This window comes from Anolis carolinensis, chromosome 4 (assembly GCF_035594765.1).
Source record: "Anolis carolinensis isolate JA03-04 chromosome 4, rAnoCar3.1.pri, whole genome shotgun sequence".
Taxonomy (NCBI): domain Eukaryota; kingdom Metazoa; phylum Chordata; class Lepidosauria; order Squamata; family Dactyloidae; genus Anolis; species Anolis carolinensis.
In genome coordinates, this window is record NC_085844.1 from 96,846,319 (window position 1) to 96,990,497 (window position 144,179).

The 144,179-nt window shown below is 41.0% G+C and overlaps 4 protein-coding genes across 7 annotated transcripts; 3 read left to right on the forward strand and 1 right to left on the reverse strand.

The window, feature by feature from the left end:
- The first annotated feature begins 435 nt into the window (after positions 1–435).
- slc39a6 (solute carrier family 39 member 6) lies at positions 436–27,687 on the forward strand. 2 transcript variants are annotated; one of them, XM_062980835.1, is made up of 11 exons: positions 443–576; positions 5,102–5,291; positions 5,849–6,535; positions 8,682–8,862; positions 9,197–9,366; positions 10,830–11,042; positions 12,398–12,494; positions 19,821–20,198; positions 22,136–22,216; positions 23,723–23,913; positions 25,365–27,687. In XM_062980835.1, the coding sequence occupies exons 3-11, from the start codon at positions 5,858–5,860 to the stop codon at positions 25,515–25,517; spliced, it is 2,142 nt and encodes a 713-aa protein (XP_062836905.1). In that variant the 5' UTR covers positions 443–576; positions 5,102–5,291; positions 5,849–5,857; the 3' UTR covers positions 25,518–27,687. The 2 variants fall into 2 exon arrangements, with proteins under 2 accessions (XP_003219875.1, XP_062836905.1); XM_003219827.4 differs by lacking the exon at positions 5,102–5,291 and having other exon boundaries at positions 436–576.
- Positions 27,688–30,583: 2,896 nt separating this feature from the next.
- abitram (actin binding transcription modulator) lies at positions 30,584–41,160 on the forward strand. Its single transcript, XM_003219826.3, has 7 exons — positions 30,584–30,602; positions 35,065–35,322; positions 36,725–36,776; positions 38,750–38,879; positions 40,509–40,585; positions 40,661–40,730; positions 40,810–41,160. The coding sequence occupies exons 1-7, from the start codon at positions 30,584–30,586 to the stop codon at positions 40,957–40,959; spliced, it is 756 nt and encodes a 251-aa protein (XP_003219874.3). The 3' UTR covers positions 40,960–41,160.
- On the reverse strand, positions 40,907–109,604 carry ctnnal1 (catenin alpha like 1). 3 transcript variants are annotated; one of them, XM_062980833.1, is made up of 19 exons: positions 109,316–109,604; positions 81,723–81,912; positions 80,077–80,264; positions 79,456–79,575; positions 76,248–76,337; positions 75,767–75,937; positions 74,876–75,076; positions 73,017–73,103; positions 72,075–72,233; positions 70,267–70,359; positions 62,257–62,407; positions 55,314–55,351; positions 49,722–49,772; positions 49,468–49,622; positions 48,018–48,066; positions 47,360–47,416; positions 46,441–46,560; positions 45,495–45,578; positions 40,907–43,237 (listed from the first exon to the last, which is right to left on the reverse strand). In XM_062980833.1, the coding sequence occupies exons 1-19, from the start codon at positions 109,502–109,504 to the stop codon at positions 43,211–43,213; spliced, it is 2,220 nt and encodes a 739-aa protein (XP_062836903.1). In that variant the 5' UTR covers positions 109,505–109,604; the 3' UTR covers positions 40,907–43,210. The 3 variants fall into 3 exon arrangements, with proteins under 3 accessions (XP_062836903.1, XP_062836902.1, XP_062836901.1); XM_062980832.1 differs by lacking the exon at positions 40,907–43,237 and adding an exon at positions 44,240–45,417 and having other exon boundaries at positions 45,512–45,578; XM_062980831.1 differs by lacking the exon at positions 40,907–43,237 and adding an exon at positions 44,240–45,417 and having other exon boundaries at positions 109,316–109,603.
- A 10,733-nt stretch (positions 109,605–120,337) lies between these two features.
- Positions 120,338–120,888, forward strand: LOC134299029 (uncharacterized; the record flags this gene model as incomplete). The annotated part of the gene is made up of 1 exon (XM_062980836.1): positions 120,338–120,888. A coding segment is annotated over exon 1 (450 nt), but the record flags the coding sequence as incomplete, so codon positions are not given.
- Positions 120,889–144,179: the final 23,291 nt, after the last annotated feature.

Below are 144,179 nucleotides of genomic sequence, written 5' to 3' on the forward strand. Positions count from 1 at the left end.
ACTGTATCTGCTTTGAACTGGGTTCTCTGAGTCCACACTGCCATATAACTCAGTTCAATGTAGATTTTATACACCTCTGTGGAAGGGGCCTGGGTTATATGGCTGTGTGGATGGACCCCAAGTGCATATGTATGGGGAGGGGTTGCGTGTATATATACAGATGAGACATTTGATCTAAGAACAAGAAAGAAACTCTGGCTGGTATTTAAAGCTCCCCCAGTTCACGCATGCGCAAACCACAGCCGCGCACCTCCTCCGTCCCTCCCACCACGTGGGCTCCGCTGTGCAAAGAAAGAGGCTCTTTTGTCTGGCCGTCTTTTCTCCCGGCCTGGAGAGGCGGGAGGAGGCCGAAGCCCATTGGTTCCGCGCAGGCCTCGTGACGCCAGCTCGCGTTCCGATTGGCCGCGCGCTATTGCCGGGAGGGCGTGGGAGGGCTTGGAATGCTGCATTCTTTTCCCGTCTTGTTTGTAGGCCGGCTCGCGGGGCTCGCGCGAGGCGGTGCGCGAGAGGACGAGGCGCCGCGTGCGGGGAAGGAGCACATGCGGAGAAAGCGGGCACGCGCGGCCTCTGGGCGAGGTAGGTGTACCTGGAGGGGGCTCTTCGGGAGGAACTGCGCATGCGTGAAGTGTCCGGCTCGGGTTTGTGTGGGAACTGGGGAAGCAATGGGTGAAGGCGGAGGGAAGGTCTTCTTCAGCCTGAAGGCTCCGGTCTCGAGTCCATGGGGGCGGGCCTGGGGCGAGAGACAAAGCAAAGGCTCCGGCTGCTACCTTCATGCCTTTCCTGCTCATTCATGCAATGGGCCTTTGGCCTTCACTCCAGAGAGAGACCCTCCTTTGGCAAGGCTGTTCCAGTTAAAGCTTGGACAAGTGACATCCTGAAACTACAGCTCCCAGAATTCCCCTGTCTCAGGAGTCATTACCATGTTTGTGCCCATTGGCCATGAGTATTATCAATAATAATAATTTTTAAAATATAATTATATTTATTTGATAATAATAATAATAATAATAATGCTATTTATATTTATATACTGCTTTTACAGTTAACAAATGTAATCCTTTCTTAGGGCCCTTCCACACAGCCCTATATCCCAGAATATCAAGGCAGAAAATCCCACAATATCTACTTTGAACTGGGTTATCTCAGTCCACACTCAGAGAATGTGGGATTTTCTACCTTGATATTCTGGGATATAGGGCTGTGTGGAAGGGCCCTTAGCAGGTCTCAGACCCAACCTGCTCCAAGAATCACCCCTTTGAGAAGCAATGCTTATGCTAGGCATGGGCAAACTTAGGCCATCTGGGTGTTTTGGACTTCAACTCCCACAATTCCAAACAGCCTACCGGCATTTAGGAATTGTGGGAGTTGAAGTCCAAAACACCCAGAGGGCCAAAGTTTGCCCATGCCTGTGGTTTAGCCAGTATGTCCCTGTCATGCTGTGGTTCCAAACCCAGGCTTGCCGGGTTTGGCTTCCAGTGACTTACTTTATAATTGCTGTGCAAGAGAGGAATTCCAGCAGGTGCAGCCCTTTTTCGCCTCCGCAGATCAAGCCGCAACGTGTCCCCGGTATGTTCCTCAGCAGAGCAATGGGAGCTTGCTGCCTTCATCTCTGGTCACCATCAGAGGAATATAATTTCTCAGCCACAGGCTCTATCACCCAATAGCAGACAGGACCTGCCCGTCTTATCATTTTCAATGGACAAGCTTGTGTATCTTCTTTTCCCCTGAAACGAATGCAAACTAGAGCGCTCCATAGTGGTTCGAACTCTAGAGAATTGGATTTGAATAGGTTTCAGCCATAGAAGTGTGGAGAATAGCAAACCATAGACAGTACAATGCAACCAGACCCCTTCCATATGCACAATGGAGGACCTTCTTATAGTGACACCAGAGGCACTCCAAGTAGTCAAAGGAGATTTAGTATAATGCCAAGTTTTTAACTTTGTGGTTTTTTATACATTATAACCATATTCTCAATTCACATCTGACATGACAAATAAATAGCCATAGAAACCCATTGGGTGCTCTTCGGCAAACCACACACTCTTAGCTTCAGAGAAACCCATTATAGAGTTGCCAAGAGTCTAAAATGACTTGACACACAACAAGAAGGGCATAGTAACAAAATCATTGAAATTTTGTTGATCCTCTGAACAGGCTGAAGTCCGGTGCTCTCCGAAGCAGTGTGTACGTGTGCCTTTAAGTGGTCTGTTGATTTATGGTGACCATATAAACTTCATAGGGTTTTCTTAGGCAAGGAATACTCAGGCCCTATCTACACTGCCATATAAAATCCAGATTATCTACTTTAAACTGGATTATACGACAGTGTAGATTCATACAGTCCAGTTCAAAGATGATAATCTGGATTATTTTCTTTGATAATCTGGATTATATGGCAGTATAGAAGGGTCCTCAGAGGTGGTTTAGTCAGTTTCTTCCTCTGACTACACTATAGTATCTGGTCTGAAATATAGCTTATATATCTGGTAAACAATCTCACATTTTCGTATGATGGCCTTCCAAGTGTAGTGTCTTGGCAGTGGATATGTAGGTAACTGTAGAGCCCTATTCTTGACGCGCATGTTCTTCCTCAGTGAGGACATCAGTTTCCAGGTGGAAGGGAGTCCTGGTCAGGGGTGGCTTGACGCTCCTTCCTCTTGGCACGTTTCCCCCTTTCACCCTCCATTCGTGCCTCTTCAAATTCCACAGTACTGCTGATCACAGCTGCCCTCCAGCTAGAGCGCTCAAGGGCCAGGGCTTCCCAGTTCTCGGTATCTATGCCATAGTTTTTAAGGTTAGCTTTAAGCCCATCTTTAAATCTCTTTTCCTGTCCACAAGTATTCCGTTTTCCGTTCTTGAGTTGGGGGTATAGTAACTGCTTTTGGCGACTGTGATCAGGCATTTGAACAACGTGGCCAGTCCAGAGGAGTTAATGGCGTAGGAGAATCGCTTCAGTGCTGGTGGTCTTTGCTCCTTCCAGCACACTGACAGTTGTCCGCCTGTCTTCCCAAGAGATTTGCAGGATTTTTTGGAGGCGACGCTGATGAACTCATTCCAGGAGTTGAGTGTGACATCTGTAGATAGTCCATGTTTTGTAGGCATATAACGGTTGGGAAGACAATAGCTTTATAAATAAGCACCTTGGTATCCCTACGGATGTCTCGATCCTCAAACACTCTCTGCTTTTGGAATTAACAGGATCTGGTGTTTTTAGGATATGTACACACCTCTGTGGGGCATTTCACTATTAATTCAGTTGGATCTGTGTGTAAGCATGCATAGTTTGGGCTAAGATAGATATGTTGATGCTCATGCCTACAGCTCTCCTAGGGTCTCAAGCCAGCCCTTTGTACCCCTTTCAGGGGTTGGTTTCCAGTCCTTTCATCAGGCTTTAAAATGCTCTCTAGGGTTTATTTACTAGCTGGGCTCAAACATGCTGGTGTTCTTGTCCCCTCCCACCAAAGAAATGTGACCCTGAGAACTTGGAAGATGAATTTGACTCAGACTGCGAGTTTGATCTGGAGTCTAGATTTGAAGGTGTTCATGTTGTGGAAGTCCAATGACCAATGTTCAATGGTGGGTCTTCTCTGTGCCAAACCTAGATGTGTGTTTGTGGTTTTATATTGATATGGCACATGATGCAGGAGAGTCCTGTACCATATTTTAATGTTCCAGGAGTCTTCCATGTTTGACCGACAATATTTTCAGTGGAGTGGGAAGTTTAGAGTCTCCATGTGGACTGGGGCCTCAGGATTTCCACCTGTATGCTGGATTATTCCTTTAAATTGCTCTTTTCCCTTGGTTTTGGACCTGTTGCTCAAGAAGACATTCATGCCTTCTTGAAATGATGTTTTCATAGAGCTGCTTCATAATGAGGCATGGATAAATATTACTATGTAACACAATTTTTGTTCCTGTTTTATAAATGCCATTTCCTGATTTGTTCTATCAAGAAAACATGGAAAAAGTTTATTAAACTGCAAAAAAAATGTTTTTGCGGGACATCCTGCAACATGGTTTGCTACAGTTTTTCAATGAATATCTCATAGAGTCTCAAATAATTCAACGTAGTTTGTGGCAGCCACAAAAATGAAGTTTATGGAATAAAACAATAAAACAACTATTTTCAAAGTAAGTACCGCACAGTTAAACAGGAGATAACTCTTCAAGCCAGGAGCAGAAATGTTTTCCAATTTTGTTACATAGTGTAATCACAAATTGAATGTCTCAGAAATGATTTTCTTAAACATAATACATACCAATCAGTACCAAGGCACATCTTGTTCTAACAAAATGTCAAGATCCCGGAACTTTATTTTACATCTAGCAACTTGTTCACTTTAGTTCTTTAAATCTTTTTAAAGTCATGCACAGGTTTCATTTGAACAAATATGGAACATCTAGGAGAGAACAATCAGGGTGAGAAGAGAGGCTTCTAAACACAGGACAAACTATTTGAAATGGTCTATAACAATTTTTTAAAAAATGAGATTCTACATATTTTACTTACTGGGTCAACTGATACTAGTCATGGAATAGACCTATGTCTGCCTAATAAAAATTATTTAGTAGGTTCTGATTTGAGGGTTCTGGACTCACTAACAAGATAGTGCTTTCTATGTGTGATCTCATCACCTATTAAAATGCTATACATTCTATAAACTGCTTTAATTCTTCAATACTGGTCTAGACATGACTTAAAATGATGACATTATTCCTTCCAATTTAAAATGCTGTTTTATTACTGTTTTATTGCTGATGGCAATTACCTGTAAACTCCTTCAAGACTTAGTGGCTTTTTTTGTGCCACATTCTGTATGTACCTTCTCCCAGACATTAAAGTATATGGATGAAACTCTGCTTCATCTTCCCATAAGGTCACATTGGTGAGAGAATAGATGGAACAAAAGTGTTCATACTATAAGACGGAGCCAAGTCTTGTAAAGGTTTAGAAATGCTGGTAAGAAACTGAACCTGCTCAAACAAGCATTTGAGATAAAAATTTGCTGATATATTATTTTGATTCTGCCTTGATAATGGATTGTGTGGGATAGGGCAATATCACTGTTTTAAAGTAATAATTAGTTTTTTTTCACAGGCCCCTTCCACACAGATGAATAAAATCCCACATTATCTGCTTTGAACTGGAATATATAGCAGTGTGGACTCAGATAACCCAGTTCAAAGCAGATATTGTGGGATTTTCTGCCTTGATATTCATTCTGGATCTGATAGAGGGAGCTCATCCGCACTTTCCCCGGGTTGGATTCGAACCTGGCAGACTTCAGGTCAGCAACCTAACCTTTAAGTCACGAGGCTTTAACCCACTACACCATCGGGGGCTCTGTGGGAATTGGGTGAATGAATGAGTATGTTGGTATACAGTGTAGCTGACTGCCTGAAATCATAGATAGGGTACTACTCAGAATTATATAATATAGCCAGCCCCCCCCCCCCCCCCCCAAAAAAAAAATTTGTGGGTTTGATTTTTGGAGATTTGATTAATATGGCCTCCCTAGGAATGTCTAGGTCTTTCAGCGCAACTCTTTAAACATCCACTGGAAGTTGACCATAGCGATCTAGACCTTTAAAACCTCAAGTTTTTTTTAAAAAGTGCGGGGGGGGGGGGGGTGTTGGCTCACAGTTTTCCGCCTTGTGATGGTCCTGCTCCCTTAACATCCAGCAGATGTGGAGGGCTGACTGATGCCACATTTTGAATTGTACAATAGAACATTTGTAGTGATTTTGTATAAAATGTTACGTGTATGGATTCTGAATTAATTGCAGAGTGGGAAACCTGAGCAGTTTTCATTATTCCTTCCTTCCTTCCTTTCTCTCTCTACAGGATCTGACAATGGCAAACAAGCTTCATATAATTTTTCTCCTCTTGCTTCGTGGAGCTGGCAGTCATGGCTTGGAGCCAGCCACTATTTCACAAACAGCAGAGAAATTCATTCCCGAGATGGCAGCTGGGATCAATGTTGATTTGGCCAAGTATATGCAGAGATGTCACCTTCTGGAACTCTTCTCTCGTTACGGGGAGAACAATACATTAACTATTGAAGGGTTTAGAAAACTGTTACGAAACATGGGCATTGAGAAGATGAAAAGAATCTCCCTAGATCATGAGCATCATCATCACCATCATAATCATGTTGCTCCCACAACAAACTCTGAGAAAGCAGGTTGCCCTAGTGATGACTCTGGCAATGGAAATAAAGAAGTCCATAATAATCATGCAAGAGAGCATACGGAGCATCAGCCAGGTCCTTTGCACACAAAGAGCACCACAGTTGCTATGACTGCATCCACCTACACCTTGGGCACAGAGGGCGGCCCTCTGGTAGAGCATTCAGAGGCCGCAGAATTGAAATCTACACATACAACCTTTGCCAGCCCCAACCCCAGCATAGAGAGCAACAACATGAGCGTACTGTTACATGGAAAAACAAATGAATCGCTCACTGTTGTGAAGGAATCTGAAAGAGGAAGTTATATGTATTCTAAAATAAGAAAACCAGTTACACAAGAGGTACTTACTTAGAAGTCATTATTCTTTGCAAATCTCAATGTCTTTTGTTGGGATTTCTGTCTGCTTTCTGCTATTATTAAAACGCATGCAAAGGTCAACCAAGGTGTTTTTCAGACAGAGTTGTTCTTGGAGCTTTGTGCTGGAATTCTATTTGTCTCTAGATCTATGTAATTTATAACTCAGAAGGCCTGGATTTCTCACTTCTGTGGGTATTTGAGTATTATAATTGGTTGTTAATAATTTACACACACTCCAGAACTTACAGAATCATATTGCTGCATTGTTGCCTCCTCTGGAGCTCCAGAAGGCTACAGTGCATTGCCATAGCCTGTATTTAGGGCAAATAGAAGCGATTAATGTGAATTTGGTTGCCTTTGCTTTCACCCCCCCCCCACCCAATTTCAAAAAGGGAAGCCCCCTGACAACAGCATTGCACAACCCTATAAAGAGATCTTGGCTGAAATGGCTTTTTGGGGTAAACACTTACTGTGGAGATAGAAGATGGGCCACTGTAGAGACTTAGTTCCCACCCCTAAAGTAGGCAGTCTGACATTAAAAAAAAACCATGACAGCAAAGCATGATTCCTAAATTAGTCCATGCTGTGATGTGCTTTTTCATAGTCCTTCCCATTTGCTTTCTCTATATTCTAATACATGGTTTGCGGGGGCGGGGGAGTTTTTGCTGTTTTTTTTACTGCTTTTCTTCACATCAGTACTTTCAAAGTTATGTGCAGTAAAATAGATTGAAACATTCCTTTCAAAAGTGTAAAGGCCAATTTAAAAACCAATTTTAGGGACCAAAGATTTCTTAGAATAATGTAATTTTGTTTACCTAAACTTTATCTCTCTGAAAACCTGGATTAAAATTTGAATTTCATGCAGCCAATTTGTTTGACTCCAAAGCTGGCTTTTGTTGCTATTTATATACATCTGAAATTAGAAAATGGGGCAGGTAATATGGAAAATACTTGATTTTAAGATGTAGGTGTTAAAAGTGACATAGTATGTCATGTATTGTGTTGCCTAAAATCAGGCAACAATCCAGAAATCCAGTCTGTTGCTTGGTCATCTCAAGAGAATAAATAAATCTGTGTGTTTATTGGTAATAAATCAGGGGACAGAAGTCATTCTGGATTAAGTGAAAGTATGAAAGGATCTGAAAATCTACAAAACTAAAAATGAGAAAAGTTTAACTGGAAATCCTGTTCTGTTAACTGACCATGTTAACTGGCCATTTCTTCTCTCTCACTTCCAGCAAACTGTTGCACCACCACTTTGGCTATGAATAAGATCAAGCCTTGCAAATCCTTTTGTCAGATTTCTTTAAATTCTGTTATTTTACATCCCCATAGGTGCAGTTGGTATCTGCATGTTGTCATTCTGTCATTGTAATAAAGGTACCAAAATTTCCATTGAACAGTCGCTCACTTTCTCCAAGAGAAGATAACACTTTTAAGTATATTTATTTGCTAGTTTCAGTTTACCTGTCGAAGCTGAAAATAGCAACTTCATACATGATAATGTTTTTTACGCAGTACTATTCTGTGTGGCATAAGGCATAAACTGGTATACTTAGAAGAGTGTAGCTCAGGGCATTTGGGTTGCTGTACTGGAATCAAGTAATTCTGGATTATTATTTATAGAATTAATTAACAGTAGTAATGATGCAATATTTCAGTCTCAAACTTGCATATTAACTTTAATATCCTGGCAGTTAAAGGGTTTTAAAAAGCCTACAGAGGCCTAAAGAGAGTGTTGAATGACCACATCTATCAACTGTGTTCAGAAGTCATATTGTTTGTAATATTTGCTTATTTATTTCTATTTGGAATTCTGTCAAGTAACCCAAAGGTCTTCTGTAACAAACTCTTATCTCTTTTTACTTTATTTACTTCTTACCTCTAGTATTTTTGATACTCAGTTTCAACTTTGAGCTGCTGAAGTTAGTACTATGAAACTTTATAAAAGGTCAGCCAATATTTGTTTTCTCTTTTATAATAAAAATGGGTGACATTGCTTTTTGCCTGTTTTGTTTCTTTTCTTTAATCAGGACACTTGAAGCTTATCAGTTACTTAAAAGATTTTACAGTTTCAAATTCAATTTCCTAATGGTTTTGCTTTCCTGAATTTTACCCCTCTTTTGCAGTGCTTCAATGCATCTAAACTCATGCTTTCTCATGGAATAAATACACAAGTTTTGTTGACAGCCACAGACTTCAGTTACCTTTGTCCAGCTATTGTTAATCAAATTGATGGCAGATATTGTTTAATTCACGCAACAAGTGAAAAGGCAGAAAATCCCCCAAAAACATTCTCATTGCAAGTAGGTAGGTTTCTTGGTGATGTTCAAATTTCTTTATTAGCACCTCATTTTTAATAGTAGGTACTAAAAACAAACTATTGAGCAAAATATTTTGGATTTTACTTCTAAATATGTTTATGTAATTGTGTTCCAAAGAGCAAGGATTTTAGTGCTCAAAATTCAGTCTTCTTAGTTAACAAAAAGTTTATGTTGAATATTTGGCAAAGCAAAAACATAGCAAGATGTTTCCATGCCACTCAGAAATTTACCAGCTTTTTTCAGAAACTATGTAGCACTAAGAACTCTTTTATTCAATGTCTGGTTGGCTTGATTGATAGAATGTTTTGTCTCTTTTTCAGCCTGGATTGGAGGATTCATATCCATTTCCATCATCAGTGTTCTTTCATTACTGGGTGTAATATTGGTGCCTCTTATGAATCGTGTCTTTTTCAAGTTCCTTTTAAGTTTTCTTGTGGCATTAGCTGTTGGTACTTTAAGTGGAGATGCTCTTTTACACCTCCTCCCACATGTAAGTATCACCAGTGTCATTTGTTCATATTTAGGGACCACGTGAAATTAAATTATATTAATATAGAGTAAATGCTATCACAAAGACAAGCCTGCAAGTAGGGAAAGGAAACACTGTAGCAGCCCTCCTTTCTTCCAAATCATTTCATGTAATAATTCTATAGGCTGCATCTAATGTCAAGGCTTAGGTATTTAATCAATCAGTCACATTTTATTGATTAGCCCATCGGCCGTATCAAAACATTTAGCACATAGACATACATACAACATACAACCCGTGGTACAAAAGAAGCTAAAATAAACAAGCTGTTAAAAAGATCCCGTGCAGGATTCTGGCTGGCCTTTTTTTTGGGGGGGGGGGGGGTGGGGGGATATAGCTATAATGAAGTTTATTTTGCAAAAAGAAAAAAAAACAGAAAAAGAAAAACAAGAAACCCAGAATTAAAGTAAAATACATGATTGATGAAAGACAGAGGGGAGGTCTAGGTACGCCTGATTTAAAACTATACTTTGAGCGGTATTTAATGTTCTTTCCCTTACAAATATAGGCATAACCCAGCCCTGATAAAGATAGTGAAAAGAGGCCAAGTGGCATCAAGAGTGTTTTCCCCCACCATGAAATGCTCCATAGCAGGCCTCTTGGCTCCTACAGCCATACAGATATTTTGGACTTCTGCTCCCAGAGTTCCTGACCATTGAACAAGCTACCTAGGGCTTCTGGTAGTCGGAGGCCCAAATATGTGAAGGGCCAAAGGTTGAAGGGACCTGCTTTATCGCAGATATGGCATATCTGGTAAAAAAAATAGCTGAACAGTGGGAGAGATGGTCAGGACCACAGTGGTGATGGGCAAGTAGTTAAATTCCTTCTCTTGCCATCGCCCCAGGAGTGCTCCTGCTATTTACCTTTTTAAAGAGTGTGTTTATTAATTTTTGGCATTTGATATTGTGCAAATGTTAAAGAGCCCTGCCAGATCAGACGAAAGGCTTGTTCTGGTTCAGCATATTTTTTCTACAGTAATGAACAGATAGGTCTGGGGAATCTGCAAGCTAGTAATTAGGGCACTGATCCATGTGATTGGCATTTTGCCCCGATTCTAAAGTAGTAGTTTTAATGTTTGTACAATTCTTTCATGAAATCTTTTTTTCCAGCTCAATGAGAATATATAAAGTTCTGGTATTGTGAAACAAGGGGAAAGATTATTTTCCATCATTTTGACATCGTGAGTCATACTTACTTTGGCACTTCTTGTGATTTTCAGATTGCAGGCACTTTGTCTTCTGGCTAATCCAGTCATCTGCACTCAAAGCTGTTTTGAATCCTCTGAGAATTGCTATCAGTTAATCATATTAAACATTAGACTGCATTATTAATTAAGGCCAGAAGAATTGCCTTTGCCCCAGCTTGTCCTGTATGGAAAGCTGGCTGAATTTGTTGTCTTTTCTTTCTTCTTTTTCCACCTTTAGTCTCATGGAAACCATCATCACCATCATGAGAAGCCAGTAGCAGAACACAATAAAGATTCCTCTTTTAAGCATCTTGTATTTCAAAGTTCAGAAGAAAATGCGTATTTGGATTCTACCTGGAAAGGCCTCACTGCACTTGGAGGACTATATTTTATGTTTCTTGTTGAGCACTTAATCACTTTAATAAAACAGTTTAAAGACAAGAAAAAAAAGGTAAGAAAACAAATTTTACTATATGACTTTACTGTCCCTCATCACGTGAAAAAAACAGAGTTCCAATTGTATCTGTCCAACCATCAAACCTACCTGAATCGTAATAGAGGAGAGTCTTTTATTTCACAGGAATTTTGCTTACTATTTTGGCAACTGCAGTTTTGTTGCCAGAACGGTAAGCAAAATTGCTGTGCTTTATTAGTGTTGGTTTCCATAGGAAATATAATCTTCTGCTTTATTCCCTTCTGCTGGAATCTTTGACTTAAAATGCTTATTCTGTTATGAGGTGGGCACAGTAGGGCTCAAGGAATCATAGGCAGTTCCCTAGGATATCGCAATAGCCTCATACTCCCTTACCTCCCCTATTTAAAAAGAAGTTGGAGGCAAGGGAGTATCAGTTTATTTTGTTGACAAAGCTCAATTTCTGTCTAAGGAGAAGTAGTTTTACCAGGGCTTGGCCTGTTCAAGACCTGCTTCTTCCACCATTGCAAGGTTTTCAGGGTGATTTCCCAGAATTTCATTTCCTTGTTACATCCTTTTTTAAATGTCATTTTGTCATTTCTCTAGAGACAATCTGGCTACTGTCTTCCATGTTTCTCTAGTACTGAAACTAACAGTCTCAGAGTAGCATCCACTATTGTTGGTGATGTTACTTTTTGGTGTATTCTACCAGAATAAGTACAGTTCTCACATCTGATGAGAAATTTCATTGAATTTTAAATGTAAGATGTTTTGTAAAATTAAATTATTTTTCTCAAGTCATAAGGCAGAATGCTTGGAGGGCATTCCTCCCCCCACCTCATAATACTAAATAATTGTATTATACAGTGAGTTTAATTTACTTTTCCATGACTATATAATATTTAATGAATTTTAAATGAAATATTTTCCAGATAAGAATTTATTGAGTCTGAGTCAGTCTGAGGGAGTTTTATTTCTCATTAGATCATTTTAAATGTGCCCATCAAGTAGTCGGTAAACCTGGAAAGTGCCACTTGCCCATCAAAAGTTGTCTGCTCACCCTTATCAGATATGAAACACAGTTATTTTGGGTTTTTTAATAGTTTTATGTTAAAAAATATGTTGCTGTTGAAATGATAATTAGAATCTGAGTTATTTGAAATGTTTCATTAAGGCTGAAATAAAAAGCCAGAGCTAAATAGTATTGCTTCTACCGCTTTTTAAAATTTATGTGAGATTTCCCTAAAGTATTTTAACTTTTTCTTAAGTTGTTATATATTCTGCATTATTGGTTGCTGTAGTCTGTATGATCTATCAATACTTTCTGTGAAATACATAGCAATGAAGATGTGTAACTAAAATAACTTCTCTATATGGGGATTTTTTGCTGCCAGAAAAAAAATGAAGACGATGAAGCAGAGATCAAGAAGCAGCTGTCTAAATATGACTCTCGACTTTCAAATAATGAAGAAAAAATGGATATAGACGACAGTAAGTTTCAGTAAAATGTACATCTATGCCAGTGAAAAGGTTACAAATGGTTATTTGCAGTCTTTGTGCAACTGCACATGTGTGTTGAAACGGTACATCACAGGTGGTCTGATGAGTAAAACCAGCAATATTTTTTCTCATATTTACTTACTCTGAAACTACTTGGAAGGCACATAACAACAGCAATCTTAATTAATTGTTAATTACACACACCAAATAAGAGCTGTGCCAAAGGGTTTCCACAACTTCTTTGTATGGTTTGGACACCTCGATGTTTATTGTTGTCAATGATATGGTGAACAGCCTGTTATTGTCATTGCTTCTCATCCTCTAGCATATTAATACAATCAGAGATGTTCTGAAGACTCCAAAGTTTAGAGGCATAGCTTACATCAGTAACATGTGTCTCAGTCCTTTCCATATGTTGGTTGTATATGTGCTAGAATATTTTCAAAGAACAAGTTCTAATTGATACAGGATGTGTTTGTACTGCATGTAATAGGGTGGCATTCAAAATGTCTGTTTTTGAAAGCAGGAAGAGATTGCAACTCAGTGTGAGTGATACATTGCTGCTGCTTAAGGCATAACAGTGTGTTGAATTGCCCATTAAAACTCTTTCTCATTCTTCCATGATATTAGGAACCCAATTTTAAAGCATTACAGTGCTTTTTTTTTTTTTTTTTTGCAAAGGGAGCATTTTTATATTGTCACATCTAATAGACGTTGCTGTTTGGTGCTTTATAGATTTCATTTTTGTGCTTGAATGAATTCTTAGGAAGCTTGGCTTGTTTTGTGTGGTTAATGGTGCAGCACTGAGTGCTCCTTTAGCTGACCTCTTAAATGGAGGACTGGTTTTTAATTGAAGCTAGGAGAGAATAAGACATCTGCGTGTAGCAATGGTTTGAAATTTTTAAATGTGTTTATTTTTTACAGTACCAGAGCCCCACATAAGTGAAAAATCACAAACAAAGACATGCTATTTTTTAACCTAACAAAACACCTCTCTGGGAATCTAAAGGTCCTCCAGCATGATGCTGTGGTCAGTGTCTTCCGGAGGTTGACCATAGAATTATGATGACAGGCATAGAGTTGTTTCCTCATGGAATATCTAGGTCTTGCAGCATGACTCTGTGGTCCATTTCCATAAAAATACTCTGGAAAACCTGGAGATTCCTAGAGATAATATTTTAATCAATTATGTAAGTAATCAAATCATTAAAGACCAAGTCTGCAAGTGTGGAGGGTCAACAGTATTCACTTTTCTAGTGTATGTATAAAAAGAGACAATTACTTTCATGAATCTGTTACTGGATGAGATACTGTTTGTATAGTAGGACTGCCTCTCCCTGACTCTGTCCCATCCTCAAAGATGCTCATAGGAATCCTCCAACCTCTGAAGTAATAATAATAATTACAATTAATAATGATAATAATTCTTACCTCTCCTCGTGACTCAAGGCAGGTTACAGAATAATTAAATTACATAAACATTGTAAAAATACCATAAATACACAAAGCAGAGATTAAACAAAGGACATTCTTTTAAAATTTATGTTTAAAAACTAAAACTGTCTGGGTAGGCCTGCCAGAAGAGATAACTCTTTAAATGGTTTTCAAATTCAGACAGCTCATTTAGCTGTCGGAGCTCTTCTGGCAGGTCGTTCCACAGTCTTGGGGTGGTCGATGAAAAAGTCCTCTGGGTGACAGTCACCAGTTGGGTTCTGGCTGGTTAGAGTAACGACCCCTCAAAGGACCTCAGTGTTTGGGGCAGATTGTACGGGAGAAGGCAATCCTTTAGGTAACCTGGACTCAAACTATGTAGGGCTTTAAAAGTCAAAACCAACACTTGGAGTGACTTTAGGATAGGTAGGTAAAGAAGGTAAAGGTTTTCCCCTGACGTTAAGTCCAGTCGTGACCGACTCTGGGGGGTTGGTGCTCATCTCCATTTCTAAGTCGAAGAGCCGGCGTTGTCCATAGACACCTCCAAGGTCATGTGGCCGGCATGACTGCATGGAGCGCCGTTACCTTCCAGCCAGAGCGGTACCTATTGATCTACTCACATTGGCATGTTTTCGAACTGCTAGGTTGGCAGGAGCTGGGGCTAACAGCAGGTGCTCATTCCGCTCCCGGGATTTGAACCTGGGACCTTTCGGTCTGCAAGTTCAGCAGCTCAGCGCTTTAACACACTGCACCACCACCAGGGGCAGTGTGTTAGGATAGGTATAATATGTTAATTCCTAGATGTTCCTGTAACTAGTCTGGCTGCTGTATTTTGAAGGTTACAAGTACGTGCACTACCATCTTAAGTTCCTCCAAATCTAGGAAGGGGCTCAGGTGGCGTATCAGCCGAAGCTGATAGTAAGCACTCCTGACCGTCGCATCTATCTGAACTGACATTTGGAGAGACAGATCCAGGAACACTTCCAAGCTGTGAACACAGTCTTTCAGGGAGAGTGTAACCCCATTCAGAACTGGTTGACACATCTCCATCCCCAGATTAGGACCCTTGATGGTAAACACCTCTGTTTTGTCTGCATTTATTTTCCATTTGTTTTTCCTCATCCAGCCCATTACTCCTCCAGGCATTCATTCAGAGGAAACACACTATCCTTAGTTAAAACTATTTTGGAAGGCATGGAGAAACATATTTGGAATAAATTTGGAGACTCTTGTGTTCTTTCAGTGGGAAGAGTTAATTGGTTGCCATTTACCTGTAGATTTTAAGCTGCATTTTACCTGCGTGTATTTGTTATATGCATTTTAATAGAGCTTTGTTCTACCTCACTGTTTAAACTATGTTGTACCCCGCCTCGAGCTGCAAGGAAAGTCGGGTAGTGAAATAATGATGATGATGAATATTATTATTATTATTGGCTAGCTTCAGCTCACAAGATTGACTTCCTCCATAAATGCTTCAGATACCAATGATACATGGCTCCAAATGCTTGGGGAGATAAGGCAGGAGATGGTCATGGGTTCCGTTACATTTTCCTCTATTCAAAGCACATCGAAAAAGCTTCCCAACTGAAAGGAGAGAATGATGTGAAAGCACTTTTTCCATCCATTTTCACCTCCTTTGAGAGTGGGCAAAATATGCCTGCAGTTGAGTTATTCTGGTTCAATAGGAGGTTTGTCTGATGACACATCCAGCGACTCCCACCCAGATGTAGGAAGATGGTAGTGGCTGCCATAAAATAAGACCTCACTAATTGCTGTAGATGTTGAGATGGAAGATAGGGGAACTAGTTGATAAGCAGGTGCAGGTGCAAGCCTATCCCATATTTTTCATAACTTAGAAGCTGAATTTCTTGATTCTAAATTTACCATCCATTGTTTATCACGGTTCCTGGTTACTAAGATGATTAATAATTCACTGACAACTTCTTTCACTTCACCACTAGAGGTTACTAGACCCATAATTTCAAGGCTGATCTTTTCATTGCATAGTTTTTGTTCTTTCAAGCCTTTTGTTCTGGAGAGATTTTTCTGTTGTAGAGCCTTTGCACTCTCTCTGTCTTGGTTGACGCTTTTCATAGATAATGGAATTAACTCTTATTGTCCTCAAATTGTTTACTTTACTTTAATATATCTTGGCATAATGTAATCTACATGTCTTACTTACAGCCCAATACTCCCCATAATTCTGTGTTTGAAATTGCCATTGTATTTTATTGCTAACAGTTAAATACACTATAGTCAGTGCTACGAAGCTGACTATAGTGCATGAATCATAGAATCATAGAATAGTAGAGTTGGAAGAGACCTCATGGGCCATCCAGTCCAACCCCCTGCCAAGAAGCAGGAAATCGCATTCAAAGCACCCCCGACAGATGGCCATCCAGCCTCTGCTTAAAAGCCTCCAAGGAAGGAGCCTCCACCACAGCCCGGGGGAGAGAGTTCCACTGCTGAACAGCTCTCACAGTGAGGAAGTTCTTCCTGATGTTCAGGTGGAATCTCCTTTCTTGTAGTTTGAAGCCATTGTTCCGTGTCCTAGTCTGCAGGGCAGCAGAAAACAAGCTTGCTCCCTCCTCCCTATGACTTCCCTTCACGTATTTGTACATGGCTATCATGTCTCCTCTCAGCCTTCTCTTCTGCAGGCTAAACATGCCAAGCTCTTTAAGCCGCTCCTCATAGGGCTTGTTCTCCAGACCCTTAATCATTTTAGTCGCCCTCCTCTGGATGCTTTCCAGCTTGTCAACATCTCCCTTCAACTGTGGTGCCCAGAATTGGACGCAGTATTCCAGGTGTGGTCTGACCAAGGCAGAATAGAGGGGGAGCATGACTTCCCTGGATCTAGACACTATACCCCTATTGATGCAGGCCCGAATCCCGTTGGCTTTTTTAGCTGCTGCATCACATTGTTGGCTCATGTTTAACTTGTTGTCCACGAGGACTCCAAGGTCTTTTTCGCACACACTGCTGTCAAGCCAGGCGTCCCCCATTCTGTATCTTTGATTTTCATTTTTTCTGCCGAAATGAAGTATCTTGCATTTTTCCCTGTTGAACTTCATTTTGTTAGTTTCGGCCCATCTCTCTAGTCTGTCAAGATCGTTTTGAATTCTGCTCCTGTCTTCTGGAGTGTTGGCTATCCCTCCCAGTTTTGTGTCGTCTGCAAACTTGATGATCGTGCCTTCTAACCCTTCGTCTAAGTCATTAATAAAGATGTTGAACAGAACCGGGCCCAGGACGGAGCCCTGCGGCACTCCACTTGTCACTTCTTTCCATGATGAAGATGACGCATTGGTGAGCACCCTTTGGGTTCGTTCGCTTAGCCAATTGCAGATCCACCTAACCGTAGTTTTGTCTAGCCCACATTTTACTAGTTTATTAGCCAGAAGGTCGTGGGGGACTTTGTCGAAGGCCTTACTGAAATCCAGGTAGGCTACATCCACAGCATTCCCTGTATCGACCCAACTCGTAACTCTATCGAAAAAAGAGATCAGATTAGTCTGGCATGACTTGTTTTTGGTAAATCCGTGTTGACTATTAGCAATGACCGCATTTGTTTCTAAGTGTTCGCAGACCACTTCCTTAATGATCTTTTCCAGAATTTTGCCTGGTATCGATGTGAGGCTGACCGGACGGTAATTGTTTGGGTCGTTCTTTTTTCCCTTCTTGAAGATAGGGACCACATTCGCCCTCCTCCAATCTGCTGGGACTTCCCCCGTTCTCCAAGAACTCTCGAAGATAATTGCCAGTGGTTCTGAAATAACTTCCGCTAGTTCCTTCAGTACTCTTGGATGTAGCTGATCTGGCCCTGGGGACTTGAATTCGTTTAGAGTGGCCAGGTGTTCCTGGACAGCTTGTTTCCCTATTTGGGGTTGGATTTCCGCCAATCCTTCGTCCATTCCATGTTGCTGAGGTTGAAGATGGCTTTCTTTTTGTGAGAAGACCGAGGCAAAGAAGGCATTGAGCAGTTCTGCCTTTTCCCTGTCCCCTGTCGCCATCACCCCATCTTCTCCTTGCAGAGGCCCTATCGCCTCCTTTTTCTTCCTTTTTCTACCAACGTAAGCAAAAAAGCCTTTTTTGTTGTTTTTTATGTCCCTGGCAAGCCTGAGCTCATTTTGTGCTTTAGCCTTGCGAACCATGAGGTAGTCAGTATCACATTTAATACCCCTATCATTAGAGTCAATCTATTTAATAATAACCAAGTATACATTTAAAGTATACATTTATTTATTAATGTGTGGGACGTATTTTATTTGTTAATAATGAAATTACTGTATATATTCAAGTATAATCGGAGTTTTCCAGCCCTTTTTAGGGCTGAAAAAGCCCCACTCGGCTTATACTCAAGTGAGGATCCTGGTTGGCTTATATTCAGGTCAGCTTATACTCGAATATATAGAGTTGGACAGTCTTATCTTATTAAAGTCTTGTTATTATCTTAAATTACAGTTTTATGTAAATATTCAAAAACATTTAACCTACTGATGTTTCAATTAATGTAATTTTATTGGTATCTGTTTTTGTTTTTACTTTTGAAATTTACCATTAGCTGCTGCATTTCCTACCCTTGAGTCAATAAGTTTTTCCAGTTTTTGTGGTAAAATTAGGTGCCTTGGCTCATATTTGGGTCAGCTAATACTTTAGCATATACAGTAGTCTTTCTAAATACTGAATAATTATGTATGGCTTATTATTTATTATCTGTATATGCCTAATTTTATTTCTTAGCAATGTATTTTAAATATAAAATATAAATGGAAAAACAATAAATGGTAATATTCTTAATGTTTCCAAGTTCATTAAGCCATAGTGCTTGCCCATCCTGGAACATGCCGCTTCACTCAAGAGGAGTTGCCCATCCCCACTCTTTATTACAGAGGCCCAAAAGAGTGTGACAGCCTCTGGTATCCTGTAACTTCCAAGATTTAGTGTGGTTTCATGAAAGAGGTTGCTTTCATTGCAGTTCAAAGATAAAACATTTTGAGACTAATATTTTTTTCAAAGTGCAATATAGTCACTTCACACAAGAGTGCAATCTTATGACTTTCCCCATATACTGTCATGCAATCCTGTAAGCAGGATTGCGTGGCAGAATCTCTGCAGCAGCTGGTCCGTAGATTCAACCATGGTGTCTGAGAACTTATCTTGCAGTCAATCATTGCTTTTTACAGATGTCAAACATGCCTTCTGGTGTTGTGGGGTGCTTTTCAAGTGTAGCCTTTTAAAATAAGTTTCCATATAATCTTAATAGGAGACCCTAAATAACCCTAAAGGTACTAGATTGCATCTGATGGTGAAAGCTAAGAGGGTTAGCTCTGGTTACTATTTGGAGGCTGCCAATGAAATCCAAGTGCTGTAGGTTATATTTCAGAAGAAGGAATTGGCAAAACCACTTCTTAGTATTCCTTCCCTAAGTAAATCCTAAGAATTCAAGGGTGGGGTACTGTAAATTGACAGATAACTTGAAGGCACATACAATCCAATATTTGAGGTATTTCATTAAATACCTTTCTAGTTTACAAGTGTAAATTGATGCCACCAAAGATAATAAAATTAATGAGAAATATTTGACTGGGCTACACTGTATGCTTCCAATGGAGATGTGTAAATATAGAAACATTCAGAGTTTTCCCGTAATAAAATAATTACATCTTGAAAATGCTGCAGTAGGTAGGTAAGCTAATATATTCCTGAACACCCTGGCCAAAGTAACAAATGCATTTGTTACTTTGAGCATTTACACAAGTATTGACTTACCAATTGATTCAGTACATCTCTAGTTGGGACAAATAAGTGGGTTTATGTCTCTTGGGTTTTGTTTGTTTCTGATTTATTTGAAAATGTTTCTTAGTTCTCCTTTTCCCTTGTTTTATCAAGGACCTGAAGTGTATTTGGAGACACACGCACAAGAGCAATCAAATTTCATTTCTCAGAAGCCAGTGGTGCAAGAAGAAGAAGAAGTGATGATAGCTCACTCTCATCAGGAGACTGCTGACAATGAATATGCATCAAGAGGGTGCAGAAACAAATGCCACTCACATTTGCATGACACTCTGGGACAGTCGGACCATCTGAGTCATCATCACCATGATTACCATCATATCTTGCATCACCATCACCATCAGAACCATCATCCCCACAGCCATAGTCAGCGCTATTCACGAGAAGAACTGAAGGATGCTGGTATAGCAACCCTAGCCTGGATGGTCATTATGGGAGACGGACTACACAACTTCAGTGATGGTCTTGCAATTGGTTAGTGTGTCTTCTTTTGTTTTTGTTTATGCATTTGTGGTTGATTTAAATAACCATTCTTATCAGGATTGTCCTCTTCACAGTTTCTTTGCTAGGCTTCTAGTAGTCTTTACATTCAAATCTGTGACATGTAGGGCTCCCAGTATTTTTTTTAGTCTATAAAGAATATTTCATACATGGTTCTGTATATGATTAGTTATTATTTCTGTTTTGCTATTTAAAAATTAACTGAGTAAAATGTACTCACTCACCATTGCCAGGTTAGAAAAGGTTGACATGGTTCATAAGCATATCTTTTGATGTGCCTGAGACATATGTGGAGCTTGTTTCCAAAAGGTAACAAATCAATCAGAACAAATTTTCTAGAAAAACACTGTTCCAAGGTGACTTGATACATTTTGATAGTTTTGATCTGTGCATAATATTCTTTTCCTAGACAACAGTGTGCTGCCAACTATAACTCGTTTTTTATTTTATGTTTTAATTTGCTACCTTTTGGAAACATATACTTTGCAGTTAATTGTTCTCAGAATATATCAATTGAAATCAGTGGGATTTAGTGGTAGCTATCCTGCCATGTTCACTTCTGTGGATTTCTGATATAATCATGATTAACTCAGAATCCAACCTGTTTTCTTTTGTTAAATTTGCAGGATTTTGTTTCATAGTGTCCCATTAATCTATCCAGATACTGAATATTAAATGTGTTTGTCATATTTCACAATCTTATATATCTAATCTTTCCCATATTTATTTATTTCTCAACTTATAAACAAATGTAGCAGAATTGGATGGAAAGACTATAATAGTCCAGTCAGTCCGACTTATGTGAATCCTTAAAACTTTTACCCATCAAATTCCAATTGATCAAAAATTGCATTTAAAACATTTTAAAAACAGGTTTTGCTCGCACAGAAATATTTAGGATGTCCTATGTGATAAATTCTAGGTTTAATCAAAATTGTTGCAAATACCAATTAGTGTATATTCTAAAACAAACAAACAAAACAAAAAACATCAACATAGAAATCCAAGGTTTCTTGAGACTCTTGAACTCATTGTGAAATCTGATCAAAGCCTTGCTACTTCAAACACAGAAAGTTCAATCAGTTTCAAGTGCTGATTTGTAGAATATGACAGATAAACAATCTAAATGATAGTAGAGAAATATTCAATGTTCCTGGTAATTTCTGCTGCCCACCTTTATACTTTTTCTAGAAGTACAACCATCTTGCTATGTAGAAAAACAAGAAATCATCCTGTGGCACTTTTGTGAATAAGTTTTTTAAAATATATCCCATAGATTTTATCTGCCAAATAAGATACATAAAGTATTGTCATCAGAATACCATGTATAAATGCACATGCTGGAGTGATGGGGTAAAAAAGGTAAAGGTTTTCCCCTGACGTTAAGTCCAGTCATGTCTGACTCTGGGGGTTGGTGCTCATCTCCATTTCTAAGCCGAAGAGCTGGCGTTGTCCGTAGACACCTCCAAGGTCACGTGGCTGGCATGACTGCATGGAGCGCCGTTACCTTCCCGCCGGAGCGGTACCTATTGATCTACTCACATTGGCATGTTTTCGAACTGCTAGGTTGGCAGAAGCAGAGCTAACAGCGGCTGCTCTCGGGATTTGAACCTGGGACCTTTCGGTCTGCAAGTTCAGCAGCTCAGTGCTTTAACACACTTCACCACCAGGGCTCCAGGAGTGATGGGGTATTCCCCCTGAAAAATAACATCAGAGTAAAAGAAATTGGTGCAGAAGTGTACAGAGTGGTAGTTAACTTACCTTGGCTATGTAAAAAAAGATAAATAGCGTGATTTTATTTCTTTTTAAATGTCTTTTTTCACACCCTGGCTTTTTGGCATTTCTGTCTAGCTATAATTGGAAATTCCTGATGAGATTGTTGCTCAGTAATGTTCTTTATCTCCTCCAAGGTGCTGCATTTACTGAAGGTTTGTCCAGTGGCTTAAGTACTTCTGTTGCAGTCTTTTGCCATGAGCTGCCACATGAATTAGGTAAGGCATGCATGTTTGAGTGAGTAATAGGGTTTTGTTTGTGTGTTTTAATTGCATTAGTGATATCATGAGTAAGTAGAAACTGAGAGATTTTGACTGTTTAATTATGGTTTGGGCAAATGACAGTAATTTCCTGTTCCCTGATGCTATTCTTTAGCATCACTATGGAACTACTTGAAGATAGGAAAAACCTTTCTGGGTGAGACTAAAGGCTTATTCAGTCTGACTAGCCAGACTTTTAAAATAAAATTCAGCATAACATGAGGGTACTATACTAGATCTTTCTGGCTGTTTTGCTACGTCAAGACAATCAGAAATATCCAGACTCTGATCCTAGAAAGAACATAGAGGACTCCTGACTACTGATGTTGTGTGACTCAGCTTGAACCTCAGATTGATTCTGATGAGGAAAGAGGGATTCAGGTTCAAAATCTCTCCGAAAGGCCTGTAGATTTGGAAGATGAGGAACAGAGAGTGCAGGTTCAGTTTCCCACGGGGAGGGTTGGAGTAGATGACTCTGAAGCCGGCCAGGTGCACATTGACATGGGAACGGAAGAAGGGAGGATAGAAGGTTCCCAGCTTACTAATGAGTCTCAGCGAAATAACAAGCAAGCTGACCTTGATGGGATGGGCTCCTTAGATAGAGCTGAGTGCTTGGAATTGAGGGTATGGCGTAGTGTGAGAATTGCAAACAGGCGGGGGGAGGTGAGGGGGCAGAGAAATGCTTTCGTGTTTTGCAAAGAATGTTAAAAAGGGGGGGAAAGCTTTTGTCAAAGCAACTTTCTTTCACCAGAGAAGCAACCTCTAGTTTTCCTGCTGTATTTTGGATTATATTGCTGCCTATGTATCCATGTTTCTTGGAATGTGCCATGCTATCTTTGGATGTTGTTTATTCCTTGTGAGTTCCTGAGTTATATTTCAAGACTATATTTGTATCTGACTTTCGGTGCTTTACTTTTGTTTTCTGAAGAACTTTTTACTATCTATCTTTAATAAACTAAAAAGACTCAAACCTGCTGTGGAGTTTGTGTGTTAGAGCAAGGTGAATCAAGGCTGAGGTGTGACAACTGATACCTTGTTCCCCCTGAATTTGTCATTTTTCCTTTGCAAGCTGTTGAAGTTGGTGGCTATCTCCACATCATATGGTATCAAATTCCATAATTCGCCTATAATTTGTGTCAATACAGAAATACGCCCTTTTAATCTTTCTTGTATTTCGTACAATTAAGCTTCATTTGAAGGTGCCAGGTTCTACTACTAGGAGAAATTGAGAGCTTATTTTATCCAGACCTTGCATAATTTTACTCACTTTTGTTGAGTCTTTGAACAGAAAAGCTTCTAGTTCTGTAACATTTACTGAGAGTTACTTTAACCTTTCTTGATTTTCTTTTCCTGCAGCTTAAGGCTTAAAATATGTTTCTGGGCATCTTTTGAGTGGGCAGAAATTATGTAATATGATAGCTGTTTCATTTGTCATCTCTGTCTCTTTCCTTCTCTCTCTTTCAGGAGACTTTGCTGTGCTTTTGAAAGCTGGCATGACTGTCAAGCAAGCTGTTCTTTATAATGCCCTCTCAGCTATGCTGGCATACCTTGGAATGGCTACTGGGATACTCATTGGCCACTATGCTGACAATGTTTCTATGTGGATCTTTGCATTGACTGCTGGCCTGTTCATGTATGTTGCCCTCGTTGATATGGTAAGTACGTAGACAGTGGTGAAATCATTGCTGGACTTATCAAATGGTCGCTGCCAAAGGTTTGCTCTAGAACACAAGCAAGAAATCACAGTATATCCTTATTTACTAATGTAGCCAATTTCCAGGTTTGGCTGTAAAAGAAATTAGGGTTTTTTTTAAGTTACTGAGAAGTTTTACTGAAAGAGTATGTGAGCATCTGAATGTGTGAAATCTATTTAGCTCACATATTTGCAGTGGATATGTGTATCCAGAACACAGAGTTAATTTCTGTGTGCTGTATAACAACCAGACATCCCCCCCCCCCGCCCCAAATTTGACATAATGAGGAAATTTTCTGAAATACCCTAAAAAACATTTCGCCAGAAGGGAAAACCCAGTTACACCAATATGATCTGAGCATATTGGAATTTGTGTTCCAATATTCCAACCAGAGTGAAAAGCAAGGAAATTAAAGTGTTAGAAGCAGAGAGCATAAGGCTGGACCTCCGCTACATTGAACTGTATGATACGGTCAGAGGCCCATATAATGCAGTTCAGTGCAGTTCAAACTGCATTACAGGCAGTCCCCAAGTTACAAACTAGATAGTTTCTGTAGGTTTGTTCTAAAATGTGTATGTACGTCGGAACAGGTACTTTTAAAAGGCTAACTCCACACACACACACACACACACACACACACACACACACACACACACAGAGAGAGAAAGAGAGAAGCTTAGGGTAGCATTAGGAAGGGTTTTGCGGTCTATGCTCATGTCCAGAAGATTTCATCTCACTTTCTGTCCCTGTGATCATTGAATTTTGAAAAAAAAAAAAGGCTTGTGGTGGAAACAAAGATTGGTGAGAAAGCTTCAGTGGAGACCTCTTTTCCACATTCACTCTTTCAGGAGTGAATTTCCCTTCTGAGGGGTAGATTTCTCTCACTTGCTGTTGTCTCATCCCCATTTGTAACTATGAGTTTGTAAGTCTGATTTTTGTAACGGGGCTGCCCATATATGGTTTTATACTGTTTGAAATGCAGTTTTACATGGCATTATATGGCAGTGTCGATCCACTTTAAAGTATTTCAGAGTTTGGTGTCTGCATGTTGTTAGGGAATGAAGATACAATAGATATATAGTAGAGCCCCGCTAAACCGAGCTCTGCTAATCTGACACTCTGTATTATCCTCCCTCCGGTAGGGTCTTTGGCCTTTAGAGAAGCGCAGACCGTGTCGCTAAGCAGCGGCATGCCCCGCGCTTCTCTAAGCTGGGGCGCTTGCCCACATATCCGGTTATCTGACAGATCCGGGTATCCGAGATTCGGTCCACCCGTTTAAATTGGATTACCGGAACTCTACTGTAATTTATATCATTATAGATTGTTAACTGCTAACTATTTGACAATTACTCAGAACATGCTTTTTGCATTTTAATGTTTTATATCCATTTGTGTTTTGTGTTTAAATCCAGGTGCCTGAAATGCTCCATAATGATGCTAGTGATCATGGATGTAGTCGGTGGGGATATTTCCTATTACAGAATGCTGGAATTTTGTTAGGTTTTGGTATTATGCTTCTTATTTCTGTATTTGAACATAAAATTGTGTTCAGCATAAACCTCTAGATTTGGATCTAGACTGACCCTTGGTGCAGTTTTGCTTGCACTGGAGGAAATACTAGAAATTTTTGGCCAGTTCTTCCTTCTGCAGGCTCCTGTGCCCTTTGAAAATTGGCTTGAAACATGGATGGCCCTCTAGATAAATGTAAGATGCGAGGTGCTCCTGGGAAGGAGAAAATACAACATTTTGCTACTCTTTTTTTTTTCATCCAGTGAGGAGCCTCTACTACATCTCAGCCACTTCCATGAATAGAAGATTCATGGAAATTATATTGTAAAGTAAACCCTGCTTTGTTTACTTTCTGTTTCTGATGTTGAAAATGTTACTGTTAGGCACTTCTTTCCTCTTTTGCTACCCCAATTAACTGCCTACGGACAAGGCATGTGGACTGGACTTTTCTTTGGGTAGTGAACTTATTGCACTCATTGCACACATGGTGCGGTACTGGCATTTTACCATTTTACCAAAAATAATGGATACTAAAACTATAAGGGATTAGTTGTAAACTGTTTTACCATTATTTAATATTGCAATGTATCTACAGCATGCAGTGTCGATTTTATGTCTTGTATATGGTACAAAAGTGTGAAGTGGTACTACTTTCAATGTCCCTAATATAGAAACATTTAAGTTATCATTTCCAAATGCTGTGATCAATAGAAAAAAAAATAGTACTCAATTCTTACGTCAATTCTTAGGCTATAAACAAATTTCTTAATGAAGAGATTTAATATTGCATTGCCATTAAAATTACATGATCTATGATTTATATTAAAGGTTTACAGGAAGTTAAATGTGCTGAAATATAAACATCAGTTGATCTAAACTCTAAATGTAGCCAAACATCTGCAGTGAACACATCTGTACAGTTCCCTGTGGGAATTTGGCACATTTTTCATAAACCATGCAGTGGATGGAAGTGGAAGTGTTTGGCAAGAACATAAAGGTGGTGAACAAGGCAAACTGCCAAAGACAGTGCTGTGTTAATAGAATAGTTGAAAGAACTTTTCAGATAAAAGTAAGAAGATGATTGTAGGTAATCTTGCTGCGTGCTTTGTGTTGTAGTTCTGTCTAAATTTAGCTGTACATGTGAGCCTTCAGAAGCCAATTGGTAGAGAGAGTGAATTGTTGATTCGGAACAAGTTTTTCACACTATGCATATGCTAAAGATAGAAACAGTGATGGAAAGAATATACTTCACTTCCGAAGGAATTGGATTCTTACGTACTTTGTGCTATGACAAGATTTCATTATGAGTGTAACAGAATTGCCAAGGTGATACACGAAACATTTCATACTTTGACTTCATACGGTAACAGATTTGTTCATCAATATAATATCTTTAAAGTGTCACCATCCACTATAATCCCAATTTGTGTAGAAAGATGAGATACACATTAAATAATGTTTTTTAAAATGTGCTACAAATGTCTTGTCTTGTGAGGTTTTTAAGCACTTCAAGTGTAAAATATTTTTTATTCATCTCCCAAAAACATAGCTAATCTCTGTATTCGCAGGTACAACCATCCACAGCTTCAAAACATTTTTTTAAAAATTCCAAAAATGAGGCTTTGATTTCGCCATTTTATATAAGGGATACCATTCTACTAGACCATTTGCTTTTGGTATTCACTGGTGCATGTGTGTAAGCAACCAGCCCCAACATATACCAAGGACCATTGTACATAAATTAAGCTAAATGTTAGAGTTGAGCTACTCAAATTTTATATTTCAAATCTATATGTTTACCTTTATTTATGTATATACATTTATATTTATTCCAGGTTGAAGTTCAATCCAATGCATTCTACAAAACAGGGCACTGTATGTAAATACGGTATTAATGGGTCAAATCCATGGATCAGAAGCATTTGGGATAAAATGTAGCTTTTACATTTGTAAGGTGGATGCTTGTTAACGTCTAGAAAAAAATGTGGATTCTTAATTGTATAAAAAGAGGTCTTGTAGCAGAAGTCTTATATCTATGTTTTGAGCAAAAATGCTATTGACTCCTGAAATTTAGAATTAATTCCTCTATTTGACACAACACTTAACTATCTAAAAGTCTTGAAATAGTAGAGGACTGAAATATACCTCTAAACTTTGTTGGACATGTATTGTTAACTGGCTTACCCTGGACATAATTTTTGATATTAAACATTTCAATGCATTGCAGTTTGCCTATTTATACTTAAGAATTTTTTTGTAACATCCTAGTATAAAATAACAATTATAATGTACACTAGCTGTGCCCGGCCACGCGTTGCTGTGGCTTAGTCTGGTGGTGTTGGTCAGTCTACATTAGGTTGTATTGATGCTGTGACCTCCACCCTTCTTTATACTCACATTAGTAGTAGTATTTGAAGTCTGTTACCTTCTTCAATTTTTGTGTTGATTGATAATTGCTTGAGATCCCTGTTGTCTTTGGTTTGTTGTTAGTTGTAATGTCTGATTCTGCTGAGTGCAGTTTATATTTTTATTGTGGTACAATAGTCCTTTTTTTGTTTTGCCTGTGTAGGTGTTTATTATTATTGTTGTTGTAGTGATTATGAAGGTTGGATAAGTTAGATGCTACTGTATTGTTTTTTGGAGGCTCAGTGTAGCACTGACTGGCCTCTCAGCCTCAGTGCCTGGCTGTTTCTTGCCTGTGATGGTGTTGATTCTTATTGTTGTTGTTGTTGTCATTGTTATTATTGTAATTGTTTTTTTGGAGGCCAAGTGTGAATGTAGGGATTGGGGAGGTGGATGAGTTGTGTTGTCAAATGTTGTATTTGTTATAGTCACAATGCGTTGTTGTGAGTTTTGTGGGTCTGGATTGTGGTTTTGTGGTGTGGTTGTGTTGTTACAACTGAGAGGCAAGGCTTTTGTGTTGTGTTGCGAAGTTTTGTATTTCTGGGTCGTTTAGTTGTGTGCCAAGTTTTGTATTTCTGGGGCGTTTAGTTGTGTTGTTATAGTCACGATGCATTGTTGTGAGTTTTGTGGGTCCGGATTGTGGTTTTGTGGTGTGGTTGTGTTGTTACAATCGGGAGGGAATGCTTTTGTGTTGTGTTGCCAAGTTTCGTATTTCTGGGGCGTTTAGTTGTGTTGTTATAGTCATGATGCGTTGTTGTGAGTTTTGTGGGTCCGGATTGTGGTTTTGTGTTGTGGTTGTGTTCTTACAACTGGGAGGCAAGGCTTTTGCGTTGTGTTGTCAAATTTTGTATTTCTGGGGTGTTTTGTTGTGTTATAGTCACAATGCGTTGTTGTGAGTTTTGTGGGTCCGGATTGTGGTTTTGTGGTGTAGTTGTGTTGTTACAACCGGGAGAAAAGGCTTTTGTGTTGTGTTGTCAAGTTTTGTGTTTCTGGGGTGTTTAGTTGTGTGCCAAGTTTCGTATTTCTGGGGCGTTTAGTTGTGTTGTTATAGTCACAATGCATTGTTGTGAGTTTTGTGGGTCCAGATTGCGGTTTTGTGGTGTGGTTGTGTTGTTACAACCGGGAGGCAAGGTTTTTGCGTTGTGTTGTCAAGTTTTATATTTCTGGGGCGTTTAGTTGTGTGCCAAGTTTTGTATTTCTGGGGCGTTTAGTTGTGTTGTTATAGTCACGATGCGTTGTTGTGAGTTTTATGGGTCCGGATTGTGGTTTTGTGGTGTGGTTGTGTTGTTACAACCTGGAGGGAAGGCTTTTGCCTTGTGTTGCCAAGTTTCGTATTCACGGGGCGTTTAGTTGTGTTGTTATAGTCACGATGCGTTGTTGTGAGTTTTGTGGGTCCTGTGTGGTTTTGTGGTGTGGTTGTGTCGTTACAACTGGGAGGCAAGGCTTTTGCATTGTGTTGCCAAGTTTTGTATTTCTGGGGCGTTTAATTGTGTTGTTATCGCATGATGCGTTGTTGTGAGTTTTGTGGGTCTGGATTGTGGTTTTGTGGTGTGGTTGTGTTGTTGTAACCTGGAGGCAAGCCTTTTGTATTGTGTTGCCAAATTTCGTATTTCTGGGATGTTTAGTTTTGTTGTTATAGTCACTGCGCAAACAACTTTATCATTTTATATATATAGATTAAACAGGAACATTTTCTGCTCAAAACAAATGTATAATTTAAAACCACAGTATAATTCAAACCTAGACTTTGAAAAAATTAAACAGGCTGTGGATGGTCATCTGTCGGGTACATTGTGTTTTTCCTGCATGGCAGGGGTTGGGCTCGATGGCCCATGTGATCTCTTACAATTCTATGATTCTAAATATGAAATTTGATGAAGATATGACTACTACACCAATGTCAGGGTAAATTTTATAAAAAATAAAGTTATGTTGCTGTAGAAATCCCTGAACTTCGTTGTAGACAGGCCAACACACCCTGAGATATAATCCTTCAATCTGTTTAAAGATCTTCATGGAAGGAAGGACCACCACACATAATATCAGTTGCTACCATTCTCAAATAGCTCCTACAGTCAAGAAGTTCTTCCTAATGTTAAAATGGAAGTCATAAAAGGGGCAGCCTTATACGCACCTTCTTGTTATGTGCCTTCAGGTTGTTTCTGACTTATGGTTACCCTAAGGCTAAACTATCACAGGGTTTTGTCTTTGCTTTCATCTGTGGTGGAGGTCTGTCTGGGGCCTCTGCTCGGCCCCAGCCACAATGACACTAGTCTTGTGAGTTACACATTATTGTCTAAAAGTGAATGAGGGCCAAAGGTTTTGCTACTCTTTGGACCTTACCACCTTGGGATATAATCCGTTTATATCAGTATGCATCCCATATTTTTTTAGGACTTGATGCATGCTGTATTGAGGCAGGATGCATACTCTCTTTCTTCATCATACCTGATTATTACGATTCTTATGATTTGAAAATACTGCACTTTGACTCATCAAACCATGGAAGGCTGCCTTCTCCCAATCCATTCAAAACACCCCCTACATCACTCTGTGACCTTTTAAAAATGTTGCTGATGGGATGCATACAGATTTTCCTATCACACCCAAAAGCCACGCGTCAGCAATGGAAGAATCCGTAGTATTTAAAAAAAAAACACCATTAGAATTCTGTGATGCTGTGCAGGCTGATTCCTGATTCCAATAAAATACTGATGAGATGGGGCAAACGTCATGTGGTGAGACCCGTTTGAAATCATTCTCAAACAGTCAGAAACGGAGCATTTCCAAAGAAATTCAGAATTGGATAGGAGTAGGAAACTGAATCCAAAGTTGGGTTATAAGACAAAATATTTATAGACGGAGGGAGAGAAATAGGGGACAGGACAATCCATTTGAGAAGATGATTAGGAAATGTTTGAGAGATAAGAAAAAATTGGCAGGATACCTATACAAACAAATTACAATGGTAAAAGAAATAATGGAGGAAATATTTCAAATGTTGGGAATGGATATGGAAACAGAGGCATATCCTGCTTTTTGGCAGGGGGTTGGACTAGATGGCCCATGAGGTCTCTTCCAACTCTACTATTCTATGATTCTAGGCAAAAGGAAAACTATAATGTATTAAAGGAAGTAAGAAGGAAAATGTTACAAAAATGGTATAGGACTCCTGCACAACTTTCACTTTTTTACCAGGGGTAAAGGACAGGTGTTGGCATGGTTGTAAACAAAGAGGTGTGTTTGATCACGATATAGGAATATGACAGAATACAGGCGTACTGGAAAACGACAGGGAGAAATTAATAGAACGTTAAATTTTCAAATAATAATAGACAATTGAAGAGAGCCCAATTTGTGGTACTCAACTCAGGCAGGGGAAAGTTCTTTTTTTTAAATCCCACTGCTGCCTCCAATTGAGGAGATGTGTGCACGTGTGAGAGGGAGGGATGGAGGATGTGTGAATGTATGTCTGGGAGGATTTAGGGATAAGGAAGGATAACAGAACTGATGGGTTTAAATGAGTAGAGATGGTAACTTATATAGGAAAGTACGGTAACTTATATAGATAGGTACGGTAACTGCCACCAACGTGAGGGAACAGGCTTACAGAGAGGCAAGGAGACTTATCTTTATGAACAATAATAAAATTCAAGTTTATTTGTACATAAGCGTATGGTTCCAATACGTAAACGTTTCAGGATCTTAAGTTACAATGCCGTCTTGTTTGAATGGATATTTCTTAAATAACGTCTCTTCAAAACAGTATACTAATCTCCCGGTCAACTTATATTCCCAGCCTTTCCCCTGAGTGACCATAAGCTGCCGTCCTTAGCTGATTTCCACAGCTCCTAATCTTTCCAAGACCTAACCGCAACTGTCCTTTTTAAACCCTCACAGCAACAGAACTTTTTAAAAGGGAATTATACTCTAACTGTCAACTTAGCCACGCCCCCTTTTTCTCCCAAGGGAAGCTGTGTTACCATGGCAACCTACCAAACGCTGCTTCCAGCTGATTTCCATGTTAGGCTTTTCCTTGCTAATATATAACTCTTTTTTTTTCTTTAACAAACAAATAAATAAAATCATATCAATAATCTCTGTTTTACACATAACTTCTCTACAATAAAAATGCATTACATGTAAGGATACCAGGAATGTATATGTGCAAAAGGAAAGAGTGATTGACAAATTAATAGTGTGTACGCAAATTGTTTTAGTGAGGAGTTGGAAAGATAAACAGTGGACTCCGACAAACTGGTATAGTTATATAATTAATATGTTAAATGTGGAAGTAACAAATTGTAAATTGAACAATATAGATAAAATAGAAAATGTTATAACAAGAGTATGGGAGCCAGTTAGGTATTATTTAGAGAATGTATTAAGATGTGGAGTGGAAAAACTGACATTAAGACTGAATTTCAAATGTCACCTCTGTAGTTTATTGTACAAACTTATGTCCAGGGGGAGAGGTGGAGGGTAGGAGTGGGGTAAAACAATTGATGATGATGATGATGAAATGGAGTATTTCCTAATGTGATAAAGTTCTGTATGTCTGCCACTACTTCAGTTGGAGTTGATCCAATAAATCAGGCATGGGCAAACCTTTTTGCCTTGGGGCTGCATTTTGGGCTCAGCCAAGAGGGCCAGGATAGGAGGGAGGGGGGCCAGGCACAAATTGGGTGTGGTGGGCTTGGGAACAGACAGGACATGGCAGGGCCTGGGTCATCTTCAGGTGGTTCTCCTGGTATAAGGACAGGGCTGCACACCCCATCCTTATGCTGGGAGAAAGGCAAGATACGCAGCAACTGCCCTGATCCTCCTCACCCGATCCTTGGGCTGTCCTCCTTATGCCAGGAGGAAAGTGAGAAACCACGTGCCTTCCTTGAGCCGTTCTCCTGGCATAAGGATGGGGCCATTCGCACCATCCTTATGCCAGGAGGGTGAGACACATGGTGGCGGAGAGAGCTCCAGAGGGCTCTTAGCTGCTGCATGCCTTCTTCATCTTTTTGGCATAAGGATGAGGCGGGCCACCATGAACAAGAGAGCAAGGAAAATGAGGGCCTGAAGTAACCGCCCAGGGGGCCACATCTGACCCCTAAGCCTTAGTTTGCTCATGCTGCAATAAAGAGATCCAATATAGGTGTGAGTAGAATTCAAAGACATGACTGTATTTGCCTGGCATATCTATACAAAAGGATTTTGTAGTACCTTTGAGACTGAGTGCCCTTCTACACTACCATATAATCCAGATTATCAAAGCAGAGAATCAACCTGGCTTTGGGAGCAAGCCTTCAAGAAGTGGCCTGACCAAGGCAGAATAAAGGGGTAGCATGACTTCCCTGGATCTAGATGCTATACCCCTATTTATGCAGGCCAGAATCCCGTTGGCTTTTTTCACAGCTGCATCACATTGTAGGCTCATGTTTAACTTGTCCACAAGGACTCCAAGATCTTTTTCACACGTACTGCTGTCGAGCCAGGCGTCCCCCATTCTGTATCTTTGCATTTCATTTTTTCTGCCGAAGTGAAGTATCTTGCATTTTTCCCTGTTGAACTTCATTTTGTTAGTTTCGGCCCATATCTCTAATCTGTTAAGATTGTTTTGAATTCTGCTCCTGTCTTCTGGAGTGTTAGCTATCCCGCCCAGTTTGGTGTCATCTGCAAACTTGATGATCGTGCCTTCTAACCCTTTGTTTAAGATGTTGAACAGAACCGGGCCCAGGACGGAACCCTGTGGCACTCCACTTTTGACTTCTTTCCAAGATGAAGATGACGCATTGGTGAGCACCCTTTGGGTTCGTTCGCTTAACCAATTACAGATCCACTAACCGTAGTTTTGCCTAGCCCACATTTGACTAACTTGTTTGCCAGAAGGTCGTGGGGGACCTTGTTGAAAGCCTTACTGAAATCGAGTAAATAAACATTATGAGTCAACACTGTCATATAATCCAGTTCAAAGCAGATAATGCGGATATTCATGTAACATAATGAAACTGCAACACATGGTCAGTGTACTGTAGCCTCATATAATGCAGCTCAATAGTTAAACTGCATTATGTGTGTCTAGACCGACTGTTAGGAATTGTGGGAGTTGAAGTCCAAAACTTGGAGGGCCCAAGTTTGCCCATGCCTGCGATAGAGCCTTTAAGTATTCCAAGTCTAGGAAGGATTCAGCTAGCATTTCATTCTCAAACCTGCTTCTCAGTGCCTTCGCGTACTGTTACTCCAGACCAGGGGTCCCCAAACTAAGGCCCGGGGGCCGGATGCGGCCCTCCAAGGTCATTTACCTGGCCCCCGCCCTCAGTTTTATAATATAATATATTGTATATACATATAATATTGATAATAATATTATAATGTAATACAATATAACACAAATAATAATACCATATAATAATATTAATTATATATTCTATTTTACATATAATATTACTAATAATATTACAGTATAGTGGTATAGTTCAATATAGTAATATATAATGCTAATACAATATAACACTAATAATAATACCATATAATAATATTAATTATATACTCTATATTACATATAATATTACTAATAATATTACAGTATAGTGGTATAGTTCAATATAGTAATATATAATGCTAATATTGTGCTATGCTAATAATATAATATATTGCATGTACATATAATTTGTAAGCCACTCTGAGTCCCCTTTGGGGTGAGAAGGCTGTGATACAAATGTAGTAAATAAATGCAGTAAATAAATAAATAATAAATAAATATATTTTAGGCTTAGGCTCTCCCAAAGTCTGAAATGACTTGAAGGCACACAACAACAACAACAACAACAGCAGCAATCCTAATTAACTTGACTATCTCATTGGCCAGAAGCAGGAGCACACTTCCCATTGAAATCCTGATAAATGTATGTTGGGTTAAAATTGTTTTTATTTTTAAATATTGTATTGTTCTTTCATTGTTCTTGTTTTTGCACTACAAAAAAGACATGTGCAGTGTGCATCGGAATTTCTTTGTATTTTTTTTTTCAAATGATAATCCGGCCCCTCAACAGTCTGAAGGATTGTGGACCGGCCCTCGGATTAAAAAGTTTGGGGACCCCTGCTCCAGACTAACGCGGCCATGTCTTTGAATGCTTGATTATATTAATAATGTCATTGTGCCTCACTGCCAGAGAGAGGTGGCATATGTAATGCATACATATCCTTGAGTCCGGAAGTTCCTGCCCAGGAAAATAGGAAGGTGCCTTCTTCTCCTTCCTGCTGAGGATTGTCTTCCGGGTCGCTTAGCGGAAGGAGAGCCCACAACGACGGCGCGCGCGGAGACCCCTCGCGGAGCTGGCGGAAAGGAAGTTAGCTCGGCGCATGCTCACACAGCACGGGGGGGGGGGGAGGAATTTGACGCGGAGGCTGCCATGGCAACGGTGCCCGGGGTGACTGAGCGCTACTTCACCCGATGGTACAAGCCAGGTAAAGGGAGAAGCAGCTTTGGAGTGAATTGGAACGGAAACAGAGGGAGGAGGGGATCAGGGCAAGATATATGTTTTAAAAGACTTTCTCAAAGCATTACAGGTTGAGCATCTCATCTCTGGGATCCCAAAATACACCCAAAACGCCCAGCTGGGTGGCTATAAGGCAGATAGGAAACATCAGTGCAGTGTGTTGCCGAAGGCTTTCACGGCCGGAATCACTGGGTTACTGTGAATTTTCCGGGATGTAGGGCCATGTTCCAGAAGCATTCTCCCCTGACATTTCTCCCACATGGACCTCTCAACAGAGGATTCCCCTCAGGCAGGAATCAGCTAGGCCTTGAAGCTGCAAGGCCATTCAATGCTAATCAAGGTGGCCAATTGCACCATTTACACTTGCCTCAAGCAGACGAGTTCTTTCTCCCACCCTGGTCCTTCCACAGATATATAAACCCCACTTGACTAGTTTCCAACAGACCTCACAATCTCTGAGGATGCCTGCCATAGATGTGGGCAAAATGTCAGGAGAAAATGCTTCGGGAACATGGCCATACAGCTCAGAGAACTCACAGTATCCATTGGCGTGTAGCTTTGGGCCCTTCCACACTGCCCTATATCCCAGGATCTGATCCCAGATTATTTGCTTTAAAATGGAATATATGAGTCCCCACTGTCAGATAACCTGGGACAAACAGATAATCTGGGATCAGATCCTAGGATAAAGGCACAGTGTGGAAGGGCCTTTTCTTAGCCCCGTGGTTAATGTTTATCAGTCCTACTTTGTAATCAGTGACAGTCAGTTATTTTGTATGCATCTTGGCCCTATATCCCAGGATCTGATCCCAGATTATCTTCTTATTCCAGATTATCTGGCAGTGGAGACTCATATAATCTGGTTTAAAACATATATCAGACATATACTGAAAACTGCTCTGTGTAGCAATTAAATCAGGATGATTGCAATCTAAAAATCTTTATACTCTAAGTTACAACTGTGTGCCACTACAGCTGACAGAATTGGATTATCAGTTGTATTATTATTTGTATTATTGTTAACATTATTGTGTATATGATGCTCTAATATACATATCGTGTTCTATGTTTTGAACCTTTACTGTGGTGCATATTTTTCAGATATTGTTGAGAATAGACAGCTGTATTTAGTTATTATTACAAACCACAGGGTACTGGTGAGCATTAAGAGCATTCTCTCATGCGTCTTTGTGGGAATTTGTCTGACTGCCGCAGTTTGACACTAGCTTCAAACTCCCTTAAATGGTCAGTGGGGCCTAAGACTAATTTATAGCTTTAAGCAGGAGAAGCCTCACATAATTCCACTCAGCCTGCATTCTGCAAAATTTGGTCTAGAGATTACCAAGTAATGGGAATTCCTTTTTCTTTAGATGTAAAAGGCAATCTGTGTGAAGACCATTGTGTGTTACAGCATTCTAACAGGTAAGCTCTTCACAGTCCCATTATCCGTTTGTTTATTCAGATAGGATCCTGTGTCCAACAGGATTTAATCCCAAATAAGTAAACATAAGATTCCAGCCATATTTTTGTTTTTCTTTGCCCAGTATGAAAACTAATACAGAGAAATATGGGGTGAATGGATTTGTTTATTACGGTCACAAACCAGAAGTTTGAAGCATTAAAATCAGAGGGTTCTGAAACATTGAAACCAGAAGCTGAAAGTCCAAAATATGCAACAGAAACATGGAGTAGTAGGACTCTAGGCTAGTCTAGAACAGTGTGGCCCAACCCACGGCTCATGGGCTGCATGCAGCCCACCAATTCATTTTTGTTGGCCCTTGCCCTTCTTATTGGAAAAATATTTTAATTATGTAATTCAGTATTAATATTTTAATTATGTAATTCAATATTAATTATGTAATTCGTTTTCTTTCTGGAATGTCTCTGGTCCTCACATTCCTATACTAAAGTTTGATTGGGCCTCAGGTAATTAAAGGTTGGACCACACTGGTCTAGAATAAATAATCTTCCCATTTTTTGTACTTTTGGCTTCTTCAGACTTATGATGGAGTCTATTACTATTAAAGGGTGACCTAGTGGACTAGTGAAAGAACAGGCCATTAAGTGGAAGTCTAAAAGGATTAGAGGAGCATAATGACCGCTAGACATGTTCACTGGAAGCTTGTTGGTAGCATATACCTATGTATATATATTTTTGGGTTGCTGTGAAAACACGAGTCCCTTTCATCTTGTTTGCAATGACAGACACACTCACCTTATGTATAAATTGCTTGGTAGCTGCTGATGCCTCCTTTTACATGTCTGTTGGCTGAAGCAGCTCTGCAAAGAAGGCAGCAATCTTCCAGTCCACCCTGCCTGGCTCTCCAGTGGCTAAATGGAAGGGGAACAATTTGAACCAGTAGCCATCATATCGGTTCCATGTGTGGAGGGAAGGAAGTGGATGTAGAGTATCATATTTCATCAAGTTGATTCAAAATCTTGCCCTTTTTCTTGAAAACAGGGATGGATTACCTTCTGGGGGCTCTTTTTTGCTGCCATCTCTCTTCTGGCCACAGAACTTCCAGTTCAGAAAACATGTGAACAGGGGCAGTTTTTGGGGGGGGGGGGGGGGGGGGAGAGAACCTTCTCCTTCCTGAAATTTTGACAAGTACAGTAGAGTCTCGCTTATCCAAGCCTCTGGATTATCCAAGCCATTTTTGTAATCAATATTTTCAATATATCGTGATATTTTGGTGGTAAATGTGTAAATACCGTAATTACAAAATAACATTACTGCGTATTGAACTACCTTTTTTGTCAAATTTGTTGTATAACATGTTTTGGTGCTTAATTTGTAAAATCATAACCTAATTTGACGTTTAATAGGCTTTTCCTCAATCCCTCATTATCCCAAGATATATCGCTTATCCAAGCTTCTGCCGGCCCGTTTAGCTTGGATAAGTGAGACTCTACTCTACCTCAAAAACATCTGACTATAGTTACAGAATATTGGGTTATTTTAGTCTTTGGTGCCAATCCAACAAATTGGAATGTTCTTAACTTTGATGAAGATAAATTTTGTTTTGAACAGGATGTCTTATTTGCAACAGGACGGAGGCCACTGCCTCTTAAAAGTAAAATCACTGTTTTGAACAGAAGTATTTTATTACACCTGGGTTTTTCTTCCAGTAACTGCATTTAAATCATTTTATATTGAAAAACCTTGTGACTTTTTACATCAGCTAGTACCTTCTTTTATACTGGCTGTTTTATTTCTCTGGCTAAAATTGTAAGAACATCAGGGTTTCTCACAATAAATTATCTGTGGAACGTGAGTAAAGGAACAACTACTATAATATCATGTGGCATTCATCAGTTACCCTAGTGGTGTCAGACTGTTGCTTCATGCAGCGACGGAACTAAAAAGATGATTGTTCTAATGTCTTTTCTTGTAGAATCTGTGTTATCACTATAGCTGATGCCCATCCTGTTCTTCAAAAGGGAAAACAAATCGAGAGTATTAGTTACCAGATAAGTGCCAATTGCAGCCGACTGCAAAATAAGGTCTCTGGGAAATCCAAACGGGTATGGACCATTTTTACTTGATTCCTCGGTGTAAGCAACGCTGTTTAGGAAATTTTATTTGTTTGTTTTTTAAAATATTCTGATGGTTCTGAGCAAGAATGGTTTTATAATCAAAATCAGTTATATATCCTAAGGTTCTTTTCTCTTTAAGGGACTGTATTCTCTAAAGTAGCATATTCCATTGCAGAACAGCTCTATCAGGAAATAATTTTTTCCCTAGACTTAAACGGCAGGATAAAAGATTCCACCTAAACATTTGGAACAATGTCCTGACTGTGGCTGGATCTACACTGCCCTATATCCCAGGATCTGATCCCAGATTATAGGCATTGAGCTGGATTGTATGAGTCTACACAGCCAGATAATCTGGGATAAGAAGATAATCTGGGACCAGATCCTAGGATATAGGGCAGTGTAGATCCAGCCTCTATGAGCTGGTCGGCAGTGGAATATGCTGCCTCTGAGCAAGGTGGAGTCTCCTTCTCTAGACATTTTTAAGTAGAGGCATCAGTAGAGGTATCAGTACCATGAAGGAAGGGAATCCATTGTGCAGTGTGAAGTCGTGCATATATGTGCTTTGCTGGCAGATGACACTTATTATGACCTATTGCTGGGCAGTAGGGATCTCTGGGGGGAGATAGGGGAACGGTCTCTGAATTCTTATTGGGAAGAAGAAAACTAGAAGGTAATCTAAGATCAGGGCACAAGGTGCAAAAGAAATGGCTGGATGGCCAGTTTACCAAATAAAGGAACATTTCTCCTTTTGTGTGCATGCCTCACCAACTTCATTTTGGTATTCATGCTTCGCTCTCCACTGCTCTGAATCATAATGACAGCTTAGAGAGAATAGGTGATACTAATCACAACAGGAACAAACAGACAAGCTGCCGAGGGCTAAAGTCTGATTCAAGCATACTGAAATGTGTGGGACTTAGTCTTAACAAATCAAATACTTGTTGTCTCAATTTATTTGGGCATGGCACAGCATTTCCATAAAGCAAGGAAACAAAACAAACAAAAATAAGCCCACCACCTACTTTTTCCCATATATATGTAATATTAACTTGTAAGATACATTATGCCAAGAGACAGTAGAAAACATAAGATCAGCATATTGTGTTTCATGAAGAAGCAAGGGAAAATCTGATGATCTGTATTATATAATGTAAATTATTTTTATATATTTTGTCCTGGCCAGATCTATTTAGATATACAGTAGAGTCTCGCTTATCCAATGTTCTGTATTATCCAACGCATTCTGCCTCCTGCCCAGATCCACAGCTGTTTCTCTAGGCAGCAAGGCACAGCGGGCCAACACGCCCAACAACACAAGTGCTGCTACGCTCCCAGTCAATTGGCAGACTTATTGTAAACATGATATTTTGATGCTTAATTTGTAAAATCATAACTCAATTTGATGTTTAATAGGCTTTTCCTTAATCCCTCCTTCTTATCCAACATTTTTGCTTATCCAATGCTGGCCCATTTATGTTTGGTAAGCCAGACTCTGCTGTATGCAGAATAGCTTGTTCAGTTTTAAATTATACTTGTTGGCGTCACAAATTGGCCAGCTGTTTGCTGTATGTCCTTTTCTTGCAATCCTAATTTCTGCATGCTCTGTTTCTGCAGGGAGCTCAGTTTCTAACAGAACTTGCCCCTCTATGTCGAATATTCTGCACAGATGGAGATGAATACACCATATACAGGTACCATTGTGAGGCTTTTTTGATAGTTGCCTTGCTTTTATTGATCAGATTACTAAACTGCACATTTTTTTACAGCTGTATACGAGGGAAATTGATAGAAGTAAATGAAAATATTTTGGAAAACCCATCACTCCTTCAAGAAAAGGTGAGGATTTCAAATGAATTATCAGCCACATTTGCACCTTCCCTGTGCTTTTTTGTCTCACTTCTGTTTTTCCCCTTAGCCTTCCACAGAGGGATACATTGCAGTTGTATTACCAAAGTTTGAAGAAAGCAAAAGAATAACTGAGGGACTCTTGACACGGAAAGAATATGAAGAAGTGTTGGCAAAACGTTTAATCACACTTCATGATACAATACAGAGTGAGAACTAAATACATTTCATAGCAGAAATATGAATTGTATAATATAGATTCCAGTATATCCCATAATAAAGTGACTTTATGAACTTTCATACTTGAGAAAGGAGTCAAGAATTGGGAAAAATACTGTAAAACTGGAACAGCATGATGGGAAAGTTTAAAAAAAATTTTTTCCAGCCAGATGAGACCCAATAAAACCGGGCTTTAAGTATATGAAGTATCAAGTATTTGCTTAAATAACTTCCAGTGGTATGAACAAAACCTGATTGGATTATAACAGCACTGTTGTATTTAAAGACTTAGACGACTTAGACGAAGGGTTAGAAGGCACGATCATCAAGTTTGCAGATGACACCAAACTCGGAGGGATAGCTAACACTCCAGAAGACAGGAGCAGAATTCAAAACGATCTTGACAGACTAGAGAGATGGGCCGAAACTAACAAAATGAAGTTCAACAGGGACAAATGCAAAATACTTCACTTCGGCAGAAAAAATGGAAATCAAAGATACAGAATGGGGGACGCCTGGCTTGACAGCAGTGTGTGCGAAAAAGATCTTGGAGTCCTCGTGGACAACAAGTTAAACATGAGCCTACAATGTGATGCGGCAGCTAAAAAAGCCAATGGGATTTTGGCCTGCATCAATAGGGGAATAACGTCTAGATCCAGGGAAGTCATGCTCCCCCTCTATTCTGCCTTGGTCAGACCACACCTGGAATACTGTGTCCAGTTTTGGGCACCGCAGATGAAGGGAGATGCTGACAAGCTGGAAAGCGTCCAGAGGAGGGCAACTAAAATGATTAAGGGTCTGGAGAACAAGCCCTATGAGGAGAGGCTTAAAGAGCTGGGCATGTTTAGCCTGCAGAAGAGAAGGCTGAGAGGAGACATGATAGCCATGTACAAATATGTGAGGGGAAGTCATAGGGAGGAGGGAGCAAGCTTATTTTCTGCTGCCCTGCAGACTAGGACACGGAACAATGGCTTCAAACTACAGGAAAGGAGATTCCACCTGAACATCAGGAAGAACTTCCTCACTGTGAGGGCTGTTCGGCAGTGGAACTCTCTCCCCCGGAATGTGGTGGAGGCACCTTCTTTGGAAGCTTTTAAGCAGAGGCTGGATGGCCATCTGTCGGGGGTGCTTTGAATGCGATTTCCTGCTTCTTAGCGGGGGGTTGGACTAGATGGCCCTTGAGGTCTCTTCCAACTCTACTATTCTATGATTCTATGATTCTCTATGATTCTAAAGGAGCACTGCCAAAATACTTTTCCATTCCTCAGTATCAATAAAAGCTTTTATTTAAATTGCATAATTTGTCATGTGTTTATTGAAAATAATTCCTAAATTTGATAACTTTTAATCAAACTTGGTACTATTTTCTTGTTGGGGATTTTAGCATTGAAGCACACACTTGAATGGGTACAATGCTTGCCAGCCAATGCTAGAGCTAAAATCTTAACCAGCAAACTCAGCTGTCCCTATTTCAGATGTGCGCCTGGTCCTCAGGACATTCCTTCACACTCTGTATCTTTTGGCACAAGCCTCAGGTGAAAGTAGAGATACAATTGGGGTGACTGAAGAACTGAAAATGCCATACAGCTCCATTTTGCATCTCAAAATTGAATAGAACTGGGGATCCTACCCCCCCCCCCCCCAACACACACACACACACACTTGTTTGGCTTCTATTCTAAGGCCAGGCAAAAGTGCAGAGAAAGGAGGAATGACCAATATTAAAATACGTGTAATTTTTTTTCCGTGTCAGGAGCGACTTGAGAAACTGCAGGTTGCTTCTGGTGTGAGAGAATTGGCTGTCTTCAAGGACATTGCCCAGGAGACGTCCAGATGTTTTACCATCCTGTGGGAGGCTTCTATCATGTCCCCACATGGGAAGCTGGAGCTAACAGACGGGAACTCATTCTGCTCCCCGGATTCGACCGCCGACCTTTCGGGCAGCAATCCTGCTGACAGAAGAGTTTAACCCATTGTGCCATCGGGGGGCTCCAATATGTGTAATGAATGGATTGAATATCTTGGGTTTAATTAAGATGCAACAAGACCAAAGTAACAATCCCAAAATTGGAAACTTGGGAACTGCATTATGGGAGAGCAAAGGAGGTGAGGAATTACAAAGTTCATGGCAAGAAAAATGCATATGAGAGAAAAAAACCCAATGAACCAAACAGAATCCTGGGTGCAAGGTGGTATGTTTATATAGTCAAAGGCAACAACTTTGTAAATTAAGGAACTTGAAACACAGCCAGTTAGTTCCATGATTGATGAAGCTCCACCTGGTCAAGAAGAATGGACAATAACGATCAAAACAATCAAATGATGTATGACAAAATTTCTACATAAGTAAAAAAAATCTTCCTTATCAAGTGTGTGTCAGACCTTCAGGGATATGTAGCATCTGTCTACCCACCTGTTTTCTCCCCAGCAGCAGGCCTGAATGGAGGAGGGATGGTGAGTATGCATGCTGAATATATGGATTCTGAGAATATTTGAGCAAAAGGGCCGGAGCCATAACAATCAAAGAGGGATAGTAATGGGGCTAGCAGTAGAGCAATAGTTGGGGGATTTGAGTATGGTAAACAAAGTAAGTACAGAGGTTCGAGAAGGAGGGGGTTTGCCTGACAATATTAGCAATGGTTTTCACACATAAAGCTCAAAAGTAACTTTCTCTCCATCTTGTATTCATCTGAATAATAAAGGAATCTGTTTCCAAGCTTTCTTGTGAGGGGATTTCATCCTAGGGATTCGCAGCCCAGGACATAGAGTGAATATGATGTTGCCTCTCTGTGTAACCAATACAGCTACAGTAGAGTCTCACTTATCCAACATAAACAGGCCGGCAGAACGTTGGATAAGCGAATATGTTGGATAATAAGGAGGGATTAAGGAAAAGCCTATTAAACATCAAATTAAATTATGATTTTACAAATTAAGCACCAAAATATCATGTTTTACAACAAATTTGACAGAAAAGGCAGTTCAATATACAGCAATGTTATGTAGTAATTACTGTAGTTACGAATTTAGCACCAAAATATCACAATGTTTTGATAAGGTTGACTACAAAAACATTGACTACTAAAAGGCAGACTGCGTTGGATAATCCGGAATGTTGGATAAACGAATGTTGGATAAGTGAGACTCTACTGTATTACAAAATCTCTACTGGTGTCAGTATGCCTACTTCTTTCTCTGAAAGTGCCTGGTGCACTCTGTCCCAATGAAAACAGGATATTTTTAAGGTTCAAAAAAATTTGTAACAATATGAACACTGAAGCTTCAGGCTGATGCATTTAATGATAGTTAATACAATAAGTATACATACACCCTCAAAAGAAGTTTGGAGAAGAATGTTTAATCTCTACCAAAAACGTAAGAAAAGGTAATGCCCTCTTTGTAGCGACGGACGTTAATAGCTACAACTTCCTTCCAAATGGAACTTTACCACACGCTAAAAATGAAGGCTCGAGCATTGCATTTAAGACCACTGTTTGTAGCCCAGTTCTTTCACTAAATAGCCTAGCAATTTTTTTTTGATAGTTGCTTAGGCCCACACTATTAGCATTTCTAATATGAAGATGCATGTAATATAAAAAGGAACATGGCAAAAGAGACTCCCAACTGTAGCTTGTTTCTATTATCACTAACCATCGCCTGTATTCAATAGCTTTCAATTGGTAAGCATATTTTATAAAAATGAGGTTTCTGAAGGCTTTCATTGTTAAAGCTTTATTGCAACTAAATGACACTTCTACAAGAAGGGACAACAGTTTGGACCCATCTAGCCCTTTAAAAGACTGCCTTTCTCACCTCCCACTCACCCCTGTTGCTCAACAAGTTAAAGTGGTATCTGTGGCAAGAGAACCTAGTAGTAGGAGATGGCCCATTACTCTCCTTTTTCAAAGCAGCCCTCTGCTATTAATAGACCAGGGTCCTAGGCTAACCAAATTAATTAAAAACAGTAGCTTGTCATGTGATATATCCAGTTCATGTGTATAAGCATCCATAGCAGCATCCTTGGGATCTGAAGAGACACATTCATGGGTGTACATGATTACAAAAATAGCAGTATTAACAGTGGACAAAAGCTATTTACTTTACAAAAGTATTCAGCCATTAAAGTTGACTGTTGCTCCTGTTAATGGCTAAGGACTGTGACATCTATTAGATGTGAAAAGGTTACAACAGCTTTTCCTAACCTGGTTTCACCTTTCTCAAAAGAAAGCAATTAGGATGGGCTTTGTGTCCAACTCCCAATAGGAAATCTTTTCATTCCCCTAAAGCACTTTTAGAAGTGTTTGTTGTCCCAAACTGTAAGGTTTGCTACATGTTGTTCCAGGGACCTGATACCAAAACGGTCCGTTCTGGCTGGGCCACTGGCTTCTTTCGCAGCTGTGTGAAGGCCATTTTCTCTCCAAGGACGATGTGCTCTGAAATAGCCATTTCCTGCCTTGTGCTGGAAAAAAATGTTGTTTTTTAAAAAAGGAGGCACTTCAGGTTCATTTTGACACATTTACATGCATATCAACTCACCTTTCTCAGCAACTTACAGCTGAGTGGAAGAACTTGAGCCAGGATATCCAGAATACACTTTACATTGTGAATACAGGTGTCTACCTAAATACAGAAGATTTAAGTGAAAATAACTTTGTCAAATAAGTTTATGAAACATTTTCTGTAAAAAGTACATTTGCTATTAAGCACATCTGATAGTGGTTCACACTCTATTGCATGCTTTCCCCTTTAGGATATTTCCCTCCTCTGGAATTCGGAGTACTTTTTTTATACAGAAATAAACAAGAACTGCACAAAGCTAAACAATGTACTTGTTCATTTAAACTGGCTTTTTGCAGTTCAGTGTGTCTCAAAAATGTTGATTCAAGACTAACTTGTCTAGCTTTCAGTTAATTATAATTTCAATACTTCATTGGTGAAGAATTAGTGAGAATTCTTGAAATGGAAACAGTGTCCTTCTTTCTCTATACCCAAGAGCCTATTATTCCTTACTGTTGGAAAAAGAAAACAGCCTTTACTATTTTCAGAATGCTGTGAAACAAGCATTAAGGTGAATGTGCTGGAATGGCTTTGATGGGCTAACTGAAATTATGAGTATATTCTATCAATTGGTACATCCAACATGGTGACAAGTTGCTGAGAGAAGGCGCAGAATTGTGATTTATTTCTAAAAAGACTTTTCAGCACAGTGGTACTTTCTGGAGCACAAAAATTGTTTCCAGGCAGCTAGTTATAGATTAACCGGTACAGTATTCCAGCCTTTGCTCTGACATTACAGTTACAAAGAGATTCCATCCATGTTGAAAATGGCTTCTTTGAAGAGCTTGAACAGCACACTTTTTGTTTACACAGTTTATTCAGGATTTAACATACAAAATCAAACACTGGGTTTTGTAATAAAACAAAGATAAAATTGAACACAAAAATCTGAAGCAGGATTTTGTTTAAGAGATAAACAACTTACCTTTGTAAAAGTTGCAGTCTTACCCTGGACAGGATTTTTAGCTGTCACCTGAAGCTGTTTATATGTGGGGACCATCTTGTCAATTTCTTGCAGAAGCAACGGTTTGTCATCATCTTCTAGCTGAAAGAGATGTTGGTTAGCAATGAATACATTAATTGATTTAAAGGGTTTTATCTGTTTAATTTTAATACTGTTCATGTTTAAATCCATTTTAATGTTCATATATATTTAGCTTTCAATTGTATTTTATTAGTTTTATTGCGAGACGCTTTAAGTCTCTTTTTTAAGAGAGAAAAAGCAGGATATAAATCATAATGGTTTGGGTCCAGGTTGCTTACAGGATTGCATTCTACTGCACAAACCGCCCTTTAGGACACTGAGGTCCTTTGGGAGACACTTCCTCCAACCAGCCAGAACTCAACTGGTGACCATCACACAGAGGACGTTTTCATCGGCTGCTCCAATACTGTGGAACGACCTGCCAGAAGAGATCTGACAACTAGATTAACTGTCAAAGTTGAAGATCCAATTGAAGACTCATCTCTTCTGGCAGGCCTACCTAGTCAACTTTCAATCATGAGTTTTGATTTACATTCTATTGCTGCTATATGTTAATTTGGTATATATGTTTGGTGTATGGTTTTTTATAATGGTGTGTTTTTATCTATGTATTTTATTGTATGTATTTTATGTTAATATGTTTCGGCTTTCTTGTACCCCGCCTCAAGCCATCAGGAGAGGAGGGTAATAAACACAATGTATTATAACAATTATCATCATCATCAGTTAGGCACACTATATCATCTGGAAGAAGATTGTAAGATGTAAGAAAAATACAATGGCTATTCTAGCATGAAATGATGAAGACAAAGAGATCACTAAAATGCATGAGTTTTAATCTTTGGAAGTTGTATGGTACCTGATTAGAAAATGAAAGAAGAGTCGAGGCAAGTTTTAATCCTTCTGTTGCAAAGGCCTAACACAGAGAAAAGAGAGATAAATTGAGCCTTTCTTCCAAATAAAAGCCAAAAACACCCCCACCTCTTCTACTTCCCTTCACTACATATGCTAGGCCTGCTGCCTTGTGACTCAACTAATCAAATACAGTTCAGAAAAGGATGCATTTGGCAGCATTCCTAATGTTTTTCCAGTCCCAGGAAGCCATTTGTGTTGAGCTCCCAAATATAGCAATGAGTCGTGTTTGGCTTAATGGGCCACAAACTGGAAGCTCATAACAAGCATATTTAGGTAAGCGCTTTTAAATTTATACAAATATTCTATGTACACACGTGCATTACAAGGCAACCACATTTCTAGGGTAGGGAACTATTGGTCTTTCAGATGTTTTAGACTGCAGCTTCCATAATCTTTCACCATTGGCCAAGCTGAATGGGATTTCTAAAAGTGGATGTGCAGAACATCAATATGGCCAAGGATTCCAACCCCTGCTCTAAAGGAAATTCACAAATAGTTTCTTGCAGTGGTTTGCGGAAGATGCTGGATGATGACTCAACAACAGTCCCACTGCCCAAAGTACATTGCCCAAAATGAATACTTCATTTTGGTTGCTTTATTACCTCTGATTGTTGAAATAAATCCTGGGTTGTCTTCAGCAACCCCTCCCCTCTAAAAAGAAAAAAAAAGAAAATACAATTTCATTAACAGACTGAATATAATTTAACCTACAATTTCTATGGACCTAGGGGGCTAAGAAGACTAAAAGTTTCAATAATTCAAGAACGGCTCTACGGCTCTACTGTCATCTCGATGGCTAGATTAGGAAAGACTATTCCAGGCTTGGGGATCAGTTTTCCTCATAAGACAATCATAGTAATTGTGTATCCACAACAGAGCAGCAGGTTTTGTAGGACTTAGTGGAATCATTACCACACTTCAGCGTAAGCCTGTTCGTAATCAGTGGCACTTATTTTTGAGTAAATATGCAGAGGATTGAATTGATGGTGCTTCAGGAACCCTCAGCCTAACACACAAAAAGCAAGATCTTTGCAAATATGGCAGTTTGCAGAGGGTTGAACAGATAATTTCAACCAAGGAGGAAATGCAGAATGTCAGCAATAATATTTGCCTCGTTTAGGATCAGAATAGGGAAGAACAGCCACTTGAAATGACTGTCAAATGTTTTTCACACTTTTGTATTTCACCAATCTTATTAAATCATGTGAATGAAAAAAAAAAAACCCAGGAATACAAGGTTCTCTAAAAGTTATCTTTGAGTTTTTTAGAGCTGTTGTTCCCCAGACCAATTTCCCAGAAGCCTCAGCTCCACTGAGAATCCATGACTCCCAGTCAGGGGTTCTGGGAATTGGGTTAGGAATATAGTAAATCAAACTCTTGAACTGCATGGAATCTGAAATATGCTTAACCTTGGCAACTTTGGAAACAATTGTGGCCTGCCTTATTTCACTGCATGCTAGAGCATTGGGGCACCTCAGTATCGATGCTCCAAGAAAATATTTGACTGGTTTCTACAAAAGGCCAGCAATATGTAAAGTTTTTTTCAAGATCATCTTTGGCATAATGTGTAGTTTAGGCTTTAAAATAATATAAAAAGGAAAAGAACATTTAGTGTGTTGTCGAAGGCTTTCATGGCCAGGATCACAGGGTTGTTGTATGTTTTCCGGGCTGTATGGCCATGTTCTAGAAGTATTCTCTCCTGACGTTTCGCCCACATCTATGGCAGGTATCCTCAGAGGTTGTGAGGTATGGAGAAGCTCAGCAAGGAAGGTTTATATATATCTGTGGGAAGTCCACATATAAACCTTCCTTACTGAGTTTTTCCATACCTCACAATCTTTGAGAATGCCTGCCATAGATGTGGGTGAAACGTTAAGACAGAATACTTCTAGAACATGGCCATACAGCCCGGAAAACATACAACAACCTAAAGAACATTTAGATTTGGGTGGGGACATGGTGGAACACAGAAAGATTCACAAGAATGACTTTCTACCTTTTGCGTATTTTTTTTCCTTAATAATCTTTCCTCTCTACCCATTTTGAAATTACCTTGTAAATAAATACATGGAATAAGCCATGCTAGATAAGCCTTGAGCATGTCGTACAATCTCATTTTCTGGGTCTTCCCATTTCTCCATCTCAGAGTCAACACGAATTGCCAGCTTATGCAGTTCTAAGCCTACTTTCCCAAGTTTGTTTTGTTCCTGGGAATGACATAAGAGTTATTCTCTTTTCTTCATTGTACTATACAGGCCAATAAATAATATAAATATGTATCAGTAGATATGTAACCAGCATCTTACCTCACTGTCGAGCCTGACTGGCTTTAAGGCTTTCAAATTTGAATTATGTTTCTGTTAAAAATGAAAACAAAAGTTTACTAAATGGGATTTGATTCCAGTAGACTAATTTTAAATTTTAAAGTTCAACACTGGCACCATCAGAAATAAGGTATAACTGACTGTGAAGTCTTGGCTCTTCCTTTCCTCTCCTTTGCTTTATTTTCCTGTTTAGGCTTGCCCTACAGTGTAGATTCTTCCATTTGTATTAGTTTTGGGGTGGAGCTAAAAAAAACCCCAGAGGCCAGTCTCAGTTGGTTCAGTCCATTTGCCTCCCTGAGCCTTTTTTGCAAGGCTTTCCCATTCTTGCTTTCTTGAGCCACGGAGGAGAGGGCCAGGATTTTGTCTAGAAATCTTTGGCCCCAGCAATTCAAACAGGCATTCTCAGCACGTACAACCTGTACAGCAAGTTAAGTACAACAGCATAGCCCATTCTACTCAGTTCTGTACAGTACCCAACATTCCCAGCGACCCCAGAAACTTGGAGCCAGCCCAAGTTTCATAAAGAGGAAATCAAGTCCTTGTGCATCAGGAACCTCCAAAATTCCAGAAATATGTCTGCATTCAATAAATTCTTCCTTCATAATGTATTGTTACCCTTTTAATTGCCCTGGGTGGAGTTAACTCTATGCTCATTTGTTTTCCAGTAAACTTGTTTTGGTTAACTTTAATCCTGTTTAAAGTGCCTTTATGTTAAGGACCTGATTTCACCAGAGGGTATTCAGACAGCCCCTGAGAAAGCCAGACACTAGTTTTCCTTTTTGACTCAGGCGTGCCATCACACTGACTAAACAGGGAGTCAATGAAATAATATAGTTTGTTTAAAGAAGCCAATTACTCTTTCGCATCAATGTGTAGTTTCTTCCTATATATTGTTTTAATGCTTTTAAAATTACCTCCCCAATTTAAGAGCCAGCCTCTGAATTGGGCAAAGAAGATTTTGTTCAGCTGACATTTGGAAAGCAAGGAGGGTTGCATTTTCACTTCCCGCCTGCCAGCAAGTGAAATTGTAACAATGACTTGCAACATGGGCACTGCTTATGATTGTGGCTTGGCAGAGGATAGAAACACTGATCCTTTGCTGAACAATTGGGTGGGTGGCTCCTAAGGTGGGCTGAAGTGGCATTTCTGTATTCAACATACTGTACTGTATATACTCAAGTGTAAGCCAACCCGAATATAATCTGATGCACCTAACTTTACCACAAAAAACTGGGATAACTTATTGACTCGAGTATAAGCTGAGGGTGGGAAATGTAGCAGCTAAGGGTAAATTTCAAAATAAAAACAGATACCAATAAAATTTAATTAATCGAGGCATCAGTAGGTTAAATGCGTTTGAATATTTACCGTATTTCAAAGAAAAACAATAAACTAGCTCTATAAGTGGAAAAGTAGGGGCAACAAAAGCAATATGGTATCAATAATAATAATAATAACAATAATAAAAACTTCATTTGGATCCCACCCTATCTCCCCATGAGGAATCAGGCCGGCTTCCAACATAGTAACAGGCAAACATTCAAAGCCTACATAAACAATGCAGAGCTAGATATAAATCTATAATTATATATACTAATTTCACATATGCATTTATCCCTGAAACATTTGCAAATCCCCTCCTCTGTGTGTGTGTGTGTCTGTGTGTGTGTGTGTGTTGTGACTGCGCCTTCGGGGATTATGGTTGATGGTGATGGAATTCGAAGAGGAAAAAAAACCCCTCGTGATGAGGGTTCACTGGAGGAGTTGCGCAGGAAGCGACTTAGAGAGCTATATGGGGGATCTTCTGAGGAAGATTCAGATGGGGAGATGGATGCTGAGGAACAGGTGGTGGCTGGGGAAGCGGGCACTGAATGGGCACAGCCACCGGAGATGTCTGGGGATTTGCGGTCTATGGATACTTCTGAACCTGGGGTTTCTGCAGGAGCTGATCCCAATTGGGATGCTTGGAGAAGGGAGGATGGTTCTTTAAGTGTTCATGGGGCTAAGTGTGGGCAGGATGATTGGGACTCCGACGAATTGCTAGGTACTCCAGATCCACGAGCTCTAGCTGTGTGGAGTTCAGACTCTGAGTAGATTTGGGACACCTGGTGTTTGGGTGTGAGTGTTTGGTCACCCAGGAGGAAGGGGAATAAAATGGGAATGTTTGGCCACTGCACTTTGCGTGTGGCAAGGTGTTGCTGAGGCGCCATTGGGATCTCTGTGCTTTCGTGAAGACTGGACTTGGACTGTGATTCGGATCTGCTGATACCATCTTTGTGCCTTTTCGTGGACCTGGTTTGGATGACTGCACCCTCTTCAGACTCTGGATTGGTATTTGACCTGGCTTCTGTCTTCGCCCTCTGACTGACTACTTCTCCCGGCTTCTGACTACTGGTTTGTCTTTCGGAATTTCTGCTGCTTCCTGACCTGACCTTGGATTCTTCTGACGACGGCTATTCATCATCCCTTTGCGGCTCTCGGCTTAGCTGCACCGTGGAAGCAGTTTTACTGCTTTTCTAGTTTGTTTATTTTCCAGCAATTAACTCTATTTGTTTTCCAAAGCTGAATTGAAGCGTTATTTAGTTTTTTATTGAATGCCAGCATGGGAAATTAGCGTGGCTCGTTTTTGAGTTACTATTGTCCAATCTACTCTCGAAACACTGATAAGTGAAGTGTTTCAAGGATATTTCCTGTGTTTATGTTATTTTTTGGCTTATCTTCGGAATAAACTCTGTTTTGTAACTGGCGTCTGACTCTTGACATGTGTGTGTGTGTGCATTTCCCCTACAATATTTGCAAGCTCTCTATCTATCTATCTATCTATCTATCTATCTATCTATCTTCATATCTATCTAGGCATGTCTATATATATTTGTGTGTTCATTTCCCCCCTGTAATATTTACAAGCCCTATATATAGGTAGGTAAGAATATATTCATATCTATCCAGACATCTCTCTTTATATAGATATTTGCAGAGACTTGCAAACATATGAGAGTAAATTCATATATAAAAATAATATATATGTATGGCTACAGATACACAGGTACATGGATCTATATGCATAAAGGATTTGCAAAGATCTGCAAACATATGAGGGGAAAATTCATATATAAAATTAATGTATATAGATAGATACATATATAAAGGTACATAGAAACTGCAAAAGCTTGCAAGGGGTTAATGCCTATAGGAGAGTTTAACAAATATTTCAGGGGAAATGCTTTCATAAGATTAATGAATATATATTTTTCTTCTTCCTGATTTGCAAAGATGTCTTTCTCTTTTCAAAACATTCCCTTGATTAAGAGCTCACATATTGCAAGCAGTAGCCTGCAGGCTCTGTTGCCAGCCTTGACCTTGACCCGATTATAAGCCGGGGGAGGCTTTTTCAGCTCATAAGAAAGGGCTGAAAAACTCGGCTTATCTTCGAGTATATACGGTAACTTCAATGCTGACTACCAGCCTGGGTTTAAAAAATATTCTATTTGCTGTTCACAATAAGGGCATAACATTAAAAACAGCAAATATTAATCTCATTCTTATTAACTTTATTATTGAACATTGTTTCCATCCAAAATATCTTGGTGTCACCTTAGATCAAACACTAAAATACAGGAAACACTGCATGAACACCATACAAAACAGCTGCACACAATAACATCCCGCGGAAACTTACTGGCAGCGTATGGGGTGCAGACCCAAAATTAATAAGAACATCAGCCCTGGCCTTGTCTTACTCAACTGCTGAGTATGCCTGTCCTGTTTGGCACAATTCTGCCCAGGTGAAGCAGGTTAACATAGCATTGAACAAAATATGCAGAATAATCTCACAGGATGTCTCAAACCTACACCTGTTGATAAACTCTACAAGCTAGCTGGCATTGCCCCCTCCCCCCCCCCAATGTGCAATGTTAGGAAGTTGATGCTAAATGTGAGATAACTAAGGCTGAACACTGTGAAAGCCATCCACTGCATGGCTATCACCCTCCTCCCACTAGATTCAAATCAAGGAAAAGCTTTATAAGAACCACCACTCCTCTTAACGTTCCCCCAGCAACAGCAAGATTATCCCTCTGGGCAGCTAAACCAGGAAATCCCAACTGGATGGCACTCCACAAGGGTCTTCCTCCAGGGGCAAACCAAAAATGGGCAACTTGGAAGTCCCTGAACAGACACAAAAGTAGAGTGGGCAGATCAAAAGATAACCTGGCAAAATGGCACTACCTAGAAGAATCCTCCACCTTGTGAGACTGTGGAGCAGAACAGACAACTCCGCATCTGTATGCTTGTCCGCAATTTCCTGCCTCATGTACAGAGGAATTGTTTGAGGCTACAGACAATGCTGTCGCTGTTGCCCATTTTCGGTCAAATGATATTTAGCTGCTCGTGCTCCTATTTTTATCAGTTATGTAGGAGCCCCCATGGCCTAATGGATTAAAGCCTTGTGGCTTGAAGGTTGGGTTGCTGACCTGAAGTCTGCCAGGTTCGAATCCCACCCGGGGAGAGCGCGGATGAGCTCCCTCTATCAGCTCCAGCTCCATGTGGGGACATGAGAGAAGCCTCCCACAAGGATGGTAAAAATATCAAAACATCCGGGCATCCCCTGGGCAACGTCCTTGCAGACGGCCAATTCTCTCACACCAGAAGCAACTCAGGTTGCTCCTGACATGAAAAAAAAAATCCGTTATGTACTAATTTATGCAATGCTTTTGATACAAAATAAATTTTAAAAACCTTATTACAGGCAGAACCCAAGTTATGAGCAAGATAGATTCTGTAGGTTTGCTCTTAAATTGAATGTGTATGTAAGTTGAAACAGGTACATTTCTTAAGTGTAACTCCAGCCAATATATATATATATATATATATATATATATATATATATATATATATATATATATTCTTTAGCTTTGGATAGCATAGGGAAGAGTTAATATGCCTGAGGTGTGTTTTTCTGTCTGTGCTGCTGGTCACAACATTTCCCCTCACTTTCTGTCCCTATGATAATTGGATTTTGAAATTGGATGTTGTGGAAACAAAGATTGGTGATAAAATTTCAGTGGAGATACCTTTTCCCCATAATAACTCTTCCAGGGGTGAATTTCCCTTCCTAGGGGTAAATTTCACTCACTTCCTGTTGTTTCACCCTTGTTTGTAACTAGGAATCATTTGGAAGTCAGATGTTTGTAACTCTGGGAATGCCTGTACCTCATAAACCCTCGCCCCCAGTTGCAGATGGAGTAGAAGAGCCTTCCAGAGGCATCCGGAAACTTAGCAATGTTTGTGACTGTGGCATGCAAACTGCATTTAATAACAATTCATAATATTTCATAATGGCTTGTCCATCTTTAACAATCTGATTTAGTGAGTGAATATATAAATACAAATGGGTTTTTCTGTGAAGCACAGACACAGTGATATGTTTTTCTGTCACTGAAAATATGGGCAAATGTGATAATATATGGGAACATGGCCAATGAATTTCTCTGCATATGAACATGTAAGTAAAGATAAAGAACATGGCCATGCAACCCGAAAAACATACAACAACCCCAAAGATAAAGAACTTACCCCTGGCCTTGGTAGTGACAGGTATGCACGCTTCTCTCCTAAGAACAACACACCAAAAGGGGTCATGTAGATTTCATATATACCCCCCAACTTGCTTTCTATCTTGAGGCAATGCAAGAAAATTTTCTCATTTTTTTTACCTACCTCTAATGATTCCTCTTCATAGATCACACAGGATTGGCATTTTGCCTATTTGCTTTCAGAGATCTTCTACTATTCCTTACATCTATCATACTTGAAAGCGATGGCAAGGAGAATGGTAGCCCCACCTGCCCAACACTAGTACTGTACTGTAGTTCTAAAATCTTCTATATGAACCTAAGAGGTTTAAGATCGACAGGGGAGGGCTTTCTATTGATTCTGCCACCATCACAGGCCTGTTTGGAGAGGCCATGGGATAGAGCCTTCTCATGTTTTTAATGTGTAATTGTTCATGGAGAGACTTCTTATGGCAGTATCTGCTTTATTTTAAAATGTTTGTGTTTTTAAAATGAGGACGCTGCCTTGAAATAGACAGATAGAAGATAGATCCACTATTTTTCTAAACACTCTTTGGGGGGGGAGGGGGGTATTTCTACAGCTGAAAGAAAGTTCACATCATAACAACTAGTGCAACAGTTAAGAGGATGAGCTGTGAACCTAAACATTACTGGTTTAAAATCTTAATATCTGAACTTACAAAAATAGCCTTCGTAAAAATCAGAATGCTAAAAATCTTTACTCTTCATCTAAAATATTATCTACTATACGAATGTCATAAGTAAAGTATATCTTAAAGCGTTTTAAGACTGCAGAAGCAATTTAAAGGGCAGATTACAAATGACACATGCACCTTCTATATTGCCATATAAAATCCAGATTATCTGCTTTGAACTGGATTACATGGCAATGTAGAAGGGGCCACAGTAAAAACCAGCACATTCTGAATACTTTTAAGGCTAGTTTTGATGAAATCAGTGTACCCGTATACTACACTCTTATTCTAATGGAGCCACAGAGAATTTTACTTACTTACATTTTGCCAGATGATGCCATGATTATTGTGTCATAGGAACTGCCTTTCCTTTTTTATGGACAGTCAGCAAATTTTAAGCATCATACCAAAGTTATCACACTAAACAGATAAGATCTCAAACTATGATTTGACTTTCAAAAATACACCAGTTTTTTAGTTTATTTCCATATGCTCACTAATAATATTTTTGGGAGTTCAGTGGCCTCAGGTAATAATGTAATTATAGTTTGTTGGTTCAGACCTCATAACAAAACAGTGCTTAGTATGGGATGAATTCCAGATTAAGTCAAGGCTTCTGATTGTGGCATCCTGGTTCACAGCAGGCCATGGTTTACCATTTCAAACATTATGCCAAACCACAGATCAGATACCTATGCCAATAGTTCAAGTGTGTATCCCAGGCTTCTCAAGGTCATATGGACATTATTTCAAGAATTCCGATAGCTTCTGGATAAGTTAGAGTGGACTGATATTCAGCATAGAGACTAGAACATGAACCAATAGATTCATGTTAAAAGAGATTAAAAGAGGTTCCACCTTCCATAAAAGCCAAAAAGACCACCTCAGACCAGGTTTTTAAACAGGTTAGGTAGACATCCCTCAAGATTGTTTAGGGAGCAGATTCCTATAGGGGATTGGGTTAAGTGGCCTTTGGAATCCTATCTAATATATGTTATTTAACAATTCAGAGCTTACCAAAAATGAACAGGAATTATATGCAGGCAACTACATGCACCTCCACCCAAGTGATTAAGTGAGCTAGTAAAGGAAGGATACTTAGTTTCTATGCTATCTGTTGGAGAGGGAAGATTGCTTCTTCCTTGATTATTAGAAAATGTAGCAGAGCCCAGTGAAGAAGGAAGGGATTTGCCTGTCCCTCTGTCTTATATCACGTGGATTGGCAAAGAAGACAGATGCTTCTGCTGGCCTGGTAAAATATCAACAGTCTCCATTTCCATGCCATTTGTGGAGCAGTGAGATCCCTTTGTACCATAGCGAGCATGGAAACGTATGTTCCCACAGAGGAAGCAAAAAAGAAATAATAAAAAACCATGGACACATTTTATGAGACTGATCTAACCTTCTGAATGATCAGCAAAAATACAGATTTGATAAATGAATATTGACTTCCCAAGATCATGCACTTCCCACTGCATTTAGAGGGACAAATTTATTGTGTTACAACCATGTTTACTATATATAAATCTATGATATTTTTCACTTAGATACAAAGGATATTTATTCACCAAAGAATCTTTGCATGCTCCCATCTGGTTTTCAGGTGGTATTCCATTTGTAGGGAGAAGAGAATGGCTGGAGATCTAATGTGTTTGTCTAAATATTGATTGACCCATTTCCCCCCCTTCAAAACATCTCAGAAATAGAAGTGGAGACAAGACTTCTCTCTCCTGCTCAGCAAATGTTTCCAACCTTGGCTACAGTACAGTAGCAAACCATTCTTACTTTTTAACCAACTAAATTTTAGCATATTAGAAAATTTTAATCAAATGTTTTAGAAAAAGGAAGAAAAAGGTAATGTACTGCTAGGTGGCCTAAATCCAACATGTTTCAGAATAGGTTTTGAGGTGTCAGAGTAAGAGGACTGTAGAGAGAATCACCCAATTGGTTCTGCTGGTGAAAATAATTCCACCATCAGAACAGCTGTACTTGTTCCTGGACATAGTCACAACCACACTGGATAAAACCACACCATTTTAGCTCAATATTATGTCCCTGAAAATTGCCAGAACCCAAGTACTTCCACAGAAAATACATTACAACAACTGCACATAAAAATATTCCAAATTCCACTCACTCTTAAATTTAAAGAGAAAGGGATTCTGAATGGGCAGTGGAAAGGCCAGAACATATGTCAAAAGGAAAGAGAAAGAATAAACCACAATTGGTTAAGACCGGGGACAGCTGAGAACGTTCTGTGGGGTACATGGAAGGAAGTGCTGCATCAGTGCTGAAATAATACTACTTGCATTCCTGCTTTCTCCCATAAAGTAAAAAGAACACAAATTAAGTTTGAGCCAAACAGTTCATTGTAAAAATACACTTCATTTATTAGAAAGTGTCCAGCACATTTGGGTTGCTCTTCATTCTTTAACCACCACCAAAAGCAGAGAATATTTGCCCCACAAATATTAAAAACATACCGTACTTTCCCCATCACATTCCAAATATCAAACCCAAAATTTGTTAAGTGGCATTTTAAAAAAGTACATTACTTTAAAAAAATATAACGTTTATAAATCAAGTGGTGAACTGTAGGAAACTAGTCCACAAATAAAAGAATATGGGGTTTTTGGATAATAGAGCATATCCTCATGGTTCTCCTCATGGTTCTAGTTTTGCACCAAATTCTTTTTTGAATGCCAAGTAATCAATTTACTCTGATACAAACTGTCAAAATATAGCCAACTGTTTTAGAAGGCTGCTCCCTCCCACATTCTCCTTAAGGGATACATTTACTGTTTCAAATGCACACAACATCAAAATAATTTAGGTGCATAGTATACATACATTTCCTAAGTTTATATAGAACACATAGAAAACATTTCATTGACAATGTTATACAATATAGTTTAAAGTGCAACGCATAGCTCCTAAAATGGAGAGGTGTGCTTTGGATTTGAATTCCAATTTAAAAGAAAGTTAGAGAAATAATAAATATTCATTTCACTGTTTGCTTCTGGGGCAATGTCTATCTCAGATAAAATAAATAAATGCCTATGCTTGATATAGAAACTGTGTTTGCCACAGCAATGCAGTGGGCATTTCCCATGCTCCTTAATCTGTGGGGAAATATGGTAGCAAAATACTGTCTGCTCAGAGTCTCTGTGTTTCCATTGCATATTAAAGAACATACAACTAACATCCCTAGTTAGATCTAGATGTGTGAACCTAGAATTAACAGGATTTATTCTGGAATAGCTTTCTTTACCAATATCAGTAGTACTTTCTCTGACAAACAGCTCCTAATGTTTACTGGGGAAAACATATACAGTATTGGCCTGTGAACATTTGTTTCTGTGAATTGAAAATAGTTTTTTCTGCCTAAAACACAAATCAAAATAAGTCCCCTTTTGTTACTGTTGCTTCAGGTTTTTTTGGGTCTCTCATTTTAGGCCCATCAAACAAAAACAAGGCCCCAATAGAAGAAAGGAGAAACTTTTTGCCAAATATGCTTGCTGTGCTTTTAAAGGTAATCACCAATACCAAGGAGGAGAGAAAAGCATAGGTAGGATAGAAACACATTTCCCTTACATTGTTTCCAAAGAGTACTTATTCATATAACTCAAACCTACTTTCCCATTTACATCAAAATTTTATCTTATAAATATCTATTAGATCAAGAGTCCACAAGAGGAGAAGCAGAAAAATGATATACATTTAAGTAGGAAAAGGGAGAATTTCTTCCACTTCTAACAACTACAGACATAATGACAAATGGCTGACTTTCTATTGCATACACAAGCAAAGCTAAATAACATCCAGTTCCCCTTTAAAACCAAGTGCCTGGCAGGATATAATCTTCCCTTCAATTTGAGCATGATTAATCATTTGGCCAAAGATGCTACCGATACCTTTTTCGACAATGGAACCCCAGTACATTTAACTGTTCCATCTAAAATGGAGAAATTTAGTAGATGCTGTTCAATCCTCCAGTGTCAGCACAGCAAAGACATTCCAATGACTGAAATTCCTCTATTCATCTCTTAAGAAAACAAGAGCTCTACCTTAATGCTTCTGTAGAATAATAGAAAACAGATGCATGCCATCTGTTCACATTCTGATACAGTTGTCTGTCTAGTCCTACTCTTTCGATTTTTTAAAAAAAACTCTCTCCTGGATGTTTATCGTTGCCTTGTTTCATTCACACACAGAGATGATTTTTAAAAAGTTGTAAAGACATCTAGGAACTGTATGTGAGAAATGGATCACAGCTAGCTGGCAATCACTCTAAGAAAATATGTGACAGCTGAATCTCTTATCTGGTCAACACCCATGAAAGAGAAGGGACTATATTTTTTAAATCATGGCCCAGGTCTCACACGTATACAACTCCCAAATGGCATATAGTGGACACAGGTCCTCCTAAAGGCAATGCAGTATGAATAGGGAGCACACCAGGATTAATGAAGCCTCCCTTTTGGCACATAGCAGTGGCTTTATTGATTCAAAGCTACTATCACGTATCTGATTTTGTCAAACCTAACTTCTTTTTTTGCCCTGAGTGATCATTTTCAGTAAAAGACACAACTGAATAAATACACCAGAGACATTACATTTTTATAACATGAAGAATGGCACAATTTGACGAGAAAATTTTCTCCATAAAACCTGAAAAGCCAAAGAGAAACTCTTCTCAAGAAAATTAAATTATGCTTAGAAATGAGGTCTTATGACAAATAACACTACAGTGCCTTGGGCAAGAACATTAAGAGACAAACAGGCACTTTTACAGTTTCTTTTCTACATGCTATACAAATACCAGGTGACTTACCAACCACAGAAAATAGGCCAAAAGTTGTGTAGAGTCATCAGAGAGATCCCATCCAAGCAGAAAGGAGAGCAGTTTAAAAATCAAATAGCTACATTCACTACATTGTGAAGTGAGTAGAAAGAAAGCAGATAGTACAAAAATAGAGCATGTTTATTTTACAAGAATATTTGACAGTTCTGGACAGACTGAAAGAAGGCCTCTTTATAACTCCCTCACAAAAATATTTCAACTGCTTTGTATTACTTTAGTCTCTGAAGTTGATTTATTGCAGCACTGCCATGAAAAGCAAGGTTTACACAATTGCTTTATTGTACTATAATAAAACACTATTCCTCTAGAATAGTGACTTCCAAATTACAATGTCCCAGGGCTCCTTAGATGCCTATCAGAGCTCCCTGGTGTAGGACAAGCTGTTCTCAAAGCTTTCCCTGCACTTTGCATGCACACGCTGTTAGGCATGAATTTCCCCACCCTACCCAAGCATCCTATGGCAAAGAGCAGGAATGCCAGTTCTAACAGGGAGAAGTTCCTCAGTTCTCAAATCAAAGGAGACAGAACTCTTTGAGGTATACAGAGCTCAAAAACTACTTCTCTGCCGGCATTCTCTATGGGCATAGTTAGTCAAAAACTTATTCTCTTTTTCTGTTCCATGCCAGTCCCAGGGGGCTGCAATAAAATTAAAATTACAAAAGACTTGCTCTCAGCATGCTACTCATAATCACTTGGAAAACAAAAGACTAGATGGATTCAGATTCATTATCAAAGCACTTAAGCACTGATTCGCACTTCATGTGGCATCATAGGTACACCAGTGCTTTCTAAGCTAACAACTGTGATGGAAACCTGCATGTCTCTTTTAGCCAGGGGTTAGAAACTTTATTCATCTTGAGGACAGCACTCCCCCAGAGCTAATCTATTGTGGGATGGGGCTGCATGTCAACAGTGGGATGCATTGGGCCAAGAAACCAAATGTAGTCACACACATCTCTTTTCTCTCTCTGTCTTCTCAATGTCTCCACATTTCCTCCCCATGTAGCAGACTGCTCAGTAAGAGACTGATTATTTTTACAGAAGACTGAGCTAATCATTTGTAGAAGGTTTGTGAAATTAAGCTGCCTGCAAAATTGACTATTCTTGTCAAGCTGATATAGTTCAAACACTGCTCTAAGGACATATGGTCTAGGGGGCCTTTCTGTCACATGTCTCTTGTTTTTGGAGCTTGATACCTGTCCTCCAAACTTGTTTACACATTTTAGTTGCACAAAATTGCTCCAAGCTGTCATTACAGATTTTATAATGGCTAATACTTTACATTACAACTACAGCACTCAGCATTCAGAAAATGCGCATGTAGTAAACTGGTAGCTTGTATTTAAGAGCAGCAGGTTGCCTGTATCTCAGAACAACCCTCTCACCTCGTCTTCCTTCAAACACATCGCTGATTTCTCTTAGGAGCAGGGACATATCGCTCAGCTGGGACTCCCAAGCCTCACAAAAGACATCCAGATTTTCTTTTGCAATCTTACTGGAAGGATGCAAAGTCAGAGTTTCGGCAGCAGAGATTATCTGAAGACAACAAGCACATCTTCTTTGTAACATGAAATTGCTAATCAACACCCATCCCCAGAGGCAAAGAACAAACAGTTCTCATTTGTATTTCTTTAAAAAAGAGCTAACATAAGCATTTACTCAGCAAAGCCTTACAAACATTAAGGGATTTCACTGGAAGCATCTTGAGCAAATTCATTCTGATCCAACTGCTTTGTTAAATTATTGAATTAAAAACATGCTTCAATTATATGATTAACTATAAGCAATATAATTCCCATTAGGTTTCAAAAATTAGAAGGAATTTAGGTACTGCTAATTGTTCCACCAGAACTGTACTGCTGCTGTGGAATACCAGTTACTAAAAATGATCCCATAACTAGATTTTCTCCCCTAAAGCAGTTTTTGTTATGATTGAGCCTCATGGCTCTGTTACTGACAGACGTGGGCGTAAGACTCCTCGAGAGTCAGATACTCTCGAGGAGCGAGAGAGAAAAAGACTGCGAGACATATTTGCAGCACCATCTGACGAGGAGTCTTTCGAAGGGTTTACGGAGAGAATGGAGGAGGGGCTGGTTAGCTCAGAGGAGGATGAGATGGATTGGACTCGGGTAAGGGAGGAAGTGGGTGCCACTGGCCATGATGGGACAGAAGATGAATGGGGACCTTCAGGATTAGACCCATGGTTTAGCTGGAGGGATGGGACGGGATCCACAGCTGGAGATGCTGTTGGGCGTAGTCAGAGGTGTTCCAGCTCTGACGAGGAAAGTGATGAGGAAACGCCCGGGTTAAGGAGGACAGCTGACAGTGATGAAGATTTGTAACTGGCATAAAATGGGGCTTGGGAGCAATTGCAAATTGCGTTGGGCAAGGTAATCTGGGCAAACGCTTGGGATCCGTGTGTGTGTGGGACGCTTCCCTGAAGACTTGTGTGCTTTCCTGTGCTGTGACGTAAGTTGATTGGAATCCAGGGTCAGACGGCGGGAGGGATTGTGTGGGCATTTGTTTGTGCAAACCTGTGCTTACTCTTATTAGCTTGACCTTCCGTCGTCTTCTTGACGGACGCCATCTCCTGCTTTGAGAACTCGGACTGAACTGACCACGGCTTGTCTTCCCCCCTTCTTGGACTTGGAAAAACTACAAACGTCTGCTTCTGGCTTTGATCTACGGAACGGAACTGGTCTACTCAACTGCTACAATCCTTGGCTGATTTACTCGTGTTGGAGATCCTGTCTGCTGTGTGTGTGGGGGAGCGACGCAAGTTACTCTAAGCACAGTGTTGGCAGCAGAGAGGAATCTGCTGCCAATTAGTTGCATTCTTTGTATCTTTTGTTCCTTGGCTTTCGTTTCGTTTATACCCAGGCTGAAGCAAGCAGTTTGTTTTTTACCCGGATTAAACTCCGGTTTAATCCGGTTTATCTTTTGAACATTTACTTTTGCCCCTTTTTGCTCCTAAAGGCAAAAACTGCCTGGCCCTTGTGTTTTACGGGCATTTTTGAGTTCTGTAATCTAATAAACTCTGTTACTTTGAATCTTGTGGCGTTCTGTCCTTGACAGATTGCCCAACGCCCATAAAAAGTTTATTGCAGCAATAAACCCGTCAGGAAGACGATGGATGAGTTAAGGGCCAAAGTAGACCAATTGCAAACGGCTTTTAGCCAAACAGCTCAGGCTGTGAAAGGACATGTTTTGACTCCTGAACGCTTTGACGGAACCAGGTGCAAGTTGCCAACCTTTTTGGCACAAGTGGAGCTTTATTTTTCTCAGCTCAGTGCTCATGCTTTTCCTACAGACACTAGCAAGGTGGCCTTTATTTTGAGTTTGTTGACCGGTCCCGCAGGACAATGGGCCACTAACTTAATTTTGGGAAATGACCCAGTCAAGGACAATTTGAATAATTTCAAAAAGTTGTTAACTGATACTTTTGGGGATCCTCTCCGCACGGAGAACGCTGGGTGGGCTCTGTATCGGTTGAAACAGGGAAAGGGGACTGTTTTGGATTACTTAAATAAGTTTAACCTGTATCGCCACCAGCTGGATTGGGGGGAAAATGCATTCATGCTTTTATTTACTGCCGGGTTAAGTGATATGCTCCAGGATGAATTAGTACGCTTGGAGCCGGCTGAAAGCTGGGACGCCTTAGTAGCTAAGGTGCTGCGTTTAGACGCAAGGTTCGAGGCTCGTAAACACTCAAAAGCAATGTGTGCGCCACCCATGCATGTAACCAGGGCACCTGTGGTGATGGGGGAAGAGCCCATGGAGCTTGGGGTCTTTAAAAAGCTGTCTACAGAGGAAAAGAGCCGTAGGAGGCAGCTGGGCTTGTGTTTGTACTGTGGGAATGCTGGGCATTTTGCCAAAAATTGTAATGTGAAACCTTCCCAGCTTTCGGGAAAAGGCCAGCCCTAGTGCGACGTGAGTCCAACGCACTAGGGCTCCTCAAGCAGTCAACTGAGGGGAGGAAGCATGTTTTCGTACCCATTACATTATCTGTTGGGGGAAGGGAACTTGTTTCTACTTTGGCACTGCTGGACTCAGGGGCTACGGTCTCCTATGTAGATATTGAGTTTGCTAAGAAGCATGGCATTCCTAGAGTGCGCAAGGCATGCGACGTGTGGGTGGAAGGAGCAGATGGGAGACTGCTGGAGACTGGGGTGGTTAACCATGAAACCTCAGCAGTAACGTGGGAGGTGCAGGGAGTAACGGGAACGTTTGTGTGGGATATTACGAGCTTGCCTAGATATGATGTGATCCTGGGGATGGATTGGCTAGCTGTAGTAAACCCACAAGTAGATTGGGCAACACGTAAAGTGATCTTAAAGAGGCAGGACTGTTGCACTCTAAATGTTACTCATTCTGATATGGAGGGAGTGCCTGCTGAGTATGGGGAGTTCTCTGATGTATTTTGTAAAAGAGAAGCGGACAAATTACCACCGCACAGGCCATATGATTGCGCCATCAAGTTGGCAGAAGGTGCGAAACTGCCAGCAGGGAGGCTGTATGCCTTGACTGTACCGGAAAGGCAAGCTTTGCGGGAGTTTCTAGATGAAAATTTAGCCAAGGGGTTTATTCGCCCATCTAGTTCTCCAACTGCGGCACCAGTATTCTTTGTAGCCAAAAAGACTGGGGAACTTAGGCTGGTCTGTGACTATCGGATCCTAAACAAATACACCATTCGGGATAGGTACCCGCTCCCTTTAATCTCGGAACTGTTATCAAGGGTGCAAGGGGCTAAGGTCTTTACCAAGCTTGACCTGCGGGGGGCCTATAACTTAATCCGTATACGGGAAGGGGATGAATGGAAGACGGCATTTAACACGTGTTTCGGATGCCACGAGTTCCGAGTCATGCCTTTTGGGCTTTGTAATGCTCCTGCGGTATTCCAGAGGTTCATGAACGATGTGTTCAGGGATCTAATTGACCAATTTTTAGTGATTTATTTGGATGATATCTTGATTTTTTCTAAGGACGAGAAAGAACATCGTCAACATGTCAAGCAGGTTCTGCACCGACTGCGGGCTAATGGGCTTTTCGCCAAGGCTTCCAAGTGCGTCTTTCATGTGCCTGAAGTGGAGTTCCTAGGTCATGTAGTGTCAGGTAGGGAACTTAAAATGGACCCACATAAGGTTGACGCCGTCAACTCATGGCAGGAGCTGAAGACTAAGAAGGATGTACAAAGGTTCTTGGGTTTCGCTAATTACTACCGGGAGTTTATTCCGAATTTTGCAAAGCTCACGGTACCTTTGACGCAGCTTCTGCGCAAGAAACAGCCATTTGTGTGGGGGCGGGAAGCTCACGAGGCGTTTCTACAACTAAAGTCTAGTTTTCAATCGGACAACATACTAACCCATCCTGATGTTGACAGACCGTTCGTGGTAGAAGCGGACGCTTCTAGCTACGCGTTGGGGGCTGTATTGTCTCAGAAGGATTCCTCAGGGACCTTGCGTCCCTGTGGATTTTACTCGCGGCAACTAACACCCTTCGAGCAGAACTATACCATATGGGAGAAGGAGTTGTTGGCGATTAAGGTGGCGTTTGAGGTGTGGCGGCACTGGCTTGAAGGGGCACGGCACCAGATCGTGGTCAGATCTGATCACAAGAACTTAGAGCACTTGCAAACAGCAAAGAAGTTAAACCAGCGTCAAATCCGCTGGGCTTTGTTTTTCTCCAGGTTTAACTTCAAGGTGCAGTTCGTGGAGGGGAAGGCAAACTTGCGGGCCGATGCTTTATCCCGCAAGCCGGAATTTAAGACCAATGAGCAGGTAGTATGTCAGACCATCTTGCCTACTGCCTCTCTGTGTGTTGTAGATAATGAGCTTGGGTTACATGACCAGATCCTTGAGGCTCAGAAGGATGATGTGTGGACTCAGGAGCAACTGATGCTGCTCTCTGCAGGTAACCGTACCATACTGCCGCATCTCCAGGATCAAGACGGGGTATTGGTGCGTAGGGGGCAGGTTTACGTACCAGTAGGGACCCTCAGGTTGGAGGTGATTAGAGCCCACCATGACGAACCCATGGCTGGGCATTTTGGCAGGTTCAAGACCGTACAGCTTATCACCAGGAGCTACTGGTGGCCAAAGATGCGGCAAGACATTCTGCGCTTTTGTGACAGCTGCGCCGTTTGTCAGCAGAGTAAGACGCCTGTTGGGCGCCCTAGAGGGTTGTTATCGTCTTTACCTGTTCCGGAGAGGCCATGGCAAATCATTTCCATGGATTTTATTTCAGATTTGCCTAAGTCTGGGGGTTATACTTGTATTTGGGTGGTGGTGGATTTATTTAGTAAACTGGCTCATTTTATTCCTTGTTCAACCATTCCGGCGGCCCCTACGTTGGCCTTACTATTTACAAAGCACATCTATCGTTTGCACGGAGCACCCGAGGTGATTATTTCAGATAGGGCTCCGCAATTTGTGTCACGCTTTTGGAAACACTTCCATGAGTGTTTGGGGACTAAGTTAAACGTGTCTTCAGCTTTCCATCCGCAAACGGATGGACAGTCGGAACGGGTTAATGGGCTCTTAGAGCAGTATCTGCGTTGTTTTTGTTTAGATCAACCCACGGCTTGGGTAAAGTGGTTACCGGTGGCGGAATTTGCTTACAACAATGCGGTGCACACGTCTAGTCAGCATACGCCATTTGAGCTAACTTATGGTTTTCACCCACGGGGAGGTGTGGCGCCGTCGACCAATGTGGTCTCTTCGGACCCTGTGTACCGCTCTTCGGAAATGGCTGCATTGCATGATGTTGCCCGTCGCTTACTGTTGGAAGCTAAGGCAACGCAGAAGACTCAGGCTGACCGCCACAGGCAGGCAGGGGAGGAGTTGGAAGAAGGGGATTTGGTGTGGTTATCTTCCAAACATATTAAACAGGCTGGGGGAAAGTTTGCGCCTCGGTATTTGGGTCCCTTTCCTATCGTTAAAAAGATTTCTTCTGTTGCGTTTCGTTTGCGTTTACCGTCTAGTTTAAAGGTCCATCCAGTCTTTCATCGTTCGCTGTTGAAACTTGATACCTCTAGTCGTCGTGGTGCTATAGCGGAGGGTATCACTGCCACTTCTCCGCCATCGGGGGAGGAGGCCTTTGTGAGAGGGGATAGTGTTATGATTGAGCCTCATGGCTCTGTTACTGACAGACGTGGGCGTAAGACTCCTCGAGAGTCAGATACTCTCGAGGAGCGAGAGAGAAAAAGACTGCGAGACATATTTGCAGCACCATCTGACGAGGAGTCTTTCGAAGGGTTTACGGAGAGAATGGAGGAGGGGCTGGTTAGCTCAGAGGAGGATGAGATGGATTGGACTCGGGTAAGGGAGGAAGTGGGTGCCACTGGCCATGATGGGACAGAAGATGAATGGGGACCTTCAGGATTAGACCCATGGTTTAGCTGGAGGGATGGGACGGGATCCACAGCTGGAGATGCTGTTGGGCGTAGTCAGAGGTGTTCCAGCTCTGACGAGGAAAGTGATGAGGAAACGCCCGGGTTAAGGAGGACAGCTGACAGTGATGAAGATTTGTAACTGGCATAAAATGGGGCTTGGGAGCAATTGCAAATTGCGTTGGGCAAGGTAATCTGGGCAAACGCTTGGGATCCGTGTGTGTGTGGGACGCTTCCCTGAAGACTTGTGTGCTTTCCTGTGCTGTGACGTAAGTTGATTGGAATCCAGGGTCAGACGGCGGGAGGGATTGTGTGGGCATTTGTTTGTGCAAACCTGTGCTTACTCTTATTAGCTTGACCTTCCGTCGTCTTCTTGACGGACGCCATCTCCTGCTTTGAGAACTCGGACTGAACTGACCACGGCTTGTCTTCCCCCCTTCTTGGACTTGGAAAAACTACAAACGTCTGCTTCTGGCTTTGATCTACGGAACGGAACTGGTCTACTCAACTGCTACAATCCTTGGCTGATTTACTCGTGTTGGAGATCCTGTCTGCTGTGTGTGTGGGGGAGCGACGCAAGTTACTCTAAGCACAGTGTTGGCAGCAGAGAGGAATCTGCTGCCAATTAGTTGCATTCTTTGTATCTTTTGTTCCTTGGCTTTCGTTTCGTTTATACCCAGGCTGAAGCAAGCAGTTTGTTTTTTACCCGGATTAAACTCCGGTTTAATCCGGTTTATCTTTTGAACATTTACTTTTGCCCCTTTTTGCTCCTAAAGGCAAAAACTGCCTGGCCCTTGTGTTTTACGGGCATTTTTGAGTTCTGTAATCTAATAAACTCTGTTACTTTGAATCTTGTGGCGTTCTGTCCTTGACAGTTTTACTATTGGGATGTTCATGAATTCAAAGTTCTCTTAAAAACATACAACACTCTTATTACTCCCAACCCTACTATGCTTTTTGCATTGTTACGTGTTGATATATTTGCCAGTTTTGATACATTTTGTTGAAGGAAAACCCATAAATTAGTGAAGGATTCTATAATCATCATCACCAGAAGGGAAAGTTTTATTTGCTCTTGTTGTCACTACTAGTCATGTGCATTTGGGGAAAACCTTGATCCGTTTTGTGTCCCAGCTTTCGGTGAGGGGCCCAATCCATTTTGACTGAGCCTCCCGAAATCGGGAGGGCAGATATTTCTTCTTCTGTCTTTGGTGATGAAAAATCCATTTTTTTTCGGCCCCTTAATTGGGTGGGGGCTTCACCCGTAGACCCGGGTGCTTTGGGCCTATGTGCCCGGGATTTGCAGGGCCTGCGGCCGAGTGCCAAGTAAGGCTACAGGTGCAGGCATTGGGCCTACGCGCCTAGGCCTCGCAGGGTGTGCTGCAGACTCTGCAGCAGAGCGCCAAGTAAGGAGCGCTCCATACTCAGCGCTCGACTGCAGAGTCTGTAGCACACCCTGCGAGGCCTACGGGTGCAGGCTTTGGTCCTAGGCGCCATGGCCTTGCAGGGCCTGCAGAAGAGTGCCGAGTAAGGAGCGCTCCTTGCTTGGTGCTCAGCTGTAGGCCCTGCGAGACCCAGGCACATAGCCCCAAAGCCTGCCCCAATAGGCCCAAAGCGCTGGGTTGTCTGCAGCCCGGCGCTTTGGGCCTATGTCAATCCAAAAAGCAGGCTTAGAGCTGGTACCCGCTCATGCCTGCCTTTTGTATCAAGTTGATTTTTGTTTCAGGAGAGGCCTTCCCATTCCGTGCCATCTGAATGGATGGTATGAAACAGAAACACAAACCAAAAAGATGAGACAAATGTCAGGCCCATGTCTAGTCGCTACCATTGTGCCAGAGAAGTTATCTATTTAATTACACCTTCTCTTTCTTTTTCTCTCTCTGAAGTGTTTACACCTCTTCCTAGTTTTGCTAATCCAAGTAACCATATATTTAAAGGACCTCCCATAAGCACAAATATACAGCGAAACTGTTTTTTTCAAGGTCAGAACGTTGGAAATTATTCATACCTGAGGCCCAGTCACCTGAAATGTGTCTTCTGCATGTAGACAAGTAATTTCAAGTGGCTCTGTTCCAGATACATGTCTCAGTAAATGACATATCTATGAAAAAAAATAGAAAGACCAACTACAAATCATGAAACTCCCAAGGAATGCAATGTAACATTATATTATGGATGATAATGAAAGGTTTCAGAATTTAGAAAATCTAGGGTAAGATTTCAGCTCCACTAAACACTTGTGCAGAGAGAAAACTTAACTATTTTCCTACTCATCATATTAAACCTTTACTCCAGTTTCTCTAATCATTTTTTCTCAGTCTCCACAAAGAAGCCCAGAGAAAAAAGGTTGAGGGAAACACACTAAAGGTCACCAAATGGATCTCAGAACATTCTGCACCAAATTACTCCAATCCTCACTAGAGCTGTTTCTAGTATGGGCCATACTTTGAAATTAGTTTGAAATGAATTTCTTCCTCAGTATATAAATTAGTCTGTCACAGCCAAAACAACAGATCTCTGCTGGCATTGTAAGGACTGACACATGTTACTCTAACCCAAATTTAGTATCTGAGTAAGTGGTTCTCAACCTGGGGGTCCCCAGATGTTCTTGGCCTTCAACTCCCAGAAATCCTAACAGCCGGTAAACTGGCTGGGATTTCTGGGAGTTGTAGGCCAAAAATATTTGGGGACCCCAGGTTGAGAACCACTGATCTAAGTAAAAAAGGTTGTTTTATCTTTCAGGTGTTGTCACATCTGAATCAATGATATCAAAAGTTTGCTAGAACCAGTTCCATGGTCATACATTTTCTGAAGACCTATGTTCTTCATTCTAGCAATGGAGATGCATGATGGTTAGCCATTAGTATATTAGAGAATGAATTTGGAACAGTGGGAAAGTACATAAGGCTGGATCTACACTGCCATATAATCCAGTTTCTGATTCCAGACTATTTGCTTTGAACTGGTCTATACTGCCATATAATCCAGTTCAAAACAGATAATCCGGATTCAGAAATTAGATTACATGGCAGTTTAAATGGGATCTTAGCTCCTATTCTGCCTAAAGAAGCCTTCTTAATAGGGGTTATTTTCATAGATGCAATAGGTGAGCAGCAGAAGCACCAAAGGGACTTCCAGTTACCAGGCCTTACTCTAGGAGCATGATCTACACTTCTGCCTTGCACTGCCCACCAAAAAAGACACAGACAGCAATGGTTTACGTTTACCATACCACAGGCATACATCAGAATCCCAAAACTGCATAACCAAACAGTCCAGAAAACAATTATCAATGCTACACGTCTAGAAAGAGAAAGCCTATATTAATGTTATTAGGACACATTTCAACAAGACCGTAGGAAAAGAGAAAGACCACATTACAGTTGGATAGATTCAATCAAAGAAACCATGTCCCTGGATCTGCAAGCTCTGAACAGGGCACAGGGCTGTTGATGATAGGGTGACTTGGAGATTTATCATTCATAGTTACATATTTCCTTACAATAGTAGGTTAGGCTTAAATAACCTGAAGCATCAGAGCCTGTCTTGGAAGCTAAGCAGATAGTTAGTAATTGAATAGGAGACCACCAAGTAATATCAGATGCAATAAGCTGTATTTCACAGGAAATGGATGGCAAATCATTTCTGAATATTCCTTGTCTAAGAAAAGAAATTATGAAATCCTTGGGTTGCCTGGTGATTTGAAAGTATATATATGCAGTTCCAAACAGGAAAGTGGCCCAGAGTTCTCTTTTTAAAAAAAAATCAAACTTCCTTTTTCTAACAAACACATTAATGAACATGGTATGAACTTACTTCAATCAGTTGTTCTTTCTGTTCAGACAGCTTACAGCTATGTTCTGCAACAGCTTCTATGTTTCCTTCAGCGCCACAGATTTTCAGTGCTTTCAGAATGAGGTGATCTGAATGATACTTTATCAGGTCTGCTGCGACAGAAGTTGCTACACCGTGGAGCTTCAGTAATAAGGGAGGGAGACACCACAAAACAGCAGGATATTATATGGAGTGATCCATGGTGCCCAAACACTTTTACGAGGAGAACATACACAAAAATTGCTGATGGTTTTCTCTTTAATCTACAGAAAATTAGTAACTGAATATAGTGAAAATAGTAACAACAACAATAGTGAACTACAGCTTTTGTGAACAATAGGCAAGGCTTGGGTATTACAGAAGTTGCCATGCAAAAACGTAAGTTTCCAAGGATTAGAATGCAATGTCCTGTTTCTTCTGTATGCAACACTGCCACCCTTTCCCAATTCCTCAGAAAAAGAAGAAGGTTAAGAGTGGCATTTAACTGTAAAGTGATAAGCTTCATTTGTGTTGCTCTCCTTTTTAGGTAAGCTCAAAGCTGCCCAGATTGTGCTCCAATAAACCTCCCCACTCATTTTAGATTTTCTAATATATCAAGAGCAGCTGATCACAGAACACTTGCTGGGCCACAAAGTACATAAAGAAAAACACTGGGGGTCTATGATAATGATAAGCCACAGTGAGCTGAATTCTGCAACAAAATGTAGCAACTTGCATTCTTACATGCTTATCATGTCCATTCCTTCCACTCAGTAATCACTTAATAATAATTAGCCTCTTTTGAAAAGTGGGTTTGAATGGCAAATTCAATAGCTGAAATTACTGTTACATAGTCACATCTCTACTGAGCCAAGTATTTTTTTTCTACAAAAATTATACACAAGTGGTCAAAATGTACTATAGATCGTACTGAATTATACGTACTTCTCTGTTAAGCTCGTTCATACACTGACACGTTTTCAATATGGCTAATTCCAGATCTTCTGTGACATCCTTCTTTTTCTGACTTTGCTAAAAAAGAAACAATTCCCCACCCCCAAATATATTATTTCAGGCAATTCAATTGTCCAACCAAAATTTTAAAAATACAAAGGAGAATAAGAAGTAGTAATAGCGGTAGTGATCGTAATCATCATCTCACATTTTGATTTCTGCAGCCCTCATTTCAGGGCTGGCCTGTGGTGCAGGGGCCGGGCTGTGGTGCAGGCTGGTTAGTAGCCAGCTGCAATAAATCACTATGACCAAGCGGCCAGCCCATGTCGGAATGAGCACCTGACCATTAAAATAAAAAATAGCCCTGCTCGTTGTTGACCTAAGCAACCTGAAAGATAGTTGCATCTATCAAGTAGGAAATTTAGGTACCAATTATGTGGGGGGGGGCACTAATTTAACTAATTTATGACACCATAAAAAATTGTCCGCCAGCATTTTGAATGAGGAAGTATCCAAGGACTCGGTGTCACAGTGGATGATGAAGCAGCTGCTCCCCCCGTGGCCGGAATCGAGCATACCCTCAGGAAGCGAGAAGCTGGAGAAGGTTAAATTGCCTTTGTATCTACCTCTGTCTCTATGTTCATATGGCATTGAATATTTGCCATGTATGTGTACATTGTGATCCGCCCTGAGTCCTCTTCAGGGTGAGAAGGGCGGAATATAAATACTGTAAATAAATAAATAAATAATCACGCTTTGTCTGGCAATAGAGACAGTCAGCCCAAATTTCCATTGTCCCAGGCAACATACAGTCCTGAAATGAGGGCTGCAGAAATCAAAATGTGAATCTCAGACTTCTCCATGGGGAACTTTTATGTAAATGTAATTTTAGAGCAGGATGAGCATAATAATAATAATAATAATAATAATAATAATAATAATAATAATAATAATAAATGCATGTGGCATTTACAGGACAAAATGTAGTAGTTCAAGGGAAACAGCAATGCCTACTCAGAATTAACACAATTTCAACATAACATGAATAGAATTGTTTTAGTGTACAAGAGTTCCTCCACTTTTATGGTACAGGACCCCAGCAAAAGTGAAAAAAAACTCCTACAAATAAAAAACCTGTTTTTTTTTATCTGAGCATAAACATCTCTGGAATCTCTATGTCCTCTGATACAATTCAAAGGTCAAAAACTTCCGAAATCTGATCACAGAGCCATATTGGAGGACTCAGAGATTCCTAGAGATAACATATTAATCAAATATGTGAATAATCAAATCCACAAAAGTTAAAACTGCAAATGGGGAGGGCTGATTGCAAATATAAGGTAATACCACTTTTACCAAAGTTCCTGGAGAAAAACTTTTAGAGGAACAAACTACACTGTGAGCTTGTACCACATTTCAATGGACAGAACATCTACAATAACTGCCTTCAGTACCATCTTTGTCAGAAAGATGTGAGATACTTCCAGTAAATAAATAAACAAAATATTTTTGTTTAGCTCAGTGGTTCTCAACCTGTGGGTCTCCAGGTGTTTTGGCCTACAACTCCCAAAAATCCCAGGCAATTTACCAGCTCTTAGGATTTCTGGGGGTTGAAGGCAAAAAACATTTGGAGACCCACAGGTTGAAAACTACTAGTTTAGCTGTTGCTTCTGTAAGAAGAAGCAATCAGTTAGCATGATTAATATGCTGCTCTATCCACAACAAATCAGAATTCTTGGTTGTAACTTTTAAACATGTGCTTTATGTTTCATACAAATTGATCTTAAAGCATATTTCCTTACATGGAGTGGTGAACCAATCAGAAATACAAGGGGAAAAATTAATCTTACAGCATACATCCATGTTGACACCAACTGCTCCGTTTCCATCTTAGCTTGCTTGGCCAGCTCCAAGATGCGTTCCCTGTTCTCATGGCTAGTGTAAGCAGAATCTGTAAAATCTTCTGTATGTTCAAGGACAACACGCAGCATTGCCCAAAGGTTCTCCTTTGATAGATTATAAATGTTATCTCGTAAACCTTCCACTTTAGTCTGAAAAGGGAAGGCGGGAATCATAAACAAAAAAGTAGAAAAGCATAATACTGTATATAGGGACTCATACAGCACTGTGGCTAAGTAACTGAGCTATGAATCCAGAAGACCTCAGTTCAAATCTGACTTCTGACATATCTCTTTTAGCCTTCAGTGTGGTAGTAACAACGTGGTAGAGCTTACATAAAAAGCTGCAAGCATTACTAAATGAATGTGAGCAAAACTCTTTGGAACATAATGATTATAGCTATAGCTACACACATCATCAAACACACCTTGCAGCCCAATTTCTCTTAAGCTAGAGCATGCCACCTTTTCTTGATGAACCTAAAGGGGAAATCCAAGATCTACATATTGATTATAAATCTCTCACCAAATATCCTCATTTTAGTTTACGCTATTCCCCTTTCTCTTCTTATATTCACAATTTGGAAGGGTCCCAACATGCTGATTCCAAATGCCCTTTGCTGATTTACCCACATACAAAACAACATAGTGTACTAAATTTTATATTTCCGAAGGGGAGGGAGGAGTGAGTAAACTGTGCATTGAAAAAAAAGAACACTATAAAATATCTCAAGCATATTTGAAAGCCCCACTATCCTTCAAACTATGTGAACAGATATTCATTTTTTCCTTATATGTTTTGTGATTTCACAGTTCTCTTAAGAACTAAACAAAATTCCTCACCTTGAATTCCTTGATGCCAGTGTAGATGCTCACTGGCCCTGGTTCGTTCTCTCCACTGAGTCGAGAGTCTGTTACAATCTCTATTACCTGCTCCAAAGCTAGTCTCATTCTGTAGAACACAGCTCCTTTGTTTACACGTGCAGATTCACAGTCGGGATGCCTTAAACAGGTCTTGAAAATCAAAATTTTTAATAAATGTTACCAAGATATCTCTGTGCTGTCTCCTGAAATTAATTCTCATATACACTACACACAGCCACAAGCAAAATAGTGAAGGTTGATTCTCAGTCTTGTCACTTAGTCAACCATGGTGTTTGTCAAAAAATTTTAGCACTGCTCTTTTAGAAAGCCCTTCAGCTTCCCTGTATGATGTCCCATTGCTTCTGTCAATTTCTTCCCCATGTGCTGCTGGAATAAAAAGGCCCGAGAGAGAAACTCTCAAGGGCTTGCTTTGCTGACAACAAAAAGTGAAACACATTACCTTGGAAGCTGTGAGAAGCATCATTGTGCATTTCTCAAGAATTGTCCTAGCAGCTGCCATCTTAGCCTTTTTCTTTTCATCTTTTAGATCCTAATAAAGATAACAAAGTTATTGGCAGTCAGTAATTACAGCATTTAGCATTATTGATGTGACAAGTTGGATACATGTTCCAGAAGATATAAGAGCACAGTTGAAATGGAAGACCAAAGACTCACAGCTAGGAAGTACCTTGCTAGTAGACTCTTGCCTACATCTAATAAATAAGCAATCCAGAGTTGGGAGGAGTCATGCAAGATAGACTCCTGTATTACTCTTTGCTCAAGGCATGAACACAAATACTGAAGACAGGACCCAGCTAGAGTACAAAGCTTGAGACAAGAGCACAATTATTTTAAGACAAGTTTGGGTAACTACAGAAGAGGCAGAGGTCATGAGTGGGTGATGAGTTTCATGCATCTTTTAGCCAATCTAAAACTGGGTTGTGTGAAGGCCTGGGATGGGGCTGGCCAACCCCAGTGGGTACAATGCAACCTACAGGCTGCACCTTCACCAGCCTACCAACTTAACTTTCTTCTAACATTACTTAATCATAGGCCTGCTTGAGCTGCAAACCAGCGAACCAAGGTGCTATTCAGAACAGCAAACAATATATGTAAATAGACAAATCAAGCCATTCACTATAACATTTGTCTCCCTGTGTTATTTCACCACTTCAGGATGTGAACCTATTAAAGCAATTTATTTAACAAAAATTGTAAGCTAGGCTCCTCACCTAGTAATATGACTCCAGCAGCTGACGTGTAAGAGAAACAACAAATACCACAAGATTATCAATGGATCTACAAAAACAAGCAACAATCTATACTGAAGGCCCTTCACTGTATTTGCTTTCCTAATTCTTTACATTCTTATTTATAGTCCTTCCCCACCCCATGATAGCAAGTTTTAGTCACTACCACACAAGTAATGTGAATATGGAATAAGTGCAATTACAACTGGAATGGCTGCTGGACTATGATTTTGGATTGTGTGATTTTAATAATTGGTTTTAATGCTTAGATGTTTTTAACTTTATGGTTTTTAATGTATATGTTTACTTTATTTGTATGTCTGTTTGAATTGTTGCCTACTGTAAGCCACTCTTTGGGGTGAGAAGGGAGAGTTATAAATACAGTAAATAAATAAACAAAATATTTAACAAAGTACAGAAAGACAGAAAAAGGTCTAAAACTAACACACTTCCCAAATAAATACCAGTTCTAATCTACTTTTATGATCAGGAAATCTACTTTTAAAATCAGGGGGAAACAGCTTTTTTAGCTATTTTTCTTTAACACAGAGAAATCATTTATCCAATTTTAATAATTTGTCTTGAAATATAATAGCAGTAGTGCATTCCATATTAGAGCAGAAGAGATTTTCCTTCTAGACTATGACTTTAAATCTATTCTTTTCAAAATTCATCCAGATGCTAGCAGCATATGCAGTCTCCCGCTGCATAACAGATGTTTCATAGCCATGTTACTTTTTTCTTATTGTTAGTGACAAATCTGGAGGCCATGCACAATTACATTAAGCAGTAAGAAGAAAATGATGAACAATGCTTCTGAAAACATAAGTAAAACCTTCAGATTTCTCATCCAAGAAAAACAGGATCCATAAAAACACCTTGATTGTTCATTCGCTATGATATCTGAAAAGCTAAATACGTTTTCAAAATATGCAATTTCAAATCAAATAATCGATGTAAGATCTTGGATCCAGGATTGTCACTGGGGACAGAGATGGTCTCAGTGGTGCACATACCTTTTGCCAATGTCAGACTGACATACTAACCACAGTCCTGTTTCTATTCAGAGATTGCTTAGCTAGCTACAGCTACTTAACTTTTCTTCTTTCTGTTTGTTTAGTTATATAAATAATATTTTTCACTTTAGTCACAGCTGCTCATCTACAAATGACATCAATATAACACCAATCCTCCACTATTTACTATCAATATTTCATCCTTCAGAAGGGAAATGTGATAATTTACAGTAGAGTCTCACTTATCCAACATTCGCTTATCCAACATTCTGGATTATCCAGCACATTTTTGTAGTCAATGTTTTCAATATATTGTGATGTTTTGGTGCTAAATTTGTATATACAGTAATTACTACACAGCATTACTGCGTATTGAACTACTTTTTCTGTCAAATTTGTTGTAAAACATGATGTTTTGGTGCTTAATTTGTGAAATCATAACCTAATTTGATGTTTAATAGGCTTTTCCTTAATCCCTCTTTATTATCCAAGATATTCGCTTATCCAACATTCTGCTGGCCCGTTTATGTTGGATAAGTGAGACTCTACTGTATCTGCTTTCAATAAAATCTGGCATTTTTGAGGTTCTCCAGTAGGACTGCATATTGTTCTTGCACTGGAAGTTCTTCATTTCAATAGGGTTTACTATTATGCAAAGGAATGCATTCCCTGTGAGATCTGGGGGTCATACAGTATTAGGCTGCTGGAGAAATGCACAAAGGCTACTGGCAAAATCAATTCCTTATTAGCATAGGTATCCTGTATCATTGAGCATTTAACTAGAAGGCATGACTGGAAATATCATGTTCAATGGCAGTTGTTTTACCAAAATGTCCAGAATTCCCTAACACTTGAAGTCAATAGAAGGGACTTTTTCCAGCTCTGCTTACAATATCCAATTTTTTTATTTATGAAAATACAGTAGAGTCTCGCTTATCCAACGTAAACAGGCCAGCAGAACGTTGGATAAGCGAATATCTTGGATAATAAGGAGAGATTAAGGAAAAGCCTATTAAACATCAAATTAGGTTATGATTTTACAAATTAAGCACCAAAACATCACGTTATACAACAAATTTAACAGGAAAAGTAGTTCAATACGCAGTAATGTTATGTAGTAATTACTGTATTTACGAATTTAGCACCAAAATATCACGATGTATTGAAAACATTGTCTACAAAAATGTATTGGATAATCCAGAACATTGGATAAATGAGTGTTGGATAAGTGAGACTCTACTGTAATTGTAAAGAAAAAGAAAGCAAAAGTGATTTTTGAAGACAGAAAAATGCAGACTGATGTTTTTTCCAGACAAAGGCAGGTTTAAGAAGGACACAATATTTCAATTACTCTACTACTTTTTTGAAGCACAGGATTCATAGAATTTTTCTGGATACTTACATTTTGTCGATCTCCAGTTAGATGAGCAAATTCTACCATTTCATTTCCAAACTGACTGAATATTTGCACAAACTCCTGAAAACTGCTAACTTTTTCTAGCCGCTCCATGGTTAAAAGGACCTGCCAAACATAATTTAAAAACTCACCAGTGATAAACCTATACTATTGCTGAACAAAACAAGATTAAGATTTCTCCTCAGGCATTGAGGTAAGTTCTATATATCTGGACCTAATTATATATTACAAAACAAATGCCCATTTCACTTGCATCAAATTTGTTTATTCTCACTATAGCATATTACAATCCAATCTTATGCATTGTAGTATAGCACTGAAGTATAAAGAGGTTCTACAACGTTGTTCTAGTAATGGTTAACTCAGACAAAGTTCAGTACTCCCAAGTTTCATTGAATTCAATATGAAATTTAAGAATACCATTAAGACAGTATTTCTATTTATTGACTCCATTCTTTCTCCTAGCATTGGGCTCCAAAACAGCTTATGATATAGGTTAAAATGCAATACAGCTAAAATCAGAGCAATAAAGAAGTTTGCAAAACTCATTAAATAAGCAACCTAATTAAAGAATGTATTGACAGTATTAATAAAAACAATGCATACCTTGTTTCTAGAATTTATAATCTGCTTAACAACTATTCTGTCAGCCAGTACCAATACTTTTGTCACTGAAGAAAGAAGCAATCTTGCAGCCTTAACCACATCTGTTTTGTCTGTAAAAATGGTTATCTGGCCATCGGATTCTGGATGATCCAAAACTGCTATGTCGGTAAGCTGTGCAATTGTTTCCCCTACAAATAAAAGAAAACCCATCAGAACTGTTTCTAATAACACGGGCAAAGATATTTTTTGGAATTTAATTATAAGAACCCCCCTCCAACAGCATGACCATTGCAAGCTGTAGTCCAAAATATAACTTTTCCAGCCTCTGAGAAATATTGAAAATTGGATGCTTGCTTAACTGGATGATGAATGAATGTGACAAAAGGGTAGAGTATACTAACCTATGAGTTACCATTCGCACAGTTAGGAAGTTTTAGGTGCTGGACCAGGTGTCAGTCCTTGGAAGCTATAGGACACAATGCAAGCTCACACAGGCAGTTCCATGGAAACACTTTATTGAAATCCTTCTTGCCAAGATGAACATAAAGCTAGTACTAACCAATTCCTGCCAAGACCCCAGCATATCAAACTACTGCTTCCCCCCAGCCCCCCCCCCCTTCCACATCCACACCTATCTGTCGATAGTCCTTTCCCAGGCTTGAAAACCAGAGCAGACCATAAATCAATCCTCCTAGCCAGATGGCCCTTATCATTTAGGCTATCTCTGCCCCCATTGCTTTGGCAGGATGGGAACAGTTCAGCTGGTGTGAATGCTGGGTGTTCACATCCTGACATCATGCCACTGAATAGGACCCTGACCTCTGCCCCAAAGGACACAATTGGACTCACCAGCAAAGAGGAATTTTTTCTCTCTCAAATGGTTTCCATGCAAACATTGCAAACATTTCTATGAGTTTGGCCTGCTGACTAGCTAATTGGCACCATCTTGATTGCTATGATGCCTTTGGTCCCTTACTTTGTTTTGTAGATTCCTGCACTTTGTGTATGCTCTGTTCCGGTAATCTTGGGCCTTGTCCAATGATGTCATCTTGATAAATAACTTGGCTATACCTTTCCAGTTGGCCCTGCACTACAGCTAGTTAGAAAATCTTTACTCTCCCTTCATTTGAGGGCTCTAGATGTAACCACCCAGTGTTATGCAATGCTGCAATTCCAAGGGAAGTGGCCTGTGTCTGCAGACTTTTGTTGTGTCATTCAAATGTTCAACATTGTCATATAAGCAGAGAAAGTATCCCCAACAAAGCAAAATTTGAGCATCTTCAGTTTAGACAACCAGCCACCTAATTTTTTTAAAAAAATAATTACCGTACTACTTGTTGAAAAGTGTGGTCACCTCACAATTCATCTGGGTTATTGCTTCCTTTTACCCAGCACAATCAGCAGCAGGAGTTAGAACGATTTCAGCAAAACAGAAGGCATTCTAGCTAAAGAAATTCCCTGTGGGATGATATGGGCACTGCTTCAAACACTAAAAAGATTTAAATTACAATTCTCCATTGGAGACAAAATCATTACTAAATGATTGTATCTATCAAGTCCCAAAACCTAAATGCAGGCAGTATTTTCTGGGATGCCCACAGCAGAAATAAAGGCAAGCCATTTGTGTTCTCTAAACATCCACCTACCCGCTTGCTTTGCTTCAGTGCAGGCAATCTTCATTTCCTCTTTCAGCTCTTGGTTCTCACTGGCTATGGCTTCACCCACCATAACGAATCTTCCAACAGCCAAATTAACCGCTTGACCCACTTGCTGGACTGCTCTCAAAGTCTTGTCTGATCGCTTTGGCTTATCTTTGTGGTTAATGAGAGTGGTTATCTGAAAAACATAAGTATGTGGCACTTAAAACTATATATTAATATACACTGCTTTAGCATGACATGTATCCAAACCATACTTGAAAGGGAAATTATGACATGAAAGTTATACTTGTCTGATGAAGATTTTGTTGGATGACAATTCCATATACCCTAGAGGGATGAGCAATATTAGTAATGAAAGTAAGGAATTGTAATTCAAGCATATCTGTATGGTCACACAATTTCCATGCTTGTCTCCCAGCACATCCAGACTGATTGAAAAGTCCCAGATTCTGTCCCCGTCTTTCTATGAATTAAAATAAACCAACCTGGGAACTAACAGAAAATATTATGGGATTAACAAAATGTGTATGGATCTCAAAAATAAAACTGGTGCATGATCAACACTGCCATATAATCAAAGTAGATAATCTGGATTTTATACGGCAGTGTAGATGCGGCCTGGGAAGAACGGGAACAAAATTTTATTTATTTATTTATTTATTTATTAGACTTGTATACCACTACTCCCAGTTTGGCTCGGAGCGGTTTACAGAAATAGATTAAAACAATACACTTAGCTTTAAAATAACAATAAAAACAATAAAAACAACATTAAAGACAACAATAAAAACAACAATAAAAACAGACATAGCCCCAAGTTTTTCACCCATCGAAAGCTTGTCGGAAGAGCAAAATCTGAATCTTTCCGATTTTTAAAAATCAGTTTGGACATGTCCTTGACTATGAGGTCAAAATAAATATGTTAAGCCTTTCAATATGACACAGGACTATTTTATGTGTTACAATAAATGTAGATTCAACTTATACACTTCCAAAAAATCATCATCTATACAATGCAGAAGTAGGTTTATATTCTGTTTTCTATATCACACAAACAATGGAGACAAGCATGGGTGGATAAAATGCAGACCTCAAACTAATTTCAAAAAACTTCCACAAGCAATCAGTCAAGAAGTGGGGAGTGAGGGAGAGAAAGGGGGATGTCAGAAAGAGAAAGACCAGTTCTAGCTACTTTTGCCAATGGATATGCTCATCATCAGTTTTAGCCTCTAGACAACTTACAAATGTGTGAATTAGTCTTAACATACCTGTTCTTCAAGCATTATAGTTATGTGCTTTTGATAAAATGAAACACAGCAATTAGGAAGTTTATCTTCTGAAAATCATACTTCAGCTTTAACAAGATCACTTTCACACTAAACAGTTATAGCACTGTGCTAAGAACATCTAAACACATGAGTCCACAGCTAGAGTTGACTGGGTTTTAAAAAACCTTTTTATAATAAAGTTCTTAGTATATTTTGCTTTAACCTTGTTGAAAGGTACCTCAAGTCCCATGTCGGGTAGAAGGTGGGATCTAAATTAAACTAAAAACAAAAAAGTGTAAAATGGGTCATACAAGATAGACAATGGTTTACCACCTCAATAAAAATGGCATGCAAGGCCACACTCAAGATTGTGGAATATCCCTGCAAGACTTTGACTCCCATTGTTATTGTTGTTTGCTAAATGTATCTTTCCTGCCCAAATATTTATCTTGCAAGCAGATCATTTTTTATGTGGCAGACCTTCATTGTAGGTAAAATGCTTTTAATCTGCCCAGTCTTATTTTTGCTTTAAGTGGCTGTTTTCTTTCTTACTTGATAATCATTTGGCCTAAATCCAGTAGCTAATCCCAATCTGAATAGACAAATTGAACAAATGAGGTTTACATACCTGTTGATTAGTGATTCAGTAATTGAGTCAATGGGCATACTTTAGTTGAGATAAGCAATTGGATTTAGGGTTTTGTCTTTCATTGTAGTCCAAGGACTAAATACCCTAAAGGCATGAAATCCCTTCTGATGTCGAAGCTAAGCACTGTCGGCCCTGGTTAATACCATCAATGAACACAAGGTGCTGTATGATATGTTTCAGAGGAACTGGTAAAACCATCTCTAAGTATTCCTTGCCCAAGAAAACCCTATGAAATTCATGGGACACCATAAATTGACAGGCATCTTGAAGGCACATAAATATACACATACACACTTTAATTGTAGTAAAACGCTATGGACAATACAAATGCTTTGGGAAGTTAGATCCTCATTTTTCTAAAAAACAAATAAATAAATTGCCCCTCCCCAATTTAAAAGATCAAATAATCCCAAGATTTAAAACAGTAGATCTTGTTCAGACCAGTACTTAAGATGGCCCATTTTCTTGTGTACCAATGAAATTGCATGTTAAGACATTTCCCTGAAACCATGAACTGCACAAGCAATAAAGGTGTTTGTTTTTCACTGAACTGCAAGTGAACAGACTTGCATCTATTTAACACTAAATCACTGCATTTAGTTTAATGATAATGGTCTTCTACCTCTTTGAACTAGAACAACTTTTCTATGTCCTGACCCCCTTCCAGGCTCATACATTCCAGTTAGTCTGAAGTAACTAAGCAGTTCTTGAAAGGATACTCGGCTCTGAATGCCACTGGTTTCAGATCTCAGAAATCCCTCTTCCTCTCAAAAAGAAAGAAATAGGGAAAATATTTACAAAGAAACAACAAATGTGCACTCCTGAAACCTGTTTAGTGATGCTTTTCCTTTTCTATCTTTCTCCTGAAGTAGAGCAACGCACACGAATATGTACAGAAAATGGAGATCATCCTACGGTTCTGTCCTGTCCAGCACTTCTATCTCCAATGCAAGTAGACAGAAATATTCCCTGCACTGTTTCTTGCTCCCAGTAATTGGAAATGACAGTACACACCCACTGAATATGTAATTCGCATTTAAACTTTCACAGTTGACAGACCTAGCCTCCATAAATATATCTAGTAATCTTAATGCAATCTAAACTATAGGCAATTGCTATTTCTTGTGGCAGTATTATTGAATTTTATCCAGGAATCCTATTAAAATATTGGCCTTTTTGTAATTTTTCTCATTATGGTGACATCTGTTTGAACATAAGTGCAAATGCTCCTTTCTAAATGAATAAAGAGTAGATATTGCTGTCTGAAATTAAGACTTCTCTCCACAACCCCAAATTTCTCACACACGTTTTGTCACTTTTTTGTTCTGCGACTGAACACATGTATTAACTGTACATGTAAAGGCCTGAAAAAAGCAATGATTCCTAGGTGTTTGTTGTTTATTATGAACCTTATTCCTCCCAATATTCAAAGTACACATGTGCAGTTCTATGAACAATATCTGAAGCATCCAACCAACCATTCTAAAGTGCAGTCAAATACACACGCTTCAGACTGAACTTTCATATAGTATAATGCCAACCCAAATACAATGTTTTTAAACAGAGAAAGTTCACACATTTGGTTGAGTCATCAAGCATTGTGTAAGGAAGTGATGTGAAATGTACATCACTGTATGAACTAGCCCTTCAATTTATATATTTTCATTCTCTATGAGTAATACCAAGTTACATCTTAGATACAGTAGGTCAGATATGATAATGATACAACACATATAAAACAGATTATCCCAATCTAACATTTATTTGAAGGATGTGACAAACCACTATATTCTTATAATGTCTAAACTTCGCACTCCCCACCCTTCAGAAATTCAACACTACCCAAACTCTCTTCCAAATATGTGCTATTTATTTTTCAAAATTAGTCTCTACTAAGAGCCCTTCCAGACATGGCTAAATCCCATAAGTAACTGGGATATTATATCCTAATTGCTAGATCCACATTGCCATATAAAATCCAGATTATCTGGTTTGAACTGGATTATATGGCAGTGTAGACTCATATAATCCAGTTCAAAGCAGATAATCAGGATCAGTGTTTCTCAAACTGTGCTCCTCCTGGTGTTTTGGACTTCAGCTCCCAGAAATCCCAGCCACTTTACCAGCTGTTAGGAATTTTGGGAGTTGAAGTCCAAAACATCTGGAGGATCACAGTTTGAGAAACTCTGATCTGGATGATCTGATTTAATAATCTGGATTATATAGCCATTTAGATCCAATCTAACAGACTTTAACTCCTCTTTGGTTCAAAATGTGAGATTTCAGCCTCATAGTTTTCTGAAAGTTCAAGCGCCACTGAAGGTTGGTTATTTGTTTGTTTGTTTATTGTATTTTTATACCACTTTTCTCACCCCTTGAGGGGACGCAAAGCAATTAACAACATAATCCATGACAAAATTCAATGCCTTAGACATATAAAATATCATATATCAAATTAACCACATATAACAAGGTTATCTTAACTATTTCCATATTTCAATACTCCTGTCATTCACCAAAGGCCTTCTTGAACAACCAGGTCTCAAATTGTTTCCTAAATGCTAGGAGGGAGGGAGCTGATCTAATCTCAATGGGGAGGGAGTTTCAAAGCTGAGAGGTCACCACCGAGAAAGCCCTGTCTCTCCTCCCTGCCAATTGTACTTGCAAAGGCGACAGGACTAAGAGCAGGACCTCAGCAGCAGATCTTAGTGTTCTAGCAGGCTCATAAAGGGAGGTGTGTATGGATAGATAAGATGGGCCAGAACCATTTAGGGCTTTATGGGCTAAAGTCAGCACTTTGAATTGTGCTCGGTAGCCTATTGGTAGCCAGTGGAGCTAACACAGCAGGGGGGTTGTGTGCTCCCTGTACGTCACTCCGCAACCTGGCTGCCGCCCATTGGATTACTTGAAGCTTTCCGAACAGTCTTCAAAGGCAACCCCACATAGAGTGCACTGCAGTAGTCAATTTGAGATGTGACAAGAGTGTGGACCACCGTGGCCAAGACTTCCCATAGTACGGGCACAGCTGGCGCACAAGTTTTAATTGTGCAAAAGTTCCTCTTGCCACCATCGAAACCTGAGGTTTCAGGCTCAGTGATGAATCCAGGAGAACTCCCAAGCTGTGAACCTCTGTCTTCAGGGGGAGTGTAACCCCATCCAGCAGAGACTGTAACCCTATCCCCTGTTTGGTCTTATGACTGACTAGGAGCACCTCTGTCTTGTTTAGATTGTTTCAATTTGTTAGCCCTCATCCAGACCATCACAGCCTCCAAGCAATGGTTCAAGAACTGAACAGCCTTCTTAGCAGCAGGTTGAAAGGAGTAATAGAGTTGCATACAGATGGCACTGAACTCCAAAACTATAGATGATCTCTCCCAGCAGCTTCATGTAAATGTTAAACAACATTGGGGACAGTATTGAACCCTGCAGGACCTCTCAGGTGTCCCCCAACAACACCTTCTGGGAATGCTCCTCCAGGAAGGACTGGAGCCACTGCAAAACAATGCTTCCGAGGCCCATTCCTGCAAGGCGTCCCAGAAGTATACTGTGATCTACAGTATCCAAGGCTGCTGAGAAGTCCAGGAGAACCAACAGGGACACACTCTCCCTGTCCAGTTGCCTACGTAGATCATCCACTAAAGAGACCAAGAATGTTTCAGTTCCATGTCCCAGCCTAAAACCAGACTGTGATGGATCTAGATAATCAGTTTCTTCCCAAAAAACCCCTGGATTTGCGAGGCCACCACACGTTCCAGGACTTTGCCCAAAAAGGGGAGATTTGAAACTTGCCGAAAGTTGTTTAATTGAGTGGGGTCCAATGATGTTTTTTTAAAAACTTCTTCAAGTTGTAAGATAAATACCATGAAACAACTATTGCTTTTTATTTGGGAGTATGCAACGAGGATTTGCTGTGTCTTCCTTCGTTTTCCCCTTATTAAAGATCTGGCATCATTATTTTAGAAAGGATCTTTTCAGTATAAATCCTTCAATGCTTGACAATTGTTTTCTTAACTTATTTCACTATGTTTTGTTAAATTCTGTGCCTTCTAATCTTCAAACAGATAAGATCGCCTTTTCTCTTTCTCACTCTGACACAGGGAACATATACACTAACACTATGGCCCCTTCTACATTGCCATATAATCCAGATTATCTAAGCAGATAATCTAGATGTTATATGGCAGTTTGGTAGGGATCTACAGTATATTGCAACTGCAGTTTCCCTTACCCATTTCTGGGAGAGATATACTCCAGTGCTCCAGATGTATAGGTGGTTTAAAAAAGGGGAAATGACAGCAGGGATGATAATTAATTACTCCTCTCAGGGAGTCAATTAGCCCCCTGCTAGCCAGCCATGCCCTTGGGGCACTTTTCAGCAACCCCCATTCTGGAGTCTATAATGCACATCAGCAGGGATGGGTGTCTACAATGCAATCTGCATTTTGCTGCTCAGATTTCACCTGGATCTGAGATACATGGCACCTGCTGCCGTATATTATTTGGCTGAAACCGGACTTTCCTGCAACTTTTTAAAAATGCACTGTATGCTCTTAAATGTGTGCTATAGCATGCATTGGCTGCATGCGTTTTGTGGCCCCTGTGGTTTTAATTAATCCTGAAGCCATATTATAATATTAGTGTAGATTTGGTCATGTGCACCTACAGATCTGTAACAAAGGACCACATCAAAGCAAATAATTAACCAATAGTTGTACATCTCTAGAAAGAAGTACTGTAGCAATGGAATTTAAAACAAGGCAATCAGATCTTGCCTGATCCTGGAAACTAAGCAAAGACCAGTCTTGTTTAGTACTTGGATGGGAGATTGGCAAATGAATTCCAGGTGCTGTAGGCATTCAGAGGAAAGAAATGGCAAAGCCACCTTGAGTATTCCTTAAGAAACCCTAGGAAATTCATGGGATCACAGGTGACTTGAAAGTATGCCCGCCCACAGTGGTTCAGTGATCTATCAAATCCAGAAATTGAAATGGGGAAAGAACTCCACTCCTGAAACAGGTACACTGGCTGCCAGTTTGTTTCCAGGTGCAATTCAAGGTGCTGGTTTTATCCTATAAAGTCCAAAAAGGTTCGGGTCCAGTCTACCTGAAAAACCGCATCTTTCTTACCAGCCCACATGAGCCCTGAGATCATCAGGGGAGGACCTCCTCTTGATCCCATCACCGTCACAAGTACGATTGGTGGGGACATGAGAGTTGGACCTTTTTGTCGGTGGCCCCACAGCTCTGGAACTCCCTCCCCAAGGAGGTACGTTCGACCCCCTCATTGTTGGCCTTCTGCTCCCAGGTGAACACTTTCTTATGGAAGCAGGCCTTCCCGGACGACATACAATAGCAGCCATCTCAGCCAGACAAGACTCATATGGCTAATGACTTGGAGCTCTGAGTCATTCAGTTTAATGCTTAATGTTTTAACTTGTTAGGATAGGCTTAGTGGCCAGAGGCATAGGGTTTTAAGGATAATGTTGTATGTGATTTTCTATGTTTATTTATATTTATGTAGTTTGTGTTTTATTCAATGTCTGGATTCATTGTTTACATGGTGGATGGGTGGAATGACTGGGTAGATGGGATTATTGTTTTTCTGTATTATATAGTTGTCTTTTTTGTACGCCTGTTTAAGTCCCATATGTGGGAGAAAAGTGAGAAAAAAGTAAATAATAGTAAATGTAACTTTGAGACAGAAAAGGGGACACACAACCATGCAGTGAAGTCCCAAAAATGGCAACTACACAGGGAATACAATATAAAGTTATAGTATATGAAGTTGTTTGTTCTTGAAAATAACTACCCATTAGTAACTGATCTATACAATCAAGGCCTTCCACACAACTGTATAAAATCCACATTGAACTGGATTATATGGTTGTGTGGACTCAGATAATCCAGTTCAAAGCAGATTTTGTGGATTATCTGCCTTGATATTCTGGGTTATATGGCTGTGTGGAAGGCCCCCAAAAATACATCCAAAGTTAAAATACATTAGAAATGTGCAAAATAATCACAGAATAATCACAGGCTCTTGTTTCCTTTTAGTCTCCAAGCAAGCAATATATACACAAATTCATGCCAAATTACACTTGCATGCACAAAAAAGCATGTAATATTAAAGTCACAAATTAACATCCCTAACCAGAAGGAAGGGCTAGAATAAATAATACAAATGAGTAACAAGCAACAGATTCAGGATGAATTGTGACCCTTCTCAGAGTGGTAACAGTATGTCTAGTTCCTAATCACTAATACAAAATATTCTAACTGTAGTATTCCCAGTGCACTGACCAAGAATATGTATTTAGCATGACATATACAATGTAACTATTCATAGCAGCAGGCTGCTTTGCACTCAATCAATCCTTGTACAAATGAGCTGAGCATGTTATCTTGACATTGGGGATTGTCTGAATCCAAAAGAGCTCCAAGTTTCCTTACAGTAAAAATGCAGCTGTGTGTTTGTATTTAACATAAATGATCACCAGCTGGATGCATTTAAATTTGAAATAAACGATGAATTGCTGATTTTATTTCTGGAAATGAGACAAGCAGGGGTGACTTTCAATTGACTGGTACATTTTTCCTTGGAAATCCCACCAAAATCTATGGAGAGAGGATTGTGCTCTTAGACTTTCTAACTTTAAGGACATTAAAGTGAATGTAATTAGATATACAATATTATTATGAGCAATGCCAATGGCTGCTGGTGTTCACATAACACAGAGAGAGATGTGTATCCATTTATAACACCAGATAGTGGAAGTGAACATGAGGACACTGGAATCGGTGTCCTTCACTCTTCACAGGAAGCACAGCACCATGAAGATGAATTGAAGGCCTGAAGAAATCCAGGAAGGTGTCAGATGCAGCAGCAGCTGTCATTAAATATAGTGTTCGTGGTGGATTTAATGAACCCATTCAAAATCAAGCAAGAATAATTAGGCCATCCCTCCAGTGCAGACAAGACTGTACAAGCACAAATTAACTCATCTTCAAGTTATTCAATATTCAGTGCCCCTGCCCCAGATCACAGGGATGAGTGAAAAGTTCTCCTTGGCAGCAAAAACAAGATTAAGAGAATTCTGCTGATTTTGAGATGTGGGGAGAGTGTTAAATGTATATAGTCAATTATATACTCCTATCATGTGATACACGCTTCAAGGCAAGTACAGGAAGGTAGTTTGGCAAAATTTCTTCTAAGAAAACAAACTTTTTGTTTGTTTGTTGGGGGTCCTCTACAACCAAGGCCTTCCACACAACTGTATAAATCTGCAGTTGTGTAAATCTGCCACAGAGTAGCTCTGGATTCAACATATTTGTTGACACGTCTCAAATAATGCATAATAAATTGCAATTACACTCTTATGCTTATATATAACCCCTTATCTATGTATTTGATAGCCACAGTTGCATTTCCCCATGCTTCAAAAAACATTATCCCATCTTCAGAAGTGTTTGTAGTTCTCTCTAGGTTCTCCAGTGCATACTTGTGGGCCAAGTACCATCAAAATATAGGATTTGCTCTTATCCCTAGTTTCAGGTATCCATGAGGAGCTTTGCAACATATTATTTGCAAAGGATTCTATCATCATGAGATACACAGTTTTCATTTTTAAAAGATTTATGTTTCTAGTCTACAAACTATTGAGATTGTTAGAGTGCCTACAGAGTGTTAATGGAGCAGTTGAAGCAGTTCTACTGCTGGAGAATAGTACATCTGGCCCTTCAAGAACAAATACTTTGAGGCACTTTCAATGCAAACCATATTCATGACGGTATAATATAGTCTGTAGACCACAGATGAACTAGTAATAAAATCTGTTGATTTCTAAAGAGGTTCAATACTTTTTTTTGTAATAAAACAAATGTCAATGAATGTGATAACACAATGTGTAGTTTACAACTAAAAGTTACAAACGTTTGTGATTCCTGTATTCAGAATATATTTTTGGTAAGACATATGAGATTGTCCAAGTTATCCAGAAACACAGAGTAACTCTTCAGTTGCTTTATTGCTGCTCATACAATTATAAACCACCAACAGAGAAAAATTAGCACAACTCTGGAAAGCCCACAGGAAATATTTTAACTGACAAGTGTGTTAAACAGTCTGTTACTATCTGCAGCCTTAAGCTGCAGAGCTAATGGGTAAAGACAGCAGCAAAATTAAACTCAGGAGGCAAGAGGATAATTAGGAGCTAAAAGTTTCTCCCATCTCCTGACCTGCCATTGCAGCATATATCAATCCAATAGAATAATGGAGGCCTTCATCATAAGAGAAGTTTAAAAATAGGCAGGTCTTGTGCTAAAAATTATCATTCCATGGCTAAAACTACAGGTTAAACTAAACCCTGGTATCACTGCCCCAGGGATATCTCCTGCAACATTCATTTATTCACCTTCACTCATTCCACAATTAGTTTCCAGTAGTATTTCTGTATCTTCCATTGTTATTGAGACTAAGCCAGGGATCCCGATATCTTCTCATGTTTACAATAAAAAACATTCTTGTCTTGTCTCCAAATTGTTTTTATTGGAAAATCCCCCTTTAGGGCAAAGATGGGGAGGTGAGAAGGCAGAATAAAGAGGTCATTGAGGTAAATGTGCTTCCAGACCAGGCATAACACTTCTAAACAATTTGCTTCACATTCCTAAACCCACCTCCTCATTCCCATAGGTGGACAATAAAATTGAAGCTCTAAAAATAATTTGGACAATACTTTTTCAATGCCAATTGGGGGAACAGTTTCATTGAACACTGGGTGACTTGGATAAACTTGCACATGATTAGGCTGTTGTTTAGACAACAAGGCTTATAACCAGACCACTCATAGACGCCTCTCCAATTCTAGATGCTTTGCCATTAATATGACACAGAATGGAGTGCTTCTTACTTCTGATATGTCAAACCAAGCCTTATCACAATTATCCAGGAGGAAATGGCATGAAAACTAGACTGGCTGCTTTTGAACTGACTGACAGAATAATCTAAGCTTTGCTGGGAACAAAACATTTAACAGCTGAGAACATATCAGCAGCATCTCTAAATCATGTAGTGTCTTCAGAGAATCAGGGACTTTTCAGAATAATCAGATGTAAGATATACCCACCACGATGCTTTAGTAATTTATTTAAAATATTTAAAATAAGGATGTCCAGTCCACCAAGGCTTCTGGTAAAGATCTTAAAGGAAAAACAAACTGCTCTTAAATGATGAAATGCCCTGTTATAGGCCTCCAGAAGGTGGAATTCTCATATAAAACAAGATACACATATATCTTGTTTTGCCCCAAAATGGTCATTGCAGAAAAACAGAAGTGGATTTCTAGACACTCTGGGGTTTGGAAATATGGGTAGGTAAGCCCTGTGTGGAGAAGTTTTAAGGTGGTAGAAAAGGGGGTGGGTGCACCTCTCATATCCTATGATGTTATTATCATTCCAATGTATAGGTTATTTTCTTGACCAAAATTTTCTCAAGGAGGCATAGCATTACAACATTACATTATACTAAAATGTTACATTTTCAAAATATAAAAAATAAGGAGTATTTTTTTATAAAATAAAATTTAGACAGTAGATACCATTTTTGAGTAGCATGCCCAATATACAAACGAGTTAAGAGGCACTTGAAAGCAATATTTCTTCTAAAAGCTCTTTTGAATGCAAAGGATGGAGGTGCTAACCATGCATTGTTTGGGAAAGATATCCACAGAATAATAGGCCATTACTGTAAATGTCCTGTCTCTGATACAAGTTAACCAGCCTCATAATCAGATCAGGAAAAGGGACCTTCTGTGTCAAAGCAGCCCAGTCTGTTTCATCCCAAAATCAGATCAGTTTCATCCAGGGCTAATTGATTTTGAGAGGCCAACATGTACTTTAGCATCTTGCTCAAGAATGAAAACTGTAGGATCCTGACTCCCTCCCCGCCCCCCAACCCTTATTTTTATCACCACTTAATGAGATAAGAAAGTACTCCCTTTCTCAGAGATACAGTAATTATCTCTGGGGTGTATAATCCTAGCCAAGTTTGACAGATTTCCACATCCACAAAGGCCCAGGGTTGACTGAGTCCTTCAAATTGCTTCTTCGCACCTGCAGATAGTATGAACTGAGAAGTATCCATTACAACAGAAAACAACATCCTAATCACATCCATCTCTAAATCAGTTCAAACCATGACATACAAGTAAGAAAAGATTCATGCCTGTGGAAATAAATCACAATGGGCATTAAGAGAGCTGTATCACCTAACCACATTATTTTTTCCACATAATCACTATTTAGTTCAATACATTTGTCATTTTTTTAATGCACCTGTCATGGAAGTCTTCTGCAGGAAGAAGCATCAGCAACAGAGCCAGAGCTGGGAGTGGGTGGTGGAGAGGCCTAGGGGCTCCCTGAGCTGATAAACCCCCGACGGGCTACGCCGGATTGAGGAGGAAGGCGACAGGGAGCATTCCTCCTCCTCTGGTGAGACCATGAAGCTTGGAAGAGGGCACTGAAAGCCAGGCTGACCTGCTTGAGGATGCCACCAGAAGGGGAGGAGGAGGAGGAAAGAAAAGATGGCGGTTCCTCCTCTTCCTCCCCATCGCCTTTCTCCTCACTCCGGCGCAGCTCGTCCTCGCCATGGAGCAACTCGTCAGGGGGCTCGGCAGCTCAGGGAACCCCGCCAGCCAAGAAGCAACCTTAGCCTTGCCTCCACCGTTGCTGCCTGCTCCTACGGTAGCTCCGGCTCTGTTGCTGCTGCTTCCTCCAGTGGAAGACTTCTATGAAACAGGCATACAAAACTCAACCCACAGATGACAAAATGTATTGAATTGAATAGTGATTATGTGGAAAATAATGTAATACCTATGCTATACTCCGTAAGTTTTATTAAAATATGTTCATTCTTTGCATTTTTTAAAAAAAAATCTTGTAACCTTACTTTCCAGATATCCCTCATATATGGCAGTGTAGAAGGGGCCTAAAAGTGTGGCTGAAATTGTTTTAGAATTCTGGCAAACTTTTGCTTACCCAGGGATCAATACTGATTTAAATTATATTCTCTCTTAAACAATATTTATTATATTAATTTTTATAGTGGCTTCCACTTTCCCCCCACAATCTACAGGACAGATTAGGCAGACAGAACTACATGACTACGGAAAGGATGTTGTTTGAGAGCAGCTTTCACCATGTCTCACTATTGGCTATGGTGCCTAAAGCTGCTAGGACTTGCAGTTCAGCAATACTTGTATGGCATATAATTGTCATGACTGATCTAGCCACCTAGTGAGTATGGTGGCTGGGAAGAAATTCCAATAAATCAGACTTTTTATCTATCTATTACACTACATGAACCCCCCCCCCCCCGATAGTTCACTGATTAAGCAGCTGCTTCATAAACAACCAATCTTCATAAGCCACTGAGAGTTAAAATTCTTATGAAATACAATCAGAAAATCCTAGGGAGGCTGTAGCATTGAGCAGGGGTTGGGCCCATGAGACCTTTTACAATTCTATTGTTCTATTACACATCGTAATAGAAATCCTGCTCAAAATACTGAAGAGTTGATTTGTGAGAAATATCTAGCTTCAGAATATCTTTCTGCAACCACTCCCATTTTGCCATCAAAGCTATAGCACATATATTAAAAAATCATAGAAACAGAAGGTTTAATATATGTCCCTTTTTTCCAGCAATTTTCAAAATTCCTGTCCTCAAGGCATTCTTTTTTACATCAAGCTGTCTGCTGCAGAGTGCCTATACATCTGTCACCCTGAATATGCCACTGTGCAATCTCAATTTGCACTAGATACCAAACATGTATTGTACCTTCCTATAACTCCAATGAAACCTAGGACATATTCAGCACTATCCTGGGGCTGAACATTGTAGATCACTGAGAGAATGAAAGCTGTTGTTCAGAAGGCAAGAGGATGACAGCATTTCCTAGAACAGAATCTGAAAACCTCAGCTCTGTTTAAACAAATAGACAGCTGTAAACTGTTCTGAATCAAAGACCGTTTAGAGCACATCCCCTATAATTCATTACGTTATTTTTAATCTGATATTCTTTCAACTGGATGAGATTTTTTTTTAAAAAATACAAGTACAATTTTGGGATACAATTTGGCAGTAAAAGATCACTCTGAAAGAGAAGCACGAATTTATGATTTTTCATCTTTTGATTAAGTGTACAAAATAAATGGTCTGATGGAGGAGGGGAGGTTTTCACTCTACTCATGTTAATCAAAATTACAGCACACTTTTCCACTGTGTTTTCTTACTTTTATGACTATGACGTTGAAATGCAGCAACTCTATACAGCTGACCTAAAATAATTTTGATCCTATCTTATATACAGTAGCATTCAAATACCAAGGGCTTCCTTCCTCACACAGCTCACGCTTCTAGAATTCCTCAAGGGGTATTAACATTACCAAGAGTTAAATCTGTTACTCAGCTGCATACCTGATAGATTAGGTCTACTTCAAAAATCAAGGAAATGCTCAGGAACCATCTATTCTGTTCATATTATTGTAACTGGGAGGAATATGCAATAAAACCTCAGTATGAACTAAAAATAATTCCAGAGAAAATATATACTGTACATGACTTTGGTTCTGAACATAAACTGCTTAAATTGCCAGTTGTATTTAAATTGTCTAACTATACATAGGTTCATAACCCAACACATATCTATTTCTAGAATTATGAATATCACACATATCTGCATAAGTATATTTTAAGTTTCACAATAGTTGCAAATCAATTGGGGAGACTTTGTACATAAAGACATGGTTGAGTTCTGAGCTTATTTATTTGGACTCCACTTTGCAATTAAGTTGTTCTCAATCTGGTTAACTGAAAACAGCTGTAACAACCCATTCATATATACACACACATCCTATCAGCCTTTAATCCAGAGGGGGAAAGTGAGAAGGAAGGGGAAAGTCATTCAAATATTTGTGGGCAATGGGGGTGTACAGCCAGAGAAGTAGGGAATGTGCAGAATTAAATGGTCACATCACACCCTGAAGCAGCAATATGCAACATCCTTTCACTGTCTGAATCTGCAACTATTTTTGTTCACACTTAACTTGCAGAGTGAGGAAGGAAAGGACCAAGTGTCCTGGCACAATCAAATCTCACAACCACTGTAATCTAGAGACCTCCCACGCCCATTTCCTCCCATTCTATGCCTGCTTAAACATAAACAATGGGTGCCAAGGGAGCAGACATCAGGAACACCCATATTTTTTTTTTCACAGTATGGTCCATCTCCTCCCTTCCCCATCACAAATGTTCATCCTGTGAACATTTCAGGCCATGAAAGGAAAAGGGAAAAAGACTTGGCCTTTCAGGGGCTGGATTGCACAGAAGGCACATGTTTTCAACTCCTACAGAATGCTGAGCTAAAATGCTGAAGTGGCTCCAGGGTTTTTTTTTCACACAAAGCTCTCAAAATTCTCAGAAGTCAGCAAGAGATGCCAAATTTTGTGTTACAACTCATGCAAAACACACAGCAAATAGGGCTCTCTCCCTCAAGATCTGTGTGCTTCAATTTTGTCATGACAGCTAGCAAAGCAAAATACATCCCAAGCAACATTTTTATACGTGGGATAATGTACCTCAGGGGTAGATAAGAACCTAAGCATTGCTCTTGTTAACATATTAAAATTTGTGAACAAGTCTGCTTTTCTCTACATTTTGTTTATGTGTATGTGTCTTCAAATCACTTCAAATCATTTATGGTGACTCCATGAATTTCATAGGGTTTTCTTAAGCAAGGGATACTTAGGTGGCTTTCTGTTCCTTTCTCGGAAGCATAGCCTATGGCACCTGGTATTCATTGATAATCTCCCATCCATGTCCTAACCAGGGCAGTCCCTGCTTAGTATGCAAGATGAAAATCTTATGGCAAGATTTTATTTAAAAACATTGATGGTCAAACCAACTCACTCACCCTCATTTTATCATACTGGAACAGGGACATTTGGCGCTCCCTTCCACAGTTTCAAAAGTTGTTTACACTGCTGCACTAGGAAAGGGAAGAAGATCTCTGTTTTGGATATGCAACCCAAAATCTTGATAAGATACATGGAAGAAGCTGTATGGCATTTTGACCTCAATTCATACACCTGAATCTCACTTGCCTCTGCCTTCAACACTTAATTAACTGCGTAGTTCCGGATACTCTTAAAAAAAATTTCAGCTTTGTTGTGTGCTTTCTAGTTGTTTCTGAATCATGACAACCATAATCTCAACCTATTGTGGGGTTTTCCTGGCAAGATTTATTCAGAAGGGGATTGCCATTACCTTCCTCTGTAGCTGAGACGGTTGTCTGTGACGGTTGTTTGGAGCCCTTGTGAAATCCTCAAATCATGCTGGCTTTTTCTAAGTTACATACTTCAGATAGTTATAACCAGTGGAATTACTGGAAACCTTTGATTGTGATTTTCCTGCATGGTAGGGGGTTGGACTAGATGGCCCATGTCGTCTATTCCAACCCTTTTAATCTATGATACAGTTACCACTTTGAGTCTCCTTGTGGAAAGAAAAAGCAGGATATAAACATAATAATAATTAAGCCTTATTTACATTTATATTCAAATAGGCAAAACATAACTCTACCTATTTTACTCAAAAATATATCCTGTTTTCAGTTGTGCTTATTCTCAGGAAAATGTGAAGAGAATTGGAGCCAAAATACTTCATTGCAATGTTAGAAATGAATGCACGAACCTTTCTCTTGAAAAGTACTGTCTCTGATAGATTTTCCTTTGGGGTTTGATACACAACAGTTATTCTGTGCATGCATACAGATGTGATGGCCTGGGGAGAAATAGAGAAAAACTCAGAGAAAAAACAGTGTCTGCCTTTCTTTGAGACTTTTCTTCCCCAGAAAAAATTGGAAAAATGGATTATGCAACATTTTCTTTTAGAAGGATGAACAATATGTTTAAGTTTAAGAAGTTTAATTATTCAGATTCCCAACATTATTTCTAAAGAAACTATACAATGGGAAGATTTATATGTAAGATTAGGTACTGTATCAGATCACTGCAATTCTTGGTCTTGTTTTATTTTCATGGGAGCCTTTACATTAGCTCAGGCATGGGCAAACTTTGGCTCTCCGGGTGTTTTGGACTTAACCTCCCACAATTCCTAACAGCCTACAGGCTGTTAGGAATTGTGAGACCTGAAGTCCAAAACACCTGGAGGGGCAAAGTTTGTCCATACCTGCATTAGCTTGACATTATAAAGAACTAGAGAAAACAATGTACCGGTGACATATTTGTTTTATTACTGTTGATTGTGCCTTTTGATTTTATTACAGGGTTTTTTCCTGCTCCTAACAAAACAGGAAAACAAAATAATTCCTTCAAGATCAAGCAGCTCAATTTGTAACAAAAATTGTAAAATATAAATTGATCTTTAACTATTGTTTAAATAAAACGTGCTTTTACTGTATCATTTTATTCAAAACCAAATCACACATTTTATGTTCCTACAGTACCAAAGTTATTTCAAATCTGTAAGGAGTGCTAATGTTTCAATTTTCTCAAAAATGTCTCTTCTCTTTCAAGAGGGGGAGGAAGAAAAAAGCTATTTTCCTCATAGCTTCAAAGTATCCCGAAATGTACATTCCTGTACACACAGCGGGACTCTTGGCATTTGTTTTTGTCACTAGATGCAAAACAATAGCTTCTCCTACACTTCAAAGTATCTACTTATAAAACTACTGACAGGGCATTGTGCTGGGTATACACTGCCTTCTGAAAGACAGATCAAGGGTTTCATAGTCTCTATTGTGCATTGAGGTGTAGGCATATTGACCTCAAAATGAACCTGAAGACCTTTCTTGCCTGTAGATTACTGACTGCTCATTGTATAAAGAACAGGCATAAAGAGTGCTTATGGTGGTGGTCTTGACTCTGGTTAACATTTCCCTGATGAAACGGGAACAAAATGTTTTTCCTGGCTGAACAAGGACATATGCGCATGTCAACACACATGTAATCCTGCCCAATATTATCTGGACTAAAACATCAGACAGCATAATCAGCTCTGTCAGCAAGGAAACAGCTTCCTACTATGTACTCAATATGCCTCAATTTAAGAGCCTAGATACCCTAAAGACACCAAATTCAGCCTGATCTTGGAAGTTAAGCATGGTTAGCTCTGGTAGGTAGTTGTTTGGGAGTCTGCCAATGAATACTTTAGGCCATATTTTGGAGGAAGGAACTAGGAAACTACTCATGAGTATTCCTTGCCTAAGAAAATCTTATGGAAATCATAGGTTCACCATAACAGACCACTTGGGGTCTCTTTTTAGAGATACAGAGAATAGAAATAAATGTAATAGTTATAATAACAATAATAAACACAAGCCCAAATTTCCAGGTGTTATTTTATAATGCTCCCCTCCACAAGCAGTATGCTGCCAGCATTTTACCCCATGACCACTTACATTTCTATAGTACCTTTGTTCTACTGAACTCATGATTAATGCTACTTATAACGATTCTTCAACATTGTTGAGATTCAGAACAAAAGTATAATTCAGGTCTAGCTCTCAAACAGCAAAGCTTTACTGTGGATTCATTTGCCAGGCTCATTGATATCATACTTGAAAAGCTTTATGTATAGTGAGAAGGCAACAGGCTCCTTCCCTCCACTTACCACTTCAAAAGTCTGTTTCTTCTACATTCCTCTTGTCACTCTGTAGATACAAACTGATGGACAAAGTATCTCTAGCCTAGAGGAAGTAACTGATACTTTGGAATGTTTATTGCAAGCCCACAGGGACTGAAACTGTATCTCTGTCAATAAAGAATCAGCTCCTTGTGATACAACAGAGATAGGAGCTTCAGTATAACAAAGGATTTGCATCTTGGGCGGATGCAAAATGTTCCAAGTGATCCCCACTTCTATCCTAAGCAACCATATCTCAATATAGTACAAGTAACTTGTATCTGCAGGGATAAACATGGGAGGTTTCATGGCATCTTGGATACATCATACCAAATATCAGGCTCAAAGGTATCAAGCTAATACCTGGTGTATATATCAATGTAAAAGCAAGACTATTTTTCTTTAATAGCAATATTTGTTGTGAAAGGTTGGTCCAAATGCTGAAAATCCCTTAAACACATGGACTGCATGAGCACGCCTCAGTATTGTTCAAAGCCACTGAAGCGCACACGCACAGAAGTTACAATGTGACAAGGGGATATGCACAGATATGTGATTTGCCTGATCTCTCACAAAAGTTGTCTCCCTAACAGAAAGCAACAAATGCAAAAATAGAAAAAATTACCAGAGTCACATTTCATTTCCTATTCATATATATACCATGTGTAATTCTGATTACTATTCCATTAGTGTATACGATTACAGAAGTAAATTCACTCTTAGTTTCTATGAATTATGCCACAGCCAGACATCCATCCCTTAGATTTAATGTTGCCCTCAGCAATGAGGGGTTATCTTTGAAGTGAGCAGCTTCCAGTGTCCAAATGATGTCTCTGATGTCAATGATAGCTTTGAGAAAAGGAAAACTTTGATTTTTCAGTGTTTAAAATACTCTAGATCAGAGTTGAGGAAGCTGTGGAACAAGGACTTCAAAAAGCACTCTTTGAGAAGTATTATCTGCCTGCACATCTGTGTGTATTTGAGAGAGTGGGGAAGAGGGAGGGAGAAAAAGAAGTTTAGTAGAGATGAGTAAATACTCTGAAGACACCAGACCCATCTGACCTTGGGAGCTAAGCAGAGGCAACCGTGGTAAGTATTTGAGATGGGAGGCCGCCAACAAATACTGGGTGCTCTTGGCAATGTTTCAGGGGAAGAAACTGGCAAAACCACCTCTGAATATTCCTTGCCTAAAGCAACCCTATGAAATTCATGGGGTCTCCATAAGTCAACAGGACATTTGAAAGTACAGTACATAAACACACAGAGATGGGATTGTTTGCACAAAGAAAGGAGTTATGTAAATCAGCAATACTAAACTGTTTGCCCACTTTGGGTCCTATTCTCAGCCGCCACAAGCTGTGAGCCAATGGTCCTTCTTAGATGAATATGTAATTTTAAAAACCTAACAATACAGCATGTTAATATTACTGCAAAACCATATCAGATGTTTTTCTAATAACTATAAGCAGCTGAAGTGAAATGTTTGATTCGGAGAAAATATCCAATAAAATGTACTTAGTGTGCTTTGATAGTTATATTCAAACAAAGTTGAAGTATCACTTAGAAATCATTTTTATTTCAACACTTATGAATATTTTATGGCATGACAACTCAGTAGCAAACAATCCCCCTGCATTTTTGGAATAAAAACATTAATGAATTGACACCCATTAACATACTAAATTTAGATCACCCAATGAGCTGTGCATAGTTTATGTAGGCAGGCTTCTTTTTAAAAAAAGTTAATTTACAACTTTGAGACTGCCTGGTAAGACTGGTATTTTATTTACTAATTATGTAGCTAATTACTTTTGCAGATCTAAACGTTTTCTTTTTTACAACAAAAATATTCCATGGTGGAAAGTTTTCTGCCAATGAACCTTTAGTTTCTCATTCCAAAACTAGCAGGAGGCTTGAAAAATGTGAAGTACAACCATGAGTTGGACTTTAGGCCAAATCAAAAGTATATTCCAAAGCACAGGAAACAAGTGTTAATGTGTCCATTATAGCTTCTGTTGCCAAGACAACATTCTGACATCTTCTGAACTAGATGGAGACGGCTTGATCGCTGTACACACTGTATTATTGCCTGAGGCAGTCTCTGGAAATTAGAGGAGAAGGAAGGCATTTATTAAGGGAAAGACTTCAAGATAAGGACTAGAAGCTTGAAGCTGATATGTTCAATGATGGATAGCCAGGAAGGAAAGTCAAAGTGAAAGATATGATCACAGCAACACAAGGCGTGGAAGTTATTTGACAGCAGTGATGTTTTGAAAAGATCAAAGAACAGACACAACAGGCAGCAAGTAATTCAGTCAGGAGATGACCAAGATATGCATAAAGATAAGGTGCAGTACGAAAAGAGTGCATTTTAAAACTTGCTGAAGAACAGTTGAATATGAATGGAGGAAGTTTGGTATCAAATATTATTGTAAGGCTCAATATGTGACAGAGAACGATGGGGGAAAGAGCCCTGAGCAAAAAAAGGAGCCAGTCTTCAACACTTCAATCAAACACAACAAGAGATCAAGAAAACATTGAATATGGCTAAGTGAAAGAACACATGCTTTGCATACAGAAGCTCCTAGATATAGCTTTTGGCTTCTCTGCCCAAGACCCTGGAAAGTCATTGCAACTCAGAAAAATATAATACTGGGTTAATGGGGTAAATCGCCTGATCTGGTAGAAGTATCTTGTGTTCCAGAAAGTATATGGGAAATCTCTTTGCATCTGATGCTATTGCTGAGGTCCAAACACTACCCCAACTGTGATAATTCATGCCCGGGGCTTACATAAATTAGTAAGCACACTGCCAACAATTTACAAATCATTTACTTAACTGCCTATTTCTTGACTTAGCATAATGTTTAGCATAACAACCACAGAAAGCTGTTTCTAATTAACCTCTTTTGTGAATTCTTGGGCCTGTCCCTATATTTCTATAATAAATGTCAATAGGATTCTGCTAGTGGGTTAGAGATATTGTAATTGTATCCCAACCAAGTTGCCTTACCTATAGGTATGGAAGTTAAATCTGTATGCATAAATACAAACAAGAAAAATTAAGCTGAAGGGCACTAATTTTAGCAATGGGAAATATAATATATGCATGGTTCACTGCAATTTGACAGTCTGCTAGAAAAGATAAACACCCAACCCTGCCCCCCCTCCAAATAAGCCCCACTTTTATTCTCTAAAAGTACACAAACACCCAGTGATTCTAGACTGGGATCCTCCAGAAGTTACAGACTACATAACCCATCAGTCTTCCAGCAATAATGGCCAGCAGTCAGTCATGATAGGATCGATAGTGAAAATCACCTATAGGATCCCAGTTTTGGAAAGACTGCCTAAGATGCTTTGCCAGTATTTCTCTAATGTTAATTAGAGGAATTAAAACAGACACATTCACTATGGAGCTGTCACTAACCATAATTTCCAGTATGCTAATCACACAGATTTTCTGCTCCACAGGGATTTGTGGATACAATTGCAAACATCATTACAACATGCCTTCTTCCCTCGTTCAGAAGGCTGGTTAAAACCCCCTAAAGTTTCCACTACTGCACTAAAGAATCTTCCTTCTAGCTAGAACTGAACCTCCAAAACATCTCTGTCATATGCATCCTTTTTATTATTGCCTAAAAATGAGAAATCCAATGTTTCTGGGCATGATTTCCTAACCTTCACACATCTTTCAACTTACAAGATAATTGCAGAACATGGGCAGGAAACATTGTGCTTACTCATTTGTCTTCAAATGGCATCATCCAGTCTCATTTCACTGGTGACATGGTGTAAACATGGAGTTCATTCAGAGCCAAGGGAAGAACTGTTCTCATCTGAGCTGGCTCCATTATGATAATATGGAAAGAGGAATATTTCACGGAGTCCAAATTTAAAAGGACAGCAAACACACAATGCAGATATTCTTGATAATAGTATATAATGTTTACAAAACGGGGGAGCTGGACATTAAGCTTGTTTTGTTTGATACAAGGTATAATGTATAAGTTCACAGTCTTTCTATGTGTGTATGTGTGTGAATGACTGTCAGTGCTCCTACATATTTCTAACCAGAGTATTTGTGCTAAAGCTTACTCAGCTTTCTTAGACAGATAAGTGTGATATGAACAAATACACATATTTACTCAGAAATGCAAAGAATGGCTTACAAATTGTATTCAAAAGAGACAATTCCTACACCCGATATTTAAAAATGATCAAGTCAGAATAATTCTATTCAGTCCTGCATTTTGCTTTGCAGTTCCTTTGTCTCTGATATTTCCCAATTTCCTCTTTTTCACTACATAAAATCATGAAAACTACTATGCCATGTCTTAATGCTGAATAGTTAAATGTTTTATCCCCAATCACACAAAATTTTTCCAAAAATTGATTTAATCCTGTGTCACACTTGTCGAACTGGAATCTGCTCTAAATGTACTTTGGAGTAAATCATACTTTGGACTTCAAAAGAATTTGTTTCAATATTTTTGCCATTTTGAAACAATTAAACAGTTATTAGTTGTGATACATGTGACTTGCTGCTGGGTGATCACATAAGCCTTTGAAAAACTGATGATACTTTTTAAGGCCAATTTCCCCCCAAGTGGTAACCTCCATAACTCTCTACTTTGTAGATAATGGGAGATATAATCCAAGACATATACAAGGATCCAAGTTGGGAAAGGCTGTTTTAAGCTATAAGTGGACAGTAAACTACTACAACATGTTTGCATGGGCAGAGGGAGTTAGTATGAAAATGTCAGGTGATCATTTTTTGGAATTAAACATCTGTTCTAAATGTTAAATGTTTATAAAGCAGGAGTGCAAGCTTTGCTTCAAGTACAGCTGTTCATAACATGTAATATACAATGAAATCATAACAATGATTTAGCCACAAAATGAATCATATAAATGCTACAAATATGAGAATAAACAAATGTTCAGCACAAGCTAGAACTGCAGTTGTTTATTAGGTACAGAACTGCCAGCAGCCTTCAGTGGCCCCACTTATTCTGTGCAGCTTTTTGAAAGCAACACATTCATCAGGAAATTCAAACATTATGTTTTCCAGCTGCTATGATGTCAAACCCAAAAACGTATTAGTTAAAAAATGGCCACTTTCTGGGCACTGCGTGAGATATTTGAAATTCACTGTACACCCACAGGCTGAACATTCAAGGACATTCATACTGAGATTTTAACAAGCCTCTTAGGTGTCTGAAGTGATCTGGCTGAATAGGGACCAAGAGCAGGCAGGAGAGGCTCCAAGGGCTGATCCTTCACACCAGAACTATCCACTAGGATGAATGGGACTTCGTTCCCACCCACTCAAATGAGAGGCACTTTTGCTGATGTTCTTGAGCAGCTTCCTATTTACATCAATTTGCATCATGCTGATGTGTTCAGATTCCATATTTAATCCACATTTATTGAAAATCATTCTGTTTTGCAAGATATACACATTTTAGGGGAGGGGGGAGGGATGAGGGGGTGATTGTTTTACTCCTCAAACAAGTTAAGTCTCCTTTATCCAAAAAGGATTGGGACCAGAAGTTTTCTGTATATCAGATACCAGAATGCTTGCATATACAGGTAGTCCCCAACATAGGTTTGTTCTTAAGTTGAATTTATATGTAAGTTGGAACAGGGACATTTTTAAAGTGCAACTCCACCCAAAAATATAAATATCTTAGTTTTGGATTGCATAGGGAAAGGCAGTGTTTGTTTTGCTGTCTGTGCCCCTGTTCTGATTTCATTGTACTTTCCTTGTGGAAACAAGGATTGATGACAAAGTGTCAGCGGAGACACTTTTCCCCTATAATAACTCTTTCAGGAGTAGATTTCTTCCACTTCCTACTGTCTCACACCTCACCACCCCACCCCCACCCTTATTCTTAACTATGAGTCATTTGTAACTCGGGGACTGCCTATACTTGCATATACTTAATGAACTATCTCGGAGATGGGACCCAACACTACACATGAAATACACACTTTATACACATTTCAGATGTTGAGAGATTAGAGTATACTTGCACAATATAATGAGATATCTTGGGGATGGGGCCCAAGTTTCAATGCAAAATTCATTTGTTTCTACAAAGGTTTCAATGGTAGAAGAGGAAAGGAGTGCAGGCAGAGAGGACAAGGTGTGATAATGCAGGCTGAGGCCCCTTCCACACTGCCATGTAAAATCCAGATTATCTGTTTTGAACTGGATTATATGGCAGTATAGACTCATATAATCCAGTTCAATACGTATATATTATCTACCTTGACATTCTGGATTTTATGGCAGTGTAGAAGGAGCCTGAGTCTCCATTATCTGAAATCTATGGGTGGTTGAGACGATTTTCTTTCTTATGTCCCTTATCCAAATGTTTGGGGTCCAAATTGCTTGGGATTTTAGAATAAAATATTCTGGTGATGGGATACAAGCCTAAATACAGTATTTGTTTGTTTCATGCATGCCTTGCAGCCTGAAGGTAATTTTATAGCCCAAATTGTAGATAATGTTGGGCATGACCCATGAGAAAGCAAAAGAGTCCCTATCTCAACAACCGATAGATTTCAGATAATGGAGACGCAGGGCCCTTCTACACAGCCCTATATCCCAGAATATCAAGGCAGAAAATCCCACATTATCTGAGTATGGCCTCAGATAACCCAGTTCAAAACAGATATTGTGGGATTTCTGCAGTGTAGGTCCCTTCCATAAAGTCATATAACCCAGAATCCCAAGGCAGAAAATCCCACAATATCTGCTTTGAACTGGGTTATCTGAGTCCAAACTGCCATATATCCCACTTCAAAGCAGATAATGTGGGATTTAATCAGCTGTGTGGAAGGGGCCATAGAAGGAGTCTCAACCTATAACAACAGAAACCTCTTTTTACTCTGAAATAATCCCCTTTTGAGCCTTTGGGGGAATCTACTTTGAACAGGAATATATGGCAGTGTGGACTCAGGGTCCTTCCACACAGCCATATATTTATTTATTATTTATAATAAAGAAATATAAATTTATTTATATAACCCAGAATATCCCATAATATCTGCTTTGAACTGGGTTATTTGAGTCCACGCTGTCATATATCCCAATTCAAAGCAGAAAATGTAGGATTTTATTCAACTGTGTGGAAGGGGCCTCAGATAACCCAGTTCAAAGCAGATACTGTGGGATTTTCTGCCTTGACATCCTGGGTTATATGGCTGTTTGGAAGGGCCCTGAGTCTACATTTGCAGTTAATCTGGGATAAAGATAATTTGGGATTAGATCCTGAGATATAGGGCATGTAGATCCACCCTGAGTCCCCTTCTACACTGTCCTATATCCTGGGATCTGATCCCAAATTATCTGCTTTGAACTGGATTGCATGAGGGCCCTTCCACACAGCCATATCACCCTGAATATCAAGGCAGAAAATACCACAATACAGTAGAGTCTCACTTATCCAAGCTAGGCCGGGCTGTGGCGCAGGCTGGTGAGCAGCCAGCTGCAACACATCACTCTGACCAAGAGGTCATGAGTTTGAGGCCAGCTCAGAGCCTGCATTTGTCTTTTTTCTATGTTAAGGTATTGAATGTTTGTCTTATATGTGTAATGTGATCCGCCCTGCGTCCCCTTGGGGTGAGAAGGGTGGAATATAAATACTGTAAATAAATAAATAAATGGGCCGGCAGATGCTTGGATAAGCGAATATCTTGGATAATAAGGAGGGATTAAGGCAAAGCCTATTAAACATCAAATTAGATTAGAATTTTACAAATTATGCACCAAAACATCATGTTATACAACAAATTTGACAGAAAAAGTAGTTCAATACACAGTAATGTTACGTTGTAATTACTGTATTTACAAATTTAGTGCCAAAATATCACGATATATTGAAAACATTGACTACAGAAATGTCTTGGATAATCCAGAACCTTGGATAAGTGAGACTCTACTGTATCTGTTTTGAATTGGGATATCTGTGGCCCCTTCCACACAGTTGAAAAAAATGCCAAATTTTCTGCTTTGAACTGGAATATATGACAGTGTGGACTCAGATAACCCAGTTCAAAGTAGATATTGTGGGATTTTCTGCCTTGATATTCTGGGTTATATGACTGTGTGGAAGGGCCCTGAGTCCACACTGCCATATATTCCAGTTCAAAGCAGAAAATGTGGGATTTTCCGCCTCGATATTCTGGGTTATATGGTTGTGTGGAAGGGTTCTGGGTCTACACTGGGCTAAGCAGATAACCTGGAGTCAGATCCTGGGCTTTTTTTTTCCGTGTCAGGAGCAACTTGAGTCGCTTCTGGAGTGAGAGAATTGGCCGTCTGCAAGGACGTTACCCAGGGGGTGCCCGGATGTTTTTTGATGTTTTTACCATCTTTGTGGAAGGCTTCTCTCATGTCCCCGCATGGAGCTGGAGCTCATCCGCACTCTCCCCGGGTGGGATTCGAACCTGGCAGCTTTCAGGTCAGCAACCCAACCTTCAAGTCACAAGGCTTTAACCCATTGCGCCATCGGAGGCTCCAGATCCTGGGCTAGAAGGCAGCGTAGACCCAGCCTGAGGAGGAAGGATGCTGGCAAACCCCCAACAAAGCCCAAGGGACTATTTCTAGCCTCCTTCGGTGTCCAAAGAGGGCGCTGGAATCCTACCTCGGCTCCAGGTAAGGCTCATGCAATATTCACCAAGCCACAAAAAGCAGCCAGCCTAACAATAACAACAATAAAAACTTTTTTCGCCCGAAGCGCCAAACTTTTCGCGGAGCTCCAACCTTCCGGAAGTTGGTCACAGGCTCTTTAAAAAGGGAAAGTTATGCGGGACCGAGATAAAGAAAAGGGCGCCCAAAAAAGCCAAGCCAAAAAACAAAGGCCGGGATGGATGGCTGCCCTTCAAAAAAAGAGTCCTTCCCGGTTTGAAGGCGCTTCCAACTGAAAGGGGAACGGAGCGGGCAATACCTGCGCCACCAGCGGCACCAGCGTCTGCTCCACCGAGCGCGAGCGGATCTGCAGCCCCGGCAGCAGCGGCTCCCAGCCCAGAGCCGAGCCCGGAGGGGAGCGAGGCCACGGACAAAGCCCGCCGCCGCCGCCGAGGCTCCCTCCTCCTCCCCCTCTCTCTCCTCCTCCTCCGCCGAGGAACGCGGCCATTGCTCCGGAGCCGCACCGCTCGCTCCTTCTTGAGGAAAGGAGAGGAATGGAGAGACGGCGGCAGAGAAGCCGGGGCTCCCCATTGAGGCTCCGCCCCTTTCTCCTCCCTCCCCTCCCCTCCCTCTCCGTTTTCCCGCCTTCGGACGTCGCCCCCTCCCCTCCAGCCAATAGGGTCGCGCCGCCCCTCAGGCGGGAAAATGCCATGCCTTATTCCCCCACCTTTTGGGTTAATGAGCTCTCTCAGGTTCTGATCATCCTCAGGCCCCATCTACCATGGCATAGGGCCCAGTGCCCGAATCCATCTGGAACTGTTATTATCGGAGGCCCTTTCCACACAGCTGTATAAAATCCACACTGAACTGGATTACCTGGCAGTGTGGACTCAGATAACCCAGTTCAAAGCAGATAGGTAAAAAGATAAAGGTTTTCCCCTGACGTTAAGTCTAGTCAGTCCGACTCAGGGGGTTGGTGCTCATCTCCATTTCTAAGCCAGCGTTGTCCGTCGTCGTCGTCTCACTCGTTCAGTCGTTTCCGACTCTTCGTGACCTCATGGACCAGTCCACGCCAGAGCTCCCTGTCGGCCGTCGCCACCCCCAGTTCCTTCAAGGTCGAGCCAGTCGCTTCAAGGATACCATCCATCCATCTCGCCCTTGGTCGGCCTCTCTTCCTTTTTCCTTCCATTTTCCCCAGCATCATGATCTTTTCCAAGCTTTCCTGTCTTCTCATTATGTGGCTAAAATACTTCAACTTTGCCTCCAAGTGAGCGGTCGGGCATTATTTCCTGGAGGATGGACTGGTTGGATCTTCTTGCGGTCCAAGGCACTCTCAGGATTTTCCTCCAGCACCAAAGTTCAAAAGCGTCTATCTTCCTTCGCTCAGCCTTCCTTATGGTCCAGCTCTTGCAGCCATAGGTTACTATGGGGAATACCATTGTTTTCACTATGCAGACCTTCGTTGCCAGTGTGATGTCTCTGCTTTTCAGTATTTTATCGAGGTTGGCCATTGCTCTCCTCCCAAGAAGTAGACGTCTTCTGATTTCCTGGCTGCAGTCTGCATTTGCAGTGATCTTTGCACCTAGAAATATAAAGTCTGTCACTGCCTCCACGTTTTCTCCCTCTATTTGCCAGTTGTCAATCCGTCTGGTTGCCATGATCTTGGTTTTCTTGATGTTTAACTGCAGCCCGGCTTTTGCACTTTCTTCTTTCACCTTGGTGATAAGGCTCCTCAGCTCTTCCTCACTTTCAGCCATCAGAGTGGTATCATCTGCATACCTAAAGTTGTTAATGTTTCTTCCAGAAATTTTAACTCCAGCCTTGGATTCGTCAAGCCCCGCACATCGCATGATGTGTTCTGCGTACAAGTTGAATAGGTAGGGCGATAGTATACAGCCCTGCCGCACTCCTTTCCCAATCTTGAACCAGTCTGTTGTTCTGTGGTCTGTTCTTACTGTGGCTACTTGGTCTTTATACAGATTGTCCGTAGACACCTCCAAAGTCATGTGTCCAGCATGACTGCATGGAGCGCCCTTACCTTTCCATCGGAGCAGTACCTATTGATCCACTCACACTGGCGTGTTTTCAAGCTGCTAGGTTGGCAGAAGCTGGGGTTAACAGCGGGAGCTCATCCCACTCCCTGGATTCAAACTGCCGACCTTTTGGTCAGCAAGTTCAGCTACTCAGGGGTCTGGCCCACTGCGCCACGGGGGTTCCTTCAAAACAGATACTGTGTTTTATTCTGCCTTAATATTCTGGGTTCTGTGGCTTTGTGGCAGGGCCCTGAGTCCACACTGCCATATCATCCACGTCAAAGAAGATTTTTTTTCATATCAGGAGCAACTTGAGAAACTGCCAGTCATTTCTGGTGTCAGAGAACTAGACATTGCCCAGGGGACGCTTGAATATTTTTGATGTTTTACCATCCTTGTGGGAGGCTTCTCTCATGTCCCGGCAAGGAGCTGGCACTGACAGAGGGAACTGTGGCGCAGGCTGGTTAGCAGCCAGCTGCAACAAATCACTATGATCAAGAGGTCATGAATTTGAGGCCAGCTCGTGCCTGCGTCTGTCTCTGTTCTATGTTATGGCATTGAATGTTTGCCTTTATGTGTGCAATGTGATCCGCCCTGAGTCCCCTTCGGGGTGAGAAGGGCGGAATATAAATGCTGTAAATAAATAAAATAAATAAATAACTCATCTGCACTCTCCCCGGGTTGGATTTGAACCGGCAACCTTTAGGTCAGCAACCAAACCTTCAAGTGAGCAGTCCTGCCAACACAAGGCTTTAATCCATTGCGCCACCAGGAGCTCCTTCAAAGCAGATAATGTGGGCTTTTATTCAGCTGTGTATGAGCCGTTGTGGCACCAGCTAAACTGCTGACCTGTTTGGGCAATGCTGCTGGCAGGCTGCAATGCTGCCGGCAAGCTGTTAGGAATGGTCCAAAACACCTGGAGGGCTGAAGTTTGCCCAAGCCTGCTATATAGACTTGTCCACAGCTGTAGAAGTCTACTGTATACCATGCAGCTGCAGATAAGTCTACACAGGGACCACCAAACGAAGCAAGACTCCCAAAATGGCTGATATAAACATTTAAGACCTACACGCATGGATAAATTAGATACCTACATAAAAACTCCAGCAATCACCCAAACACAGAATTGCCCAAACACGAATTAAGGAACAAAATCTGGCTACCACTATTTTAACAAAACCTCTAAAATCAGGACAGTAAATAAAGGGAGCCCCGGTGGCGAAGTGCGTTAAAGCACTGAGCTGCTGAACTTGCAGACCGAAAGATCCCAGGTTCAAATCCCGGGAGTGGCTTGAGTGCCCACTGTTAGCTCCAGCTCCTGCCAACCTAGCAGTTCGAAAACATGCAAATGTGAGTAGATCAATAGTTACCGCTCCGGCAGGGAAGGTAACCGTGCTTCATGCAGTCATGTCGGCCACATGACCTTGGAGGTGTCTACGAACAACGCCGCCCGGGAAAACCTTTACCTTTTAAAATAAAGAATAACACTCAGGAAACAGGAGAATTCCAGACATGAAACAATCAGAGGCAGTTAGCACATCCCAACAAGGTATTCCCCCAGGCAGGAAGCTGCCACGCTTTGAAGCTGCAAGGATATTCAATGCTATTCAAGGTGGCCAAATGCAACATTCACACTTGCTTCAAACAGACAAGAGTTCTTTCTCCCACCCTGGGCATTCCACAGATATATAAAAGCTACTTGCCTAATTTCCAACTGGCCTCACAACCTCTGAGGATGCCTGCCATAGATGTGGGTGAAATGTCAGGAGAGAATATTTCAGTAACATGACCATACAGCCCAGAAAACACAGCAACCCAATTTTGTGAGAAATTTAAAGAAAAAAAAATTAAGTTATGTGAAAGTACATGCGAACCAATGTTGCTCATAGAACTCATAATGACTACAGGGAACATGTAGGAGTTTTTCCATTGCAAAACCCTGCATACACCAAGCATCCTATGAAACAGAAGATCCTTGGTGTTAGAGGACGTTGTAAATGTCACAAATGAAGCAAAGTAAAGCTCTTCTATAAGGAGTGCCAGATGTCTATATTTTGCTGCAAATAGAGAGGTGAAGGTGAAACTAGCATGTTGTGATACTCTTTGAAAAAAGATAATGGCTACAGTCCATAGGGTGTCAATTTGTTCAATTCTGTGGGTAATGCCTATCCTCTGACATTCTGGTGATTAAAATAGGGACACATGTGTACTTGTAATGCTCCTATTTTCATACCAAGGAAAACTGCCATGGCATTAACACCATAATTACACTGGGCTGAAGGCTCTTCTCCATCTGCTATATACTGTGGGAATTTCATTGCAATGATTAATCCTGCCATAATTTAAAAAAACAAAGTGTGCGTGTTTTCATTAGGGAGACTTTGGGCCCTTCCACACAGTCATATAACCCAGAATATCAAGGCAGAAAATCTCACAATATCTTCTTTGACCTGGGTTATCTGAGTCCACACTGCCATATATTCCAAATCAAAGCAGATAATGTGAGATTTTATTCTGCTGTGTGGAAGGGGCCTAAAACAATTGCATTGTACCCAACAATTCTGCTTGAATTTAATCAATCCACACAACAGGTTGAGCACTTTTCTTATTTGTTTGCTTATTAGATGTACATTCCATTATTAACTTGGGTAAATTTACAGAAGAACAAGGCACCATTTATTTAATATATCTTCTGTTTTGCTTTTCAACTTGCAAGACTCAAGCTGATATAAAACATTAAAACAATCCTCCCTTTACTCACCAAAATTAGCCTCAATGCAAGGAGCACGGTCCAAAGAGAGAATGCTACAAATAAAAATGTGTTCCCACAGCCTCATGTAATGATAACTGTTATGGTTCTCTAACAAAATCTTAGAGATTCAAACCAAAGTTATGACATGGACTGGCAGCCAGTACAGTTTATTTAAAACTGGAGATAAATGTTCCCTATACCAACTTTCCACTTTTGTGCGAGGTGTTGGAATGGAATTCCCCAACTCCAGGAATTTCTGGATGAAACAGATTATCTCGATCAATTTCAATCTTGTTTCAAGTCATGGGACAAAGACAGCTTTGATTGCCTTTGTCCCATGTTGCAGAGAACTGGACAGAAGGAGTGCGCCCCTGTTGTTTTGCTGGACCTCTCAGCAGCTTTTGATAACATTGGCCATAGTTTCTTTTTGGGACTTGGAGGCAATGTTTTATAATGGTTCCATTTCTTTCTGGAGAGTCAAACCCAGAAGGTGATGCGAGGGGGGGGGTCCTGTTTAAACCCTGTCCATTGGCTGGGCCTGTAGCTGGCCGGGGGGGGGGGGGGTTAAGGGTTCAATTCCCCTATGTTTCAGGTTTTTTAATTTAAAAAACCTGGTTTACTCATGAATTGTTTAACCAGTTAAAATTCATATGTAAACCGGGTTTTATTTTAACCTAAAACATTGGGGTGGTGGTGGTTTGGACCCTTAAACCCGCCCCGTCTGCAGGCCTGCCATTGGCCTGTGGGGTCCCACAGGAGTCTTTCCAGCCCCTCATGCTGTTTGACATACACATGAAACCAATGGGAGAGGTCATAAAGAGTTTTGGGGTACAGTGCCATCTATATGCAGATGGCACCCAGCTCTACTACTCTTTTCCACCCAGGGGTGGTTCAACCAGTAGGCAAACTACGCGGTTGTTGAAGGCGCCATCCTCTTGGGGGTGCAGTTGAGGTGCCTCCAAGTGCCCTAAGGCTAATGAGCAGCTTCTTTTTTTGTTTTTCCTCCCTCCCCGCTGGGAGGGGGCACGCAATCCTCAGAGGTTGGAAACTAGCCAAATGGGGTTTATATATCTGCGGAAGGTCCAGGGTGGGAGAAAGAAAGAACTACAGAAATCCAACAAATACACTGCCTTCTCAAAATTTTAATTCCCCCCCCCCCACCAGTAGTGTTTCTTTGTATTGACTCTTGTTTTCTAAAGTTTTAATTTGTATTTATTTTACTCTTGGTAACTGAAGGTGATATATACATCTTAGGACCTAAGTACCCTAAAAGTACAAACTCCCATCTGATTTTGGAAGCTAAGCAGAGTTAGTACAGTAGAGTCTCGCTTATCCAACCTTCACTTATCCAATGTTCTGGATTATCCCATGCAGTCGGCCTTCCACCGGATCCACAGTTATTTCTTTAGGCAGCAAGGACTGAAGTTTTTATGGATTTAACTTCCGACAATGTTCTTACTGCAAGTTTATTTTATGCAATTCTATCTTTATTTGCAGTCAATTAGTTAATAATAATCGCCAATGTTTTTGTGGTCAATGTTTTCAATACATTGCAATATTTGGTGCTAAATTCGTAAATATAGTAATTCCTACATAACATTACCATGTATTGAACTGCTTTTTCTGTCGATTTGTTGTGAAACATGATGTTTTGGTGTAAAATCATAATGTAATTTGATGTTTAATAGGTGTTTCCTTAACCCCTCCTTATTATCCAACATTTTTGCTTATCCAACGCTTTTATTTTTCAGTAATTGGTTGGGGGGGGGGGGGGCAGCGCCAAAATTCTGTTCGCTTACCCTTGAAAATTACCTAGGGCTGGCCCTGTTTCCACCTAAATCCCAGGATGCTGTCTTCATCTTTAACCAGTGTCTCTGATCAATAATAGACTGAATAAGGACAAATTGAAACTTAGGCCCCCTTCCACAAAACTGAATAAAATCCCACATTATCTGCTTTGAACTGAAATATACGACAGTGTGGACTAATGCCCCTTCCACACAGCTAAATAAAATCCCACATTATCTGCTTTGAACTGAGCTGTATGGCAGTGTGGACTCAGATATTCCAGTTCAAAGCAGATATTGTGGGTTATTCTGCCTTTTTTAATGTCAGGAGTAACTTGAGAAACTGCAAGTCACTTTTGGTGAGAGAGAATTGGCAAAAATGTTGCCCAGGGGATGCCCAGATGTTTTACTATCTTGATATTCTGGATTATATGGCTGTGTGGAAGGGCCCTTAATCTAGACAAGAAAGAGGTACTCTTGGTCAGCTGGAAGGCAGATCAAGGAATAGGTAGGTATTCAGCCTGTGTTAGATAGGATTATTCTCACCCTGAAGATAAAGGTTTGCAGTTTGGATGTACTCAGTGTGGGGTAAAAATCAGTTAACATGCCTCACAGGAAAAGCTCTGGAGCAGCACTAAACTTTGGGTTAGGCTGATAACAGAAAAGGCATCTGTTTGACCTGGGGAAATGAGGGGGAAACACCTTTTAGCCCAGAGTTAGATTCCAATTTGGAAACAATTTCAATAGGGAGTGGCTGCATTCCACAGTCAGTGGGGTGAAGGGCATAAGGCAAGGCTGAAATAAAATGGGTCAGGCTATATTTTACAATTTTTTTTCCAACTGGATGGCTATAAGTCATGCAAAACCTTACAAATCTGTAAATTAAGGGTCATGTGTCATATAGAATCTTTCCATTTAGCAAACCTGAGCTGATGTTTCATACAAAACCTTGCCAATCCACAAACCAGAATTTCTGTGCCATACAAAAACTTCCAGAACTACAAACCAGAGCACATATTACTGCAAAGCTTCGCAAAGCTCTAAATTCTCCGCGATTGGCAATAAAGATAGAAAAAATTTCCCTGGCTGAATAGGAAACCTCCAACAGAATTGGGCTAGCTGGAGAGCAGTTTCCCTTTCCTGTCTTTAACAACCTTAACACTGTGGTCCTGATCCTTCCAGCCAGCATAACAATGTAATAGAGCAACAAGAGGGAGGAGACAATTTACCCCCAAGTCCCCAGAATGCAAGCTGTCCTATGGTTTGTTCAGTTGGCCCCTGTTCCAACTATAGCACATTGCTTCCCTAATTTTTTAGTATTTAGTATTAAAGTAAACCCTTCCAGCCTAAATCCTGTATCTGGGAATGAGTGGAAAAAACCATCAACTAAAATTATCAAATGTGGGCCATAAATGCATATCTGTTTGCTCCTTATTTTTCAAGTCCTTATATTCATATGGAACAGTGTTGTTGTTTGCCCTTTGTGTACTGAAGAGAAGTGGTTTAGAAAGCTTATAGTTCTTGGCTGTCATAGGGGAGAAGAGCCTTTGTAATATAAATACTGATAATATGGAAGTCCTTTGTCTGGAAGTGCTGCTAGACAGAAGATGAGTTGAGATGTCTGAAGTTACACAGTCCTTGATATATTTTGAAGAATGGAAACAATTGGAGAGAAGATGAGTGCTTTCAGCACCAGGAATATGAAGTCTTGTTACTGAAGCTAGTTTACGCATCTATACTCTCCACTTGATGGCTTCTGATCACCTGTCTGAGGCCCCTTTCACACAGCTGTATAAAATTGTGATGACTCATGGGCCATGTAGTCCCGTTCCTAGTGCTGTTGTGACAGATGAAGAGGAAAACTTGGGTTTTCCACCATTTCAGCCAGAAAGGGAACTTTCCCAGCCTGAATTAGAGCCCTTGCACCTGCAGGAGGTTTGTATTCCAGAAATCTGCCAAACAAGCCCTGAGTCAAAATCTCCCCCATTTTCTCGCCGTAATTATTATCTACAACAAAAAGGAGTTCAGCAGGCTAATCGCCGAAGCCTGAGAATCGCAGCAAAGCATTCTGATGATTAAGCCTGCTCCCATGAGAAAGTTTAGGAAGTCATACATCTGGACACAGAGATTGACTTTCGTTTCTGGTTTCCCCAGAGAAGTGTTCTCTGGTGGGAAACGAGGCCCTATTTAGGTTCCTTGCCCCTTTTGGAATCTTGCGGAGTCAATTCGTCAGCTACTGGAGTAGCGTGTGTGGACAGCTACTCCGTTTCCAAGCCTCGTTCCTGTTTCCCAGCCTTGTTCCTTTTTCCAAGCCTTCGTTCCCAGCCTTGTTTACTTCCATGGATCTTGCCTTGCTTCCCGGACCTTGCCAAGTAAATTCCACGGATCTTGGTTTTGCTCCTCGTTTCTTGTTGCCTTGTTCAAGCCTTGTGTTCCAAGTATCAAGTTATTACCTAGCCTTGCTCAAGTTTCATGGACTAAAGGACCTTGTCATCTCCCCTCACTTCGCTTGGCGAAGTGAGTGTTTCGGTTATTGGATTACAACTTTGGACCTTAATATTTCATATTGGACATTGTTTCTTTGGACTAAGTTTGACCTTCCCTGAAAGGTCTACTCCTGAACTATTTCCTACACTTGCTTTTATTAACCTTATATATTTCCATAATAAAGATATTAGTTAGATTCTGGACTCTGTGTATGGTTATTGGTGCTCTGCAGCCTGGGTCGTGACAGTTTGACTCCGCCCCCCTAAGCACCAATTAACCTAGGCCAGAATGTCTACCGGAGCCGGACCGGGGGCCCAACCACTCAGCTACACCATCGACAAGGATGAAGTGGACCGCATCCGTGATAAGCTCAATGCACAGGAGGGAGAAATAAGGGGATTGAAGAAACGCGGAATCCGTCTCCCGGCCCTGGCGTTGCCAACCAAGTTTATTGGAGAAGCTTCTAAGGTTCATGTTTTCCGTCGCCAATGCCAGGCTTATCTAGAGGCCCATAATGCCGAGTTTCCCCAAGAAGACATCAAGGTGGCGTGGATCTACAGTCTCCTAGACGGGCCAGCGGCCAACTGGGCGACGGCACTGTTCGACCAAGACTCCCCACATCTAAGATCAGCGCAACAATTCTTAGATCACATTAAGGCGACTTGGGGGATTGAGGACAATTTGGAGGCACCGGCCACAAACTCCGGCGCCTCTCCCAAGGGGACAGACCCATGTCCCAGTACATAGCCGAGTTCCGAGTGCTGGCCCATAACACCGGATGGAACGATATAGCCCTCAGAGGACAATTTCGGGAGGGTCTCAATATCGAGATGCTGGAAGAAATCTCCAAGGTGGATCCTCCACACTCTCTTGAAACACTCATTGATCAATGTTTACGAGCTGAAGTCATGATTGCCAACAGAAGACAATGGATCCGAGGCCAGAGCGGTAGGACCGGAGCGAGACCTCCCGCTCCCACCGGCGTCCAGCCGCGTCCAGTGTGGAGACCCCCGCCACCAGCCCCATACCCCAGAGGAAGCGAGGAGGTGCTGATGCAGTTGGGCAATGTGCGTCCCAGATTAGATGCCGCCGAGAAGGCCCACCGCCAACGCCTAAATCTCTGTTGGTACTGCGGAAACGGGGGCCACTTTGCCAGAGAGTGTCCAGCCAAAGGGAAGCCCGCCGCTCGTCTGGCGGCGGCGTCCTCCACGGAGACGAAGACGTCTGAGGCGGCTGGCACACAGCCGGCGGGGGAAGCCAGCGACCGGGCGTAGAGAGGCTCGCCAACCCGGTCAAAAACCCCACTCAAGAGCCGCCAACCGGGGTCCTATTTCTTCTAGTGGTCACCTTGTGGTCAGTGAAAAAAGGACCCGTCATGGTCCATGCCATGATAGACTCAGGAGCCACAAACAACTTCATTGATAGAGAGTATGCCGACTCTCTGGGATTACAATATCACGACTTCAAGAACGCCCGTGTGGTGCAAGCCATCGATGGCCGCCCCCTCAAGACAGGTCCAGTAAGCCAGTGGTCGGAGCCCACCAGAATGTGGATAAGGGAACACATGGAAGAGATTTCCTTCTTTGTTACCGAGGTTCCCCACTTCCCTGTGATTTTGGAAATTCCATGGCTGACACTCCACGACCCAAACATCTCCTGGTCCAACAGAGAACTGCAGTTTGCTTCAAAATATTGCCAAAACCATTGCCTTGTAGCCAAGGTCTGCCATGCCACAGACGCTGAACCCATCATCACCTTGCCCAAGAAGTACTCAGAATATTCGGATGTATTCAATGAAAAAGAAGCCGAGAGACTACCCCCACATAGACCTTATGACTGTGCCATTGACTTGGTGGAGGGGGCCCCGATCCCGCGAGGACACCTCTACTCCCTGACTGAACCAGAGCAAGAAGCTCTCAGGGAGTTCTTAGAGACAAACCTCCGCAAGGGGTTTATCAGACCCTCTCAATCCCCAGCCGCTTCCCCGGTGATATTTATAAAAAAGAAGTCAGGGGACCTACGCTTGGTGGTGGACTATAGAGCATTGAACAATATCACTAAGTGAAACCGGTATCCCCTGCCTTTGATCTCGGACCTCTTAGACCGGCTTCGAGGGGCTAAGGTTTACACCAAACTGGATCTACGAGGAGCTTATAATCTAGTTCGCATCAGGGAAGGGGACGAGTGGAAGACTGCCTTCCAGACTAAATTCGGTTTATTCGAAACCCTGGTCATGAATTTCGGTTTATGTAGAGCTCCCGCAACGTTCCAGCATTTTGTCAACGATATCTTTCAGGATTATCTAGACCGGTTCTTGATTATCTACCTGGACGATTTTTTGGTGTTTTCTAGATCACAATCAGAACATGAGAACCACGTCAGAATGGTGTTACAACGATTGCGGGACCATGGACTTTATGCCAAGTTGGAAAAATGCGCTTTTGATCTACAAGAGGTAGATTTCCTGGGATATCGTGTCTCGCCACTAGGGCTCACCATGGACCCGGCAAAGGTTGCAGCAGTATTGGAATGGCGGGCGCCAACCAACAAGAAAGAGGTGCAACGTTTCTTGGGGTTCGCGAACTACTACCGCAAGTTCATTCCAGACTTTGCCCGCTGGTCTGATCCAATCACCAGCTGCATCCGTGGGAAACAGCCCTTCCGCTGGACAGATCAAGCAGAGAAAGGGTTCCAGCAACTAAAGAAATTATTCACGTCCCAGCCAATCCTTCAGCACCCAGATCCTGAAACCCCTTTTGTCGTGCAGGCGGACGCCTCCGATGTGGCGATTGGGGCTGTACTCCTACAACCAGTGGGAGATCATCTTCACCCTTGTGCCTTCTATTCCCGTCAATTGACCACACCAGAGAGGAATTACACTATTTGGGAAAAAAAACTTTTGGCCATAAAGGCAGCCTTTGAAACTTGGAGACATTGGTTAGAAGGGGCCAAATTTCCCATTGAAGTCCATACTGATCATCGGAACCTAGAGCATCTAAGAACTGCCCGCAAGCTAAATCAGAGGCAACAACGCTGGGCTTTATTCTTTGAACGTTTTAACTTCCAAATCCATTATATAACCCCAGCCCAGACCAAGCAAGCAGATGCTCTGTCACGGAAACCGGAATATGCTGCAGGGCGCAAAGAGACCTTTGAGTCCCAGCTGCTACAGCCCGAGAACTTTGCCACGCTCACAGTGGGAAACACCAAATCCACTCCCATTGAATCAACTCCCTCTACTCCAGGGCCCCTTTGTGCTCAGGAAATCAGGGCTAGTCAGCAAGCAGATGCCTGGGCACAGGACCAACTTCGCCAAGGACTACATTTCCCCTTTTCGCTTAAGGATGGGCTACTTTGCTATAGAAATCATGTCTACATTCCTCCAGGACCGGGCAGGGAAAAAGCACTTCGTCTGTGTCATGACTGCAAGCCACCAGGGCACTACGGACTATTTAAAACCATGCATTTGATCCTAAGAGATTTCTGGTGGCCCAAGATCCGCAAGGATGTGGAAAAATATGTCAACACCTGCCCAGTATGCCAGCGCTCCAAGACAAGAAGGGAAAAGCCCTCAGGGCTTCTGCATCCCCTCCCTACCCCATCTCGCCCATGGGAAATAATCTCTGCGGATTTTATCACTGATCTACCACCTTCTTGTGGATTCACCACAATCCTAGTGGTGGTGGACCTTTTTACCAAGTTAGCCCATTTCATTCCCTGCGATGGCCTTCCCACGGCCAAAGAGACTGCAGATTTATTCCTTCAACATGTTTTCAGATTGCATGGATTGCCCAAGAGTTTGGTCACAGACCGTGGGTCCCAATTCACCTCTCGTTTCTGGAAGGCACTACAAAAACTATTGGGCATAGACTCTCGTTTATCTTCGGCTCACCATCCCCAAATGGATGGGCAAACTGAGCGCACCAATGCCACTCTGGAACAATACCTTCGCTGTTATGTGAACTACCAGCAGGACAATTGGGCTTCCCTGTTACCGCTGTCAGAATTTGCCTATAACAATGGTGTCCAGGCCTCGACTAAAGAAACCCCGTTCTTTGCAAACTACGGCTTCCATCCACGTTTCTTTCCTCCTGTCATTGAAACCTCAGAAGTTCCCGCAGCCGAAGACTGGCTGCAGGAACTCACAGCGGTGCAACAACTTTTGCTCCAGCAACTAGACCAAGCCAAGGAGGACTATAAACGTCACGCGGACAAACATCGCCAGCCGGGCCCCGAAATCAAGGTAGGAGACCGGGTTCTTCTGTCCACTCGCTTTTTGCCCTCCCATCGCCCTTGCCGGAAGTTAGATGCCCGTTTCATTGGTCCCTATCCAGTGGTGGCGCAACTTCACCCCGTGACTTTCAAACTCCAACTCCCACGCTCTATGCGCATTCATCCAGTGTTTCATCGCTCTCTGCTCCTTCTGGCGGATGGTGTGCGCCCTGATGTAGACCGGCCGGCCCCCACTCCTATTTTGGTGGATGGGGAGGAGGAATTCGAGGTTCAGGACATTTTGGATTCTCGCTTTCATCGCCGCCGCCTTCAATATCTCATTGACTGGGTGGGTTTTGGCCCCGAGGAACGCTCTTGGGAAGACGCTTCCACAGTCCATGCCCCAGATTTAACCCGCCGTTTCCATCAGACCTATCCCGCCAAGCCGTGGCCTCGCGCCTCGGGGAGAGAGTCCCAGTTTGAGAGGGGGCTTGAGGAGGGGGATAGTGTGATGACTCATGGGCCATGTAGTCCCGTTCCTAGTGCTGATGTGACAGATGAAGAGGAAAACTTGGGTTTTCCACCATTTCAGCCAGAAAGGGAACTTTCCCAGCCTGAATTAGAGCCCTTGCACCTGCAGGAGGTTTGTATTCCAGAAATCTGCCAAACAAGCCCTGAGTCAAAATCTCCCCCATTTTCTCGCCGTAATTATTATCTACAACAAAAAGGAGTTCAGCAGGCTAATCGCCGAAGCCTGAGAATCGCAGCAAAGCATTCTGATGATTAAGCCTGCTCCCATGAGAAATTTTAGGGAGTCATACATCTGGACACAGAGATTGACTTTCGTTTCTGGTTTCCCCAGAGAAGTGTTCTCTGGTGGGAAACGAGGCCCTATTTAGGTTCCTTGCCCCTTTTGGAATCTTGCGGAGTCAATTCGTCAGCTACTGGAGTAGCGTGTGTGGACAGCTACTCCGTTTCCAAGCCTCGTTCCTGTTTCCCAGCCTTGTTCCTGTTTCCAAGCCTTCGTTCCCAGCCTTGTTTACTTCCACGGATCTTGCCTTGCTTCCCGGACCTTGCCAAGTAAATTCCACGGATCTTGGTTTTGCTCCTCGTTTCTTGTTGCCTTGTTCAAGCCTTGTGTTCCAAGTATCAAGTTATTACCTAGCCTTGCTCAAGTTTCATGGACTAAAGGACCTTGTCATCTCCCCTCACTTCGCTTGGCGAAGTGAGTGTTTCGGTTATTGGATTACAACTTTGGACCTTAATATTTCATATTGGACATTGTTTCTTTGGACTAAGTTTGACCTTCCCTGAAAGGTCTACTCCTGAACTATTTCCTACACTTGCTTTTATTAACCTTATATATTTCCATAATAAAGATATTAGTTAGATTCTGGCCTCTGTGTATGGTTATTGGTGCTGTGCAGCCTGGGTCGTGACAAAAATCCACATTGAACTGAATTATATGGCAATGTGGACTCAGATAACCCAGTTCAAAACAGATACTGGGGATTATCTGCCTTGATATTCTGACAAGACAAACTCCAACTTTTAGCACAACACCACGATGTTATAGGCATCACTGAGACCTGGTGGGACAACTCCTATCACTGGAATGTAGCCATCAAGGTTATAACCTCTTTCACAGAAACAGAACAAAATTGAGAAGAGGGGGAGTAGCCTTATATATCAAAAACAGTTATGCCGCAGAAGAGATACAACACTGCAATCCAGGTTTTGTCCTGGGTCCGGTTCTATTCAACATCTTTATTAATGACTTAGACAAAGGATTAGAAGGCACGATCATCAAGTTTGCAGACGACACCAAATAGGAAGGGAAAGCCAATACTCCAGAAGACAGGAACAGAATTCAAAATGATCTTAACAGATTAGAGAGATGGGCCAAAATTAACAAAATGAGCTTCAACAGGGACAAATGCAAGATACTTAAGCAGAAAAAATGAAATGCAAAGATACAGAATGGGGGATGCCTGGCTTGACAGCAGTATGTGTGAAAAAGATCTTGGAGTCCTCATGGACAACAAATTAAATATGAGCCAACAGTATCATGTGGCAGCTAAAAAAGCCAATGGGCTTGAGAATGGGTGCATAAGTACTATAAACAGATGATACAGATGATAGCTAGATCAACAAACCCTTCAAAATCCCAAAACCCCCAAAATATTTACCATGCAACATGACATTGAATCTAATGTGCACCATAATTTTGGAAAGATAATTTAGTCAAAAAGGTGGACATTGGAATCTAGTAAATATGATAGTATGCCTGAAACCACCTTTCCCTCTTCAATATGCTTTTGAAGGCAATTCAGAAAATATTCTCTTATTATCTGGAACAGTTCAGGGCTTACAGACACCAACGTTATTAAAGTCATAGACACTGCTAGCTATGTGATGACAACATTGTTGTCTCCAGGTCTGCCTGATGTTTCATTAGTGATTAGATCTGCAGAGGTATAAGCGGATGTAGACTCTGCCTTGCTCATAGACTTGTCTGTGTGCTTCAATATTAGATGATCTCAAAGGAGTGATAATAGATTCATTATTCTTGTCTTTTCCTTTTAGTTGCCATGATGGAATGACATTGTTGCAATCAAATTACCCTATACAAATTAGCTATGAAGGAGAAAATGCAGCTCTCCACAACAATGGTAGGTAACCTGGGTATGTCCGGGAGTAAATATTTTTTTTGCCCAATGGCCCTCTGGAAGCAACACAGACTGCCAAAAATATCCTCCAAACACACAGAAGTGACTAGAACTGGTTTTTGTTAATTTTTTAATGTTAAACAATATTGGGGAGAGCAGCAAGGTATAACTGTTTCTGGAGGCAACAATTTCCTCCCTCCCTCCCTCCCTCCCTCCCTTGAAAAAGCAGAGGTCCAGGAATATGGAGAGCTCAAATCTTTAAAAAAAACATCATGTGGACTATTTCAAAATTCTACATCTTCACATTACTGTTGGAAAATATTGAATTTATTTGGTGTGTAATTTGGAGAGTAGTTTTTGCTTTTGCTTGGTATTATAGATTTTGGAAATATTTTCCACCCTAATACAGTTTTGCAAACAGTTGGTGATACTTTGTGTCTCAAATTCAAAGTTTTTTGTGCCAATGAGTTTGGGAGCTCATTTGGGAATTTGAGAAACCCCCTAGGTCACTACAACAAAAAGGCTAAAGTAGGGATCATAGCTAGTCAAAGAGAACAAGTGGCCTGTCCAGGAGATTGAATACAAAGTAGGTATGGGGGTCATAACACTTCTGAACTCAGTTTCCTGCAAGTACAGAAACTAGGGTTCCCAGGTCTCAGGACATTGTTAAACTTCCTTAGTCCTCAGGCTAATGGAGAGGAATCTCAGAGTAAGAGTACTGCCTTGAAAAGTGTGTGCATGTGCATGTATTTTTTCAATTGGTTAGCCTTGGTTGATTCTTGGTCGTATCATATTAGCCTGTGAAACTGTGACTGATGTTTAAGGTATCGTGCTTAGTTACATGGCCAAGGCTGCACTTTGTAACATCATCCTTGTAACACGATCAAGGTCTGTCTCCTGTGACATCACCTAGTCATCTTAACATAAGCCTATTTTACAGGACATATGCTCACTTTCTGTCGCACCTTCTTTCTCCCAGACAACTCATCTGCACATCGTCTCCCTTTTCTATCTTTCACTGAAGATCACCACCTATATTTATTTCTCCCTCTCTGCATTTTGACACTACTGATAAACAACTTGCCATTAGAGGGAGCAGACATTTAATAAGAGAAAATCATTCAAATGTGCACCTTTTTCTCCCACCCTGGATCAAACTGGGTACTATTTCTTTATTTTTTACCACTGAGGATCAGGAAAAATATTTGTGAGATTTGCTTTTTCATGGTTGTAAAATACATTACATTTTGACTTGGCTAGAAGGGTTTGCTGCTCTGCTTCAGGCAACAAGATGTCTTGGGTCAGAATCCTGCAGTGATTCTTCCTATACCACCTTCTTTCTCTCTCAGACATAAGCAGTGTACCCATCATGGGCACATACATATGTGTGCATGCACATATACAGTAGAGCAGGGGTCCCCAAACTAAGGCCCAGGGGCCGAATGCGGCCCATCGAAGCCATTTATCCGGCCCCCACGGCACAAGGGCAGAAGGGGGTTGGGCTAAATGACCCAAGGGGTCTCTTCTTCTTTTACAACCCATATTATTATTATTATTATTATTATTATTATTATTATTATTATTATTAACATTGAGGCTGGTCTGTCAGGGATGCTTTGCTTGTGCTTATGGTGCACAGAGGCAGAAGGGAGTTGGACTCAATGGTCCAAGAGGTCTCTTCCAACCCTTATTATTGTTATTATTATTATTATTATTATTATTATTATTATTATTATTAACATTGATTCTGGGTGGCCATCTGTCAGGGGTGCTTTGCTTGTGCTTTCGGTGCACAAAGGCAAAGGGGGATTGGATTCAATGGCCCAAAGGGTCTCTTCCAACCCTCTTATTTATTGTTGTTATTTATTGCTCGGTGGCCAACTATAGTCCGGCCCTCCAATGGTCTGAAGGATCATGAACTGGCCCCCTGTTTAAAAAGTTTGGGGACCCCTGCAGTAGAGTCTCACTTATCCAAGCTAAATGGGCCGGCAGAAGCTTGGATAAGCGAATATCTTGGATAATAAGGAGGGATTAAGAAAAAGCCTATTAAACATCAAATTAGGTTATGATTTTACAAATTAAGCACCAAAACATCATGTTACACAACAATTTTGACAGAAAAAGTAGTTCAATACACAGAAATGTTATGTTGTAATTACTGTATTTACGAATTTAGCACCAAAATATCATGATATATTGAAAACATTGACTACAAAAATGGCTTGGATAATCCAGAGGCTTGGATAAGCGAGGCTTGGATAAGCGAGGCTTGGATAAGTGAGACTCTACTGTATTGGTGTTGTGTGCCTTCAAGTTGTTTTTGCCTTATGGTCACCCTATTACAGTGCTATCTTTGAAAGATTTGTTTAGAGGTGGTTTGCCATTGCCTTCATCTGGGACCAAGAGAGTGCAGCAGCTTGCCCAGAGCAAGCCAGTGGGCATGCATGGCTCAGTGTGGATGGAATTGACTTCTCATGCTGGCATTGTCTTCTCTTGATGGTCCCACCTCACAATAGGTGGGGAAAGTCCCTCAGGGATGCATAGTGGCATATTATTTTAGTTTTTCCCAGTCAGTAAGTGCTGGACTGCAGATATGTTTCTCCGCTCCAGCGCATTTATATAAATGATTTTTAAAGGAGGGCAAATGTATGGCAAATGTATGGTTCTGAGATAGTGAGCGAAACTCCTTTTATTAAAGGATTTATAGAGTTATGTCTAGGATTAGTGAATGGGCATTTCCTCTTCTATTCCTCTAAAGCAGTGGTTCTCAACCTGGGGTTTTTGACCTTCAACTCCCAGAAATCCTAACAGCCGGTAAGCTGTTCAGAAGATTTCACCTCACTTTCTGTCCCTGTGACAATTGGATTTTGAACATTTTGGCTTGTTGCAGAAACAAGAATTGGTGATAAAGCTTCAGCAGAAACACCTTTTCCCTTACAAAGGGTAGATTTCTCTCACTTTCTGTTATCTCACCCCCATTCTTAACTATGAGTCATTCGTAAGTCTGTAAGTTTGTAAGTTTGGGACTGCCTGTATGTTGCCCTGGCACTGAAAGCCTTGTAGGACACATAACATGATGTGGTGGGCTGAATTCGGCCTGTGGTCCTGGCATGTGTCCTAATGATTCCTTACAACAGTTGGGGGATTTTCAGTAAGCAAACTTTCAAAATAAAAGTTTGATTCACTGGAATTGCTGTTTAGCATAAGACTTGAATCTTGCTTGTTGATTTTAATGATTGTTTTTATTGATGTTGGTGTTTTTTACTGGGATAATTGTTTTATTGCTTTGTTACTGTTATTTGTTTGTTTTATCGGGACAGGCCCCATGTAAGCCGCCCCGAGTCCCTTCGGGGAGATGGGGCGGGGTATAAAAATTAAGTTATTATTATTATTATTATTATTATTGTTATTATTATTATTATTATTACTTGAATCTAATTCTCCTGGAGGTAGTAAGCCTATATTTGGTCTGTTGGACTGCAGCTCCTATCAGTCTTAACCAGCATAACTAGCGGTGAAGGCTAATTGGAGTTGACATACAACATCTGGAGAAACAGAAATTGCCTAACTCTGTTATGGATGCAAGCCCTTCCCCCCACCACTCCTTCCTCTCCATATGTTTATATGTAGCTTTCAAGTGACCTGTTAATTTATGGCAATTCCAAGAATTTAACAGGGTTTTCTTAGGCATGGAATACATAGAGGTGGTTTTGTCAATGAAATATTGCTTACAGCACCTGGAATTTGGTGATGATCTCTCATCTTAAGTATTCACCAGTTATGACCCTGCTTAACTCCCAAGATCAGAGGGGATCTAATGGCTTTAGGGTGTTAAGGTATCTTCTTTCTCCATACATGGTGGAAAAAAAGATCAGAGGTTTGGGCAATTTTTCCCCATTTGGACATAACCCCCACACATTTTGTCCTCACATGTTGGAAAGATGTAAATGTAGTTAGAAAAACTTGCTTAGAGCTCTGACCCTCTATTAAATTGTTATTTTAATGGCATAGTATTAAATCATATAACTCAACCTGAAACAAAAACACTTGGCAGCAAAATGTACAGTTAAACATTACCAGATGGAGAGTTTTATTATTTCATCTGCTTTGTACTTGTTTATTTGTTTCTGATGTTTTCACATTTGTAAGCCATCTGGAAAATATTTACAACTTCAGTGTCTTTAAGGGATAGTCATAGTAACAGCATAGCATAACAAGCTAACTATAAATACAGCATTCGTGTGGTGGGTTAGGGGAGATAAAATCAATTATAAGAAAAGGAAACATATACCCTGCTACTAGAGCCTGGATGTGGCTCTGAGTTTCAGGGTCACTGACATTGATAAGACACCTGCGGCTCAGGACTCGGAGAAGAAACGGCTGCTGGACTTGGCGGGGAATTTGCGCGGGGTTTTGCTGAGCGGGAAGAGACTTCTCAAATGAGGGGGAGGGTATATAAAGGATGGTTGGCCGGAGCCTCCCATTCTTGGCTTTTTTGATGTTCATGTTTCCTACAGTAAAAGTTTCTGGTGATATCACAGAGAGTCTCGTGTGTTCATTCAGGAGCGGCTGTGGTGAGCTGACACTAAGCCAAGAATACGGACACCATCCCGCTGTAGCGGTGAGGTGTAACATGCCAGTGGAGGATGAAGAGCTCTTGGGCGCAGGAGGAGGAAGGTCGGAAAGGGCCACTCCCGAGCCGGACGCTGAGTTCCACCAGCTGGCGGCCCTGGCGTCATCCACCGCTTATGCCCAGCCAAATGGGGTAACCCAGAGGCGTGGAGTGGTGCGGGGAGACAGCACCGGAGGAGAGGAAGGTTCACCTTCCCCAGGCCCACAAAGGATGGTGTTTCTGGAGGAGAGGATGTCGGCGATGGAGACCACCCTGGCAGTGATGTCGAGGGCGATGGAGCGCCTGGCGTTTTTGGCGGAGCCAGAGAGAGGAAGGGAAATTCGGGCTGGCTCAACGTGGGACGTGAGCGTGGGAAGCAGCCAGGGCTTTGCAGACCTCCCAGCACCGAAGGGAAGGGAAATGCGAAAGGAGCCCGGCGCCCGGCCCAAGACCCAAACAAGCCTGACGCGGGTGGAGGAGAGTGACGACGAAGGGGAAAAACCTCCGAGAATCCCAGCTACGCTCCCAGCTGAGACCCTGGTGCCCCTGGCGAATGCCGGGCGTGGCACAGGGCCAAGAGAAGCAGCAGCGGGGCCCACTGGTCCGCAAGGGGGCTTGCGACGGGCGGAGAATTGGGGATTGCCACCACAGGGACCCCTACCGAGACGAGAGGAACTAAGGATCGAGTTTGGGGGAGAGTCCTCTGAACTGGATTTTTTCCTGACCACGGTGAGGGGCTATATGGAGGACAATGCTCACACTTTTAGAACGGAATCCAGCCGGATACGGGCCATTGGTGCAGTGTTGAAGAGGGGAGCGGCCAGCTGGTACGTTCAGCTGCACGCGCGGCGCGACCCATGTCTGGGGTCACTCCGACGCTTTATGGGGGCCCTGGAGACCCGTTTCCGAGATCCACTGGAGCAGATCCGGGCGAGGGAGAAGTTGAAGACCGTCTCCCAGGGGCAGAGGTCGGTATCTGAGTATGCGGAGGAGTTCCAATGCCTCGCCGAAAAGGTGCCGGAATGGTCTGCAGTAACAAAGATAGAACTCTTCAAAGAGGGTCTCAGGCGGGAGATCCTCTCCTGGGCGGTGCATCGTGATGAGCCTGACACACTGCGCGGATGGATTCAGCTGGCGGGGCGCGTCGAGACATCGCTGGCCCAGGCGAGGAGGCACCGAGGAGGGCTACAGCAGCGGCCGCAGATGAAAGAAGGGAGCCGGAAGGAGGGATCAACCCCAGCCGGGAGGAGAACGGAGCCGACAGGGAACGTGAGCGCCAGCAGGAGTGGCTGCTTCGTGTGCGGCCGGTTGGGCCACAGGGCTGCCGAGTGCTGGCAGAGAAAAGGGGAAGGCGGAGGCCAGCCCAAACCAAGAGCCGTGGCAGGAAAACGCGCCGAGGAAGAACCACCGATGAGGCACCACTCGGGGGGGTTGGTAAGTCAGGACAAAGCTATGATAGTGGTCCCCATTCAGCTGGAAAATGGCAGCAAACAAGCAACCTGCAAAGCATTTGTGGATTGTGGATGTTCCAGGAACATCATCTCCCCTGAATTAGCCGAGGGATTGGGATGCGAAAGAACGAACCTAGAATCCCCAATAGCTTTTTCGCAGTTGGACGGATCCACAGCATCGGGATCGTTAGCTAAGTACAGTGCCGAAGATGTAAAGTGTAAGATAGGGAGTTGGGAAGGAAAGGTGTCATTTGTGATATCACAAATAGCCAGCTATAATGTTATACTAGGCATGCCGTGGCTGGGGCCGGCCAACCAGAACCCTGATAAAGGTTCTATAGAAGTTTGCGAACCCTAGGAAGTATTGCATCCATTGTTGTACAAGGGAGTCTTTATTTTTTTAGATGACATATTGATAATGTCTCGAACTAAGGAGCAACACGTAGAACTAGTCAGGGAAGTCCTACAAAAGTTGAGGGAAGCGAAACTGTATGCGAAGCTTGCCAAGTGCGAGTTCAATAAAGACCAGATAGACTTTCTGGGGTATAGGATTTCCTCCCAGGGAGTGGCGATGGACCCTGCGAAGGTGGAAGACGTGAGGGGGTGGGAAGCCCCCAAAACACGGAAGCAGCTGCAATCCTTCCTAGGGTTCGCAAACTTCTATAGAACCTTTATCAAGGACTTTGCGCGCCTCACTTTGCCATTAACGGATTTGTTAAAAACTAAAGGCAGGGGAGAAACAGCCAAAGTGAAGGCCCCAGGGGCCAAACTGACATGGACAATAGAATGCCAGGAAGCTTTCGAAGCCCTAAAAAAGCGTTTTACTGAGGAGCCTGTCCTACAGCACCCTGATATGTCTAAGGCCTTTGTACTACATTGCGATGCGTCAGACCGGGCATATGGGGCAGTTCTGCTGCAGAAAGACGAGGGGGGGAACCTGAAGCCATGTGGCTATCTGTCAAAAAAGTTTAGCGATACAGAAAAAAACTGGCCGATTTGGGAGAGAGAAGCCTTAGCGATTCTAAAAGCACTAGAGTGCTGGAGACACTTTCTGGAAGGAAGTGGAACACCGTTTGAGGTGTGGACTGATCATAGAAATTTACAGTATCTGAGATCCCCTCGTAAACTATCAGCGAAGCAAATTAGATGGGCCCAATATTTCAGCCGTTTTGATTTCAGACTCAGATTCTTCCAGGGGAAACATAACATACTCGCTGACGCTCTCTCTCGGATGCCTCAGCACGGGGGAGGAATTCAGGAATCTGAAGGGAGCCTGTTCCTAGATAAGCAGTGGGGCCTGGCAGTACTAACTCGAGCACAAGCGGCCAAAGAAAACAAACGTACTGCCATTTCCACGGGGGGAGGAGAAATATGGGAGGAAGAGTTGAAGCGAGCGTATGGAATGGACAAATGGTTACAAACTAACAAAGAAAAGGGAGAATTGTGTGGGGATTTGGTGTTTGTAAATAAGAAATTGTATATTCCTGAATGTTTAAGACGAGAAATGTTAAGGAAGTGCCACGATAACAAGGGTGCGGGTCATCTAGGCCCCACCAGGACTATTAAACTGTTGGCCAAACAATGCTGGTGGCCCGGAATGAGGAAAGACGCCAGGGGGTACGTCACGCAGTGTGAATTATGTGCAGAGGGAAAAACACCACCGGGGAAGCCCCAGGGGCTATTGCAGAAGGTGGTGGAGCCCATGAGGCCATGGGAATGCGTGGCCATGGATTTTGTAGGCGAACTACCCCCCAGCAGAGGCCACAGATACATTTGGACAATATTGGACCTATTCTCAAAACAGGCACACTTTGTGGCCCTGCCAAAACTCCCCTCAGCTGAAAAACTTGCTGATTTGTATGTGAAGCATGTATATCGCCTACATGGGTGTCCCGACAAAATAATTAGCGACCGGGGAGTCCAATTTACTGCAAAATTTTGGGGAAAATTCTTACAGCTGTTAGGAGCAGAAAGGAACCTGAGCTCGGCTTTTCATCCCGCAACCAACGGGGGAGTCGAACGCACCCAACAAACACTGTGCCAATTCTTGAGGATGTACACCAATTATAGACAGGATGATTGGGCGGACCTTCTACCGTTTGCTGAGATGGCGTTTAACGGGACCGTACATTCGGCCACAGGTCGTGCCCCATTCGAAATAGTATACGGACAGGAGGTGGCACCTTTCCCCAGGCTACCCGAGTGGAAGGAAGGAGAGGGCCAGACCGACAAGGAATGGCCGGCCAAAATTAAGCAAGGGTGGCAGACCGTGGTGGAGGCATTGCGGGAAACACAAAAGAAGTACAAGCTCTTTGCAGATCGTAGGCGCCGAGAGGGGGACAAATTGGGCGAAGGGGATCTGGTTTGGCTGAGCACAAAAAACCTGAAATTGGGGTTCCCATCTAAAAAATTGGCTCCACGCTATATAGGGCCGTTCAGGGTAGCAAAAAGAATAAACGAAGTGACCTATGAGCTGAGGCTACCCAAGGACCTAGGAAAGGTACACCCGGTATTCCATTGCAGCCTGTTAAAAAAGTATAAAGGAACTCTGGACAGCGGAGAACAATAGTTGTGTTTAATCTTTTCCTTCCAGGACGAAGGGGAGGAGGACGCCATATCAGAACCCTGCTACTAGAGCCTGGATGTGGCTCTGAGTTTCAGGGTCACTGACATTGATAAGACACCTGCGGCTCAGGACTCGGAGAAGAAACGGCTGCTGGACTTGGCGGGGAATTTGCGCGGGGTTTTGCTGAGCGGGAAGAGACTTTTCAAATGAGGGGGAGGGTATATAAAGGATGGTTGGCCGGAGCCTCCCATTCTTGGCTTTTTTGATGTTCATGTTTCCTACAGTAAAAGTTTCTGGTGATATCACAGAGAGTCTCGTGTGTTCATTCAGGAGCGGCTGTGGTGAGCTGACATTTCCATCTTGTATTTTCAGTAGAGACAGATTTGTAGATGAATCCAAAATAGGGAGTGTCCTCTGGGAACCTCCCAGCGAGCAGCTGGTAGATGTAAATTCTGTACTCAATATTTACCTAAAGCACTCATGGCACACCTTGAAACAATGAAAACCTAATAAAATAAATCATTTAAAATCAGATAAAATATATTCAAAACAAAACATCACAGAGGCAGAAAGAGGAAAGGGACATCAGTTACTGGCAGCTTTTTGCCAGAGCGTGATGGCTGAGGATAGCAATGTTCTGCTTGTTAGGAAATGTTCCACTTGCTAGAAAAAGCTGGTGAAGGAAATAAGAAATGTTTGTTCTGTGTAACATGAATCTCCAATATGAATCTCCATTTCTTTCCAGTACTTAAAGTCCACTTTCAGTTTGCAGTGTCTTCTCTTGAAAAGACTTCAAGGTAGCGGGCTTAGTAGGGTTGCCATGTACCAGTTCCATAAATCTAAGTAGCATACTTTCTGCAGCATCTCCCTGTTTTGTTAATTAACTCACATTTTAAACTCAGTCCCAAATGGCTCCTATGTCTCCTGGGTTGTTGGAGATAATTTTACTATGTACAATAAAGGCATGTAGCAGGAATTACAGGGGAGGACCCACAAAATGTGATTTCATTTAATGAAAGTGTCAGTTGACAAAATTCTGCTACTATCTTCTCAATTCTTCCTTTTCCAGCCTACCTCACCTCACTGCTGATTTTGCTTACTAATCCTTTGTTTGCTGCCCATCCACCTCCTCTGCTGCACCTCCTCCTGCTTGCTCTGCTCACTGCCCTTCCATCATGCCCTGTGCCTCCATCTCCTGTCCCTTCACTGACCCAGTGAGTGCCGGTCCTCCTTTTTTCAGCTATGCCAAACTTTTGCTTCCTCCATCTCCTCCTGATTTGCATAGATGGATATGAAAACACTTCAGTGCTCAAAATTATTCTTGCAATGGAAGCTCATTATGGATATAAAATGATGTTTCCTGAGAAACAACAGGAATTAGTGCTGTATGTTGTTTTTCATAGTGCTAGCCTAATACAGCTACCACAAATAAAGTAAAGGAAGGAAAGGACTCTTATTATGACAGAGACAGTCTCACACCTCAGTTGAAGTTCTCCCTTAGTTTCCTACAAATCATCAGACTGACAAAATTGGCTAGAAAATACCATTGGCCATCAATTTGGCATGGAAAACAAACTTTTCAAAAAAATCTGCCTCACCTTTAAAAATACAGTACCCCACCTCCAATCATATATAATTAGTTCCAAGACTGTCATATGGACTAGGATTGGATAGTTAAGGTACTTCACTGATCTTGAACACTAGAGAGGGACAGTCTGTGTTGATCTAAATGATGTTGGACTGCAATTTTCATTAGCCTTAGCCAGGGCTGGCCCAAAGTAATTTTCAAGTATAGGTGAACAGAATTTTGGCGCACCCAAACCAATCACTGAAAAATAAAAGCGTTGGATAAGCAAAAATGTTGGGTAATAAGGAGGGATTAAGGAAAAGCCTAAATAAAGAACAACACTCTGGAAATGGGAAATCCAGACAGGAAACAATCAGGGCCAGCTAACACCTCCCAACCAAGGATGCCCCCAGGGAGGAAGCAGCTAGGCTTTGAATCTGCAAGGCCATTAAATGCTAATCAAGCTGGCCAATTGCAACATTCACACTAGCCTCAAACAGACAAGAGCTCTTTCTTCCACCCTGGACTTTCCTCTCTCTCTCTCTCAGTCGCATAGTCATTTCTGACTCTTTGTGACCTCATGGACCAGTCCACGGCAAAGCTCCCTGTTGGTTGGGACAGTCTGTGTTGATCTAAATGATGTTGGACTGCAATTTTCATTAGCCTTAGCCAGGGCTGGCCCAAGGTAATTTTCAAGTATAGGCGAACAGAATTTTGGCGCACCCAAACCAATCACTGAAAAATAAAAGCGTTGCATAAGCAAAAATGTTGGGTAATAAGGAGGGATTAAGGAAAAGCCTAAATAAAGAACAACACTCTGGAAACGGGAAATCCAGACAGGAAACAATCAGGGCCAGCTAACACCTCCCAACCAAGAATGCCCCCAGGGAGGAAGCAGCTAGGCTTTGAATCTGCAAGGCCATTAAATGCTAATCAAGCTGGCCAATTGCAACATTCACACTAGCCTCAAACAGACAAGAGCTCTTTCTTCCACTCTGGACTTTCCTCTCTCTCTCTCTCAGTCGCATAGTCATTTCCGACTCTTTGTGACCTCATGGACCAGTCCACGGCAGAGCTCCCTGTTGGTTGTCGCCAGCCCAATATATTTATATATCTGTGGACTTTCCACAGATATATAAACCCCACTTACAGACCTCACAACCTCTGAGGATGCCTGCCATAGATGTGGGTGAAACGTCAGGAGAGAATGCTTCTGGAACATGTCCAGGCAGCCCGGAGACCTGGCCTCGAGGAAGGGGTGAGAAGGAAGGTGTTTGCCACTTTGGGGAGTAGAGAAGCAGCGTTTCTCTGCTCCCCAAAGCAGCGACCTCCTTCCTTGTGGAGGCAGGCGCAGAGGCAGGAGTTGCCTCAATGGCTCCCCCTACAGAATGGCGCTACAGGCAACTGCCTAGTTTGCCTCACGGTTGAACCGCCCCTGGCCTTAGCCATTATAGTCAGTAGTGCAAAAATGTAGGAGTATTCCACTATTGGAGGAACTATAACAACATCTGGAGTGCCACAATTGCCCACCATTGCGCCAAACAATGGGAATTATCAACAATTGCATTAATATTTCTATGTCTGCCACAGCAGTATCCGTTCTGGGTTCGGAAAGGTGCTTAATATTTTGTAAAAATATCCCATATTGGATTTGGACACAAAATGAATGCACACACTCTGGCCACATTTACGATATTGTTCTCTGGATTTGTAGGCAGATTCAGAGCTGGACAGGGATTGTGTGCATGGATTGGCATAGCAGGCTGCTGCAGGAAGCAATATCCTAAAGTTGAATCAAGTGGATGAAATTTAGAGTGATTTTAGAGTTATGATTAACCTGTCCCACCAATTGCAGTGTCTCCACTTTAAATATTACTCTGAATTGAATCTCTGTGTTTCTTCTCCACTCATTTTATAGCCCTTTATAAAACAAAAGCAAATGCAGAGTATAATAGTATTGCACTGTGAGTTCCCTTGCCAATTCCATTGTGTTTGCTGTAACTCACCATGGACAGGAATCTTGGATGGAAATATATACTGTTACACATTGTGTTCAAGTGCTGTGAATTCAAATCTAGAAGTATTTGTCCTTGGGTATTATTCTGCTGTCTCCATTTCTGAGATTTGGCTGTTTGAGGCAAGACTGCATTATACAAATGGTTTGCCAGAAGTATAGTCTAAAACCAGAAGAAGGAATGGCAAAGCAGTCTGTTTCTATGTTAATGAACGCTTCCCTTCCCATTTGCAGTGAAAACATGAATTACCATAATGTTGACAAAATATGATTATGAATATGATTCATGTAATTATGAATGATAGGTTGTTTCCGTGGGTTGCAGGGGAACATGATTTGTCTTATTTATGTTGTTCTAGAAAAATGCTTCTAGTAGAATTCTCAATTATTTTTGTGCATATCTACATTTCTTTAAAAGTTAGCCAGTCACTGGAAAAGCCGATACAATGTCTTGACATTAAAATGACTTGTTTTGCATAATGGCATTTTATTATTATTTTCAGTCTTGTGTTGTCGAAGGCTTTCATGGCTGGAATCACTGGGTTGCTGTGAGTTTTCTGGGCTTTATGGCCATGTTCTAGAGGCATTTTCTCCTGACGTTTCACCCACATCTATGGCATGCATACTCAGAGGTTGTGAAGTCTGTTGAAACTAGGCAAGTGGAGTTTATATATCTGCGGATTGTCTAGTGTGGGAGAAAGAACTCTTGTCTGTTGGAGGCAAGTGTGAATGTTGCTACTGGACACTTTGATTAGCATTGAATAGTCTTGCAGCTTCAAAGCCCGGCTGCTTCCTGCCTGGGCGAATCCTTTCTTCATTTGATGGTTAAGCAATTTCTTCACAACTAGCACTGCACAGTTCACTGTCATTTAAAAAATACTTTGAAAGTTTGAGATCATATGTCAACATAAAATAAATGGTTCAGTTAAGACTACTTAGTTTTTACTGGAATGTGAGTTCTGATCTATTTTTGCTGCTGTTTAATAGTAGATTGATGCTGATGCTAGCAACGACAGGGTGGGTAACAATAACAATTAACGTCACACATAACACTCGTTGAAAGAACATTTTAAACCAGTACATATTGAAATTTGCTAATAAATACTTTCAAATTCATAATTTAAAAATAATCTGGCCTGTTGGAAGAGACTAGTCTTCACTGCTGTTTTAAATGCAGACAGTATCTTCCCCCGACAAATCTCTTCCATCAGGTCAATTCACAATCTGGCAGCAGCCGAAGAAAATGTCCTCTATGTAACAGTCTGCCTAATTCAGGATGACTGGAATAGATGTCCCCCAAAGGATTTGAGCATGCAGGATGGAAGATACTGGAGAAAGCGATTGTTTGGGTAACCTGGACCCAAATCATGTTAAAGGTAATAACCAACATTTTGTACTTTGCACACAAACTAATTGACAGCATGTGGAGTGATTTTAATATTAGTGTGAAATATCGGTTCCCAGTAGCTAAAACATGGCTGCCATGTTTTGTACTAATCAAAGTTTCAAAACTTGGTACAGAGGTAGCCCAATACACAGTGCATTGTAGAAATCCAGCCCTGAATGTGTGCACTTTCATCTTTAGATACTCCAGCTGGCATGCTGATAATAGGCACCCCTGCATATTGCATCTGTAGCAACAGATCCAGGTGAAATGGCAGACAAAGGTTTGAGGTAATGAGGCAAAGAGAGTTCTGGTGGCTGTAGAAAAAAGACGTTTATTCTCAGTGGCCAGATAGAATAAGCAATAAGAAAAGGACCTTCTCCTGTAATCAGGAAAGCGAAGGTGGAGAACAAAGAAACACAGATCTTTATATACTATTTTTTCCTTCCTCTATCTACGTCACATAGGTATTATCCATCACCAATTAGTGTCAAAAAAGTCTTACTTTGCACTTTACTAAAAGCTACTTTTGCATTTCCCTAAAATATAGACTACTTTCAAGACCTCTGACCCTCCATTAGGCCTTATCTCTGGAATTCTCATCTAGGCTCTCAGGGATCCATTAATTAAGGAATTCCTCCTTACCTTAGCTTGTCAGAGAGTCATTAGTACTCCTACATGGTGCCAGGTCTTATCTTGACATCCCAAAAAGCCTTAATTTGTCTTTTGTCCATTAGCTTATCTATTCTTGTTGACACTTAACATATGTCTCTGAAACTTAGGGTGAACTCTGCTTATGGGGAGATGGTTATTTGCTGAGCAGAATGTATTTTGGTGCTATATGCACACAATCTGCTTGTGATCGCATTTTTCCTATTCCTATTTCTAATATGATTACATTCAGTATATAGTTTCCAATACAAGTATTATATTTTCCCTATACACCTTCATCACAGGGACACCTCCAAACTGCAAGCACAATATTTCTAACATCTCCACACTCAGGTTAAAACTCTTGACTGCATATACTTCTGTTTGGATGTATGTTCTTCATCATTCAACATTATCTCAACTAGGCAAACATTCAGAGAAGACATGTGATCCTTACCTGATGCTATTGCTGAAGGCATAGATAAATATATTTGGGTGCCATCAGAATATTGATAGCACCCCATGCTTCTGAGAAATTTCTCCCAGTGGCTGCATGTAGATATTAAACAGCATTAGTGATAGAATGGTATGCCATATAACAGTTTATTTTTTTGAACTGTTGCTATCTCCAGGAACTAGCCTCTGGAACCTACCAGGGAGATAGGACAGAAGCTACTAAAGTGCAGGACCCCCAATTCCCAGACCCTCTGAATTCCAGAAGGATATCATGGTTGATAAAAGTGAACACTTTGAGAGGCCCAAAAACACCTGCAAAGATACAATCCTCCTTCAGGACCCGTTTACACTGCCCTATATCTCAGGAACTAATCCCAGATTATCTGATTTACACTGGATTATATGAGTCTCCACTGCCAGATAATCTGGGCTAAAATAATCTGGGATCAGATCCTGGGATATAGGGACAGTGTTGAAGGGGCCTAAGTGCTCAGCCAAAGATAATTCCCTCAGGCTAATCTACACTGCCATATAATCCATATTATCAAAGCAAATAATCCACATTATCATCTTTGAACTGGATTATATGAGAGCCCTAATACACTGCCATATAAAATCCAGATTGTCTGCTTTGAACTGCATTATATGGCAGTGTAGACTCATGTAATCCAGTTCAAAGCAGATAATGTGGATTATTTGCTTTGATACTCTGAATTATATGGCAGTGTAGAAGGGGCCTAAATCTATACTGCCATATAATCAAGTTCAAAGCAAATAATCCAGATTTTACATGGCAGTGTAGATTCAGCCTAAGGTGATCATAGCAGTCTCAACTCTATACCCCACTCTAAAACTGATTTGAATTTTTTTTAAAAAAATTATATAATTAAAGACTTTCTGGGATGGGAAGGAAACTGCGCTAAGAAAAAGGGAGATCTGACACCAGTCTATTGTTGTTTTAAGTTCAGGAGTTGAGGGAGGACTTTTTAAGACCACCACTTCTTAAAAAAATATTAAAGATATGAGTTAATAATAGATTTTCATTCAAATTAAATTGCTGTTCCCTGGATGACTAGCCAAAAAGGATCAAGAGGACATGTTCCATATTCATCCTAGCAGCTTGTCCACACCAATTGGAAATGATCCTGGCCACAGAAATTTGTAGCAAATTGATGCTCTGAACAGGAGATTTGCCCACAGATGTTTTCTCCTGCCCGGAGCGGAGCTAGAAATTTGGAGAATTTGTGTCCTTGTCCTACCTGGAGATGACACATAAAAATTGGAGACTCGGCTAGGTTCTGATATCTGACAACAATACTATTAACGCTTACAGTCATAGTGTTATCGACCGCGTTTGGGGGATCGGGCCCCTTTAGAAGGAAGCCGATCCGGTCCTGAGGGAACGGACCTTGGCGAAGCCAAAAGAAGAATATAAGCCGCAATACAACCTGAAGCCTGAAATGAAGAGGGTCCGCCAAGTTGAAGGAAAATCCGCCAAGGAGTTTTTATTTAGCAATTCAGCTGAAAAGGACGCTAATAGCGATCATTCAATCTACTAGCGTAACATATGTTTCAAATAAAGCCATATTTATACAATGTTTTGGTCTGACAGCCCTTTGAATTTCCCGCCCCGCTTCCCTGCCCATCTGATCGCGGATAGGCTGAGAGGTTGAACGAGGCGGGCTTTCGTTTCCCGCCTTGCTCTGCTGGCCCAATGGGGAGCCGCTTTTTGTCCCCTCTCGGGCCAATCAGAGAGGAGGAGGCGGGAGCTATTGAGACAAAGAGGTGACCGGACAGGAAACATCTGATTAATTCTGGCCCAGCCAATTTCTAAAGGAATTAATGACACCCATCAAGGATGTCCGGGGTCCTGTCACGTTCACAGATTTTAGATATGTCTTTGGGGTGTCAGACGGGAAGTGGTGATTTGATGAGCCATCATTGACGGCCCCACAGGGTGCCTTCCTGCGGCGTCCTGGCCTGAGATGTGACAATGTTTGCCTTGGGGGCGAGTCACCTTTAGTTTGGTGACTCGCCCTATATTGTCCATGCGATCGGAATGAGATGGGATTAAACTGTGGCAGATTATCCTTTTGTTTTTGGGAAGGGGAGGTCTGAGTCATGGGGCTAGAGTTCAGGTTGGGGTCATAATATTTCCCATTTGATTTCATGATCTGACAATTATATGGGATAAAATGAAAATTATAAATAAAGTCGGAACATAAACCCAGCAGGGAAAAACACATATTTTCCGGGGATCCCAAAGAGTGTAAATACATATAGGCAGATAGGTAGATAAAGGAGAATCCATAAAGGTGGGTGACATTGCATAAAGGGGAATCATGAATGATATAAACGATAGAAATAAGCAATAGAAAACATTTGATAAGGACGAAGTTCACAACATCTGGGGAATCCAATATAGAAGTGGGGTTCAAGCAGCATGATTTCACAATTCATGAAGTTAGCCCAACGATTTGAAATTCATACACAGCGAGTCATGAGTGTGTCCAAGTACATAGAATATGAATATTCACAAATGCATGAGGAGAAAGAGTTCATAGGGAATTCATAGAGATGGCATGGGGAAGGGGCACATATGGGTTAGTAAGTCTTTGGAGGTATAGGATTTCATAAGTCCAAGGGTAGGTCTGGGGAAGAGTGTTCTTCTTCTTCATAAAATCACAAAAGTATGCATGGAACGTGGAGTGCACCCGTCCGTCACCCCCTGGCAGCTGTAGAGGGTGAGGGTCCTTGGAGAACTATGTCTCCCCCGCGAGAGAGCGATCCCCCCATCCCCAATTCACAGAAAGGGGCTAGGGAAAGCCATTCCGCGAGTCGCGGGGAGAGGAAAACCCGGGATAAGGCAGCAGCTTGGCTTGAAAGGAGCTGTCGATCCCGTTTTGACAGTCAGCTGATGAGGTGCCGAAAACTGGACCGATTCTGGTTCTGCTGGTTGTCTTCGAGTCAGGAGCCTTAGAAAGGGTTAGGACTAAAAGAGGAGCGTTCTAGGGGTAATTTTGATAGAGATATGAGCCAATTTATATCGACCGCCATGTTAATCTATGGCAGGGAAACCTCAACCGGAGTTTAAAGGGACGGGAGGGAGAGAGAGATTGCATGCAAAGGAAAGGAGTCAGAGAAAAGATACAAAATAACCAGATAGAGAGGGTTACTGTTAAAATAAATGCTACTTTTATTGGGGGGATTTGTTACATAGTTCAGGGAAGAGGAAAATGAAGGAAAAAAGGTCTTTTAATAATAGTCTGTTGCGGTCCCGCTCCGTTCTTTTGGGGAGTAATCTATGGAACTTTCTGCTGCGTTTTCAAATCAATTTGAAAGCTGGGGTGACGGTCATCAATAGTATTTAACATTTTTGATATATGGTCGACAAGCCTATACATTCATTTTAAACATGTCTGCACTTCTAGAGAAAGGAAAATAAGCTGTCAAAGAAAGGTCACATTCCTGCCTGTTGCCTTTGTAAAGCTCCTGCCAAATATGAATGCCCTTGTGCCAAGTAGGGAGGGGAGGGGGTTTAAAAGAGTTCTTTAACAGGGGAGTTTTTCAGTCTGGAATGTGTTACGTGGACTGAAAGAATGTGCAGGAGAGGAAGTCTCTTCTCTCTTACTGGGAGAATTTCTGAGCCTTATACACTAGTGTAATTTCACATACCCCAGCAAACTTACAAAACATTGGGGGGAGCCGGGGGAGGCAATTTACGCAGTTTGGAGGCCAGTGTTCTATCCCTAGGGTTTGCTGTGGATTGCAGAAAAGACTCACATCAACTCCAATAAAAGGAATGGAAAGGAAGGAAGGAAGGAAGGAGTTTGTTGCTGTTTTGGGGAAAAAGTGTTCTTTACTGTTAAATCATGATGTTAATTTGCTTAGCTATGTATTTAAAACATAAATCTATGTTTTTGAAGCATGCGGGACAGACAATTTTCCTCTTTTTCCAGAAAAAGCATGGTTTGGTACATTAGTGTGTTTGGGATAGGGAGAGAGGGAAGGAAGGAAACCAGGATGCCTTAAGCGCTGGGCTCCAGGTCTGCACTCCCTCACTCCTGTGTTGAAGTTAATTAGAGTCTGCGCTGATTAGAACTTAGGCAACCACCATTGGATATTCTACACAATATTTCAGAGGAAGGAACTGACAAAACCACCTCTGAGTATTCCTTGCTTAAGACACCCCCATGAAATTTAAGCAGTCACCATAAGTCAATAGGCAACTTGAAGACACATGCACAAACTATTAATAATATGAAAACAATGGACAGGAGGAATCGAAGTATTACACTATGTAACAAAATTTGAAAAAAAAAATCTGTTCCTGATTTGAAAGTGTTATTTCCGATTAACTGTGTGGTATTTTCTTTGAAAGTAGTTGTTATACTCCAGAAACTTTGTTTTTGTAGCTGCCACAAACTATGTTGAATTGGTTGAGACTAGACATATTTATTGAAAAGCTGTAGCAAAATGTCCTGCAGGATGTGCCGCAAAAACAAAGTTTTTGCAATTGAATAAACTTTTTCCATATTTTTA

What these genes read in the sequence shown, in the direction of transcription:
- slc39a6 (XM_003219827.4), top strand. Translation starts at nt 5,858, where the DNA reads ATGGCAAACAAGCTTCATATAATTTTTCTCCTCTTGCTTCGTGGAGCT. An exon ending in TTTTACACCTCCTCCCACAT is followed by an intron (nt 9,367 to 10,829) that starts GTAAGTATCACC and finishes TTCCACCTTTAG; the next exon opens with TCTCATGGAAACCATCATCA. An exon ending in TTAAAGACAAGAAAAAAAAG is followed by an intron (nt 11,043 to 12,397) that starts GTAAGAAAACAA and finishes TTTTGCTGCCAG; the next exon opens with AAAAAAAATGAAGACGATGA.
- abitram (XM_003219826.3), top strand. An exon ending in CACCCGATGGTACAAGCCAG is followed by an intron (nt 35,323 to 36,724) that starts GTAAAGGGAGAA and finishes CTTTTTCTTTAG; the next exon opens with ATGTAAAAGGCAATCTGTGT. An exon ending in GATGAATACACCATATACAG is followed by an intron (nt 40,586 to 40,660) that starts GTACCATTGTGA and finishes ATTTTTTTACAG; the next exon opens with CTGTATACGAGGGAAATTGA.
- ctnnal1 (XM_062980831.1), bottom strand. Translation starts at nt 109,504, where the DNA reads ATGGCCGCGTTCCTCGGCGGAGGAGGAGGAGAGAGAGGGGGAGGAGGA. An exon ending in CACTGAAGCAAAGCAAGCGG is followed by an intron (nt 80,265 to 81,722) that starts GTAGGTGGATGT and finishes TTTTATTTGTAG; the next exon opens with GGGAAACAATTGCACAGCTT. An exon ending in ATTTATTTCAACAATCAGAG is followed by an intron (nt 47,417 to 48,017) that starts GTAATAAAGCAA and finishes TCTCTGTGTTAG; the next exon opens with GCCTTTGCAACAGAAGGATT.